Source organism: Dermacentor andersoni, chromosome 4, assembly GCF_023375885.2.
Source record: "Dermacentor andersoni chromosome 4, qqDerAnde1_hic_scaffold, whole genome shotgun sequence".
NCBI classification, from domain to species: domain Eukaryota; kingdom Metazoa; phylum Arthropoda; class Arachnida; order Ixodida; family Ixodidae; genus Dermacentor; species Dermacentor andersoni.
In genome coordinates, this window is record NC_092817.1 from 71,524,137 (window position 1) to 71,668,315 (window position 144,179).

Sequence of the window (144,179 nt, forward strand, 5' to 3'; positions counted from 1 at the left end):
TCCAACATGACAGCGCCTGCGGTATCGTCGTGAAATGGGTTCATAGTAGCCTAGATAATACACCGGTTGCACTTCCTTTGAGTACGCTAAAACTTAAGAGAGCCGATTGTTTCTCTGGCAAATTTTGGCTACGCGCTAGACATTTGGGGTTAAAATGTTTCACCATTTAGAACATAAAACTTTTGATGAAGCATTCTACTCAAATTCCTTGCGAGTTGCTTTTATAAGACACGACTGATCTGACTGCAGAGACAAATTCATATTGTATATGCTACGGTACGTTCACTCCAATACCCCCTCCTCCTCGCGTTGGCCCAATTGAGCTCGTCAATCGCGGTTTCTGGATGCAGTCATTTCCTTTATTAGTGGGCACTGCACGCAAAGGAGCTGCAGACAGACAGCGTTACTGAACTTCCTTTACTTTCTTTTCTATGCAATTGCTTCGGGTTGCTACAAGTTTCACGTTTCAACAAAATGAACCATGTTCTTCAGAGCGGAAGTGGGCGGCAAAACCACGTGGCTGCGAAGTTACTAGTAAAATAAAATACATAACGAACTTATTGTGTTCAAGATATTTTTCCAAAGCCGTGTCTCTTCTACAAAAAACAAACAAACATGGGAGGAAATGAAAGCTGTAACTTTGTGCTGTTTTCATATCGACTGCCGCATTATTCTCTGTGCGTCACGCTTCACGCCTGTTTGATCAGATTTATGGAAAAAAGGTAAACAATATAGTGTGCAGAATTACAGGTTACAACTTTTAGAATAGCCGACGGCTAAGGTTTCATTAATGTATGATTGCTCTCAGTAGGTATTAAAAATTAACTCATTTGTTAACTGAGAAGATGGGAACATGCCTTTGCGCTGTCGACTTCGCTTGCCATGGAGTTACTTCCTTAAAGGTATTTCGTGTCGCTGCTCAGCTGTTATTTGTCATCCTAGAAAACAGTTATTGGTAAGTCTCGGCAACTGTCACCACTATGAAAAAAAAAAGGAAGGCTACGCGGTATTTTGCTATGTGCTCACAAGCGAAAGTGCAGAAGCATGCACCAGCGTGCTCACGGAGACTATACACTCAGTTCTGTGCTGGTCGAGAAAATAACTTGGGACCCTTACTGAAGCTTCTCATTCCCAAGCGTTCGCCGGGTTTCCAGCCAGACAACATCCGCGGGTCATTGTTGGTCGCGCCAGCATAGAAGTCGTCGTACTGCTGCAGTAGGCAAAGAGGTATTGCAAGATGCTCATCCACTGCGACGTTATTGGCAGCCCTGGTTTCCTTGTAGGTCCTTCTATGTACAGTGCGAGAGTAGCTAGCATCACGGTGCGCTGTCTCTGTTGCACTGGGACGCATGGGAGAATGGCTGCTATCGTCGAATTGATAAGTAGAGCCCATTTCTTCGTCGATCTCTGCAGAATTCGAATGCATTCTTATTTGTTGATTACTGGGCATGTCTTGGACCTTTGTGCTGCATTTGTCTTTCTTTCTGTCCAGTTCTGATATCGGCAGCCCAATGGCGTCTTTGTTTATGCTTGAGCACCTGGTACGCTTATTTCTTTCGGTCTGCGGGTTCTGGTGAGTCTTGCGCTTTGAACTTTTGGTGGCCGGTGCAGTGCTAGCGGGTTCTGGGTCTAACAGTCGCCGTCGGTAGCTGGAAGTTGCGACGCCTTTATTCAATTCTATGCACCCGCCAATATTCCATGTGTTTTGTGAGGCTTCGTGCATCTCTTCGCCCGTGTTCAGTCGACGAAATGTATTCCCCCTGAAGTCCTCCTCACTACTGCATTCTTTTTCCTTTCCGCTTGCCAGTAGACCATACTTTCGTTCATATTGGGCCTCAACAATTGCAGGCGGCAGTTCTTCAGCATCTGCAGCGGAAACGGACGTACTGCAACCTGGCCGTGCACAGAGGTCTTCGACGTCTGGGGCTGGCCGTGAGTGCTTTTTTTGGCGAAAGCTACTCATGTTTACATTCTTGCGCAGATCGTAGCGTTCAAAGTTGTTTGCACGAGCTATGATTAATGCATGTTTTTCCCATAGGGAGGCAATGTCAGCTCTAAGGGGATTCACAGCGCTTGACCACATAGGTAGCTGCAGGGGCGCATGTATTGTTGATGCTGAGCCGTTCGGTACATTCGATTGTGACTTTCGATTTTCTTTTGTAGATGTTGCTGACGCCACGGGGGACTTCACTGTGCCAGAATGTATTTGATCGTCGATTCCAATGATTATGTGGTGGTTGTGAGCATACATGGTAGAAAGGAGTGGCGGTTGGACAAAAGCGCTCTCGTGAGTTCTCGTTGACCAGCCTGATTTAATGTTTCCATTGGTTGCCGCGTCTCCAGTAGTACCACGTGGAGCAGCAGTGTCGAATACATGGTCCATTTTCGCATAGTTGCCTGAAGCAGTAGAGAAATGTGGCCCGTCAATGGTTGCTCGTGAAGCTGTTTGACAAATGTTGGGGTCCGATGACAGCGAGCTATTGATATTACTGCGCCTGAGTTCACCATCCGGAGTTTCAAGATCTGCTATTGTTCCCCTATATTCAGCTCCAATACTGATTGTGCTTGTGAGTCGCTCAAGTTCCAAGTAACACCATGAATATGAGCTATCACCAATGCCGGAGAAGGTTTTCGGAGGATCGGCGTTAGTACCTTGTGGCGCTGACACTTTTCTTGGCATGTTGTGAGACATTGGCTTTTCGACATAGCTGCTAGGTAACGGCAGCGCCATGTCCGTAGAAGAAGCACCACCGTCCAAGCCGACGTGGTCATCCGATCGAAGCGCTAAGTAGTCGCTGCTTGAGTCTTTGCTTGAGGTCGTAAAACTGTGCATAAGGCTGCAAAGCCCGTTCGGGGCCTCGTCATCTGTGGAACTGACTGGAGAGAGTTCGCAGTCGTCGATTGATTCTTCTGACGATGGAAAGTTATCCCCAGTTCTTGAAGGGGCTGAAGTTGCCATGGCGGCAGACAGTCTCGTGTTCTCAGCTGTAAGAAGAGCAGTAATGATTGCACATTATGACTAGCAAACCATGCGCATTTTCATGAGGCTAGCACGCTCAACTAGGGCTACACTCGCCTAGAAATTGGTACATACTCTCGTTTTCCAACCAATCGAGAAAACCGACCCCATGTACGTTGCCAGCACCGCCACGTAACCGTCAAACCTATCGGCGAAGGCTAATTGCCAACCCCAATCACTTTTCTTTTCCCTTAAACTTTCGTCGCAAGTAAAACATCGCACTGATGGCAGTATAATTTAGTGGTTAGGCATTCGTATTAGCAATGTAAGAGTGTTAACGTGGCTGTTATCGGAAGATTCATGCTACAGTGATTATGCCATAAGGGGACACCAAAAACAGCTGCAAGAACAGGTGAGAACGACAGGTGACGCTTTATGAACTCTGTCCCACCGTTCGTGTGACGATAAAGAATATATTAGTGCAGAAAACGGAAATGGGCTTTCAATATTGAATTTTGCGCCCGAACGGCGGTGCCATCGAGGTCATTACGACGTCTCAGATTTATTTGTTTTTTCGCTAATTTGGGCACTTTATGTCATTTAAGTCTGTAAATGCAGCCAAGTTCAAATTTCGATAATTGTTGACTGTAACCTATCTTTTTATCATGATCAATTCATGAGCTTCAGCCACGAGTTGTTTCTGCCTAGGAAGCTGCTAAGAAAATTACCGAGGGGGGGGGGGGGGGGGGGGGGCGTTATCTACTTTAACATTTACGCCGCTTTCTGGCGTAGCGAGCGTGCGCTCAGTCTATTTGTTTCGTGATTCCAAGGTGAGGCTAACGTAACGATAATCTTCCACTTGCACTTGCTTCAGCTCGTGCATGACTATGCCGTCGTTATGGCCAAGAGGGGCCACTTCGAATGACGGGTAATAGTGAACAAATAAAATCGAAGGAAGAGATTCATCGCCTGAAGACACGTTATTGCTGCAATATAATTATCTAGAAGTTGTTTCGCAATACTGAACTGCCGATAGGCATCAGCGGATCACGTGCGCATGAGGGGGGCTGCAGCTTAAATAACCTTTGCGGTCCTTTCTTTATATGCGCACATAAACGAAATGCTAGCAAGAATTGCTAGAGTTAGCTTATTGTTTGTTTAGCTTGCAATGAGCGCGAGCGAAACTACTACTATATACCTAGAGCTACCACTCGCGACCACAACAGCCAAAAAACGGGATGGAGGAGTTAACAGCTCGAGGTCCGTTGCATTATTTGCAGTACTGGGACGCTCCGTCAGAAAAAATGTACAATGAAGCCCAAAAGCATGACATAAAAGACACCGAAGAACAATACTAAATTAGTTTGGACTGGTACTCCTTCAAAACTTCGTGCTCATCGATTTGGCCTAAAGGAGTTCAGTATTATTGGAGACATTGAAGGCCAAACTTCTCTTGCTTTGAATATCGCACTGGCACGTCTGAGTGACGTTACGAATTTCGAAGTATATTCTCGTATTCGCGCCATATCAGCACAGATAAATTTCTCAGAATTTGCTGAGTTGGGTCCTTGGTCAGCTTAGAAAGGAACGCATACTTTCCTTTCCTGTAAGCAATTAACGATAGCTGTGCAGAGGCTGGGAAAGTGCATGACGCCACTGCGAGCTGCAGAAACTTCCCTGTGGCTTTTTTTCTTTCGGTCTTGCGGTGTTTCGCCCTTTCCAAGGATCCTCTCATGGTAAGAATATGTGATTGGCTGTTTCGCAAGCGTGATTTACGAGTGCGGCTTAGCTTAATATTCCGCTTTAGTGTTTCCTCAGTGCGATGTCTTGATAATCTTGCTAAGCAAATGGCTTTTTGTCGACCGTTAGTGACTTTTAAGCGTAGCTAAGAAACTCGGAGAACTGGCGTAATTTAGAAGAAAAAAATTACACCACATATTTTCGTCTTCGGCCCCTGCATCGCACGTAGGAATGAGGCTGGTAGCATATATACAAAGACCGACTGTCACTGAGAGACGGCACCTTCTTTCGGACATTCTGTTTCTCGCAGACGCCAGCTGGTTCCCGTATTGATCTGTGACTAGCTGAATGGTCCCGCGAGGCCGAAGCATCGACCGGTTCCGCCAACACGATTTGAGACGAGGGTGAAAGAAAATGGGACACAGATGCCGCTGCCTTCCTCAAATGGACTACATTTTATTCGTGAAAAGCTTTTATATTCGCAAAAGCAACGAAAGAAAAAGAAATAACCGCGATATTTCACTACCCGAGGCTGGCACAAGTTTACAAAGTTAAGCAGGAATTCGTCTATGAAGTTCAGTTTGTGGAGATTTCTTGCCCATATACGCACTTGTGCACGTTAAAGTTTCCCCAGTCGAGCAAGACCTTTTTGTATATACTTGTACGTCGGCGTCTCGCATAAGTCCCTCCTGCAAGTAGTGACATGGGAGAGCAATGACCACGCATACTTCTTGGTCGCGATTGCTCCCTCCTTGTCGTCGTCCCTTACGCGTAGTAAGTGAGCCCGTGTTCACAAAAACGCTCTTACGCTTGAACAGTTTGAGAGCAACGTTGTGTAGTGATATCTAGCGCCGGTTGCATCAAGCTATACCTCCTCAATTAGAACCACTATGCTAAATCTGACCTAGTAGCAGAATAGAGTTCACCAACATTCACTGCCAACGCGGCATGTTCGCTATTTTCCTCCGTATCATGACTTAATCCATGTCGCCTGTAGACGTAGGGTGTGTTCCGATTCTGGCCAGAATCGGAGACAGACTACGTAGACAGCTAAGGAGAAAGCGAGACAGCTTCGAGGCCATGTAATGGAACGCGTTCCGAACCGTCTGGAAGATGTATGGAAGACGCTCCTCCAACATGATGCCACCTTGCGGCGGCAAGAGAAAGTTGTGAAAAGGACGCATTATTTCTATACTTTATGTCTTTGGGCCTGCGAACCTATTAAAAACACAATTTGACGTACATTAAGGGCGCAGGAAAGCGTTTCTGCGTTTTCTTTGTGTGTGTGTGTGTGCAGACGACCTTCCTGTCGGCTTTCCAATCGTCCTACTCAGCCGCCTTCTTGTTTGGACAGGAAACTAGCCTGCATTGTTATGGACTTCGATGCTGTCTTCGCGAAGCTGTCTACTTCGACGTCTTCGTGAGAATTGGAACGAGACCTAAGATGGCTGCTGTCCGCTTAGCGGTCTTCTTTGCCGTCTACGGCGTGTATTGGAACACAGCCGAAAAGTGGACACAGCCGGCCCGATTATTGGTGAAGTGCATGTATTTGTATGATCTTCGTGCTCGTGAATTGACACGTCCTTGTGGCCTTCTTTTATTACGCTTTATATGCCTTCGGTTTCGTAAATTTCAGAGCAATCTATACTCTTCTTAGTGCAGAAGACGATGCGGACACGAGTAAACGCTGCTAATTGTAACGGTTCAGCTTGGCGAGGTGGGCAGATTGAAACGCGCCAAGCGCCTGAAGGCACTGGCTTGCCCGCGATAAATTCACAAGGGCATGTTGTGTCGCTTCCGTGGCGTAGTGGATTCAATATCGAGCTTCTGTGCTAGAGTTTCTGTGTTCGTATCCTGACATAGGAAAAATTTAATAGTGTTTATGCAATTATTTATTACGCATTACCTTGTTGAAAATGGCGAGTTTACAAAGTCACGAAGCCGTGTGAAGCCTGCTTCAAGCGGCTTAGGCAAATCCATGTTCTCTCCACAATTCCCATGCTGGCTGAACCGCCCCCACTGCAGCTCCCGTAGACACTAACGCAGGAGTTCCCTCTAGTAATTATTGTGTGAAACTCTATGCCTGTAATACAGGGTCCTGCGTATTTCGCTTATCGTCTTCGAAAAAGATTTTACGCTTGGCGCTGCGCTGTTCTTACTGATATTTTGGAGAAGGATCGCATTTCAGAGGCTACGTTGTTTAGTAAAACACTTGCCACAATTATTTGCCTCTTCTGTTTTCTTTTTAAGAAAAAAAGGGGCAAATTTGCCATCGCTTATGGTGATGCTAGCTGCTGCCGTGACGGAGCAGGCATAAACTTGTGTCGCCTCCTGCCGGCATCTACAGAAAGCAGCGTTTCAGGGAGGGCTGCCGCGTATTCCAGGAGCGAGCAACACGCGGCAACCCTCTCTCTGTAGCTGCCTGATGCAGCTCTCCATGGAGGCTCTCTGAGCGTACAGCGCATGCTGTCTGCATCCTTGCATCCCCATAAGCGAATATAAATTTGAACTTTTTTCTTAAAGACCAGGCAATTAACTGCGGTAAGCGTTACACTGTACGACGCAAACTCCAGAATACTATCCTTCTGCAATAATTGAATAGCAGCGCAGCGGCAAGCGCGAAATCTTTTTTCGGGCACTTTAAGCGAAATACATGGCCCTGTAGAAACGACCTGTCAACGTTCCATACGAGCGGGTAGTGTGCTCCTGTGTTGCTGCTTCGTCGGGCTACGCTACCGTTATAGACGCTAGGCCTTCTCGCTGGCCGGTTCTGTGACATTGTAACTAGCATATCGCAGCCAATCGTAATTTCAGACATAGTATTTGTGAAAGGCGGACGACCAACGGCAAACAGAACGAATGAACAACGAGCATTTCGAGTTCGACCCCTGATCGGCAAGCACGGTTTGACGAGGTTGATGCCGTCCGTATTAAAAGCATTTACAGGTTATCTTAAGTGAAACACGCGCGAATGAAAACGTGTGTGGATACGGTGCAGTGGAATTTTCTGATGCATTGCAGGAATCTGGGCTAGCATTCACTAAGCTGTTAGCACGTATGTGCTCTTTGCCATTGGCCAGCCGCCTTCCCGAATACGATGTTCAGAGTCAGGATTGCCTTGCATTTGTCCTCGCAATGAATTTTATTGCAAGAGCGTTTTGTAAATACGGTACCTTGCCTTTTACAAACGCCGCGCTCGTATTTGACGTCAGAAACCTAGCCCCGGATTACTCAAGCCGCATAATCAGCCTGGCCAGTAATTGTTTCTCGAATAGCGTGAGCTGGCACAGTCGTGTGCTAGGCTTCGCGAGCGATGAACGTGGTTTAAGCAAACTGCGCAAAATCAATGCCTGTCAACGCCTATCAATGAGTAAGCAAACGTAAGGATGGAGGTGGAGACGGGACGGCGACCTACCTCGTACGTTGGTGTGCGGGATTCGACCTCGGTGTTGCTGCAACCGCTCAGACTGGAACACTCTTCAGCTTACAGAAGTGATGACGACGACGACAACGACGACGACAACAATGATGATGATGATGAATAAGGTTTTTAACTATGACACTTGCCCATTAATCGAGTAAGCCAAAGCTAATCGATGGGACAACACAAAACGAAAAGACCTCTGATAAACAAGTTATAAAATTATTGTCAATAACGATCCTAGCTCTTTCACTCTCTTACCTCACAAAGGACATACGAAACTTCTCTATGAGTAATCAATGCAGGGCTTAGAGAATGAAGTTTTTAGTTAAGAAAAAAAAAATAAACTGAAAATGTAACTTTTACTGCTTAAAGCAAATAAAAAAAGGGAAACGTTCGATTTGTTCTAGTTCCGGTTCTTCCAAATCAATGGAACTCACCCATTTCAGCGCATTGTCCTAGTGCGAATAGGGAAGATATAGAGCGCTAAAAATAAACAAAATAGGAATAATAATCACATGTTAAACTAGAGTGAAAACTGTTATACCAAACCAGGGGTTGCCCAAAGAAAAAAAAAAATGTAAGGTACCCTGAATGCTGTCCCATTTGAGTTGTTCCTCTTCTTCTTTTCTCATTCTCGCTCATTGCCCCGGTAATGAAAAGTAATAGCTGAAGACTTCTTCCTCGTCTTCTTTATTTTTTTGTTCTCTTGTGTTGCCACGCGGCATAACGACAGAACAGTTGAAGAATTACTCGTTGAAAAATTGTGTGTAAGAATTTCAAAAGGATTACCTGACATTCATTCATTTGCTGCCCTCTTTAGCGCTGCTACTTGATTTTACTCTTCAGCCTGTTCAAAATCGTGGCGCCAGAGGCTTTGCCACGAACTATAATTTAAAAAGAAGTAATTAAATTGTGAGCTTTTACATGCCAAAATTACGTTCTCATAAGCAAACAACCATATTTTTCATAAGGAGGGTCCACGGATGCTGTACTACCGTGTCGCGAGCCGTAGATTCTCGTAAGGGCAGTCTACCGCTGCTGCTAGTCAGCTAAAATTGGATATGACCAGAGTGAAATTGGCCCTCATAAATAGTGCAGCTCCAAGCGCACTTGTCTAGAGCACGGAAGCTGTACGCTCGGAAGTGCGTTGGCGCCGTCTATACCGTAGGCCATTGTTTCGAGACAATTTTCTTTCAGGCGCGGATATAGTCCGGCGTTTCCAGTGTGCCAGGTAGCCGCTGTGGAAGTCGCACGTGTCAGGCCGGCGACGCCAGGATCACTGAAATTTTGCCCCCAGTATAGTTCGGCGCGTTGGGCTTGGCCCACCGCAGCGAGGCGATTAGCTGTTGCCGCAGCGCATGCGCAACAGTGCGCAGCGAGTGAGCGCTTCCATCATGGCTTCCATATACAGGGTCCTCAATATTTCGCTGCTCGTGTTCAAAAAAAAAAAAAAAAAAAAATTTTCCGCTCACCGCTGCACTGTTGCTCAAATTTTGCAGAACGATCGCATTTTGGAGTCTACTTCGTTGAGTATAACACTTGGCACAGTTAATTCCCTGGCTTTAAAAAAAAAATGAGAACTTGCCTGCGCTTATGGGATGCGAGCTGCTGCCGCGACGGTGCAAGCATAAACATGTGTCGCCGCCTGCCGTTAGCTGCAGAAAGTAGCGTTTCAGAAAGCGCTGCCGCGTGTTGCCCGCCCCTGGAACAGGCGACAAGGTTCCCAGGTGGTCAAACTCAGGTCCAGTGTACCAGAAAACTATGCCGTTCATTAATTGACAATAAGTTAAAACTGACACCGCTGCAGTACTTTCATAAAACGGGGTTGCCTGGAATTAATCGTCGTTTCTTTTTCTAGTTTACCGCATGCCTCGCGGATATATCACCTTTCGCACGTCATCAGCGTTTCGCACGTTCCTTCGTCGTGAACGGTGTGGCCCAGTCTTCGTGCATGGTGATGTACGGTTGTAGCCGTCTCCACCGGAGCTCCTAATATCCGGGGCAATCCGAGAGCATGTGTCCACTTGCACGGAGGGTTCCCGTTACGTAGTCTCTGCACGTGAGAGACACGGCGGCTTCGGCTGCCAGTGCGCTTCTGTCGCCTGTGCCGTCTACTTCACTGGGTTGCCGTTGCTATCGCGGCCTACATTCAGCGAAGACGTCCGCTGCCAAGTCAGCCTCCTTCTGCACCATGCGTATGGACACTCGAGGGTGTCGTGGCACTCCTCGATTGCATGGGATCCTCGCTTGAGCAAATTCGAGCCCAGTGCCGGCGCTTCGTCGTTCTTGCCATATTGGCGCGACATCACTGAGGTCGTCCGCTTCGGGCAGCAACCGGGATCAATTCACATAAATGCTATTTTCGCGCACTGCTTTGTAATTTTGGCACAGGAATGGAAAGTGCACCAGGTACGCTCTGAGGCTGCACTCCCGGACAGAGTAGACGAAGCTGTGAAATCGGAAATGATATCCGAAATGTCTGCGCTATTGCACTCCTCAGTGGCCGATGACAGGAGCAGCAATTGTTCTCCAGCACCTAATCATTGCAAAACAGGCTATAGGTTTCGTACCGACCATTGGCTTCATACCAAGGCGGCACTTGCTCTACGTGGAACAAAACAACACATTGTTCTTTAGAGTTTAGTAACCGCAACGATCCATCTGCTCGAAGTAGGGGCTTCGTTGTTCTATGAATGTCTCTTGGCTGTGGTAGTCAAAGTCTTCAAGCGTACCTCCATGTCTCTTCGGTATTATGTCGGCTGGTACTACGGCCAGAAGCTTGCTGAAGTCGTAACCAAGCAGCTCGATCTGGAAGCAAATTATACGCCTCGTTCAAATGCATCCCATTGTCAGTGTTTCAAAGCTTATGAAGATGCCCGCAATCGCAAGATTGTTAGAAGTGCACCTAACACGTAATGAGGTGTGTGGGACTCCGCAAGTTTACTCACTTTGCTCAGGAGCTTCCTATGCAAGAACGGCTTCGCCACAGCAAATAAGACAGCGAATATTGATGGGTTGTTCACGACATATATTTTTTCTGTCCTTAGCGGAAGGCAGTCCTGAAAGTAAATTTCGAGTGTTGCTCAGTAAAACGAATGCAACTGACAATCTTCCTAAGTAAGTGTGCACAAGGAGGTCTTACCCGAAGCTAAAGAACTTACCGATCGGTTCCCTGGGTAAAGGTGTGGGTGGAAAGGTGTGGTATTCACCACGTCTTTCCTTTCGCTCGACAAACAAACAAACAAACACAAGCAGAGAGACGGACAAACACAAGCAGAGAGACGCACAGACAGACAGACAGATAGACAGGCACACAAACAAATAAAAATCTTCAGTTCATCATGAAGTTCCTAGCCTTGCGCATTTCTGAATACAGTCAGAATGAAATTTCTGGTATGGCATTTGTATGGAATTGTGCTTTTGCCTTATGGCTGATCTTTCAAGCAATACAGCCAATGGCCCTTACACCGTCAATTCGCCGGTTCCTGTCAAGTCACCAAACCTGAGTAGTACTTGTATCGGTCAGTGCTTAGAAGAAGGACCGCCCGACAACACCTACTATACTGACGCCCTAAGCTTGGGTGTGCATTGTCAGCGAAGCATTGGAGACATTAAGACATTTGAAATATCGAGAGCAGAGGAGAAACCATTTTCGGAATTCAGCATTCACCTGGAGAACGTGAAGTATTTTCATGAAGTACCGGGGAGTCAGGTATGCCAGGTGATACGGACTCAGCCCTTCCACATCGAAGACACTCACGAAACCTTTAATCTGCGTTTCTTCTTCGGTCAAATGGCTTTCAGTGAGGACAAGCAGACATCTCGTGAGGTCTGTAAGCGAACAGATGCTGGATTTCCATGCTCCTGGAAGTGTAGTTGAAAGAAATAGTTCTCGAAATGAAGTTGATGCTACAAAAATCAATTCTTACATGTGCTTCTATGCGTCTATGCTATGCTTCTACCTGTGCTTCTATGAAAGCGCCATAGCTGATACTGTCCCCATATTATAAACCAAACTTCTTATTTGGACCATTTTCAATCATGAAAGACATAATTTTCATGTTTTCTTATTCCACTTTTAATGTGAGCCGTTAACGCCGTTCTTCAACAAGGCGAGAAATGTTATAACGTATGACGCAACTTTTACGACCGATGCAATGTGATTGTGCAGTTCTTGGCAGCACGCATTACAGCTACTGGATTCTCAGATCGAACCAAACTAATAACGTTTATAATTTACTTCACTAAGCAGTTACGAGCTAGACTTCGGAATATCCCTGAAACATCACGGCCTGCTTGTAGCACCACGCTCGAATGCGCAGATAAAGAATTAGGATGAAATTGTCTACTTGCATTAGCTCAAAGTGACAACATTGTACAGCGGCATGCTACCGAAGAGCACTCTTGAACCTTGCCCTTTGACTTCGTGCGCTACCGATGGCGGCGCTGCGAAGGGCGCTCACGTGACGTCAGAGGGAGGACTCGCCTTTGTAGACTGCTACAATGTGGCTAGAATTGCTTCATGTTCGTGCGTTTGCTAGCGTTCTGAATGCGTAGCATGGCACTGTGCTCGCGTAGCATGGCACTGTCCAATTACGAACTGTATTTTTTTAGTATTAGCTTTATTAATGCCAGCGATATGAGGACAAAAGACCCTATATAATAAATGTATCTTCCGTATAACCACCCAATATGACCACCCAGTGGCTATGTGCGATTCTCAATGCGAATTTCTCAGCACGCTCGTAATTCCAGTTACTTGGGGTTGTAAATATAAAGCTTTTTCTGGCAGCAAACGTATTGCGATTTCATTGAGAAGTTCCCAATTGTTAAGCATGCTTTGCACTATTTTCTTGCATGTAAATTTCACTACCACTTTCTAAAGCAGAAATAAATATATGTTTGTTTAGGTTAGCATAATACTATTTCTGTTCAACGCACTTTCCGAATGCCGGAAACCATTCGGAACACATCACTTTATCAGACTAGTAACAAAAATATTATGTAAAAAAGCACAGAAAAGCCTGTCAACATGTCGCCTTTATACGTCACCCCCCCCCCCCCCCCCCCCTTCTTCTTTGTCTGTTTAGCACTCCGGCAACTTATTCAGTCAAGTTGCAGCAAACCCAAACTTGTCAATTTTCTTCTTTTAGTTCAAAATTGGTTTGACCTGCGTACAGGGCAGAATATATATTAGAAACGGTGATTTAAGAAAAGGCTGTCAGCTGTTATTGTTACGCGATAGCATTAATTATCATCGCTGGACGAAACAAGCCCAGTGAATGTGTACGCTAGGCACGGTAGGAGCAAAGGAAAGAAAGGGTTACCCTGAGCCGACCAACATGTACGGGCGAGCAGTATCACGGTGGAAGTAGTCCATTTTAATTAAAAATTATGCGATGGTCAGTAGTGCAGCACAAGACTATGTAATTTTGTTTTGCTCACTAATTTTGTCCACCCTTTTATCAGACGTACCAGACCACATTTTGCTGCAATACCTCTAAAGCAGCGCACACATGCGCTGCTTTAGTTTCTTTCTGCTTTAATTTCTTGAGTATCGTATCAAACTTCTTTTGGGATATGCTTAGCGCGTTGGACAGGAACAAAATGGGAATGTCTACGGTGAACGGAGTAGGAGGAGGAGGAAATAAAGACAGAAGGCAGAGATGTTAACCAGAAATGCGTCTGTTTGGCTACCCTACTCCGGAGGACGGGAAGGAGGGAACAGAAAGATAAGATTGTGGTAAAAGGAGTGGGCGACCAAGCAGGTACCGTAGCTGGAGGCCATATCCTGCCATTAATTGTCAAAAAGCTGCCGACAAACCATTATAAGTGCTCCATGAAAACGGTACAGCAATGGCGAGAAGCCAACGTTGTACACGCACATGTGTATATACGCTGATGACTAGCGGACGGTGCCAGGAGCAATCCACAGTGAGCCCGATGACGAGGACTACGCCGCTCGATTTCACAGGCAATAGTGTCCCGGAGCATTCCATACATACTTGTCGAAAAAACCTGCAGGCTCGAATTTCAAGAACTCGAGCAGAGCAGGTCGGCCGACAGCTTCAAGTTGCCGTCTAATAGCGAGCGCGTGCACGGCGCAGCAGCGGAGTCCTCCCACTGACGTCACGCGCGAGAGGGCGGCACTCAAAGATCTCGGTGCTAATAGTATGTAAACATTCGTTAGGATGTATGACACAGGATGCTAGGCCATGTGAAGGGGTACATTACAATGGAGTTGCTTATAGGGCAGTCAATGGCTTGGAGCTGCTTATTCCGTGTTTTTCTTTTTTTCTTTTTTGATGGTGCCATCGAGGAGTTAAAACGTCTTGTTTTAAAGGGTTCAGAACCAACCCGCGTGCTTGGCAAAAAACTGAGTCCACTAATAGTATACGCTGGTGTGAACGTTTCAGCCAAATTTTGCACTCGCACGCTGTTTTTGGCTCTCACAAGGCCAGCGCGAAGTCATCTTTTCCTCACACACTCTGTTTTCAAATAAGGCCTTCTCCTCACCCGTGTCGAAGCTGCCAGCGGCTTGCATATGTCGCCATATGCAAGATTCCCATATCCAATCAACAAGAGCGTTTGGATCAGTGCGCTTTTTCCGACTGTTACTCTATATTTACTAACGTCATTCAATAAACAGGAAGCCAAAACCTGCCTTGCGAATTTGAATGGGAGTTAGGTACTTTCAGTAGAAGCCGAGTATAGTTTGCTCACGCTCGGTCGCCTCCGTAGGAATTGAACATTTATCACACTGCTTATCGATGTCGTAGCCATCGGGTCTGGCCGATTAGCTTTGAACACTCAACTCTGCCCCAACTTACTCAACCGTAAGTTGGGGGAGAGCCTCCGAGTTTGGCGCGTCGTAGACGCCAAAATCAGAAGTAGAGACGTCTACGCGAACATCCAAAATGATATTTGAACTGCACGCCACGGTGAAGTTAAGTAAGCGGAGCGTTGTGTGCGCGCCATGCTCCACCGTAGCCTTCGCAGTGTAAAGACATTAAAGAAGGAGCGGGAGCACCGCGAAGGTGATCTAAGGTGATCTTCGACTGCCAATAACTCCGCTTCTGCTGGACGTATACTTGTGCTGCAAAACGTTTATGAAATAGGCTATTTTATGTGAAATGTATTTCTTGACTTTAATAAAAAGTATTTAAGTGCCCCTCTAAGATCACTCCTTGCTCATCTAGTTTGTTTATATGATATTGAAAGGGCTGGTGAACGTGAAAGAAACCGAATTCGAAAACGGACCTTTTTGAATGTGATGTTGCAAACATCCGCGGCTTATAACTGCTTATCGCAGTAAAAAAGCAGGAGAACGGTTAGTGAATAAAAATATAATTGCAACGTTGAACTCTTCGTACCTTGAAGGTTACGTAATGACGTTTCTTACCTATTCGCAGCAGCCCCACTGATCTTCCCAGATGATCCTTTTCTTTAGAAACCAACATAAGCCTATTGTCTGTGCAGACAGTCTTGTATGGAATATTTGCCGGTGTAAGATTTCTGAAGAACTCCGGCATATTTTTGCGAGCCCGAAAGTAGTTCTCGATGGCTCTAAACGTAGACGCAACGTCGTACTTTCGCGAGCGAAGAAACATCACGAGCACCTTTTCATCTTGAGGCTCCTTGAGCAGTGTATCTCCTAAAAAGACACATAAAGGAGGTCATTACTGAAGAAGAACGGAAGTGAGAATTCAAGTACCAGATCAGTAATCCCGTAACCAAATTGCTTAACATAAGAGTTAGGTCAGGAGTTGTAGCACAGAGTTTGATCATTGTGAGATTGCGGAGCTTTCACATGTTGCGGGAACTCGCGATCGTGGAATTGCGTTTCAGTGCGCTCCTAATCATCAAATCAAATCAAAATCACTTTATTTCAGGGCATTTCCTGCGGAGACAGAGACTAAAGGCTGAAATAGCCTGGCTGGGCTCCTGCCCCCGTTGAGTTCATACAGCATTTACGCGTACAATAACATATACAGTAAGGTGCACATTATATTAAAATTACAGTTGCACTCAATGTACAGCAGATGAAGGAAAAAAAAGTGACTTCTAATACATCAGATAAGAAGTATGAGATGCATACATGTGCACACAGATCACGCAGATAGATATACATATAGAAAAGGTCACACAGGATTCATGTGTTAGATAGCTAGTAGACCCTATATCATGTTACAGATATGTAGAGATCGATTATATACCAGTACATTGGGCTTACAAAACAGAAAAAAAAGAAAATCAGGTAGAAAGTAATGTAAAACAGTCTACAATACACATGCTGTTCTGACAAGGAACGTTTTGTACATCTCTTTAAGTTTACCACGGCTGTCTGCCCAATTTATTATGTCTTTCTGTTTATTTAGAATCTGTATAGCTTGATACGTTACCGATTGTTTCCCGTAATTTGTCCTAATCTTCGGAAGCGTCCTCCTATGCTGCCTAAACGCGTACTTATGTTCAACTATCATATCAATGTCTTTGTATATGTTTGTGGTGTGTATATGTTGCACTAATTTATAGAGATAAATTTGATTGGCCATAAGCATGTCGTGTTTCAGATATAACTCCCTGGTACGTAAGTCACGGATATCTCTTGCATAATTTTCAAAAATACGTAGCACGCGCTTTTGTAGTACCGTTAATCTATTATAGTTGCGCTGAGTGGTGGTGCCCCATACTAGCGAACAGTAGGCAATCTTAGAATATACTAGAGTGTAATAAAGAGTTTTTTTTAGCCGAAGAGGTATTAATGTAGAAATCTTTCTAATACATCCTATTGATCGAGCTATATCGACTACCAAATGGTCGACGTGACATGACCATACCAAAGACTCTTGGAACCGAACGCCTAGGAATTTTTGCTCAGGTGTTTGCCGAATAATCTCGGTTCTAAACGTAATATGCATGTCATGTTGGTCGCGTTTATTTGGAGGAGAAAAAATGATGTATTTATTTTAGAGGCATTTAATTGTAGACAATTATCATATAGCCATTTGGATAGGTTTTGTAGATAATGATTAGTCTTTTCTTGAAGTTCACGTTTCGTCCGTGAAGTAAAAAATACGTTAGTATCGTCCGCAAACATTACTATATCAAGGGTGTTCTCAATTTGAGTTATGTAATTAATGTATAACGAAAACAGGGTAGGACCTAATACTGATCCTTGGGGTACTCCATTTGTTGCATTTAACGACGTCGAGGAATAATTATTAGCATCTGTAAATTGAAAGTGTTTCTCAAGATAGCTGGTTATTAATTCAATGACATGGCACGTATTCCATAACACTGCAGTTTTAGAAGTAGAATATCATGATTCACCGAATCAAATGCTTTCCGCAAATCTAGAAAGAGATCTAAAGTAAAATCCTTATTTTCAATACCTTGAATAATTTTCTCCTTTGCACGAAGTAGTGCCTGTTCAGTTGACTTGTGTTTTTGAAATCGAAATTGCGAACTAGATATGATATTATATTTCTCTAAGAACTTTGTTATGCGATCATTAATTGTCCACTCAAAGACTTTTGATAAAACAGGTAATACCGATATATCCGACATATCTGGCAGTGAGCGAGCGAACTGGCTGGTGAAAATGTGCACATGAACATGCAGAAGAATGCACCATTCCGCTGTTCACTCACGACGTTAAAACGTCAGCTCTCGGCGACAAGATCACCTGCGGCATGGTTTATAGAAGAAACCAAAAAATACATTCTATCCACTGTAGGCCCTGCACTGAAATTATGTGCATACCTGAAGTGACCTCGAAGCGTGGAAACATTGATGCACCACTATTGCGTTGACGTTGCCTGCACTAAGCACTTATAATACGATTAGCATTCTTTGGGAACTTCACAAAGCTTTCGGCATGTCCTCGGCTAACCTCTTAACGTCTACTTCGGTCACTGGGTAGTATGGTAGAAAGGGTAGACATCTGACTACTGTGCTGGTGGAACCAAGTCTGAAACCAACCGTCGGGCCAATTCGGGTCACTCGGTATCCGCTACTTCGTATGCGTCACTCTTCAATGAACCTCTTTCGCGCTAACGTGGGTCATTGGGCATGGGACACGGGGTGTGTGTGGGTCTTTATTGAACCTCTTTGACGCCAGCTTGGGTCACTGGGTGTGTACAGCCGGGTATATGTGCCGCTGTTCAACGAACCTCCTGGACGCCAATTTGGGTCACTGGGTAAAGTTCCCCTGGGTATGCGCCACGTGCTCTTTAATGAACCTCTTTCGCGCTAACGTGGGTCGTTGAGCATGGAACACGGGGTGTGTGTGGCTCTTTATTGAACCTCTTTGACGCCAGCTTGGGTCACTGAGTATGTGCTGCCGGGTATATGTGCCCCTCTTCAACGAACCTCCTGGACGCCAATTTGGGTCACTGGGTAACGTGCCCCTGGGTATGCGCCACGTGCTCTTTAATGAACCTCTTTCGCGCTAACGTGGGTCGTTGGGCATGGAACACGGAGTGTGTGTGGCTCTTTATTGAACCTCTTTGACGCCAGCTTGGGTCACTGAGTATGTGCTGCCGGCTATATGTGCCCCTCTTCAACGAACCTCCTGGACGCCAATTTGGGTCACTGGGTAACGTGCCCCTGGGTATGCGCCACGTGCTCTTTAATGAACCTCTTTCGCGCTAACGTGGGTCGTTGGGTATGGAACACGGAGTGTGTGTGGCTCTTTATTGAACCTCTTTGACGCCAGCTTGGGTCACTGAGTATGTACCGCCGGGTATATGGGCCGCTCTTCAACGAACCTCCTGGACGCCAATTTGGGTCACTGGGTAAAGTGCCCCTGGGTATGCGCCACGTGCTCTTTAATGAACCTCTTTCGCGCTAACGTGGGTCGTTGGGCATGGAACACGGGGTGTGTGTGGCTCTTTATTGAACCTCTTTGACGCCAGCTTGGGTCACTGAGTATGTGCTGCCGGGTATATGTGCCCCTCTTCAACGAACCTCCTGGACGCCAATTTGGGTCACTGGGTAACGTGCCCCTGGGTATGCGCCACGTGCTCTTTAATGAACCTCTTTCGCGCTAACGTGGGTCGTTGGGCACGGAACACGGGGTGTGTGTGGCTCTTTATTGAACCTCTTTGACGCCAGCTTGGGTCACTGAGTATGTGCTGCCGGGTATATGGGCCGCTCTTCAACGAACCTCCTGGACGCCAATTTGGGTCACTAAATGCTACCCGGTATGCGCCACTCTTCAATGAACCTCTTTCGCGCTAACGTGGGTCATTGTGCACGGGACACGGGGTCACTGGGTATGTGGGCTTAGGTCATTGGGTATGTGCCGCCGGGTATAAGTGCCGTGCGACTAGCCGCTCGAGGCACTTTGCGTGTATTCGTGGGCTTCTTTCAAGCTCGAAAAAACAATTTTATGTAGCACGCATTGAGCAACAGAAATCTGTATAGGTAGTTTTTCATGTTGCTCTACAATTTTCTTATTGACACTTTTCCTCTAACTATAATATTTGAGAAGTTGATTACTTAATATTAAAGCTAATTATCTAATTACGCGGTATGAAAAAATTGTTTGAGTATCTTCAAGCGCAAGATTACCTTTGTTCTGTCGAGCTACGTGGCATTTGCATATTTTTAAACTGTGGCTACATTTACCTGGGACACCCTGTATATACATATAGCAATGCTAAGCCTAGAAGACTGTGCCTCGACCGTATAGTGCGCACAGTGCGAGTTCAGGTGGTTGTTCCGCATTTTTACTCTGGACAACATAGAAACGGATGCAATGAGGAGTAATACCAGCTTGTACATAATGAAACTGCTCCATGACAACATCAGAGTGCCCTTACCGCGAATCACAAGAGAACGCGCCCTACATTTGCTTACAATACGAGTGTTCTCTATACGAGAGAGGGATCAATCTGCGTGGCGCGTGCAGTGTACTGTATTGATTAAAAACATCAGTGGGGACATATATGCACTTCATATGTGCGAGTTTTGTATGCCGTGTGCCCTTAATAGGCGCCATTGGTCATGCCTACGTCACATTCGGCTTTATGTCCCAAATACGAAATACTTCCTATTTGATATCAAACGGATAAGGTCCCCACTGTGCTCTGCGTGCAACGTACGGGCATACATAGCCCACTGAATCTGTGTTTGTGTGCATGCGTGCGTGTGTGCGTGCATGCGTGCTAAGATGCATGCATGGTGCCCTTGGTCCAGAGCTCCGCTGGCGCGGGCTTCTCGCTGGCCTGACCTAGAAGAGCTGTTGTCCCTTCAGATCGCAGTCCGTGTGTCGGGCCCTCCAATGGCAACCAGAAGCATGAGGTTAGTGTGAGTGGTGAGTCCATTGCGCGAGGGCGTTTCCCGCACCAGGGGCAAGTGTACTCTAACGCCACCGATGCGACTTTGCTCTCTCCGAAGAGGTTTGAATAAGTGTTCTTTTGAAGTCTGCGCCAGTCCCTTCCGTGACTACGTGTGAGTTTAGGTTGGTGGAATGGGGAAAGCGAGTGTTCGTCGCTCGCTCCTCCGGAGGGCAAGGATCTCCCGCGTGGTAATCGGTGATGCTTTCGTTGTAGGGGGTCCGGCGGTCGAGTCCGCCGCTCAGTTGTTTGATTCTCCAGCGGCGGAGTTTGTCACCTCGTCTCTCTCCAGACCCTCATGCGCTGGACACCAGGTGATTCAGTGGTGCACTTGGAGGGGTTGTCATAGCAGTCTTAATTTGCTGCCGGTCAGTGCCATCTCTTGAGCTATGACACGTTTCTGGCCCATGGACTAACACTATGTGTGCATCTCGCACAACGAAGGCACTTTTCAACTTCCTGAGATATATTTGTCTCAATGAGATATTTTTGTTTGTCGAGTGTTTTGGTGTGTTTTGTTTATGTTGTGTATCCGTGTAGTGCGCCATGCATATTGTTTCGCCTTTCATCATACGCATCTGGAGCAGCATGCTAGGCGTGCCGTCAGGCAAACTTCTCCAGGATTAATAAAACAGCCTAATTCTCTGTCTGTCACTCCCACAATAGGCTAATGGCCAATCATGATATGTCGACAACAAATCGATTCGCCGTTAGATTCAAAAGTGGCTTTCAGCTTGCAGTGAACGAGAATAAAGGGAACCGAGGGGCCCGATTTATATGAATCATATCATCAGAAGCAGACAACGACACCAAGGACAACATGGGGAAAGTTATTTGTGCTTACAAATTGAATTAAAGAAATGGTAAATTAATGGAGAAGAAAATGGATGAAAAACAACTGGCTGCAGGTTGGGAACAATCCAACGTCTTCGCATTACGCGTGCGATACTCTTACCAATCGAGCTACCGCGGCGGCGTTTTCCCATCCACATTTTGGGGTATTAATGTCTATTCTTATTCTGATAACACCACGAGTATGAGTGAAACGCGTCCATTGCATCCATTGGGGGCAGGCTAATGGCACAGCGACGAGTATTGAACGCCTCTACCGCAGTGGGCCCTTCTCGAAAACTACCGAACAGTGGATTTATATCGTAGTGGTTTTGTTGAATCCTATAGCTCTCATGTAAGAATCCACCAAGCGCGGGATGGGATTGGATTCGCTTTGGCCCCTCGCAGGACCTTAATATGCCATTCGGAGTTTTAGCGTACAGGACTCAACAGTGCGTGCATGTGTATGTGTGTGTGTGTGCGTGTGTGTCAGTCGGAGTTCATACTCTCAAACACAGCAGCTATATATAGCGTGAATCCAGTCCGTGTCTCCTAGTTCTTTCTTGGTCACATTACAGCTTGCCCAACATACGTCGTGAACACAAAATTTTGACTTACCTTTGAGAAGTTTCTGCAAGCGCTGTAGGGATTCTTTTCTGATTTCTAGTGTTGCGCCGACCACGTTACCTTCCCAGTCCTCAAGGTTTGGAACCGCAAGTTCATGAGGCACTTGAACAGTACTTTCACTCAGCACCATGATAAGCTTCCTAAAAAAATGCAGAAATAAACTTCACTTTTGCGATAACACTGCGCAATATTTATGGGCAGGCGTTTATCGCTACTATCTGTCCTTCGCACGTACGTTTTGGCTTAGCAGTTTTATGTAAGAGATGCTCACATGAATGGCTGAACATCTAAATCCCCATCCATCAAAACTTGTGATGTATACTGGACACCATGCACAAAAGTTACCATAATTATATTGGATATCATGCGTGTGAAGTTGCCGGCAGTACGAAATGGAGAGCGAGTGCTTGTGCTTCTCTTACTACTCCTCTTCAAATCTCTCGCATGAGGTTTAGATATTGCAAACGTAGATTCGCGGTGCGGTGAACTCTCTTCGACGATGGCTCCCTCAAAGTGTTACACTGATCTACGTCGCGAAAAGGGGCGAAAAATGAAAGCGAAACCCTACAGTACTTTCTCGAACAAGCCAGTCCAGCCATCTTCACAGATGACGTCATTGGCATGGTGCTTCTGCGTCACATGTTTTAGCTTGTCTGAGAAGTGCTTACCGTTTGCGGATTGTTGGGTTACCGTAGGCGCAGACGGCAGTATAACCAAGCGAGTACCGCCATTTTGAGACGCTTTGTCTAATAAAATGTCGCAGTTTCGCCCGAAAGGCGAAGCATCGATTGCGGTAGCAAATTAATCGACAGCTATACGACGTAAGGATAGTCGTCTTCCCGGCCGTGTAAACTTGTAAACACACGCATACTAACTGAATTACCAAGCATGGTGTCACGCGCACATAATCAAACATCAACACATCTTACTCGATGACCGTGGAAACTCGCTGTCAAGACGCTGCAGTCAGGAAATGCAGCAGCAGCATAGAGCGCATGACCTTCGTGCTGCCGCTCGCATCAACGCGAGCTAAGCCGCGAAAACACAGCGCAGCACAGACTCAGTACCCGTCACAGACGGCTTTCAAGATACAGTGGCCCGGCTGGGCGCGCGTGTCCGTCCCGGCCGCCTACAGTAGAACGTGCCCCGCTTCCTTATCCTCCCCGCGAAGCCTCGCTTGCAACAGAAGGCGGCGCGCTTCCTCCCCGCTTTCCTCCGTTGCGCGCGCGAGATTGACCAGCGATCACCGGCGCACATTCGAGGGCTTTCGCTCACACATACAGTGTACGGCGCGCCGCGACGATTTTATCGCCGTTGGACTTTATACGGAACCTCGCGGCGACGCCGATGGCAGAAATGCAGCCGGAGTGTACATATAATTGCTGTTACAATAATATTTGTGTCACGTGAGTGTTCTTGTCGAAGGGAAATCGTAAGAGGAGTGTAGGTTAACGATCATGTCGCTACCAACACTTTGCAGCAGGATATGAGTAGAATATGGTAAGTCACTGGATTGTATTAGCTTTGTATGCTCTCTGATTGAAAGTCGATCTTTATTAAAACTTGCCCCTATACTAGCGTTATGTGAATAGTAGCAAGCTGAGATCCATAAACTGAATTCTGACGGTAGCATCTACATTGAGATTTTAGTTTTCTGTTGTTTTAGCCTTTTTTATATCAGACTTCTTTTATAGCTTTCATATTTACTATCACGGCTAGGACGCAGCACTTGCATCCGCCCATTCATAAGGGGGAAGCCACATGAATATCAACATTGGTGTGCAGTTTACGGGTACGGGATTGGTTCTGTGCAGGGAAATCCGTACGATCAGATGAGTGTGGGCAGGTATTGTTGGAGATATTGCTTCTAAATGTGCTTTTGTCTAGGTACTACAGTACTATGGACAAGGGCGCGCGTTCCTCCGTTTGTCCCTACCTGAGCTGCACTACGCAACCGCGGATAAATCTTCTGGAATAATCTCTCTCCACTCTTGTGGAACGAAGGACAAAGGAAATAGACGATACGAACGTAAACGATACGAGCGCAGACGATCTCCGCTCGCGTCCTCCACTTCATTTGTCCTTCGTCCAGGTTGTGCTGCCCATCCTATAGGAACGTGTTCAGTTACCAAATCGTCCAGCTTTCTGTGTTAAGCCATTCTTAGGCCTGTTCTACTGAAGATAGTTTTAATGAGTTTTGGATTGGAGGCTTTATCATCGTCTTTATAAAAAAAATCCACACAGTAATAATACGTAAAAGTGCTGGCAGGGAAGAATTACCTTGAAAGTTCCAGACCGATTACATTGTCAAACGTTGACTACAAAATGTTTGCAAAAATGTGGTCAAATCGATTGCAGTTTGCGATGTCAGTTCTTATTGGTCCACGTCAAACATGTGGTATAAAAGGCCGCTCCGCACAAACTAACATATACGTCGCACGTGCGGTACTTGAGTACTGTTACACTTCTTATTAGCAACTTTCAATGCTTGCGATTGACCTCGCGAAAGCATTTGATCGGGTCCGGCATTTCCTTTTATTTTCTCTTCTAGAACATGCCAATGTTGGTTACACAGGGCCTAATGGTGTTCGACTTTGTTATAGTCATTGTACAACTTGCTTCGTTACCCGCCGTGGTTGCTCAGTGGCTATGGTGTAGGTCGCGGGATCGAATCCCGGCCACGGCGGCCGCATTTTGATGGGGGCGAAATGCGAAAACACCCGTGTACTTAGATTTAGGTGCACGTTAAAGAACCCCAGGTGGTCAAAATTTCCGGAGTCCTCCACTACGGCGTGCTTCATAATCAGAAAGTGCTTTTGCCACGTAAAACCACACAATTTAATAAACTTGCTACGTTGGAAATGGTAACCTCTCACAACCCATCCACTTCGCGGCGTAGGTGGTACATGGTGCCCTGTGTTCATAGGGGAGGGCGGAAGAGGAATCCCGCTGCAGTAGACGCCTCATAACTCGTTTCCATGGTGGCAATACGTTGTGTCGTTATATTCAATAATTTCAATACCCATTACCGTCAACGGTCATCGCGAAATGGCTTCCGCCGTTTTTTTAATCAAAATTTGTATGGTCTTCCAGCTTTGAACTTATGAGACACTATAACATGTTTCGACCAATGACTGCGGAAGGCTTATGCTTGGTGCATTTGTGTGCGCTACAGTTAGCCTCGCGGTTTTATCTTTTTCGAGATAAATATGCCATTTCAGCGGCCTCAGACCAATGAATAACGACACATTGTCACCGCAAATTCGTTTAATTGTAAAATATTCATTCTTATACTGCAGTTGTTCATGGCTGGGTGACACATACGCAGAGCGTGCCTGTGTAGCACGTGCTCCTACTCCTTCCGTCGCCGACAGCCCTGTAGCAATGCGGATCGTAAAACCTTGCGTTAGTGCCCGCTCCAGTGACACGGGCCAATCACTTACGACAGAAAACGCATGCTTTGCCATAACGAACTCTGTAACATCCGCTGTGATCACATTTGTGTGCAACTTTAAGCAGCGGAACGTCAAAGCACGTCAAACTCCGCAGTGTCTAGGCAAAGGCACCTTTAGAAGTAAGATTCCCCAGCAAGATGTCCACAGAATTAGGTCAAAGGATACTTAGAAACAAGATTCCCATGCAAGATGTCCCCAGGTTTATCTGACCGTACGGACTTGCTGCAAACTGCTTCACTCCGGTATAGACCATTTTCATGGAAATTCCGTGGGCGCCTCGATGTTTGATGACGTAGTGGCGCGTTCATGGCATGCCTCAGATTCCTCCGTTGCCTCCGTGTTTACAGTAGATGAGCATGACCCCGGTGCGGTTCAGCAGACCTCTTTTTCAGCAGATATCGATGGCAGTGGCTGGGTGGACGACACGAAGCTTTGGCCACAACTTCAGAGGAGATGTAAGCACTTTTGGAGCCATTATGCCTTGTCCGAACAGTGTGCGAAGCGTACGCGGTGATTGTACAAAAAGTGGCCTAGAAATATATTACAAACTGTCCAAGCTTTCAGATTTTGTTAATGGGTCGTGTTTCTGACTCAGTAATGTTCGTCGGTGCGGTCACTTGTTAAATTTCTGCTTATAATCACTAGCGGGTGTGCTGACTTGCGGTAGATTTGTTCTCGTCGTGCACCAGGATTTGAGCGTAGATGTTCTGTACTTTGCAATAGCTTAATTGTATCAAATATGTAATATCGCTAATCACGCGCTTACTCTGCGGACCGTCACGAAACATTGAGCTTCGAATATTTGTGTGGTGTCGGTGTAGTCGAGTCGGTGTCGGTGTAGCCGGTGTTAAATATATGCTGAACTTACCCGGGTGGTGCGTGTAACCTATATCAGGCCACACGCGAGTATGCTGGTGTAGAAATCATTATAAGGGCACTCGCTCTTGAAAGAACGTGTACTTGTAAGTCAATTGTGCCAACGGTAAATGACTCGTATTGTGAATTTGAGACGTCAAAACGTAAGAGATCAAAAAAAAAAAAAAATATCGTGCCTGTATCCGAAACGGTAAATGACATAAAATGGGCTCTCACCATTTCTTCCAGTGGTTTATGGCGCAACGAGAGGACACAACGCCATTTCCTGCTCATGAAGCAGTGTTTCGGAAGGCAACCCCCCCCCCTCCTTTTTTCTTTTATACGCCTTTCAATAAATACGCAATCTCGCCTGCCTCGTAAGGAAATCATGCGTCTAGCAAAGCTAATAAATTGCTGCCTATATTTATTGTCAAATTGCGTCTTCAATATTTTAAAAAGAAAAAAACGCACGTGCATCACCGGTAACTTGTTCTGAAATGAGTCGGTTTTGTTGAGCAATAATGCTGAATTAGAGATGAATAATGCTGAAATTCTTACCTGTCCCCGAAATAAAGAAATGCATCTAATTTCCTGGAAGCCATTTGTGAACAGGTAGCTTTTTTCTCTATAGTTGGTTTTTATAATGCGAAAGTAATGCACTGAGAGAGTGAGTCGCTCCTTCTGAGATACTGTTCCAAGCAGTGACGGATCACCATCAATTTCTTTTGCGTTATTTAGACCCGTCGATTCCATCAGCAATGAGTGCCTAGATAGCGAACAAGTATTGTTAGCGCTGGCAACAGCGAATCACCTACTATTACCGTATACAGTAACATATGTTGAGTGCTTTCGTGAGACGGTATGAGCCGTTACAGATAACGAAAAATGACAAATGGCACGTGTATAGAATAAACAACGTAACGACAACAATATATACGAACTGTCTTGAAACCTTAATTAAAGCAAATGCTACGGACAACAGCTGCACTTACCCAGCCTTGCGCCACTGCTTTGTCCAGTTCTTGTGAGCGCTAAACTACGTCTCAGCTTGTTACGAAACGCGAGCGCATGCCGACTGAACTTTCTCCCTGCTTATCGTTTGATAAGCCCAGGCAGATTTCGAACTTCCATCTGACATAGCGCTTGGGGCGTTTGGTGGTGCTAGACGTTAATCTCGGTGCGATAACTGTCTGTGAAAAAAAAACTGATAAAGCAGTAACGCTGTGACCTAAAAGAGACCTACGAGCCGTGCCTCTTCACACTCAAGTTACGTACAGTGTCGGTGTACGCAGTCCTTCGGATAATTTTCTCGAGACCAAGTGCAGATAGCGTCCAGACGTGCGGTATTTTCCCTAAATGAACGTGGCGTGTGCTCAACAGCGGTCGAACGCCCGCTTTCTTTGTTACCAGTGCAGGAATTCAGCAGTGAATTCTTGAGTCGATGTCCCGAAGCGTGGGTGAGTGAGTGAGTGAGTGAGTGAGTGAGTGAGTGAGTGAGTGAGTGAGTGAGTGAGTGAGTGAGTGAGTGAGTGAGTGAGTGAGTGAGTCAGTGTAATAACTTTTTTCGGTCCAGAGAAGACGCAGAGGAGACCCCGCGCCACCAATCCGAGCTTGACGGCCCGATCGCGGGCACTCTGGACGGCCAGGGTTTGGTCGTTGAGTTCGGGGCTGCCCAAAAGCGCAGCCTACCTATCCTCGCCGAAGGAGGAGCCGATGGCTTCACACTTCCACAACATATGATGTAATGTTTCCGTCAGTCCACAGGCAGGGCAGTCCGTACTGGGATGCTTTTCAGGGTATATTGCACGAAGAACCGCAAGGTTAGGATACGCACGGGCTTCTAAAGGTCGAAGGGTCACTGCCCGCGCCTTGCATAAGGCAGGGCGCGGGAGGGGGAATGCCCGTCTTGACAGATAGTAGTGTGTGGTGATATCAATGAACGTGAGCAAGGGTTCCTCGCGGGGCAGGGGGACTGCGGAGGCGGCGCGGTCAGTGAGTCCTCGCGCGGCGTCGTGCGCGCCCTCGTTAGGGTTAGAAGGAGAGCCCTCAGTCGACCCCAGGTGAGCGGGAAACCAAGTGAGAGAATGGGGAGAGATACTTGTGGCGCTTTGGAGAATGCGGAGGGCCTGAGGGGAGAACATCTCGATTCGGTAGGCCTTAATGGTTGCCTTGGAATCGCTATATATTTATTCTCTGCGACCATCGAGCACAGCCAGTGGGATTGCAACCTGTTCGGCTACCACGGACTTCGGAGTACGTACTGTAGCGCAGCAAGTGAGCCTCGAATTGGAGTCGACGATGGAGATGGCGAATGCCACTTGTTGGACATATGCACGGCATCCACGAAGCTTGCCTCAATGTGGGTGTTACGGACATGCTCGAGTACAGCTCTACCCCTGGCCCGACGTCTGCCGAAATTGTGTGCGGGATGCATATTGCGGGGAATGGGCGCGATGTGCAGTAAAGACCTGATGTCGCTGGGAATCCGCACGGCGTCGGGGCACTGGTCGACAGGGTTGAGGCCCATCTCGTTGAGTATCTCGCGGCCCGCCGGGGTGCCGGATAGCCTGAGCAGCTGTGAGCGCTCTGGCGCCTCGATTATTTCTTCGAGCGTGCTGTGGACTTCGAGCTTGAACGGGTTTTCGGTGTGAATGCTTACAGGTAAGCCGAGGGTGAGCTTAAAGACCTTTCTGATGAGGGAATTGATCTTGTTCCTCTCTGCAACATGTCAATTATGCATGGCCGCCGAGTATGAAAGGTGGCAGAGCACAAAAGCATGTATAATGCGGATGAGATTGTATTCCTTGATTCCCCAGTGCCTGTTGGCGATCCTACGGATGAGGCCGAGAGCATTCTCCGCCTTGGCGGTGATATTTCTAAGTGCGGTTTCATTGGAACCGTTAGACTTGATATCCATCCACGATATTCGGAGCGAGTCCACTCTGGGCACCGGGGACCCGTCACCAGTGAATAGCCGTATTTCGCTTTCGGACGTTGGTTTCCAATCACGATGGCTACCGCCTCTGGGTCTTTTCTTGTAGAGAAATAGTTCAGACTTGGGTGGAGAACGTCTGAGCGCAGTGTAAGCGTGTGTCTAGCAATAATACGTGTTGTGTGCGTCTCCCACTCAAGTTACGGTCAGTTTCAGTGCACACAGTCTTTGCGCATAAATTTGCTCGACATCAAGTGCCAATATTGTCCAGACATGCCGGACTTCGCAATATATATGTGGCCTGTGTTGAGAAGCGGTCGAGAACCCGCCTTCTGTTACCAGTGCAGTAGTTTAGCAGTAACACTGCTTTAGGCGAGACTGAACCTTCCTCAATTTTGTGTCCGCAGGAAATAAATAATTCATTCAAGAGCTAGTCCTAGTCAACAAGCTTCTATACATAAATGAGACAAGTACACAAATATTGCGTAATAATATGTACTATTAACAGTAGTACGTACTAAACATAATAGAAACGTTAAGGAAGAACGTCGTTACAAAGATTGTCATAAACGCTTCATATATTTTCTTCTCAACTGCTCGTGATTGGAATGGTCCGCGCTCGAGCCCACATTGTAACTGCAAGAGCTCAAACACTCAAAAATTAAAAATTTTTTCTGAATAACCACAACAGAGAATATATGGCTAGATTGCATTTTATTTTACTGTGCGTGTTGAATGGTCAACTTTTTCCCATGCCTGTATTTGTACTGGTTCGGACAGGTACTATCATATGCTTTTTGTCGTTTTTGTCACTTCAAAGGGCACCTGTTATTTTCTTTTACTCTTCAACGGTTCTCAAGGTCGCTTCGCAATCGCGCCCAAGATGTCACAAATATCGAAAATGACAGTGTACCATGCCAAAGTAATCATTATGATACCAGGAAATCTTCCTAGAAGTCATGTATAACTATATACGTCACGTAAATAGTCCTTACTTTGACTCTTTATGATACAGAAGCAACATAAGAAAATCGCTTATCCTCATATCTCATTGTCTGTGTCTAGTACCAAAAGACAAGCGCTTGGCGGCTGCATAAAGATCGCCCGCCACACTCTGACGCAACCCAACTTGTAAAATGCGTTCATCACTTGTCCTTGAATGTGTGTTTCATTTTACACTGACGAAGTAGGAACAGCTGCTTCCAAGCAATGCACACTGCGTTGGTACTCATTGCATGTGCAGACAGAATCTGTAGTTTTCTTGTGCGTGGTTAGCTTCAGTTTTAGTTTGAGTTCTGCAAACACCAGTGACATCTGTGAAGATTCAATCAAAACCAAAGTGTTAAAAGACTCAGCAGATGGCCGGTCTCCAAAGAAATACATTTTTTGTCGTACTTTCCGGGTGGCGTTCATCACCATAGGTGCTGCTTTACAGTGCATCACAGATTGGTACATCGCTGCCAGTGCAACAGGGGTCGATGTGCCATAACCGCGCTTGCCGATGGTTGGGGCTCCTGTGCTTGTGCTCTTTATGGAGACGGACACCTTCTGTCGCTGTCGAAAGGGTTGGGCGGGGATGGGCATTCCTCTGTTGGTTGCCGGAGTTTTTTCAAGCCATTTCTGGACCGTACACGCTTCGAATGCAGAATCGCCATGGCCGAGCAAGATTCAAATTTCTGCAATTTCTAAGCTCACCGAAATAAAAATAGTACCACGTGAAAAAAAGAAGGAAAAAAAAAGAAAAAGGGTTTGGCTTGCACATATTGTTGAATTATGAGTAATCTCCGCGGGCCTCATGATGTCAACGTTTATGACACAAGGACGACGCACACCTGACGTAGAAAAATATGCCACATTGTAAGTGGAATTATACAGATGTATGTACCGATGGGCTAGCAGCGAGTGCTTTCCTTGCCGTAACCGTAGCGGTCCAATTCTTCGAAGTAATCACTCTGACTAAGCATATCCCTCTCCAGCTTGTCGTAGTCGTAGCTCTCCAGTGTTCCTCCGGCTTCTTTTGGGATCACATCGTCGGGAACAAGGTCGCGAAGTTTCTCCATATCATCACCGAAGAGCTGAACCTGAAGAAAAGGAATCGTAACGAATTTTGTATTAGTGCATCATGATAGAAGCGCATAACCACGTCGCAATCGTGACTACCCACCTGGTTCTTTTTTTTTTTTTGTTCCTGCTTTAGATCACTATTAGCTTATTCAGCCATGTCATATAAGAATAATTTCGTTGTTTTTTTCTCTTATTTACGATTTTGATAGTGCTGCTTAATGTCATGGATGAGCTGTACGGCTTGGCCCAATAGGGAAGCAAGTACGTATCCCTAATCTTCATTTGCTCTCAAGCCCACCATTGCGAGCAGCCGGGAAGCAAAATACATTCGTGAAGTTTGCCTCCGGTTCATGCAGGAACACAAGAAAGTGACATTAACGGTAATTTTCTAGTTTACACTTTGTGCTACTGTTAGCAGGAGTTTTGATTGCTATAGTGGACAGAACACCAGATTAGAAGCCCGTTGGTATTTCATTTTATAGACTGCGAGTGACAGCGCTATTCCTAATTCTACACTGCTTGTGCATATGCATGACATGTCGCTGTGCTGAGACTAACTGCAACACGCAGACGGTCTATTGATTCATCAGACAGCGCAATAACAATGCGTGGCTGGTGATTCATTTTGCGTAAGCTTGTAAAGCCCTAAGAGATGTCGTAATGCCAAGCCACCAATGTTAGTAGTACCAATGTTGTAGTTTTGTGCCTTCGTGAGCCTGTGCGTTCTCTATAGTGTGTAAGTGCAGCCACATCTATGTGCACGTTACTATACTACATGAGGTGTGACAAGTGACACGTATACGTACCCTTTCTATTAGCTTGGATTTCATGAAATTCTTTGTAATCGAGAAGAATATGTCAAATACGGGCGGGCTGTTGACAACGTAAACACCTTTCACTCTTACAGGGTAGCAGTCCTGAAATTGAGAAACATTACATAAGCTGTAACATTTTTGTATACTAAGTGACGTGCGCACACGCTGGCACACCAGATTCGCTATCCCAAGAATTTGTCTATTTTATGGTGAGTTCACTAAGTGCTTCAAAATATTGGAATTTTGAAAGTACGTCTAGTTCTAAGTACACACACTCTTCTCGCAAGTTTTCAAATCAAGATGTCTCTTACTCTTTCTTAAATGCTTTTTCACAAGTGCTGTATACACCCAGTAAGCACGTAGACACACCTCAATTATTACAAAGTTTGACATTTCTTGTGGCTTTTTCGGTGACTCTACTACTTAATATATATATATATATATATATATATATATATATATATATATGTTTTTGTTTTATAATATGTTTCTTTAATTATATTTTCATGCTTAAAGCTGTTCTTTAGACGCAATAACATCTTCATTCTGAAAGAATGTGCACCTGGGATGCAGGCTACGTAGCTCATCAGCCCAGAAGGCCATAAGAGCTCTTCTACCAATACCTAAATGCGACAGACTTGTGTGCCCGCTTGCAGAAATAATGGACATTGTCACTTGCAGACACATAATCTGAACTCTTGTCTCTTCTCTCTCTCTCGTTCACTTCCCCATCTCTGTCCCACGTGTAGGATAACAAACGAACAAAGTCTGCACTCCATATCACAAGTCGTTTGCAGCGCTGCCAAAGGCACCAGGCATAAACAGGCTGTATCCTTGCGCAAGCGCAATACAGTTCGGGGCGCAATGCTCCGATTAATTACAGGATTATAAAGGTATAATTTTGCTTGGTGCATGGTAGGTTACAGCGATACATGACATATTAGGGCTTTTGAGCGTGAACGTCGTTTAAAGCGAATTCAGCAACCCCTGAGCCGACGACGCGGCGCGGATGAACACATCTCGGGCGACATTCGGCCTTCCTATTGGCTAAGGAGTCCTTCAGCTTCAACACTGCTGCAAACAACTTGTGGGATAGAGTATACGTAACCTCCCTGCCATTCCTTCCTTCCCTCTTTCTCTTTCTCTTCACCTGAGCAATGTGGATCATCTTCTGGATTGCGAAAGGCGTGTACTGCGTGAGGTGGTGCAGACCGAGACCCTTGTAGTCGAGTATGTAAACCACTCCTCGTTTTTGGACTTCCTCGTCGAAAAGCATCCACTCAATGAGAATCATGCACGCTTTTGTGAATTCGTCGAGCGTGCAGATGGAGGCGTCCCAGGCTCCTGCGAGAGCAGCGCTGCGAATTACTGGTCGTATTTCGCTCAAATGTTTCTTTTTTTTTTTTTTGTCTCGTTCATTCAGTGTTCGCACGCTCCATACCCCTCTATCTCGTGCACTTTGTTCGTGATAACTCCAGTATTTTTCGAATGCCTATTAGTGCTCTTCAAACCGTTGCAACTTTTTCGCATAGGTGCGAATAATTGAACCGTCGTTCTTGTACTGCAGTGCCCCAGAACAAGAATAAAGAATCTGTTTTTTTTATCACCTGTGCCAGACTAAGGCCACAGTGCCGTCCTTCTGTTTAATGTAGGGAATAAGGTCAATTTCAAATCAGTAAATTCATCCATTTTTAAGTATATCTTATAAACATAGGTGTGCAGCGGAGCGATGGGTTGTAATACAGATGTAGGGCATGTGTTCCATGCCCTGAAATATTATCCTGGGTACTACAATTTTTTTTTCAATATACATTATTGTAAAGTCGGAGGACGTACAATCAGAACGCTACAGATAAGCTTTGGACAGGTTAAGATATCTGTGCACCTGATATGATACTGCAGATGTATAAGATGAAAGGTAAAAATGACACGGAAAAATAAAATGAATTGTAGAGGTAGCAATTCAAGAGCTTAGCCGAGCCGTATGCCTGAAATGCTGCTTTTGGGGTAACGGTGAACGTGAAAAGAAAAAGGCTATGAAAGAGGCACAGGGAAACACTTTAATAAGAAGTTAATAGTTTAGGCTATACCAATGGGGCCTGACATCGACATCTGTTCGGGGTGAAATAGTAAAAAAGGAAGAAAAAGTAAATGAGTTAGTGAATATATTTCAGTAGCGAGAGAGGACTTGCCTGCCGCCTAAAAAAAGTAAATAAAAGAACTGAAACTAACTTCAGACGAGAAAGCTGATGATGATATTTGTACATTTTTCAAGGTACTCTAACCCAGTGTATAGTATAAATGTTTACCATATCTGAAATGAACATCTAATTTTCCTACCAATCCTGCCACTATGAGCCATACAAATTTGACTTGAAATGGTCAGTTGGCTCTAAATGGCACTGAACTTGTAAGTAAGGAAAACAGCGACGAATCTATATACTTGTCAACTGTTCTAACCACTGTTGTTGGATGAGGAGGCCACATTTTCTCTCCACAGAACAAACGAAATATATGATAATATTACCTCATTTGTTACTCTCGGGTACCAGTGGTGAGCTTACTTTCCCTCCTACTGCGGGTAAAGACGAATATGGTTGTGGTAGTTAAAACATTTGAGAAACAATTAATTCCGAAGTTTTGCGTGCCGAAAACACGATATCGAGAACACGCCGTCAAAATCTGTGACGTCACGGCGAACAATATGGCTGGTTAGCGGGGTTACCATCCATCTTTCGCTATTGAGTTTCTTTTTCTGGCGTATCAAGCATGCTCTCACAGTAGGTGGCATTTTGGGTATTTTAGAAGCTTTATTTCCTAATACAGCTCGACTCCAGTTTCTCCAATGTGTGGTTTCCCTCTTCTTTTACGTTACGCAGTTATTGCGCCTTCTGTCGCCAAGTTCACCGTACCAAATAGTCCAATCTTCAATAGTAACGTTCTAAGCGGCTTGAAGGTGGTGCTGTATGACGTACATTTTACACACTTGAGGTCTAACGTGCGATGACAAGCTACGTTTAGTTAGTTTACCCGTGCGCTACCGACGAGGTGTCTCACCTGTTTTGACGAGCATGACAGCTCGCCCCAGCGAATCCCGTTTTGAGGAAACCGCAAGGAGTTTGTTTTCACGGAAGATGGTGTCGTAGAGCACTTCGGACGGCGTAAAACTCTCGAAAATAGCAGGGTAGCTTTGCCTCGCCCTAAAGTATTTCTGAACAGTCTTGAACGCTTTGTCAGCGTCGTACTTGCGAGCATGAAGGAACTTCATCAAGAACCGCTCGTCCTTGGGGCAGTCCAGCAACTTCTCGTCTGCAGTGTGCACGAGCAAAAGATGACAGGGAACGTTATTACACAAATGTGAATTCTTAAATAGGCGTCGAGGATTCCTGTGTATGGTCTGCTTTCTCGAATTCATCAATTTAGCCTTTCATTTCGTTAACGCAACAGTATTCTTATAGCAATGCCACGACATGTCTTTCCGAACTTGAGGTTTCTCTAATTCAGCAATTTAGCCTTGCATTTTGTTAAGGTTACAGTATTCGCATAGCGATCGCCCGCATGCCTTTTTTTCCAATTTGGGCTTAAAGGTATTGAACAATGAATGAATGAATGAATGAATGAATAGCTGTATTTACAGGTGAGTTGTGTGCTTCTCGGACGTAGTGTTAACTAAAGCCACGACCAAGCTCATTCGTATTTATAGATTTGAGTGCTCGTCGGACGCTACGAACGTCTCAGTTTCTTAATTATGCGCTATAAACTTTGTGAGTCGTTTGCTTTTTTATTGCAATCATTCCGCACTTCCGCATTCAGACACACGCATGACGAATGTTGGATGAATTTCAAAAGGCAAACCAGTTTAGCAATAAGCAAACACGGTGATTCAAATAGTAAAGACAGGTCAAGTGAAGTTCTCTTCGCGCAGAATAAGAAGCGAAGCTAAAAGCAAACTAAATACGTGGCTTTTGAATTAAACAGCGTTGAATAGTTAAGCACATAAGAAGGCCGCGAGTATTTTTTCGTTCTCACACCCTAAACGTGCGAGCCCTTCGTCTTAGCAGTAGTTCTTAAGTGTGTCTTGTTTTTATTGCTTTTTCTTCCTTTTTTTTTACTTCATAGTGCTAGATGACATTCCGATACGATCTTCACAGTGACGTGGCTAGCATCAAAACCCCGACTCATTATTTTAACTGCTAAAGCTTCGTTTTACTAAACTGACTTCCAGAATGTTTTTCATTTATTGATGAGAAGAACTAACAATAGGCGGACACTTCTTTAACTACTAGCAACATTCAATACGAGCTATAACTGGCGGACAACTTCGGTAGCGACACTTTCGCAACATAAATCTCAGCGCTACGTAAACATGAATGGAATGCGTGCATATATACGTGTGGCGCAAGAACACATACCACGAATAAGTTTCTCTAAATTCTGTAGAGACACGGCGATCTTTTCAGGTTCGTCCGCATTTATTTCTTCCATGCTGATTGCTTCCTTCTGCGCCCTGAAACGAACTGAAAGATATAACGAAGTAACACCTTGAGCATTGTGGATTGGCAAACATTGCATCAAATAAGCTGGGCTTGTCCACAGAAAATTCTTTCACGCTAGAGCTGTTGGTAAGAGCAAATACCAGCCAATGAAACATCGTTCCAGCGCACAATCGAACACGGACGAGAAGAGAAGGACAACACGAACGCCAAACTTAGCGAAATACCAGCCAACCCTGATGCACACGTTATTAGCTAAGGCGGCGGTCGATGGCAAATCGAACTTACGAACAAAAAAGCTTTGTGAATTCGACCCCTATTCTATAGTATAGGAGAATAGGGCAGCAAGCTTCAACTCATTTGTAGTCGCCATTGGTACTGCGCAGAACACCGTGATAATGACTTGAAAAACCGTTGCTGTTTTTGCGTGCTGTGCTGCAAATGATCTCTAAGAGCGTAAGCGTGGTTCTGGGATACTTCGGTATACACGCTTGGACACCAATTCCGGCCTCTTTACGGCTCGTCTCTGTGACAGAGATTCGTTTCACACGGCGACAAACAACGCTAAGTGTTTCCATTTATCGTTCGGACAGCGACAATGTAATCTGGACGCTAAAGAATGTCGAAAGGTCGGTGCTTCGAGCGGTAGACGTCATCGAGCGCATCCGAGCGCTTAGGTGTGTGTGTGTGTGTGTGTGTGTGTGTGTGTGTGTGTGTTGGTCCGAAGGTCGACGAAGAAAGGTGGCCGACCTGTCTGCGAACGCACATTATGCCGTTATGCCGAACATGATAGCCTCATGCTTCACCCGCCGGATGCGGCCCTTTCCTACGCCAGAGACGAGATCGCGGGAACAAATCCCGACCACGACGGGCGCATATCGATGGGGGGGAAAATGCAAAAGCACTCATGTGCTTAAATTTAGGTGCACATTAAAGAGTTCGTGGCGGTTAAAATTAATAAGTAGTCCCCCACTACGGCGTGCCTCAAAATAAGACTAAGATTGTTGTTTTGGCGCGCAAGGTCCCGAAATATTTTTTTAAAGAAGATGCAAACGGACTTTTTTTTTTGCTGTACGTCGACATGTTTCTTCCCAAGCCCTTCCTGCTCCAGGCTGCTGGACCAACATAATCCCTGAGACTGAAGAGCCCCATGGAACTCGACATAGCAATGCTCTAGTAGCGTAGTTTTGTTTATGCGCTCAAGGCAGCCACATTCGCAGGCACAAGTCTATATATGACGAGTTCGTCTTCCTAAACGCAGCACTGGGATGTTAAGCTAAGTAAATTACGTGTGCCTTACGTAGAGGAGGTATAATCTTGCGCCCCCCCTTTGTTGGAGAAACATTTGTCTTTGTCAGAAATACAACATTCTTGATTGGCCAGGTACAGCACCTGGTGTCGTCTGCAGTAAGCAGCGTCTCGCAGAACGTGGCTGACATGTGTTCTCTCCCTTCTACAGGAGTGCTATAGGACGTCGTACATTCGCTGCCTCCTGACGTTTCTGCGAATCTTATTCCCCCATGTCGGCAAAACTAATAGAGGATAGCCAAGGGAGTTATTACAAAATTATTTTACATTCGCCCAAAAGGGAACCTCCCCGTGAATATTTCACTATATCTGCAGGTGCCTATACAACGCACTTAAACAAATGATATTGTTCAGTCGTTTCCAATTTCTTGACTGTCTTGACTGACGGACGGACGGAAGGATGAATCGGCTAGTCCTATACAGCTTCGCTGTGAAAACGGTGGTGCAAGCGAACAACAGAAATTTTTCAGATAATCTGCCATGGAAATTCAAACACGTGTGTTTAGTTAGTTCGAACACGCGCAGAGCCTTTTTCCGAGTGTGAGGACATTTCGTCACATGAAACCAGTCCGTGTAGCGTCAAAGAAAAGAATCCAAAACGTTCGCGAGCGAGCGTCACTCTCGCCTCAATGCTAGCATACTGAGTTATATAGCGTAAGATTCATCCACGAAGTAGTGCAGGTCAGCGCAACAACAATTTTCGCAATCAAACAATAAATAACGATACAATTTCGGTACTTACGTAGTCAGTCAGCTATTAAGTACCTCTAAAGCAGAGAGCTGGTCGTATAAGGTCACATGATGTTCAAATATTCTATATTAAGAGGAAGCTTTAGCTCGGGTGCTCCCATCTAAATACATGGGAAAGGAGAAATCGTTTTTCTCGGCAACCACTGCACCCGATTTGAGTATATTTGTTGTATTTAAAGGAAAAGCTAAAATATAGTGACTGTTCGTTGCTAACTTTTGTTTATGCCGTCAATTTATTAATAAAATTTGGCAAAAATAGCAAATTCTCAATACAATACAATACAATACAATACAATACAATCTTTAGAAAACGAAACTATCTTGTTTACAACTGTGTAACTCAGTAATAAAAGAAGCCCTGTCAATTGCATTTAATAGTATATCTAAAGCGGACAAAACTGATACGTTACACATGGCTAAAGAGAATGAATTGAATTATGGGGTTTTACGTGCCAAAACCACTTTCTGATTATGAGGCACGCCGTAGTGGGGGACTCAGGAAATTTGGACCACCTGGGGTTCTTTAACGTGCACCTAAATCTAAGTACACGAGTGTTTTCGCATTTCACCCCCATCGAAATGCGGCCGCCGTGGCCGGGATTCGATCCCGCGGCCTCGTGCTCAGCAGCCTAACACCATAGCCACTGAGCAACCACGGCGGGTCATGGCTAAAGAGAAGCGACTAAAATGTGAATAGGTATTTCACAAAACCCTTGTAAACAATCTAACAAATTCACGTAATACATAATCTGGCTTATAAAACTTGTCCTTTTTGGATGATCCAATGGATGCAGTTTACAGAAATGCGATATGTGTTCTTGGTGCAGAGCTACGAACTTGAAAACTTCGTGCTTGTATATATTTTTGCCATACTTACGAATTAAAAACAAATGCTCAATACATTCAAACCCTAAATCAAAATTCGGGTTCAGACATTCACTAGAATTTAAGTTTATCTCTCAAATGCAACAGGTTTTATTAGCATCGGTCTAGAGGCTATCTCAGAAAAGCATTTCTGCGTTTTACATGTATTTGAAGAGGCCGCGTCGGAGTTGGGCCCTAGCTAAAACTTCCTCTTAAGAGTGCAGCATCTCAGTTGTCTTAGAACAACTGGCGTTAAATAACGAACTCGCCAGACTCGTAGAGGGTGCCCAAATAAACTCTCACGTGATTGAAAGTCAAAAGCGGACAACATATATTCATTGTATCCACACATAACGAGGTAGTCGAACAAGCCTACAGAAGAGTATTGCGGAGTCGGCTTCCCATACAAAAGGTTTTTTTTGTCACTTTTATGTAGAGTGTCCACAGACATTTATCTACAAAGTCTATGAATATATTTAGAAACATTTATATCAGTCTATTTTGGTAGACTGCTTACAGCTCATGAGCTATTTGCAAACCGTGCATTCACTAAAGATATTCATTAAAATATTTCCTCCCTATAGGACGTGCGCATGATGTCTGCAAATTGTGGAACGACAAATATAGAAATTAATAGTAAGCTAATGTAGTTAGTAAGATACCTGGAGGTAGTACTCGTAAAGTCCCCGTCGTTTTTTTTTATAACTTTATTGGCAAATACTAGTGTTATTGATCTTACCGTCAGCGGCGATATACTTTGGGCTTCCCGATCTAAATGCACGACGTCACTTCGGATTCCACGAAAGTACGCGTTTCAATTATAAAACCAAAAATTAAAATGTGCGTTTGCTGGCGCTTGCAGGTTGCTGCAGTTATTTAACCGTTACGCGACGACTGTTTGTAACAAGGGACCCTAGCAGCTTTCTACATTGGCCCATCAAGGCAAGTTATGCCATATTGAATAACCACACCCGGTACTACTCATATGACGACAAATACAGCCACATTAGTTTTATAAAAATGTGCGTTCATTAAATGATTTTATGCGTAGCTCGTACACACACTATAACAAACTTTTGTAAGCAGCCAGTCGGGTCGGCAAAGCACAGACAATTAGAGGCACAGTATACTCGGACTATTCCTAAATGGTGCCATTGAAGTACATAAGAATGCCGATACTTTCTAAGTGTCCTTACATAGTCTGCACAATGCAGTCACAGTTTCGCAGAGGCCAACCTTTTTCATTCTCTCCAGTAACGCGAATAATCAAGTAATTTTTATGAACTAGGCGTCTAACTTCTGGGTTTTAGCAGTAGCAGTCTGAATTGGCTTAAAGTGCGAAGCAGTGACTTAAGGGATGGTTCTCATAACACTGGGAGCTCACCCGCCGATATGCAACATCATCTTTCTTTCAAAGCGAATAGTTTTCTTTGGCTCTTTCGACCGTTTTCATGCTATTGTCAGTGGTCGGTTGATAGTCGGTGGTCGGACTCGGCAAGGAAAACCCTTCCTTGCTTCCTTCCTTCCTTCCTTCCTTCCTTCCTTCCTTCGTTCGTTCGTTCGTTCGTTCGTTCGTTCGTTCGTTCGTTCCTTCCTTCCTTCCTTCCTTCCTTCCGTCCTTCATTCGTTCGTTCGTTCTAAAGCCCCTGCATCCACGCGCCACGCGCCACCGTGTATGGAGGGGCTTTAGTTCGTTTGCTCGTTTGTTCGTTCGTTCGTTCGTTCGTTCGTTTGTTTGTTTGCTTGTTTGTTTGTTTGCTTGTTTGTTTGTTTGTTTGCTTGTTTGTTTGTTTTATCCGCTTACACTGATAATCATCATCGATGGTTTCTGCACAATTTTCCTCTTTCATGTCGAGCCTAAAAATTTTTCATAAAATTGGGCTCTTAAAAACTACACTGTGTAGCTCGCATCATTTAAGAATATACAAGCGGCGTAAGGACTAAGCGGTGAATATATGCACGCTGTGCGTCTCTATGGTTTGTATGGCCTATGATGTTTATGGCGTCTCTATGGTTTCTACGCTGTGCGTCTCTGTGACACTTATTCGACACTTGGCAGCACTGCGTTTAAGTACGGTTTCTTCCCGACCAAAAAACACGCGTTAAAGTAGCAGTGAAGTTAGTTGTAAAAGTTCCGTATAAATGTGTATGATATTAAAAGGAAGTACCCTCTCGACGTTGCTGTGTGAAACTTTATGTAACTTGGCCAATATTTTGAAGTATAATTTTTTTTCTCAAAAATATTGCCCTTTCTGTTACGCTGATGCATAGCAGTGAATTTCCGCAGATTTCCGCATGCCTAAAATTCCTGGAAATAGGTGAAGTACTCTAGTAGGCACTGTGTGCACGTGCCTATGGCGAATTCATGTGTAATGAACATGTTACAACACGTGCCAACGATCACGAACGATTATGGACACACCGAAGCACATCAAGAGCCTGTGGCAGCAGCCATTTGCCATAAAGACGACGCATGTCAGTCGCGGTAGCGACAACGAGCTTTCTCTGCTTCTGCTGGGCGCACGACGCAAGTTGCCTCGTGGCTCGAGCTCATTCACAGGTTCGACCAACGATCGCTCTCTTCCTGGCTCTCAACTTATTCGGTCAACCATATTTTTCTCCTCGGCTGACTACTTCGTCGCGCGCTACTCCGTAAGCCCATAATCCAGCTATATATATCGCCCAAAGGTGGAAAAGCAGCCGAGGCTTTTAAAATTGTTACACGTTTACAAATTCAAAAAAAAAAAGGCTCGCGAAATTCCTGAGAATGAAAAAAACACAGTTTTTGGCCACTGCGAGAAACCGCAATCTGCCCGAGGCACATAACACGCAAAATGCGTCCCTCATACTGCTGTTGAAGCAGGAAAGACGGCCGTTAAGAAGCGACTTAAACATCAGCTACCGCCATTTTCGAAGGTTTAATAAAAACAAACGTTGTTCCGTCTCTCTCACTTTTTCTTTTGTGTCCATAAAAAAAAGAAAGAAAGAAAGAAACGTGCAGTTCACGGCCGTGAGTGATAACGTCGTCGTCATACTGCTGCTGTCAGCAAGGCACTGGTTCTCGGGGAAAATTTCCTCCCGACATTTTGTAGCGTGCAAAAACAACACAGCCCAAGAAAATACAAATTCCCTCCTACATTAGGCGCAGCCGGACATCTATGGCACGCACTAGACGCAATCCCAACTTTACACGCACCTCTGCACTGCTCCATGAAAACAACAATACGTATACTATCCTTGCCCGAGGCTCGCATGGCGGGTACAAAGCACGTTGAGTACAAAACTCGCTGCCACTAGCTCTTGCTAGCTGAAATTGCCGGCTGTGCTACAAAAACGGCAGTAAATACTCTGCAGACAGACGTTGTAAGTCGTGGTGACATCAAAGCTTTCGCAGAAATCTACTTTTTTTTCTGGTTGCTCACCTTCGAAGAGAATTTGTCCGCTTGACGATTGACAAAAGCTCCTCCAGCTTCGTTTCCTAGCGTTGGGGTCGAACGCGTTGAGCCCCCTTATCAGGGCGCGCTGTCAACCGGCGCACCGGCACAATCGCACGCACGCCTCAAGCAGCAACTTGTTTTGGCTGGCACGACTTCCTAGCGTCGGCGCGGAGTCCGTGGGGCGACCTTCAGTTTCTCTATCTCACTCTCCTCCACACTAATAGAACAGGAAGTCACGTGTACCTTCAACAGCTGCCAAATCGCTGCCTCGCGGCTTCTTGTTTTATTATTTTTTTTTCGCTTTATCTTTTCGCATTGTCCAACTTTCCGGGGTTTGTTATTTATGTCTCCATCGACTCGGTGCTCGTTCTTTCCGTGCAATATTTTGATCGTTGGGAAATTCAAGGCCTCCGCGCTGCGGAAGCCCTTCTCTTGTATATCCAAATGGCCCTTCGCGTCAGGGCACGCCATTCGTCTGGTCTTTTTCCAATGTCTTGAATATGCAATGCGAAAGGAGAACAGAACGGAGGCCGGGTTGGTGGAGAGTATTTGCGACACAGGCAGTTTATGTGCATATTATTTTAATTGCGCCGGATGCATACGCCGCCGCTTCATCAAATGATAACGTGACGAAACAATCACGGGCATTTAATATATGTCTACGAGGAGTGTTGATATTTCTGGCGCGCGTCGTTAGAGCCCGTTACTGCTATTGCTATACATTGGAGTGCATTGTTGCACGGGGACAATTAAATGCAGTGTCTTCTTAAAGCAATAATAAATTGAAAGACAGCTAAAACATTCTTTCAAGACCACGTGCTCATCAACTTGGTCTAAACTTTTGTTAGGTTTAATATGTTATTATTGTTATTTTTAGGTTAGATTAGGTTAGGTTAGGTAACGGAGGACGCGAAGGCCAAGCTTTACGTTTTCCAATTTTTTTGTTCCATGCTTCAGCGCCGTGTAACGCCACGGATTTCAATACATATTCTCGTACCTGCGCTGTTCGATATACGTGATCAAAATTTGCTTGTTAATGTTCTGATGCCTTTAGTGTTCAGTGTAATCCTTCCTGATTGAAGAACCTTTAACCAGAAGCCTCGTCGCTCCGGAACCGTTGGATACTCAAATATTCCTTTAACTTGGGGAACAAGTGGCAATGGCTAGGCGCGAGGTCTGGATTGTACGGTGGGTGGGGCACGACAGTGCATCCAAAGTTTGTCAAAAGTTCCTGGGTTTGACGGGAGACGTGAGGTTGGGCGTTGTAGTGAAGCAGAGTTACACCGGCTGCCAGTCATCCTCGCCGGCGGTTGTGGATAGCTCGCCTGAGTTTTCTTAGTGTTGCGCAATAACTGTCTCAGTTGATTGTCGTCCCGCGTTCCATGAAATCGATCAGCAGTATCCCCTTACGACGCCAAAAAAAAACATTGGCCATGGATTTGCCAGCACAAGGAGTTTGTTTGAACTTCTTCGCGACTGGTGACTCTGGGTGACGGCACCGTTTGGATTTTTGTTTCGTTTCGGGAGTGAAATGAAACACCCACGTTTCGTCTCCCGTAAAAATGGAGCCCAACAATCCTTCCTTATCTTCTTGACACTTTTGAAGGAACTGGAGAGCACAGTCAAGGCATTTCTCCTTGTGGTCTGATATCAATAGCCGCGGTACCCATCGAGCAGAACACCTGTGATACCCCAATCTTTCAGTCAAAGCTCTTTCTACTGTACCTTAAGAACTCCCAGGAATCTGAGCAACAAGTTCACGGACGTTGATCTTCCTGTTTTGAAGCACTTCACGTTGGTCCATCTCGATAACCGCCTCCGAAACTGACGGTCTTCCACTCCGTACTTCATCGTGGACTTCCTTCCGACCGGCTCTAAACTCCCTGCACCACTTTCGGACGTGTTGAACGGACATACACTTGTCGCCATACACCTCTGTCAACTGACGATGGATATCCATGGGCGCAGTCCCTTTGGCGTGCAAAAAGCGAATTACGGAACGAATCTCGCCCTTGGCGGGATCAACAATGGGAACCTTCATATCGGACGGCTGCTGAGCGAAGAATGAGCGGCGCAGCGAAGCGCGGCCGGGGGGAATCAAGAGTGAGGGAACAGCCGCGCGCAATAGTGTGGCCAGATTGCACCTCGCACTTTCCCGTGTGGCTGGACCCCCTTGGGAACCTTATTTCTGGATCAACCCTGGTAGTATGTATTACCTTAATTAAACAAGACTTCGTAAACAAGACGCTGGCATCGATTTCCATCTCCATTGCCAACACGGGAGCCGTATGGGCCACGGAACGAATGGACATTACATTTTATTTTTAATTGGTGAGGGTTTGTTTTAGTTCAATTATTGTTTTTTCTTGGCAGGCGGGTTTCTCTCGAACACTGGACTAAGTATACGACCATGCGGTACGCCACACATGATGTCTCTATGCCGACCGCTCTCTTTGAATGGGCACACACAGATACAGATACGTCAAGTAACTCTTAATAAAATCTAGAACAACACGTCGAATACAATAACATTTTAACTATTCCAGTAATGTTTCGTTGTTAATTCATTCTATAGAAACACTTAAAAAATTTACAGATTTGCCTGATGTAAGACTTTTGGCTCTTATATTGCTTAACATAACTTCTGTCAGATGTAATAGCAGAAGTCAGGTTTGTGTGGAAGTTACCAGCAAGAAGCCATATTGCCGCGACATTATGATGAGTTGTTTTTTGAGAAATTTGACACAGAAAGTCTGATACAGATAATTTTTTCTAGACCCTTCGATAGAATTGGCAGTATTGAAATTGGTCTGTAATTACTCAAGACATTTTTATGTAACCTTTATATAGCACTGTAACTTTAGAGAACAGCATGCGTTGTGGTACCGTGCCAGTACATCGGGCGAGGCTATGTACATCTACTAAACACGCATGAAGAAGAGAGAGAGGGGAATATAAGGAAGGCAGGGATGTTAACCACCCTATCCTACGCTGGGGGATGAGAGAAGGGGAAGAGAAGTGAGAGAGAGAGGGTATAGAGACGTGCAGGGGCTGTACTTGAGTCAAAGCCACTCGTACAAACCAGGCTTTCTCAGAAAGCACAAGAGTGCCTTCCGGGTTCAGTCTCTGGCTATGGGACCTCCTTCTGTGTACACAAGTTGGGTAATTCATTTGATGCCTAAATAAAACCACTTCTGACTCTAACTCTGACTGCCTTCTGAGCCGATGATCGGTAGGGGCGGTGTTCTAGTACTGTCTGTTTACTCACAATACGATCATCTAGTTTCCTCAATGTGATGGACAAAGATTATCTTTGTAGCTGAAATTAAGGACAGTGGCACAATAAGTGATGAATGTTCTCTTCGCATCCGCGAAGATGACATGCAGGACTATCAGCTGTTCCAATTAGCGCTGAATAAGCTTTCGTGAAGGCAACTCCCAGCCACAACCGACACAGAAGAGACGCTTCGCGTTGGTGCAGTCCGGCCGGAGGTCTGAGTTGCAGTGAAGGGTTCCCTTTGTCTGTGCAGTCTGGTGCGCCTTTTATTTGTGGTACTCCACTCTGCTAATAAGAGCTTGAGTGCTAGAATGCGAAGTTGTCTCGCACCGCCAGTCCTGGAGAGAGGGATGGGAACCCAGGGGTCTTCATTGTTTGACGTTCGAGCTGGATTATCTGCGTCATCATTTCCAATGATACCGCAATGGCCCGGTATCCATTGAAAAGATATATCATAGTCTTTTTCTTTCAAGTGACGAACAAGTTCCACGATCTCGCACGTGAGCTGATCGGGAGTTCCATGTCGCCGAAACGACCGCACACATCCCAAGGCCGGCCTTGAATCGCAGAAGGGTGCCCATTTTCGAGGACTTTCTGCATTTATCACATGAAGCGTGTCGCGGAGAGCCGTGAGCTCTGCAGCTGTAGATGTAGGGATATAGGAAGTCTTGAACTGCAGGGTTATTCCTATTGTTGGTATAACTACAGCACCACCAGTACTGGTTGATGATGTTGAGCCGTCAGTATAGACGGGTGTGCAGTCGCTATATTTCTTCTACAGGAGGGGTAAACTAAGTTCCTTGAGTCCAGATGGCGGCAAGTTCGACTTTTTTCTGAAGTCCTTGGATTATTAGGTTTACTTGAGTCTTTCCTGAGCTGCGTAACCTGACCTGAGATAGGCATGGTGCGCGAAGACAGTTGCACTGAATGTGGTGTGGGGCCTTTCTACTGGGAGACTCGCGAAGTGGTGGGTAGGGGTCCGGGCGAAGTGTCTTATGTGCACACGCATTGTTTCGATTGTAATGTGCGTTCTAATAGTGTAATCTAGGTGAGGACACCCTCCTTTTAAAAAGAAAGGAGCACCTCCGGCGCCTCACACGTGCTCTCCTACCTCCGTGTGCGGTAACCCTCCCCCGTGGTCTTACCTGCGTAGAGGAAGTTGCCCTTCGGAGGATCCGGGTCGGGGTTGCCCTCACTCCTGCCGTGACTCGGAAGTGGCCGCACTTTCGTCAGTTATATCCCCGCCATGGGTGCCTACTCTGCAAGACACGCAATGCTGAAGCCGAAATCCACCACCTGCTGTGGGTTTGCCCTGCGTTGAAACCGACGAGGCTCCGGCATCTCGCTGAAGCTGGACTTTCGCCCCATAATCCTAGCCACTGCACTGCTTGTACGCAGGAACCCCGTTACCGTTCCCTCCTGCACTTTATTAGATCCGCAAATCTTCTTTCATTAATTTAATCATTCTTATTCACCCGCATCCCATACCCCTGTGTTCCCTGAGGCATTAACCCTTGCATTAAAAAAAGAAATGTAATCTTAAGCCACTGGAATAACTTCAGTCATTGACGCACTCCGCGGTAGACGAAGGCTTGTGGGCTTGGGCTTGGATGTCTTGAATTGCATTCAGGTTAGTTCTGCAGATGTTGTAGATGACCAGCAGGCTGTACCGCAGCAATCCAATTAAGAGGACTATGTACAGTTGCAGCAGAGATTGTATTGACACTCCTCAGGTCTTTCCTGCTAGGAACTGAAACATATGGCAAATTTCCGTCAGACGTTTTCTCACATAATTCACATGAGGGGTCCAGGAAAGGTTTCTGTGACTGACCACCCCCCAAAATTTGTGACTTGTGCTGTACGAGCTCAGCTGTCCATCGACGGATATCACGTTCGCGGACATTGCTTTACTGGTAAATGCCGCCACTGCACACTTTTTACATGATATTTGAAGTCCTTGTTCTCGAAGGTAGGATGAAACTGCGCGCGAAGCTGCAGTCGCGTCACACCCGAAGTCCAAGTACAGATGTCGTCGGCTTAGATGGAGAGCCTAACGGTGCATGGAACGATGTCCGCGAGTCCAGTGAGGGTCAGATGGAAGAGCGTTGGACTCAATACTCCATCCTGAGGCACCCCACGGTTACTGCAATGCTGGGATGTTGGGCCATCCTCAGTAAGTATGAAAAAGAATCTCTTAGCTAGACAGCTACTAATCCAGAAATAGATCTTGCCGCCAAGTCCTACTGCCTCTAACGTGTTGAAAATCGCTTCTTGCGTTACGGTATCGTATGCTCCTTTAGCGTCCAGAAGAATTGCAGCAGAATATCTTTGGCAGGACTTCTGGTGCTCGACGTACGTCATGAAGTCGATAACGTTGTCTACGGTCAAGATAGCTATAGGGGCTTGTTGGTACGGCATATCTTGTTTTGTTGTAGCGCAAGCTGAACAAGGACAACAGGAAGGCACATCTGACACACATAGCGCTAACTTTCAACAACAGATTTATTTCCCGTTCTTGTCGCTATATATACACTCTCTAACCGTCATAGAGCACGTGTATAATTTCGGTAAAAATGAACAAAGATATATAAACTGGGAACCACAGGTAAGCAGTTCCTTGACTCACATATTCACAGACATGTGCACGTTCAGCGCGAACAAAGATAACTGAGCTCTTTTGATGATAATGAAATGGAAGGTTTACTGACGGATGCATCACCGAATGGTGATATGTGTCTAGCTTCTATTATCAAGCGCGTCATCTCACACCTGCTTCTACTCATGATGACTGTTTCTTTAAATCTAGGCTTGCATTTGCATCTCTGGCAATGGATGGCAAGAAAGCCGTCAGCGGCCAAGTTGCTTGCTTTGTTGTTGTGTTCTCGTAGTCTGTCATTTATGCATCTGCCTGTTTGACTAATGTAGGATCGTCCACACCCGAGAGGAATGCGGTATAACACACCCGCGATGCAATCAATGAACTTGTTTTATGTTCTTTCTTGCATGCAGTACGTGCGATTCTTTATGGCCTTGTGTTTTTACACCGGCTGACCAATTTATTAGGCGCCGAAAATACAATGTTGATGCCGCTCCTTCCAGCAATCTTCTTTAATTTATGGGAGAACCTGTGTATGTAGGGGATGACAGCAACCTTTCTTTTGTTCGTGTCAGTGCTTGAACCATGCACTTGCTCCAAACTGCTTTGCTCTGTCTTCTTAAGCAGTCCTTCTGCGACTGACACAAGCACGTGGCTCGGGTAACCAGCGCAGCTTAAACGCGAGGCTTGACACAGGCGTACAAAGTTTGTACGTGACTGTACGTGGCATGGTTTCAAGAAAACAACACAAAAGGTGACTTGGTCGTTAATGAAAATATCGTGATAACTTAATTGCTAAACAAACAAGTGACGAAACGAACTTTTGAACTTTTGCATCACGGGCTTCCGACAGTTTGTGTTCATGAATAAGTTCCCCATCGTCGTCACCAATACATATACAAGGAAAGAAAAAGCGGAAAGATTCGCCCGTCCTGAAGAATGGCCTAAGCTACCGAGGACACAGCTCCCTGCTAAGTTACCTCAAAACGCACTGACTTCGACGGCTTCGGCAACTGTTGAAGCGACACTGGCTGAGATTTCCACGTCATCAACATTCTGCGGTCACTCATGAATGCCATTCGTGTCATACCTAACATGAAATATTCGTCTGCGCAAAGCGCGCTACAGTTGCTGGACCCTTTGAGTCCGGTACTTGCAGCTCGTGGTTGAAATCATGGCTCTCCAGAAGCCGTAGTTTCGAGATGAAGTCCGGAACTCATCGATATTTCAGTAGAACGCCAGAGGACTTAGATCATGCATGACGGGCTTCCGACAGTTTGTGTTCATGAATAAGTTCCCCATCGTCGTCATCTGCGAGCCCCTATCAGATAACATGAGACTGTCCGGGTATGAGTGTTTCACGTCCGCCACCCACGGAGAATGCAGCAAGACTATCGTTTTCATACAACGAGATATGTACATCATCCAGTGCCACCTGATCAAGAAAACCATTATGTATGTCTGGCAGTGAAGAAAGGCAAGCTCACTTTCTCAGTAGTGGGAGCCTACATATTGCCCTCAAGTCGGATGAACTGCTAGCGGTTACGGCGAGTCACGACAGCGACTCCGCCGCCTTTAATGAGATTTTAATGAGCGAGATTTTATTGAACACCACTATCTCTGGAGAAGTTCTGAGATAAACTCGATTGGCAGAAGATTAGTGTCATTTGCCTCCGAACAAGAACTGTGCTTGGTAAATGATGGAAGCCTCACCTTTCTGCGGGCTGCCTGGACCTCACCTTTGCTTCCCGGTCCTTCACTACAAAGGTCAGGTGGTTTCCAGATATGGAAACGCAGGGAAGTGACCACCTACCCACTTATCTTAGGAATGAAGGGTTGATGGGCTCCAATTTAGCTGGCGTCACTAAATGTATCGACTGGCTAATGCTCCAATCAATTGTGGAAGACAGCTGTCCTGATGACTTGTCCTCTAGCCTAGAGGACATCATAAATGGTGCCCTAGAGGCTGCCACGCATTCGCTCCCGAGAACGTCTACACGCACCGAATGGGATATTGAGCTGGAGAAGCTTCATGCAATTCGTCGCCGTGCAGAGCGAAGACACAGGCGTACAAAGTCTGTACGTGACTTGAGGTTGGCCGGAAGAAGTAAAAAGAATATTTAGCGTCGCATGAACAAACTTGCATCGCAATGATGGATGTCATTCTGCGAGTCTTTGGATACACGAAAACCTTTGTCTCACACATGGAGAACTGTTCGTGGTCTTCGTGGAACCACTCAGCAGCTCCACCCTTTCAAGTCTTTGCCCTTCACGAACAATTCAGACATATTGACGTCGCTGACGATTTCTGTAGCAGGAATGCTGGCGAAACTACATCCGCTGGAATATCGACGCTCCAACACACCGATTTCACGCGAACATCGCGTGGACAGTCGTTTCACCATGGACAAACTCGAAGCTGCACTTGCCTTGTGCAAGTGTTCATCATCACCAGTACCCGACGGTATAACCTACCGTGCCCTATGTAATCTTGGCTAAGAGGCTCGGAAAGTGTTCCTGATCTTTTTCAACAGCTCCTGATAGATAGGTATGATTCTCCAGGAATGGAAAACCAGTCACCTGATTCCACTGCTCAAGCCTGGCAAGTCGCCTGTAGACATTGCATCTTACCGACCAATTGCGCATGTCAGTTGCATCGGAAAATTAATGGAGAAGGTGGTTCTAGCACGGGTAGAATACTACCTCGAACATTACCAGGTATATCCAGATGCAGTGGCAGTTTTAGGCGTGGCCGTTCTTCTATAGACAACGTACTTACTTACAACATACTTACCGAGGATGGCCCAACCTCCCAGCATTACAGCAACTGTGGGGTGCCTCAGAGCGGAGTACTGAGCCCCTTGCTCATCAATCTAGCACTCATTGGACTCGCCGATCTCCCATGCACCATAAGGCTCTCCATCTAGCCGACGACATCTGTACTTGGACGTCGGGTGTGACGCGACTGCAGCTTCGCGCATGGCTCCACAAGGCAGCCACTTTAACATCGTCCTACCTTCGCGAACAAGGACTTCATATATCATGTAAAAGGTGTACAGTGGTGGCGTTTACCAGGAAACCAATGTCTCCATACATGATATCCGTCGACGGAAAGCTGATTTCGCACAGCACAAGTCACAAATTCTTGGGGGTGGTCATTGACAGAAATCTCTCCTGTACCCCTCATGTGAATCATGTGAGAAAACGCCTGACAGGAATTTTCTGTATGTCCTTATCAGGAGAGAGCTGGAGAACGCCAATACAATCTATGCTGTAACTGTAGAGGGTGCTCTTTATCGAATTCCCGCGGTACAGCCTACTGGTTATCTCCAACACCTGGAGAACTAACCTGAACTAACTTACAATGCCAAGACTTTAGAAAAAGTCTAACTTGCAGTCATCAGCACTCGAGCAATAACTTTACCTTTCTTGTACGAGAAATACAGCCACTGCCCACACGTCTATACTGATGGATCAACTACATTAACCAGATCCGTTGGCGCTGTAGTTATACCAACAGTGTGAATAACCCAGCGGTTCAAGACTCCCCATATCGCTACGTCTACAGCTGCCGAGCTCGCGGTTCTCCACGACACGCTTCATGTGATAAATGCTGAAAGTCTTCAAAAATGGACAGTCTTCTGTGATTCAAGGCCGGTCTTGCAAAGTGTGGAGTCATTTCTCCGAAATGGAACTGGAACTCACGATCAGCTCACGTGCGAAATCGTGGAACTTGTCCATCACTTGAGAGAAAAAGCCTATGATATCTATTTTCAATGGATACCAGGTCATTGTGGTATTATTAGAAATGATGACGCAGATAAGGCAGCTCGGACATAAAAACGCTGCGTCCCCATTCCTCTCTCAAGGACCGACGCTGCAAGACTTCGCCTTCTAGCACGCACGCTCTCCTTAGCAGAGTGGAATACCACACATACAAGGCGCACAAGACTGCACAGACTAAGCCCTTCATTGCAACTCAGACCTCCGGCCGGACTGCACCGACGTGAAGTGCCTCTTCTGTGTCGGTTGTGCCTTGGAGTTGCCTTCACGAATGCCAACTCAGCAGCAATTGGAATGGCTGATTGTCCTGTATGTGATGTTTGCAGGTGCGAGGAGAACATTGACCACGTATTGTGCCCCTGTACTCAATTTCAAGCAGAAAGACAATCTTTGTCTCACACATTGAGGAAATTAAATCATCGTCGTCGGAGTGAATAGACAGTACTAGAGCACCGTCTCCACCTACCATCGGCTCAGAAGGCAGTGAAGGCACCCCTATGCTTTCTCAGAACGTCTAGTTTGCGCGAGTGGCTTTGGCTCAAATAGTGTTCGTGCACGTCTGTATACCTTCTCACTCCCTTCTCTCTCTTCCCCTTCTCAATTTCACCAGTGTAGGGTAGGCAACCAGACCCTTAACTGGTTATCATCCCTGCTTTCATGATATTCCTCTCGCGCTCTCTCATCTCGCCTGATTTCGGACCTTTGCAATAGAAGCGGATGGCTGTACTGGGAATCGAGCCTCTGTCTTCGGGCAGAGGCTCGATTGGTCTAACAATTAGGCCACAGTTGTTCTATCTTGATTATTTATTTGTTCCGTACTTAGCTACTAGTCTAAATATGTGTTTACGATCACAGATCACGCTCGTTTTATATGTGCTAAAGCATCAACCACCTCATTTTCATCGCAGTCAATAAAGTTATACACATCACGCACTTTTACAATCATTTCCAACGTATCCGTGCACAGATCAGTCTTTAACATCACAGTGTCCATACGCTAACAGGGTACGCCAAACTGCAATAAGTCCGAGTAAAAAATATATTAACGTCTTTCTGGTGAAATTCACATACAAGCGGCAAAAAAATTAATGCCACGTAGATTGAGCTGTAGGTCCGTCTTTAAAGTTCTTTGTGATATATCCCAAAAGGAAGCAACGCTATTACATACAATGAAAATGTGTTCAATAGTTTCAGCTTTCTTGTACAGAAAGCACCTAATTTCACAGGGCACATAAGTCCCTCTTTCCTCTAACCACGTTTTAACAGGCAAAGTTCCGGTGTGAAGCTTGTTGAAAAAATGTCTCAACGCTCGACGGCATCCACATCTTTTGAACATGTCTTGTCCACACCCATCTTCAAACATTAACGGATAAAATGATACGAGGAACGCGCACTCAATAAGATCATGCATAAGACTCTTTTTGCATGGGAAACTTACTCAAGTGAAAATCTCTCCCAGAGGAACCGATGCGACGACACAACTTCGCGCAAGAACCTTGACACTGTATAGCATGTGTCAATGGCTGGAGAGACAAATATATGAAATAAAACCAATCAGTAATGACATCTGCTAGCATGGTTTCAAGAAAACAACACAAAAGGTGACTTGGTCGTTAATGAAAGTATCGTGATAACTTAATTGCTAAACAAACAAGTGACGAAACGACAGGCCACCTTTCTATACTTGACAAAACACATTTTTCCTTGATGTTCGCTCCCACGTGAACCACCAGAAAAGTGTGGCAGAGATTCGGTTCAACTTTTGAATGCTCCAACGTGTGCAATACACGATTGCGAGCATATTCCATTTGTGCCAAAGCCGACTAGCTATTTGAGACGCTTGGCGTATGTGTCACTCACATGCCAGTTGCTCGCGGTTTTTCCTCGTGACAGCTCGCACGTTGAGAATTTGTGTTAGACAGCACTCCAGACTTCGGGATCGGTACACTTTCCCTAGCACTTCAATTCCCTCGTAACAGCTAATGCTACGCAGAAACTGCGCGACTTAGACCGCCTTCATGGCTGACCTAGGGCGATCGCGTTTTAACACTTCTTCGCCGGCATACAAATGTCATGGTCGTTTTAACATACACCTCACGACATAGACGTAGGTACGTGCGATTGTATAACAATTAGAGGCATATCATGGTCACATTCCCTGTATCGCTCGCTTACTCTCATTAAATAACTATGCGGAACCCAAAATCGGCATGTTGTATAAACTCGCATCTAACGGACACAGTGGAAATAATGCCATTTCCGTCATGCGATCGCCGTTACGGTCGCTGTCTTGATGCTGTCATCACACCCGCATACGCTCGCGTCACACACACAACTAATCGACTTACACAAACGCGTTGGTTCACATGGTAACGCTTTGCGGAAACCCAAACAATGCTGCATAGCCAGCGATCTACAAAATGCTTCGCATAACATAGATTTCCGCGGCGCGTGGGATGTGTGCAATTTTTTGTGACAAATGTGTCTTAGCATAAATGCCTTCCAGCTTCTTAACTGTCCTAGGCGCAACATTCGCATAATGTGACACGAAATTGACTATGTTCCAGCTTCTCGGCGCATGAGCAAGTTTCTAGTGTCACAATGTCACCCACGCACTTATCATTTTTTTTTTGAAGAAACGCGCTTTTCACACGAAGATGAACCATCGATTGTTTGAGATGAGTTTGTTCTTTTCTGTGACATATGCTAGCTTCGGCCAAACGTTTATTCATTCACACAAGACGTCGCATGCAAGTAAGTCACGACCCCAGAAAGCAAGTTTACCCTCCAAACTTGTGCACAAACAGAGCCTGCTGAACATCAGAGCAGGAAGAAACGAAGGCGCGATTTGGTCCCTGTACAAAGCCACTGCCATACTGTTCACAACGCAGTATGTTCCTCTTCTTGGGATCCTTCAGAATCTGCACATACATTCGGCTTGTGTAGGTATCCGTAGTTACTCATTTCCCTAAAGTATTCAGTGTTGCTCTTCAAGTCCCGCTCCATAGCGTCGTAGTCGTAGGTTCCGAGCGTGCCGCCGCCTTCCTCAGGAATGACGTCGTCCGGTACCAGACAGCGCAACTTATTCCAGTCAGTGCCGAAAAGTACAGTCTGGAAGCAGGGATACGATAGGCGTGAATTGGCGTGGCCCTTCTGATGTCGGAGAATGATAAGAAACCCTCGCATATAAGTAATCCCGTATTTTCTCGCGTCGTGCGCAACCGTTGTGTACATTCCAGAGATTATTGCCTGTGGCTGCGGCGCTCTGGCAAACTTTTCATTGGCATGACAGTCAACCTTGCTGAGCATACCCTAACACCGCATACATATACAATGCGGAACGCCCACCACTTCCCACAATGCCCACTTAATGCTTCACTCACCTCCTGCACACTCACGGTTGACAGACTCAGGCCACCGTCTATCGGGGCAAAATTTAGGCGTACCTGGTGGAATTTATCGCAGAATCGACAGCGAGATGCCGGACCAAGGGCTTGTACTTTATTTTTAATTCACATTTAAAGTAAATTGTCTCTCTCTCTTTCTCTCTCTCTCTCTCTCTCCAGGTCAAGATGCTTTGGCTCGTCGCCAGGCCTCCCCAGCAGCGGTTGTCAATGCTCAGTTCCGGCATCGAAATAGTGCTGCCGTTTGCTCCACTGACTAGTGTCGTTTCCTCGGAGCTTCCGCTGGCTGGTTTGTTCTGACTTAAGACATGATCCTTATACCAGCTGTTACACACCGTGGTTAAGTCACGGATAAAAATTTTGATGCTAGTAGAGTATTTTACGAACGAGATAACATACCTCGCCGGTTTTGTAGGTTAATAGTTTCACGGCTCTATTCAGCCTATCACCTTCAAAATACGACACACCGAAGTTCACTGCGCGTTCAGGCATTTTTGATCACTTAGTGTCGTGCAGTTAAAAGAATTCTGCTGTCTCACCGTTTACCGCTTTATAATATTTACACGTATTCGAACATAATTGTAATCACGCGAGAAGGTAAATAAAGAATACCTCACCCTGCTGACCAACTTGGCTTTCATGAAATGCTTGGCGATTGCGAACAGGATATCAAATAAAGTGGGATTGTTTGTTACATATATTCCTTTTATCCGCAATGGAAAGCAATCCTGAAACAGAATCAATCCATTAATAATTTCTACAAGGCTTCAACTTAGGCAATAGACAGTACTGATAATGTAAGCTAAGATTCCTAGAAATGTATCCAAACATTAAACACCATTTCTACTTATCCTAAACATTTGCGATCCTTGCGTAAAATTTTAAGTGCTATCGTCAAACCGTGCACCCGAAGCACAGTACACGAAAGTTCTTGCAGTATGCTCTGACAGAAATGCGTTCGCCGTGGCTGGAAAACGAATCCGCGACCTCGTTCACAGCAGGACAACGCCACAGCCAGTGGTCGAGTGCCGCAGGTCAAAATGATTGTATAGGGTTGCCGCTTGAGTCGTGCTTGCCCACCTGACGTGCCACTGTAGCGTAACACTGCAGTAGATTACCTTTGGTGTGCATTGTGTTACGTTCAAGTAAAGAGCTCCGCGGTCGAATACGCCGCTTACAAAAGAACTGCTCACCTGCAGAAGCCTGAAGAGCCTTTTGATGACTGGTGGCGTGAACTGGGTCAAATGGTAGATGCTAAGGTCCTTAAAGTCCATCACAAACACGACGCCGTTGGCTTGAACTTTTTCATCATGAAGAACGTGTTCGACGTGAACTATACCGGCTCGGAAAAAGTCATTCAGTGAACAGATGCTGGTGCTCCAAGCTCCTAAAAGGAGAAAGAAGAGATCGTGCAAATGTAGATTATGTCATCGCCTTCTTTGAATCTGGGTGCGCTAAGCATTTCCTCAGATTTCTTTCTTGAAACCAATAGATTTTGAATTTCATAATTGTCCCAAGGAAGATCGTCGGCAGTAGTTCCTTACCACAAGACAAATGCATGGCTTATTGTCAAAGCTTCCACATTTGCAAGCAAATCTTTTCATTCGCGTGTCCTTCACAACTATAGGAAATGCTGCATCTGTGTCCTAAGGACGACGCTTGATAATTTAATGGTCAGCAGAATGTAAGCAGAATGTCCTCACCATGCTTCATAACACCCTTTCTGACTCGCTCACATGATAACTGTCTCTTCTCTAATCGACGCTCCACGTGTAATCAGTGCTCGCTATTTAAAAATCAAGCCTAGTGAAACGTTGACGTTAGGCATGTTGTCAGGTCTGTCAATATTCCTAAAAAACAGCGCTCCAGAGAGCCCGCAAGCGTTAACTGGTTAGTGTCTTCAGGGATTTTCCAGACCGAAAAGAAGGCACATACACGTTAGGGAGCCCATGTCTAAGACTTTAACGCGGTACTTTTTCAGTCATGCGTATTTCTACACCTGTGATGACAGCCTCGTCTTTCACCGAATTGTGACGCAGTGCAGGGTTCACAGTTTCAATATCTCAGTGGGCTGAAATTTCTTACTTTAATGCCCTGCTCGCGTTTTCTCTCCTTGTACTTGGTTTTATTATTCCTCGCGTAGGCAGCGGTGGCGATGTGATTACTTCTCTTAGAAAGTAAATGTTAAAGGTACACTTAAGAAGCATAATATATTTGGCTGCGTCAGCGAACTACACATCTGCGTTGCCACACGGACTCTCTGACAGTGTAAGGAAACCTATGGTATATTTTACTGGTGCCTACCATGCTTCAACTTCACTTGTAGATACGCAGGGTCTTCTCTAGATAGGAGCCAGGTAAAGCCAGCCCGAGCCGAACGTGCTAGCTGCTCCTAAAACAGCCGTAGTAGCCACGTGATCCAGTTTCTGTCTGATCTCTGTAGCGCTCTCAGGTTGGATGTGGGAACGTCTCCTAGCGTTCTGAGCCGGAGCACGGTGCTCTGAATGAACCAGGAGATTGTGTTCCACGCACTCGATTTCGACAAGCCGAATTTAAATCGCATGATGAGAGCGCTCTAAAGGGCTCGAAAGCAGCCAGTCGAACGTACCAATAGTAAGCCAGAAGAGAAAAAGAGAGAGAGAGAGAGAGAGATGAAATGAACGAAAAATGCGGGGATGTTAACCGCAACGGAAAGGCTGGTTACAACAAAACGCAAAATGTGATAGGCAGGCGGCAACGCGGCCCCGAAGTTCCCTAACCAAAACGCCTGCACGCCATAGAGTGTGTCGATGTTTGCTGCCACCTATAGGTAGTTGGTCTTGGTTAAAGTTGTACTTTTAAATTGTTGCGCCATAAACGAAACAAACATTCAACCTAGCAAGCTACAATTATATTCCGAAGATTTTTCACCTCCCTGAACAACGATATGAGAATTTTTGATCTGCTGGAATCCTTTAACACACACCCATATAGCTGCACACAAGTGTTATTGCATTCCACCTCTGTCGGAATGCGGCTGCAGTGGCCGTGATCGAACCACATACATCATGCTGAGCAGCGCAACGTCATAGCCACTGAGCTACCTAAGCTGGTCAAGATAGCAAGTGAGCAAAAGGTATCCTCCATCACATCGGCCCAATTATGAGCAAATACTTTTAAATCCGTTGCATCACGCGGAGGTTGAAAAAAAAATTTACTGAGAGCTTAAGAAGAAGAAGAAAAAGAAAAGAAAAAGGTGGACCGTCACTTATTTCAGTTTTTCGTCAAGACATTTCACCCAGATTAATGATAATAGTCATTAAGAAATGCTTTGTCGCTTAAAGCTGGTTTGATGTTACTATTTAGGGCCTTTTTAGGCTGCTCGCTTGTCAATGCAGAAAACCGTTGCGTGTAGACTGCACCATTCTGTGTAACACATGGTCCTCAATAGTGCAGAATAAGCACTATTTTCCTTCCCTTTTAGGAGGGAGAGGAACAAGGCTTTAAATATATTTAGTCTTTTCAAGCAGTGTTTTCAAACATAATAAATTTTGCTTTATCACGAACGCAAGCTATTTTTTTATGAAACGGAAGCTTCGTGAATCTGTCGGGCGGCGATAAACAAAAGGAGGCGAATGACAGTTTATTGTGTTACAGTTGTGAAAACTGCGTTACTTCTTCAGCAATAGCAATCTAAAATTATCGAGGTGTCAACGTGTATGAATACAGCATAACACGCAGACTTCACCAAAATGACGCCGAAAAGCCCTCCAATGTTGTGCATTGCGTAATAGACTTCCTTCAAGCCGCAGTTCACCCCATGATTTGTGAAAGTGTGTGCTATACGACAATCATTTGTTTACAGACGGGATGCAGCTATGAGTACTGACCGCTAGTAAAAAGGAAATAGAAAATAAAAAGTTTTTCAAATTTGTTCTTTTTGTGTTGGTTTTTTTTTTCGTTTAATAATTCTAGCTTCAGCGGCACATACACTCTAAAACACCTCACGAGTACGGTCACACTAAAGTAGTATTGAAGCGTTATGGATCATTTGTTAATATTTTGCAAATGGGCTCGTGATCAGATTGAGTGAAAAAGTTGTAGTCGTTGTGCCTACGACGAAATATTATTTAGAGTGGTTAAAAGAAGCACGCGTCTGGCTTTGCATACTCACGCTTAAGTGCCGACGCGCTGCTCCTGCAATCACGTTTATGTAGGTAATACTAATGGCGGCAGCGCGAATCGCGAACGCTTTCTTTGTGGTTTCAGCCAGGCAGTCCGGCTGCGCACTTTTTTTTATTATTATTTTTTGGAACTCGCCATGGAAAGTTATAAACAGCCTTCGCGCTGGTTCGTGAAGCCCTTTTCGGTATCATATTTACGTCCGAGGTACGCAATCAAGCAACTCCTTGCTTGCGACAGCTAATCATACGTAGGTATACATAGGAGGAAAAAATTGTCATGCATCTTACTGTGGCCCGAAGCTACACAGAAAGTCCAACGGGTTTCTCAGATCGAAAGCTTCGAAGTTGAAGGAATATTTGTCCTGGTCTGGGAGGTTTCTTATTTAAGAATTTTTCTTAAATGGTGAAGTTTTCTTTCGGAGAAAGAGTTCGGAGTTTTCTTTGTAGCTTCGTGCTATAGATGAGTGGATGAAAATTTTCCCTGTCATGAAATTTCCTCCATGCACCTTGCGGGCTTCCACCGGACTGATTTGCCATACATGAAGCTATTCTTTCTTTCCTTCATCATGAAAGTGAAAGTGAAAGTCTTTCTTTTCAACAAAAAGAGGGCGCCAAGACAAAAGGCAAGAGCCTGACAAGGTCCTGGTCACCCGTAGAACAGCTGGCATCATTGTGCACGAGCAGTTCACAACACATTGACAATGAATTTCTCAACCTTTCTAAAAAGCATAACGCGGTAAGTTAACATGCATGAAGTTCGTACTAGAAAAAAATAATGAAATCGCATACACAACTTGTCGTGTGAGCGGTATAAAGATACATAATATTTTTACAAACATAAACATGTCAGTCCCAAAACGCAGAAACAATTTCACAAAGCTTGCAACATGTGCGTTATAGAAAGAACATCTCAAGGGTAGTAAAATAAATACAAATGAGTACAAAGTTTGCCTACTAAATAAATAAATCATTCCGCATTCCGTTAGTTCCAATAGGCATTTTTTAATTGTAGATTTAAAACTTTTTGTGGAAGGTAATATTCAGTTTGAAAGGAAAATTGATTTATTACCGTCGGAATTCGGTAGCTTAGTGTTTGCTTGCCGTAATTGGTGCGTGTGATAGGAACAAGCTTACGTTTCGACCGGAAAGCATATCGGCTGCTGGAATTAGCTGGACAAGAAAATAACAATTTATGAAGAGGGGTGTACTTAAGTAGTCAGAAATTATATACTTCTTGTACTTTAAGGATGCCATATTTCTGAAATAGCGGTGACGTAGGTGAATCTGAAGGTCTGCCATGAAACCCCTCAATAGCATGCAAAGCGCGTTTCTGAATTAAAATTAGTTCAAGGTAATTGCTGGATGTCGTAGCTCCCCAGCCATGAATACAGTATGATAACCTCGAGTATAGGAGTGCGTAATACATGGATATCTTTGAAATCTTATACAAACAACCGACTGTTTTACTTAAAGCACACAATAATTTTGTGGTGTGAAAATTCTAAGAAAGATTCTCATTGAACCAAACACCAAGAAATTTCTGGTTTGAACCTCGCTTTAATTCAGTATGCTTGTAGACAGCTTTCGGAGTCATACTTTCTACTGTATTAGTAGGTTGAAAAATAATGTAGTTTGTCTTTCATAAATTAGGGCTTCGCTTATTGGTCAACAACCAGTTATGTAGCGTTCTTAAATATGCATTTGCGGTAGCCTCCATTTGGGACAAGGAGTGGGATGAGAAAAATATGTTCGTATCGTCAGCGTACATGACCAGATTAGGGGATTCGGATATGTTATCCATATCATTTATGTATACTAAAAACAATAAGGGTCCTAATATTGATCCTTGAGGAACACCATGCTGAATTGCCAATTTCTGTGAGGGTACGCCATTAACCTGAACATACTGCAATCTGTTACTTAAATAGCTCTTTAGCAAGTCACATGCAATACTACGTATGCCATAGCTGTTAAGCTTGTGTTGCAGGGTGTTGTGATGAACGCCATCAAATGGGCCTTTCGAAAATCTAAGAAAAGGCCAAGAGTACTGTTTCATTTCGATATTCTTAATACTTTTTTTTTCTTTTACTGTTAACAGCGCCTGCTCTATTGATTTGTTTTTCATAAATACATACTGCGAGGGAGTAATAACATTGAACTTATGGAAAACTTTTTCGAGACGAGTATTAATGACACCTTCAAAGACTTTTGATAAAACGGGTAGAACCGAAATGGGTCTATAATTAGATATGTCATTCTTGACCCCACTTTTGTAAACTGGACATGCACGTGCTATATTCAGCTGATCTGGGTACTCTCCACTTTCTAACATAAGATTTGCGATGTAACACAAGACGTCACATATTAAAGAAGATACATAAAGATAAAGAAGATACATGCATAGATAAAGGTGCTGCTAGTATACCATCATCTCCAGGTGAAACATGATTTTTTACCTTATGAATTAATGAAGCTACTTCATGAGTAGTAGTTGGCATAAGCGCAATAGAATTTGGTGAGGGCGTGATTAGATTAGAAAGTGCGTCTGGCACTGATGTGGTCACCGACGTACATATAGAATCTGCCACACTAATGAAAAAATAATTGAAAGTGGTTGTGAGATCAGAGCCTGTGAGTTCACTATTGACTGTCATATTAGTAAAGGGCGGATCTGGATTACGTTTATTAGCTGAAAAGGTAATTTCACGCCCAACTTTTCTACTGTCAGACTGTGTTTTTGTAAACCGGTCAACATAGTAAGTAAATTAGGCTACTTTAATATCCTGGTTAATTTTATTTCTGTATTTTTTAAATTCAACGAGGGTGTTGGCATAACGGCTCTTGATAAACTTGTGATACAAATGGTTTTTCGTTTTAGTTCTTTTGTATAGTTCTCGAGTGATGCAAAGCTTTTTAAACTTCTTGCAAGTTTTAGTTGCTTTTAGTGGAAAGTCATTGTTGTAGCACCAAAGAAATTCTTTAATAAATGCAGTATATGCTTTGTTTACGTCAGTTGTGTTGTCCACATTATTCCAATATGAACTTTCGCCTAATGCTTTGAATATACTCATCGTATCAGCATTAATTACACTGTATAACCGCGGGACCTTCACATCTATGTCGTGCATGACAGGCAGGAAGCAAAAGATCGGCAAATGATCGTTGATATCATAGGATAGGACACCAGAGAGAACGTTATTAGACACCAGATTTGTCATACATACGTGTAGTACACTAGTTCTTTCACCAGTTACCCTTGTGGGTAAAGATATACAATTCCAGCAAGTGAAAAATGCAACGGTATTATTGAATTACGTTGCAGATGAATCGTTCGACAATAAGTTAATATTTATGTCACCCATAATAATACATACGCATCCGGTAGAAGTCCGATACACCAGTAAATTTTCTATGAAGTCGAAGAAGTGCCGTTTGTTACCGGTAGGAGGTCTGTATATTGCAACGACCACTAAATTTTTAGTAGATACAGTAATGCATTCCACATTAGAATCGACTACGCAAGATTAATCTATTACAGAATGTTTGTACAATTTATTTACATACACAGCGAGACCACCACCCTTGCAGATAAGCCTTAATAATCCATTATAAGTTTAATTGTCAAAGTGGGGATGATCGTCATGGGATGTTAGCCATGTTTTTTTAATCCCCAAAAACTTAAATTTACGCTTTATGTAAGTAAAAAACAAGTTCAGGTGGTCACCCCTGTGTTTAATACTTCGAGCATTAAAATGAATAGCACTGAGCCCTTTCTCTAGAGAGCCAAGCTTCGTTCTGAAGCCTTCAAGATTATAGCCAGCACAAGTTGACTCGCAGTTCATGGCGGTGCGACAGTCCGTCTTAGAAAACAGACCTTCCGTAGTAATTTTTTCCAGATCACCATGATCGGTGATCCTCAGAGCATCAGTCAGTTCACTTTGACGTGCGAACACGTTACCCCCTATGGTCCAGACATATTTCCACGACACTAATTTCTTGCTTGCCATGGCAGCACCTAACAACTCCTTATTAAACTGAGATAAATGCTCGTTAACATAGACAGCCCCTCCATCCGAGGAACCAAGCATACTGTTATTAAGTCTCTGTTTCCTTGCCTTAGAAAGGAACGTGTTCCTTTTTTCTTGTCGAACAAAACGAACTATAATGTTCGTCTTGTCCGAGTTCCGAGTAGGAATGCGGTGACATGTATCGATGTCTAATTCACTGAATGGTTCGCCAACAACTTCACCGATTTGTTTTATGACATCAACAGACTCTGCATTCGCCTTGACACCCTTTACTTCCAAATTGTTGAGCCTCATGTACCGCTGCAGCTCTTCAACTTATCGTGTCAACCGCTTGCTCTCGCTCTTCAAACCTTCATTACACTTAACAAGTTCGCTGACTTCCTTTCTCCGTGCCTTGACCTCAGAGGCGATCTTCTTCTTCTCATTGCAAGCGTCGCTGCAGAATTTCGCGCTCTCTTTCACTGAACGAAGTTCTAATCTCATTTCACGCTTAAAATCATCGGAAGCTTTTGCGAAATCCTTAAACATATTGAAAAAAAAAAAGAACGACAAATTGAACAATAAGAAGTGGGAACCGTAAGAAGTGTGGCAGCAGTGCGCAGCGCAAAAAGAACAAGAAATTGCTCCCGGCGGGTGCTTACCTGCAAAAGCAGATACTTTTAGTAGATGATCACGCAGCCTGCGCACTGCCGCCAACTAAGAGGGCAGATGAGGGTGCGTCCGCTTTTAAAGACCCACACATGAGCGATCAGTATTCCTTTTCTTAGTATCTTTTCAATAAAATTCATTTTCATTGCGCATCACAATGATCTGTCTTATTGTGAAAAAGAAATAGAAATTTGCGTAAACATTTCCCCCGTTAAATGCACCTCACGCGTATGTGGGATATTGTAATACATACATACATACATACATACATACATACATACATAGTTATACATTGTGTTTGTGTCGCCTTGTCTGAAGCGTCTAGAGGCTTATGTATTGTGAAGACGAAGTGAGCTTAGCGCGCTTTCAAGGAGGGCACTGTAAGAGGAGACGATGAGGCAGGGAATAGAACAGCCGGCCCAGTGAACGGGCGTTGTCTGTTCTCTCCTGTACAAATATATATATATATATAAAGAAGAAGCCAACAAACAATGACACCAAGGACAACATAGGGGAAATTACTTGTACTTGCTAACTGAATCAAAGAAATGATAAATTAATGTCAATGAAAGTGGATGAAAGAACAACTTGCCGCAGGTGGGGAAAGATCCCATGTCTTCGCATTATGCGCGCGATGCTCTACCAATTGAGCTACCGCGGCGCCATTTTCCCATCTATTTTCTTGCGTATTTATGTTTTACTACTAGAACTAACCCTGGGAGTGTTGGCCTGCGCCACCACTCACAAACTTCGGCGGCGGATGTGGAGCATCCTTCCTGCCGCAGGAGTCACGATTACGGGATCTTTTTGGCTGAAGGCAACTAGTCAATAAATCCACACATGTCACCTGAAGGCATCAATGATGCCGGATTCGTGACCCTCGTAATGTACGACGGTCTTGCTTCTAGTCTTCGTCTGTGTCCCTTCGCGCTATAAACTGAAGATATGTCACAGTTCGAATTCGCCCAACTTTCCATCCCTTTGCAAGTTGGTGAACGTGCAGCGATCAAGAGCACACGCGAGAGCAGCGCGACGTGGTAGAGAGACCGGAACTAAATATGGCAACTTGCAGGGTATCGAACCGAAGCTGAACCAGAAACCAAAAAAGAACTCAGTGCTCTTCTACTCTGTGAAGAAGGATGACCAGCGAAGCTGTGTATGTGGCCCCCTTAATGGCAAACTGCACCTCCTCCGGGAGTCGGCCCGTCATTGCACTATCTTTGGGATCGGCTCGCGTATATAAGGGAAACGTTTAGCGCCTGCCTCACTTCCGCCGCGGGTCAGCCCGGCATTGTACTATCTTCGGGATTTTCCTCTACACGCAGGCGCGATATGGGGAAAGTAGCGCTTAGGAGATCCGTTGTAAAAACGTTATCGTAGCGCCAACCTGCATTGAAACGGAATTTTACCACTTCGAAAAAAAAAATATAGAATGACTTTAGGTTCAAATTTGTCATTTTTTCAGAAGTGTTCTTCGCTTCTTTTTTTGTGCGCTTGCTTTCTCTTTTCGCTCAACCATGCTACCACATTTATATATGTACACCAGCTTGCTGTCATTTTAGAAGTGGTAACACCGTTATGGTGGCATGAATGTCGCCCATCTGTAGACAGAGTTCCTTACACTCGTGAACGTTTGAAATTGGGGACATACACACAGTGACTGAAATGCAGACGCACTTCTTAGACTGGTGGTCGTAAAAAAAGATTACATTCGTGAAAAAAGCCGCATGACGGCGAAAATGCATGCTGCTGGCCGAGCGCTGCCGATGAGATAACGAACGCCCTGCCGCTTCCTCATCGCCAGTCGCTATGCAACCGACCTTGCTCACCGAACGCACGCTTGAGAGCAGCACAATACCACTGCGCAAAGGCTTCGTCAAGTGGCTTTTTTGTTTCATATTTCGCGGGCCCTCCCGCTTCCTCGTCGCCAGTCACTATGCAACCGACCTTGTTCACCGAACGCACGCTTGAGAGCAGCACAGCGCAAACGCGCCGTCACGTGGCTTTTTTTTTTTTTTTCATATTTCGCGGGCTTTCTTTGCAATCCGGAAAGAATGACTATATGAGACTTATCGTAAAGGAAACAACTGGATCGGTGGTTTCTGAAGCTGCTCCACAAATCTTCGTATCATACGTGGGGTCGACCGCCAATAATTATAATGTTGGGTAAATAAACAATGATTTAGTGAATTCTGGGGACAACAAAACTTGTCTCCGTTACTATAGGCTATTGCGAATAGTATGCGTTCGGTTCAATTCGCTTCCGACGCGCCTTTCATTTTTAATTTCTTGGCTCAAGTTATGTGGGACACCCTGTATACACTCTAAAAGATGTTACACCCTTTGAGGTGTATATCTGCCACGCAACAATAATCGTCATCTGCCTTCCTTGCGTTTCCTTTCTTAAAAACGCCGCGCCCACTACTTTCCAGTCGGAAATGGTATGTCATGTTGATAACGGCGCATGCCTTTTGTTACTGGGAAGTACCAGCCTCGCAGCGTTAAAGAAAGGAAATGCGGACAAGACCAGATGACGCTTATTGTTGTGTGGCAATATACGAATCAAAGGGTGTAAACTTTTCTTACACTCTTAGAAAAATTTACACCCTTTGGGGTTTATCTTGTCCCACAACAATAATCGCCATCTGTCTTGCCCGCCTTTCCTTTCTTTAACGCTGCGAGCCCGGTACTTCCCAGTCACGAACGGCATGCGTATTATCAGTGTGACGCAGCATTCTCGACAGGAAAGTAGCCAGTGCCGAGTTTTCAAGAAAGGAAACGCGAGCAAGGCAGATGACGATTATTGTTGTGGGACAAATATACACCCCAAAGGGTGCAACCGTTTTAAGAGTGTATAGTGTGTACACTCTAAGAACAGTTTACCCCCTTTGGCGTGCCCCTTCTGCCACACAACGATAATCGTCATCTGCCTTGATGCGTCTCCTTTCTTGAAAACGCCGCGCACGCTACTTTCCTGTCGGGAATGCTATCATGCTGATAACGCGCATGCCGTTCGTTACTGGTAAGTACCGGGCTCCCAGCGTTAAAGAAAGGAAACGCATCAAGGCAGATGACGATTATCGTTGTGTGGCAGAAGGGGCACTCCAAAGGGTGTAAACTCTTCTTAGAGTGTACTCCTTAGTCGGGGACACCTCTCGCTTTGCTTGCGAGGCACGATCGACCAGATAACGTAACAATGTCGCGCGCCCCTCGATCCATTGACGGCAGCGGCTATCTATCGGCGGTACGACGCAACTTTAAGAGAGCAAAGGTCTTATCTCCCGTTGGTATAACAATGGCGCTTTGCGCCAAATCCTAAATGATTGAGTGACGCGGCGAGAGTAGGTCCCCGGCGAAGAGAAAAGGGCGCCTATCACGTGCTCCCGACAATAGCGGCTAAATGCATCTTAGAGGTGGCGCAGCAGAAAGAGCGCCCCGTCTTTCACTGATTTCTCCCGAAGCGTCCGTTCCTATAGCAACGGTAGATAATACATTTTCTGTCTACCATTTGCATCGTCCCGCCGATAGATACCGCTGCCGTTACAAAACAGGCGAGCACGCGTCATTGCTACTTTATGGTCGATCGCGCCTCGCTAGTGTCCTCACCTAAAGATTATATATCTCACACCGTGCCAGAGGCCAGAGGTTCAATTTCGCTGACGCATAATTGCCAGTTGAACACTTGAACACCACCTGTCATACTAAAAGCCCGAAGATGTAGACAGCACGTGCTTACCCAGATTCAACAAAATAACGGCCCTTCCTTTGGGGTCTTTTTTTCGAGACACTGTAACGAGCTTGTGCTCACGACAAATGGTGTCGAAGAAAACAGAATCTGGATCCAGCCTGTCAAATAATTCGGGGCAGTCGCTTCGTACTTTGAAGTAGTTCTTGACGTTCTTGAACGAGCACTCGACGTTGTAATCTCGAGCTCGCAGAAACTTGCCGAGAAAAGCTTCGTTTGTGGGGCAATTGAGTTTGGTTTCACCTGAAATTCAAAGAAGCACGTTAAGAAAAGACAAACCGGAAACGCACTGCCTTTTTTTTTCGCAACTAGAAGCATACTGAACACTTTCAAGTTCGTTCTATTGTTTCCCTAATACTAACATTGTTCAAGAAGGGGTTGGCGTCTGTATTGATTGATTTATTGATGTGCAAAGGTTTGTGCTCCTTTTGATGCGCTTAATGGTGCTCTTTTCAAATGTTCTATTCTCTATTGATAGGTGTGCAAGTGTTTTAGGCAAACATAGCAGAAACATATATAGTTACAACTTCTCGGAAGCTCGAAAGTCAATAGAAAGACTGGTCCTATTCCATTGTCCCACTCAAGAAGAGAAAAGGATGCATAGAAAGGCAGGGAGGTTAACCAGAGGCAAATGTTATGACCGAGAGGTAGGCCTGTTAGATTCCGTTTATTTCGTTCTGCGTCTTACGTATGCTGCGTTTAGTCGCAACCAGACGCCGCAGCATCTGGTCGCGCAGGACATATCTTAGAGGACACCTGATTTTATATATGCGATCGGATGCATCTTGGTATTACACAACCGACAGATGATGTGCAGGAGCTAAAATGAACAATAGAAGCCGAGTTGGCTCCAGTGCGCACACTTTGCAGCCTCAAGGACGTGTCTGTATGAAAAAGCAAGCTCCAAACCACCTCCTTGGCATCAGGTATGGGAATTTAAGATGTGGACTCACCTGCAATGAGTTCGCGCAGTTGTAGCGTGGCTTCTTGCTTCATGTTCATAATTTCTTCCAAACTACTAGTGATGCCGTACTGAAGTGCGTAAGACGCATCAGTGGAAGCACTCTTCTCGTTCTCCTTCATCGTGCTGTAACGCAAGAAAACTGCATTTGTCATAGTTAATTTGGCAAGAGCCGTAATAAGCCACACGTAGTACTCTTGTAGGAAGCACTAACAGCGTCTTGCTGCCTGGCTACCCGCCTGTCGTGAAGCACGAAGAAGGAAGAGGAGTGGGTTACTGACAAGCAAAAATCCAACGCACGTTCACCACCTAAGGCTGGCGTAGAGCAAGTTTGAACTCGTTATGATAGAAATCATCCCCGGCCCGGCGAGCAGAGAGAGCATCTTTGTTCTGAACGTGTACAGCAGTCCCAGGGATCTGAGGCAACGCTTCAAATCCCTCGTCTCCAAAGCAGCACAGCTTGCCAGAGGTGCCCCACTGCTTGTGGCGGGTGACTTCAACGCTCCGTATCATACGTGCGGTTACGCGTATGACAGCCGCAAAGGGGAGAACCTATGGCGAGAGGCGATGAACTTGGACCTGATGTTGGTCATGGACCCTGTCGTCCATACCAGATGCGGTACGTCGTCTAGCAGGGACACGATTCCGGAGCTCACTTTCCTCAGAGGAGTGGTGGAGGTGAAATGGACGAACCTTAACATATACTTCGGCAGCGACCACTGCGTCTTGGCCACCGTCCTTGAGTGCGCCACCAATGAGGTTAGCATGGATCTCCTGGTGGCGAAGATGGACAGCAGGCTGGCCCAGCTGCACGAGGCCAATCAATTCCTTCTGGCCAGGTGGAAGGGTCAGTGGCTCAATCGAAGGCTCCGCAAGAAGATTGTCGAGGTCAACAGAAGCATCGAAGAGCACTGCAAGGTCCTTTCCAGACAGCAGTGGGACGAAGTATGTAACTCGATTGACGGCCAGATACGGAGCGTAGGGTCCTGTAACCTCCTCAAACACCTGCTGGATAAGACCAACACCAAGTCGAACCAGCGCAGCACGATGGGAAGAGTGCTGCATGGGGCCAGGCAAGAATCCTCCGGCGAGGAGGTGCTGGTAAGATTGATCGAGAAGTATTTGCCGGTAGCCTCCGGTCCGGGTCCCCCTGTCCTAGAATAAGGCGGCTTCGCGAATCCGGAGGTGTATGCGGAGTTTGGTGTCGAGGAGATTCGGCGGGCCCTGCACGATTTAAACGGCGGGTCGGCACCGGGTCCGGATAGAGTTATAAACAAGGCATTGAGGAACTAGGACGACAAGTCAGTGGAGTACCTGACGGACGTTATCAACCAGATGTGGAAAGACGGAAGAGCACCGGAGATGTATAACAAGGCTACCACCATCCTCATTCCCAAGCCACGCAAGTCCCCCAGTCTCGACAACCTCCAACCGACGCCACTAACTTCGTGCGTTGACAAGGTGGCGACAGCTCTGACCCTGCTGGATGACACAAAGACCACGATCTACAGCGATTCGAGGACGGCTGTCCGAGCGTTCGCTAAGGGCACCGTTACGGAGCAGGTCCTGCGGATTCTGCGGGACAAGTATTTCAAATCACACACGATTATCTGGTTCCCCGCACACATGGGGCAGATCGACGGCGCCCCGCCAAACCTCAACACGTCGGCCAATAGAGCTGCACGAGGAGTCGTCAACCGCGTAGCTACAGGGTGGCGTGGCGCTGAGGTTATGGACAATCGGGACACTCCCTCCTCACATAACGAACTTACCAAACATTTCTACATGGGACGGAGACGGTATCCTCCACCACATAGGAAACTAGGCAGACCACAGGCCTTAACACTCAGGTTACTCCAAGTCGTGGCATACATACCCTAACCCCGCACTGTTACGCATAATCTATCCAGTGACACAATCGACCAATATCTGTCAGCTATGCTCAGACGTAGCCAATTTAGAACATATGTGCAGGCGGTGCCACGCGTTACGCGACGGCGACGGCGTCGGCCTTTATGTACCGACGTGGGAGCGGCCCGCTACGTGCCGACGCGCGTTCCGAAGGACCAGAATAAAGTTTTACCATACCATACCACTAAGTGTCCTTATCAAGTGTACGATTTCGGCATACACTGTTGGGCTTCTGGAAAGCTTAATGGTTGTTGTTCCTGTTCTTCAGCGCCAGTGGCACATAGTCACCGTGGGGATTGGTCATGAATTGAACGGTTTCCACAATGTGTGTAGAAGTTTAGAAAGAAAAAAGAAAGTTTTAGTAGCGAAAGACGTATTACTGCTCGGTATACAAAGAGGAATGGTCATCATGCTATAGAGTGAACGAAAAAAAAATAATTATCTTAAATTTACTTTTTAGGAAGACAGCCGATGGGTTTCAAGAATAAAGCTTTTCGTAGCATTGGAAACGTTCCGGTGGCTGTACCCCAAGGCGAAAGCGTCAAAGAAAAGCAGGACGGGGACGTCCATGCTGAGGCCAAGCTTGCTTATAAGTTCCTTTGAGCAACGATCTTCTTACTGAAGGAAAACGTCGACAAGCAAGGCGATAATGGTGATTTATTTCCAGTTCATCGCAGTGTATACAAAAAAGAGATGCCGTGAGACCCGCCATATGTGTAGAGAAATTTAAAGTTGGGATGCGGCGGCGTGACCTCGCTATGTAAACACATTTTCTTCGGGATTTGCCATCTTGTTATTTGATCTGTCTGTTGATGCCTTCTAATGTCCTTCCATTTCTCTTGTGCCCCTTTCTGTGGCAGTTGTCAGCTAGATCCTTACAGCCTTCTTCTCCCTGTTGTATTTGTATACGAATTTTCAAAGCAAACAATCATCATAATGATAACTTGAAAATCACCCAAGAGGTTTCCGATCCGCGAGCGTGGATGACCTCGAGCCCTCACGCTCCTAGGTGCGTGTGTGAAGTGGGCACAGTACACAGGGGGCACATGCGCGTATATCATCACAGGGTGGCAGTAGAGGACAGAATAAAACAGGTATTTATGGGAAGTGTGCTGAACAGATGACACTGTCAGATTTCCGCTATCTTAGCATGTGCTATAAAGAAATAATGACGTGTACAATTGCAACGCGAGTCACCGCAGAAGCGTGGGGTAACTGAAAACAAGAAATTTTTGCCGAAGTTGGACATATCCGTTTATGAACGGGTTCACTAGTTTCGGCTGCTCATTCTATGCCTTTAATAAATTAGAGTATATAGATGGCGCGTGTGCTCACGTGCATCTGTGCGTGCGGACGTGTTTGTGTGCGTGTGCGTGTGTTTGCGTGTGTATGCGTGTGCGTCCCGGACCACTCCCCATTGCTCACTCAACAGGAAGCTGGCCCAGCAGACGCACCAAACACCGCGTAAGAAGGCTTGCCAAGTTTCGCTTTAAAAAAAGAATTACGTGCTTGAAGGCGTATGTTTTTTGCGCTGAGGATGTTTAGGTACCGTTTGTTGTTCCACTGTATAAGGTTACCATTCTGCAGTGGCTCATATGCGATGCGGAGGATTAGCCAAGGTACGGCCACACAACTTGTGGCACATGCTGAATAACTAAAGCATAACAAATGATGTAAAGCCAAGAAGTTGCTGAACATAGTGCGCTATATATTCCATTAAGAGGTCGGAGCTCTTTAGAGATGCCTGCCAGCCGACATTACGTGCGCTTACTCGCCCTACTTTGGTAGTCAGCATAAAAGGTATATATAAGCCCATCGGCTCGTACTTCCATTCGGAGCACATATAAGCTTCGTATATACAGGGTGTTTTTCTTTAGCTGCACCACATTTTTAAAATTCGGGAAATATAAATCACGGTAACGCTATGTTTACCGTTCGGGGGTATGGATTGGCCGCCTCTATAGATACAGAGCAATTTCTGCACTTACGCGCAAATAGCGAAGTTGCGCTAATTAACTTTCTAATTATCAACAATAGGTGGCTACAGCAAGTGAATACTTTGGGGCCCGTACTCGACACTACCTACCCCAACGATCAAATTTTGAATAGCGGAGTTCATGTGGGAGCTGGGCGAACTATTATTTCCTCTTACCAGGCTCCTTGAAACCAAAACCGGTTGGAAAAAGAGCGTCTGTGTCGTCGGTGCCGCCGCGCCCCGCCTCTCGTGACGTCTCCAAGGTTACCGCCGGTCCGACCCCGCGAGCAGCTTGCGTTATCTCCTTGCTGTCTGCGGCCAGCTGGCCGCCAGATTTACATCGTTATGCCGTTGGGCGCTACGTTAGTGCTGTAGCGCCAATGTAGCGATACTCGGATAAGCGATACTCAGACAGCCATACTCGGATAGTTTGTGACAAAGCCCGAAACGAACACGCGAGAGGTTGCCGAGTCTTGTGGAGCAAACATCACAACCGTGTGGAGAGTCCTCCTGAAGCATCGATTGTACCCATTTAATGTGAGCCTGCACCAAGAAATAAGATACACGGATTTCTTCAGACGCCTGGACTTTTGTAATTGGGCGCCGATTCAACTTGATGGAGATCCAGATTTCCCCAAGAAAATAATTTGGACAGATTAAGCCCGGTTTTGTCGAAATTCGATTGTGAACATTCACAATGCGCATTGTTGAGAAACTTAAATCACTGGCTCCGTAAGCACAACCACCAGTACGGTGGTCGGTTAACGTGTAGTGCGTTAGTTACGATGAGAAAGTTATCGGGCCGTATTTTTTTGATGGCACACTCACTGGGACGTTATACACCGAGCAGATACTGAAAGAAGTCGCAGGAGAATTCATCGCTGAACTGCCTCTAATCCTCTTGAAAGACACTTGGCACCAACACGACGGCGCTTCTCCGCATTTCTCTTCTATACGGTTGTTTAGTGCCTTCACAGCACTATCCCTCTTCAATGGATAGGATGAAATGGACCCGCTCCGTGGCCGGAAAGCTCTCCAGGCAGTTCCCCTCTAGATTTGTTCCTCTGGAGATATGTGAAGAATGTTGTTTACGCCACTGAACCCGCCACTGTGGAAGACCTCAAAGCAAGGATCACTGCTGCACGTGCTGCAATTCAACCTGCAATGCTCAAGCGAGTCGGATTCCATGAAAGACAGGTTGATGATGTGTGTTGCCACGAATGGCCATCATTTTGGACCGTTCCTTTAAAGGCGTGTAATGGGAACAACACTTTGTGTGTGTGTGTGTGTGTGTGTGTGTGTGTGTGTGTGTGTGTGTGTGCGTGTGCGTGTGCGTGTGCGTGTGCGTGTGTGAAAGAAATACGTATACGTGTGCTAGCAAGCAGCCTGCTGAGCAGTGGCTTCCAGGAATAAAGCTGTGTTGAGTGCACTCCACTCCCGTTACATTTAGCAGGCTGTCTTTGCTGTGCTTGTAGTATTCCTTTCATTTCTTTCCCCTTCACTAGGTGAGTTATCTTTATATTTGTTTTAGTTTACGCGTTTTTATTTACACAACTCGCACGCGCGCGTTTGAGACAGCTTTCCCGGAGAAAGTGGATTTGACTAAACGTCGTTCTCATGCAAAAGCCTTAAACGGCATTTCGTCCGTGGAAGTGGACACGTGGCGCTCACCGGAATGACGAAGTAGATTTGACAGCCCGCCGGCATTGAAGCGCTAGGCCAACGCAGCAAGCAGCAAGGAGATAACGCAAGCTGTTCGCGGGGCCGGACCGGCGGTTGCCTCGGAGACGTCGCGAAAGTCAGGGGGCCGGTGACATCGACGACACCGACGCTCTTTTTCCAGCCAGTTTTGCTTTCGAGGAGCCTGACAAGGGGAACTAATTGTTCGCGTAGCTCCCGCATCAAATCCGCTACTGATAATTTGATCGTTGGGAGAGATAGTGTCGTGGGCGGGCGTCAGAGTACTCATTTGCTATAGCCACCTTTTGTTAGTAATTAGAAAGTTAATTAGCAGAACTTCTCTAATTGCGCACGTAAGTGCGGTAATTGCTCTGTATCTAGAGGCCACCAATCCGTACACTCGAATGGTAAACATAACGCTACCATGATTTATATTTTTTTAATTTTAAAGGTTCGATGCAGCTTAAAAAGAAACACCCTGTATCTCGACAAGTATATCTGGGGAGATACAAAAGATCCACGCCCAAACGCGGCGAGATTGGCAAGAAAAGCTTCGCTTTCATAATTCGGAGTGTGTAGGAAGCGTTGCACAACGCTGATGAACAGAGCTAACGTGACATTGCGCGTGCCACGGTCGCTAATATATATATAATGACGCTCGATGCACGCACTATTCAGCGGATCTATCTTCTAACAATCCATAGTCATTTTATGATAAAAGAAAACCGTGTCTACCGTATTCGTTTAAAAAGCAATAAACAAATCATTTGAGAATTTCTATCAAGGTTACAGGAAAATAAACATACCTTCAATACTCTTTGTCTCCTGGTCGCTTCACGTTGTCCTGATGGCACAGTTGAAGTTTCTCGCCTCGTGGGACAAAGTATCGCCAACGGCAGCCACTAATATTTCCGTGAGCCAACGCGATGCCTCGTAAGAATCGCGTATTCGCTTCTTGGCGCTTCGGGCGTCGAGCCGTTTCGACCAACTGCGAAGCCGGCGATCCCACATAGATGTTAATGCGCAATATACTCTAGCGTTGTGGCCTTGGAAGTCGGGCCCTCCGTCCCCGCTCCCTCTCAACCTCCTCAAACCTGCTTACTTTTTTATATTCGGCATGCTGTCCGCAGTTATAGTAAACGGTATCGGGTTCATTTACACCACGAGAGAAGGTCGTGGTCCTAGACGGGTTGCTCCGACCTTGAGTAATCCATTCCTAACGCGGAAGCAAAACCTGACCAGGGGCGAAGCATAAAGACTTCAACTCAACATTACTCGAGGCACCATTCTCTGCTTTTCTTTGCAACACCATATTCTTTAAAGTCAGCGCGTGCAACTGAACGAAGAGCAGCAAGCACAGTGCAGCAACAAATGTTTCGTGCGTACCTGATCGGCGCGAACCGTGGTGGATGCTGCAGAACTGCTGCCGTTACGTCGGCTGTCAACGCGGAGTTGTATAGGCCCGGCAAGGCGGCTTCTCTCAACTCGTTGTTGTTATTATTTTGCGGCCAACTTTCTCACCCGCCTGCATTGGTGCGCTAGACCCTCTCTAGCTCTCTCTCTCTCTCTCTCTCTCTCTCTCTCTCTCTCTCTCTCTCTCTCTATGTCTTTCTTTCCTTTTTCTCCCTCTCTGGTTCTCCTTGCTTGAGCTATCGCTCAAGGCCCTAGTTTCGCAAATTACCTTCCAATGCATGTTTACGTGCCAATGTATATTAGCGGGCAGGCAGATGGAGGCTAGTGGTTACGTTCAAGCGAAGCTGCACAATTTACACGTGTGTGTCCGGGCGCGCGTGCTGGGTGTGTATGTTGTCGCCATTCCTGTCACTTCCGTGTTTACGCAAAACACGAAAAGCACTTTCGAATACCCTAGGGTGATCGCATCTATCTGGCCGATTTCTAGCTCATTACCTCTAATGACGTTCGAGGTCTATACTAAAATTAACAATGTGACCACAAACGTCAGCGGACATGACGAGACTAATAACAGGATCTAAAACAGCGCAGCGACGAGGTTTCCTCAGACCTTGTAGAGACCTTGTTGGCAATGTTTGCAGTGCATGCGTATACCGGCCTGTTGGTGGTGATGCAATTCTCGGATCGAGCAGTCGTCCTTGGCTATCTTTTTCTGTTGTTGTTGTTGGAACGCGTTAGAATCTTGCGTGCTGCCCGTATCAGAAAATTTAATCGTTGGTATTGCAACCTGCTTTTTTCAGCCATGATGCACTATTCCAAGAAAGGCTGACGTTATAGAAAAAGGATAGTGCTTTTTTCACATAAGGACACAAAAATTTCTAAGCTTTCAGATATAAATTAACACGGTAAAGTTTATCATCAATTGGCTGCCTACACAATCGTATGGGGACTGCTGGCGGATTCCTCATGTGCAAATTGTAGCAGCAGCTGCTCACAGGAGAACATAAATCGCACTAAGCTATGTCTTTTCCCAACCCCTCCAGAATGTGTCATTTGCAGCCGAGCATACCAAGTTATGATCGCATGATTTTCACCTCGTTAAACCTGTGTATTAAAGAGTGCGTGTAATTTGGTATGCATGTTATTTGTGGACGCGATAATTCCTCAGTTATTTCACACATTTCTGCATCCCTCCATCACTTCCCTCTCTCACTACTTTTTGCCTCTGTCGGTGTTATAGCTCAGGCGCCCACAACGATGCAAGATGGTGATGGCTCGCGTGGCAAAACCCCTTGCTTGTCTCCCACTATCGGAGCCTTTCATCAATTATTTCATGAATTGACCAACCTAAATGCGCTATGTGTTACGTGCGTGTCCAGCGAAAGTCTCCTCGAATATGAAGGCTAATCATGATGAAAAGAAGAGTAGCAATTACAATTACAGATGTCAGTGTTTCGTGTTCCACCTCGTTTTCATCCTACAAACAAAACGTACACACACACACACACACACACACACACACACACACACACACACACACACACACACACACACACACACACACACACACACACACACACACACACACACACACACGCACACACGCACACACGCACACACGCACACACGCACACGCACACACGCACACACACACACACACGCAAGAGGCGTTTTATGCCCAAGAAATAAACATGTTTCCATTAAAACGCGTATTCTGCTTATCTTTTTTTTTTTGTAAGTTTAGTTTCAGCAGTTTTGCCTTTAATTACGGGCCTCGTGTAGCGTGATTCGATCTGTTCAGCTGAAGCCACCTTTCGAAATATCCGTCTCCTAAATATGCAAGAGAATGCATTGACGTTGCGGTTAAGACCATCCGCAACTGCTCGAATCACTCTTTTGGTGAACTGTTACTAGAAGGACAATATATTTCCTAGAACATTTAAATGCCACCTATCTCGAAACTGGTGGTAGGTAGACCTAGGCATTCTTCTGAGTGGCCTTGATATCACTACTCGTCGGCTTCAATTTCGCCCCTGAAGCATGGGCACCTAGAGTAAATAATGAAAAAGTTGATTAGTGGATTTTATATAATTTGTCACTTGGACATGGTGATTTGTTGCGAAAGTAACGCCCGCCTCTTCAGGCATGGGTGCAACACATGGGTGAAATGTTTTTGAAACGTTAGAGCTTATATTTATATCGCACGCCTGTGCGCGGCATTGTAGCTCTGGTGTTGTAAACAGGAGGGTAGCCTCCGTTTTTGCAAAGGATGCATATAACGTGGATTCGTGCTACTATACTCGTTCAGCAGTGGCGTTTCTCCCGCAGAGCGGTCACTTTTAGTATTTACCGAATCTACAGCGGGCGCCTCTATAGTTACCTTAAACAATTATCCTTTAAAAACTTCTAACTTTCACAATTTCTAATTCTCCCTTGAGACGGCAGAGAAAGCTTTCACGTGTCCTGATTTCGTTGATGGTATTGTAATTTCATTACTATCTGTGGGCTTAGGCTGCACGAATGTCAGTGGGTTGTGAAAACCCATTTCAAAACTGTTAACAATGAATTGAATAGTATTTAATATGACTAAAGCTTCTTAAACAAATATTTCTGGTTCCTATATATTTTTTTCGTATATTTTTTTACACAGAAATCACGCGGGACTGATAGAAAATCCCTCATTTAGTAGAGAAACACTGAAAATGTGTAGACCATTTAGCTTTTCACAAGCACAAACACCAGCAGACTTGCCATTTCGTCCTCTTTAACATTCCGTAGACAAATAAGAGGCTCCTTGGTCGATTGGCTGATCCGCTAAAGCTGGCGGCAAGAAACACGATTCATCGCACAACAGCCGCGCAAATAGAGCGTGCCTAAATTTACAAGCTTTTTTTTTTTTTTTTTGCTCTGGGTTTGGTCACGCTTCGATCAATACATTTCGGTCAAATGTACGCACTCGCTTGTCGACACCTGGCCTCCAAGACAGAGGCGTCATTCTTACATATTGAAACGCACCAAAAAAAAACGCGTGTTGCGTAATTGGGCAAAGCATATGAAATATCTTTACCCAACTGCATTACTACCGAAATCCGGCAACCGATGACATTCTGGGCTCGCCAATGTAACCGTGCTAGGTCGCAAACGCGAGCTGCACCAGGAAAAAAAAACATTCTATGGGAATGACGTCTAATTACGGAGCACGAAATACTCGGAAGCGCTGTCAGGCAAGCGTCAGAAAAGCCCGTGCCCCGTAACGCACTTCTAGTCCACATCGCACAGCCTCAACGAATACTCGCCTTGATCAAGGACAAACAAAGAAATTAAACGAAATAAATAAATAAATAAATATGGCTTAGAAGAACTATATAATTGTTAATGACTATATGGCTTGTATGCACCTTAAAAATATTTGTAAAATAAGTATGTTCCGCTGTAACGGGGTAATGGATTTAATGGTTAAAGACTTGGAACGTTTTTTTTTTTTCTAGAAGTTTTTATAGGTAAACACATAGGAGGTACTGTGACCGGATTTTCACTGCGGTCACTCGACACCGCAAAACCAACGCACGCGCGCCAGGTGGCACCTCGCCGCGAGTATACACACCGGAAACACGTACCCCATGCCTTACCGCTATTTTCACAAGTTCCTCCAGCAGACGTGGTCGGCACTGAACAGCGCTCCTCTGCAGTTGCCGAGTTTGAAATGGTGTGACGAGCCACTCGCAGCGCCTAGCCGAAAGGCGTGCGAGCAGCTCCTGATCGTATATCATATGCCGCGCAACATTTTTTTTTTTTCATGGTCTCTCTCGCCACGTTCGCCGCCGTTTTCACTGCGCCCTTCCAGACCTCGGAAGCCGTTGTTACGGTTATTGAATGTTATCCGTTATCAGTAAAGCGCTACACTCTGCGAACACTCTACACTCCACACTAGCTCTGCCTCAAGGCCCGTTTCTAAATACGGGGCTTTTTATACGTGTGCGTAACTCGCATGTTCCCGGCCCACCGTTTATACCACGCAGTAGCCCGAGAAGAAATGGGCTGAATGAGACCGGAAATGGCGGAGCTCGATACCGTGCGGAGTCTCCCAGCGGGAAGAGAGAGAGAGAGAGAAAAAGAAAGGGCTGTGTTGAAGTAACGCACGTGGCCTAAGCAAACTTTGTTCTCCTAACAATGCTCTGTATTTGGACTGCAGAACACATTTCGTTGGTGTTTCAATCGGAACGTGCTACATTATGAGCAGCCTGGACGGTCCTGAATTTTCAATCAATCAATCAATCAATCAATCAATCAATCAATCAATCAATCAATCAATCAATCAATCAATCAATCAATCAATCAATCAATCAATCAATCAATCAATCACAAACTTTCTTTTCACAAAGAAAGCTCAGAATTCGGCGGCGTTATTCGAAATGTCACCGAAATTTTAACATTGATTTGGCTAGTCTTAATGGCCAGTACGAATCATACTGGCAGCAGGTGGCTGAAAGTGAAAGGAAAAATACAGCAATGAGATATCGGCAGCAATGAAAATGTACGAGCCAGTTGACTCCAAACGAAAATTCAGTAATATTGTCATGACAATGGGACCAGAAAGAATGTTCAAAATATAGCACAATGAATAAACATTATCAAAATTGGGCTCACCTGAGGAAAGAGAACGTTACATTAGTAATTTGTGTAATGACTCACTTTTGCGTGTAAATGGTACGTAGAGTAGAGGGAATACGGAGCACACTTATAATGGATTACATTGCCTGTACCAGAAAACTGAGGAACTCGTTATCCTCGAACCTCTCGAACTAATTATTTTCGGTCGTTTCGACATATCGAGATGTGGGGTAGAGCCATTTGCATATATTCTTGTTGCGAGAGAGGCGCCTGTTTACTTGCTTGCTCCCTACTTTCAGTGGCAGTAACCACGAGCTTCTTCGACCTCGTCCTGTATCAGTAATTGAGCGTAGCCTTACTTTGTGAGCCAGAGGGAAGGTCAAAGCAGTCAGCTTGGAGCGAGCGGCTGCTACTTTCTTTATTTCTTCTTGCCTGCCTTCTTGCTTACTTCCTTGCTTGCTCCTCATTTCAACGAGAGCAACCACTACCTTCTACGTCCTAGTATTTTATTCTATCTGTTATCGAGCGTCACAATATGCAGGTTCTATTGCGACACCTTAGTCCTCCACTGAAGGAACGCAACGAGTGTAAGGAAAACAACGTGTTCGAATACGTGCGGTACAACCAAGGTTACTGTACGCCAACAGCGAATGACGGGGTCGCATTCAGCTTCAGTACTCAATGGCCCTCGTGCATAAAAGTGCTTGCAGAACAGCGCTCTGAAATTGATTCAACGGGTCAAGTCCTGTGCGGCTTTTCTCTGTAAACGGACTTAACTCTTAAAAAGTGTTTCGAGCTTTTTATTTTATATTTATTTTGTAGAGGACGATTTACACCTCCACATTATTCAAGTACCTGTGTAGCTCGTAAATGCTCCACTTAGGCAACGCTTAACAGAGTTCAGAAATTGTTGCCATATCCCAGAAAAAGTCAAATTCTAGTGAGGTGTTTGGAGCATATTTTTATAGACACTCGTCGTTCATAACTCCGCATACTGTACGAGACCGCAATGCGCAGACAGGCATAAAATGCCGCTGCAGATACGCAGAAAGCGCGCGGCAAGCCTTATCAGCGCATGGTTTCGGCAGCGCATGTACTTGCATCATTGCTGATAACGGGCGCGCGTTGCCTGGCAATGCGTTTCGCCTCCCAAGCGGTAGGATGGTAGGATGCTGAAGCTTGCTTTGCTACTGTGGTTGCCATATCCCTCCCACACTCTTAAGCAAAATTACACCCTTATGCCACACAACGATAATCGTCATCTGTCTTGTCCACGTTTCCTTTCTTTAACGCTGCGAGCCCGGTACTGACAGTCACGAACTGCATGCGCGTTATCAGTGTGACGCCGCATTCTCGACAGGAAAGTAGCGAGCGCTGAGTTTTCAAGAAAGGAAACGCAAGCAAGGCAGATGACGATTATCGTTGTGGGACAAATATACACCCCAAAGGGTGCAACCGTTTTAAGAGTGAAGAGTGTAGCACCTGAAGCTCGACACGCGTGGTAATGCATTCAGTTATGCTATCGAGGGGTCAGTATTCTTAGAAGACATAACGAACCGTAGTGTGCAGTAAACGTATGGCGCTGTAGGTCGACCCCCTCAACGATACATGCGAGCACCTAATGCACTACCTAAAGGTTCTTTTGTTTTATCTTTCGTTCTCTCTTTCTTTCCGTCTTTCTTTATTTGTTTAGTTCATTCTTTCGTTCCTTCTTTCGTTCTTTATTTCTTTCCTCCCTTCTTTCTTTCTTTCGTTTCCTCATTCATATTCGGGTACTACATCTTTGCTTGCTTGCGCCCGTATGAGCCATTCCTGATGATATTTTTTGCATCACTGATTGTTTGCACCACTGGACTAGACGCCGCTTTTTTCGGACATGACCCACTGCAATGAGTCACTTAAGGCTTTCGCCTTAATAAATTTTGTAATAAAAGGGTTGGCTATATGGTCTACGCTGGGGTCAGTGGCGTAGCCAGAAATATCGTTCTGGGGGAGCTCACAATGCACCTCGGCCTCCTCCTAAGAGGAAACATTAGGTCGGATGCTCCTATCTAGATACGTATAATGAGAATTCGTTTTTCTCGGCAACCACTGCACCAATATTGATGAGGTGTGTTGCATTTAAAAGAAAAACATAATTTCTAATGATTGCTTCTTACGAATTTTCGATTTAGGTCGTTAATATTTTATTGAAAAGTGGCAAACATTGAAAATTTTCAGAAAACGAAACAATGAAGTTTACAATTCTGTAAATCATCAATGAAAATTAATATCACAATATTGTGAATTGCACTTAATAGTACATCTACAGCGGACAAAATTAATGTTACACATGAGTCTCAAAAAATCAAGTATTATGGAAATACGGCTTTTGCAGAACCCTTGTACCTAACACAACCAATTCAGGTAAGATACTAATAGACATACCGACTTTGTCCGCTTTGAATAGTGTAATGGATGCCGTTTACAGAACCGCGATATCTGTTCTTGACGCAGAGCTATTAATTAGTAAACTTCGTGCTTCTATTTTCTTCGAAGTTTCGAGTTTCTCAATATATTTTAAACAATGTTCAGGCCCTAAATCGAAATTCCGCTTCCAACAGACACTAGAATTTAACCTACTTTCTCAAATGCAACAAATTTCATTAAAAGCGTTTCTGCGTTTTACATGTATCTGAATAGGCCGCGTCGGAGTTGGGCCCGAGCTAAAACTTCCTTTTAAACAATTTGCCTAGGGATGAAATACATGAATAATAACTGCATTGTCATTGCCAAAGATGCTGCAAACGAATTCTTGAACGCTACGCACTGACAATACGTGGGGACGGGCATTGTCGTGGAACAAGATGACCCCATTCGTCAATTTTTCACGTAGTTTGTTCTTGATTGCGACACGCTGCCGATCCGGCGTTTCACCATATCGGAAACAATTCATTGTCTCTCAAGGTTTAGCAAATTCTATCAGTAATGGTCCCTGTCGATCGAAAAATAGAAGTCAACACCACCTTTCCGGCGGAAATAACGGCCAATAGCGGCCTTTGCTTTCTTTGGGGGTGGTGAATTTGAATGTTTCCATTGCAAGCTTTGCCGTCGTGTTTCAGGCTCGTAGTAGTGGTATGATGGTTTGTCTCCGATCACAAATGCCGACAAGAAATCGTCACCCTTATTGTGATACCGGATCAGATGAGTAAAGGCGGCGCCGAACTTCTCCGTATTCTGGCGGTGGTTCAATATCTTGGGCATCCATTGCGCACACAAGAGCCGATAGCCGAGATGTTCATGAATTATGGCGTGAACGGTGACGGTGAACCGAACCGTGACTGATGTTCACTTGCTCTGCCAGTTCATCGATGCTTATCCTCCGTTCTTGTGTCATCAGCTCAACAACCTTTGCAATGTTGTTAGGGGTGGCTTAGGTCCGGTCTGGGATCATCTTTGCAACTTTCACATCCTTCTTTGAACCGTTTGTTCTAACGCTTCACAGTGGCCAATGAAATGCAATGTTCAATGTACACGGCAGCCATACGGTGACTAATTTCTTTTTGGGAAACACCTTCAGCTGTCAAAAACCTCACGGCACCACGCTGCTCAACTTCTGGAGCGTCCAATACGTCACGCAACCATGTTCAACACAGTGTATGAGCCCATTAAAGAACATTTATCCTCACACCTGCGTGTCACTTTTGTAAATGAGAGATGCCTGTGTGCTACGCGCATACCTCGCAGATAATGGACCGAACCATTATTGCGCGGAGTGGGTTGGCTAACTTTCATTTGACTCGCTCTCGTACATTAGAAATGCTAAGACACAATGGAATATACAAATGCGAAGATACAGCTTGATAAAGGGCAAAAAGTGCCACTGGAAACAAAGTTCACTGCACGTATGCACAAAACATCGCAACAAGATATCTAAGCATACGTACAAGTCTCCAATAAATCTACGCATCTAAGAAAAAGTCACGGTATATAATGGTTGAAACAAGGCAAATAAACATGTTGCGCAATCACAGGTTCACAGAATCCTAGATCCTGCCCCCATTCCATCCACTCACCCCGATGTAGCGCGCGCGACGGAAGGCGGTACGCTTGCTCCTCACTTTTCTCCCTTGCGCACGCAAGACTGAGCCACCATCGTCGGCTCACCCATTCCCCCCCACACCCCACACGATTTCACATGCACATACAGCATGCGGCGCGCAGTCACGATGTTATCACCCTTGGACTTTATGCGGAACATGAGGGCAACGGCAGGAATGCGCCTAGAGTGTCCATATAATTGCTATCGCAATAATATAATAAGCGTATCCGGCAGCTGAAGCGTCACATGACCCATTACTTTCCGCAAAAGAAGTAACAAAATATAACTTTCACCATGCGACAATTCGCTTCTTCGCAACAACGTTTTTTTTTTCCTTTTGTGGGGCGGGGGCACCGTAATGAAAAAAAAAAAGGGAAAGGAAAGTATGTTGGTCCCAATCGAATGCCTGCTTTGGGCAACTAATGTGGCTATTAAAGGAATATCAAAGAAAACACGAGACGCTTGGTCCACCAAGAACCATGCGCATACTGCTCGGTATCCTAGATCGGCGAGACGAGACTTTCTGCAGAGGTTGCGCTCAAGCGAACGCGGTGCAATCCGTCGAGTCCCCACAGTGATGGCGGCGAGCGACCATTGTGTCTTTTTCTCGTCTGCTGGCTAGAATGCGTCCAAAACTCTGCCAGGCGAAAATTCACTCGGTCAGAGAAAACCGAACGGGCAACGAAGTGCGCCGCGCGGTGGTCGGGGCAACACGAGAAAAACGCATGCGCTCTGGCTGGCTCTGGCAGCCCGCGGGTAGGAGAGCGAGAAAAAAAATTGAAGAGACTCAATGTGTCCTCGCGAATAAAAGTCAAAGTAGAAAAAGTAAATAACGTAGTTACCTTGGCTGGCTTTAGTGTCTTCACTGGATGCTTTGGCGCAGGTGAAAAAAAAATGTTGATATTTTTTTGTGTGACATGACGGCACGAATGAACCACCACAACGCTTCGTCTCATCGGGCCTCGCTGCGGGCTTTGTCAACTTGTCGATAGTGTGTTGATTTGGCTTGTTTCGTTGTATGGCCCGATGTAAGACTTTGAAAAAGTTAATGAACCTTTGGCGTCAAATATTTATTGGAACATTAAACTTACAAAGTTCCGCAATTGAAAATCTAAAGCACACGTTTGTAAATGCCAATGCACCTTTCACATCAAAAGTTTATGAGAACTTTATACCCATAAAGTTTAGGAATTGACATTCACGCGCTCCGTAGATTCCATGATAGAGTGTAGATTCCGCGGCCTTCGCGAGATGCCGCGGCGAGCCCGTTCGCCATCAAAACGTCCTTGCAACTTTGTGCACGGATGGCGCTGCTTGCGTTGTGTGACTCCCGGTGCATGGGCGTTGCCGTGAAATCCAGCCCGAGTTCGCAATTTTTGCGGTGAAGTGGCTTTTCGAGCGTGAAAAAGATATTCTAGACAAAATCCAGAATGATTTCCGGCGCCGTGGGTTGCTTTGGTCGGCGGTGCATGGACAGCACGAAAAAATTTCGGGGGAAGGGGGGGGGGGGGTGAACCCACTGCTACATGCATATCAATCATCTGTACTTTCTGGCGTGATGTTTGGCTTGCCAGTGTTAAACGTGCCGCTTAGTGTAATGTCTCAATTGGAACGGGACCATCGTGTTGCCCTCCGAGTCCTTCTTGGCTTACCTCGTGAGGCGCAGTCTGTCCCATTACTCACTAAAGCACACCAGCTGCACCTGAGGCTACAAGCAGATCAGAGAGCGTTATATCACGTAGAGCGTCTGCACCAAGCATCAGATGGACAAGCACTTATTAACCGGCTGATTCAGCGACCGTTCTCCCACATGGGGAAAATGGCGGCATTGCTCGTTGCCAATACTCGCAGTTCAGAAGATACTACCTCACTGACAACCCCGAAGTAACACAACAAATGCCCCTTCCCTATTCATCTTTCGATTCCCGAGATACACAAGAAGTCTGACCAGCCTGTTTACGTACTATTCCAGTTAGCCCAACTACACTTACTTTAAAAATATGGAGGCAATCATAAAGTATTTACGGACGCATCGGTAAGCAGCGACGCTCAAGGCGCTGCAGCAGCTTTGTTATGCCCTTCGACTGACATAGGAAGGGTGTTTCGAATACCTCAGCCATCCTCGTCAACAACTGCGGAGCTGGCAGCGATTGATGTTGCTCTGAAGTACGCACAAGAAGCAATAAAGACATGGTAGGTAGTCATCCTTACAGACTCCCGTGGTGCCTTTCGCAGGCTGTCGAGAAAGGATGCCAATAGCTCAATTCTACGCAATATAATAGAGCCCGCCGACAAAATTACTTCTCGTGGGATCTCACTCATTGCCCAGTGAATAACTTCGCACTTGGGGTTTGCTGGAAATGAGGAGGCTGATTGCCTCGCTTCAACTTGCGTTCACAACGGGAGTGACTACCCAGAAATTCCTTGTATGGTTGACAACGGCCGTGTGTTAATCCACCGATACTTCCTAAAGCAGCACCCACACCACCGTGTTGCAAACGGCTCGTTATCTCCCCGTGTTCGTGACTTGCCTCGTAGTGCTAGAGCACTGTTAGTGAAATTAAGAGTTGGCTCTGTGTTGGTGCGTGAACGCTTGTATCGTCAAGGACGTGTGGACAGTCCGTCGTGTACGTCCTGTGGCTCACGTGAGACACTTGAACATCTTATATTGGAGTGTCCCGCATTCGCCACACAACGTGCACTGCTAATTAAATGATACCGATTGACTGGACTCAAGTTTACGACCCTTTACGATTGCCTGTTTCCGACAGGGAGTGCTGCTCAACGCTACCAGGCCCATAGAGCCTTGCTAACTTTCATGCAGGAAACTGATTTGGCCTCCCTTTTATAAACATTTTTTCTGTATTCCTACTTTCTTTTGTCCATGTCTCTGTCATTTCTTTATTTCCTATTTTCTTTCCTATTTCTTTGTTTCCTATCTGCTTCTTTCTCCTATTTTCATTCCCTCCTCCCGAAAGAGTAGGCAGGAATTGTGCTCCTCTCGGTAGCAGTTGTCAGGTTGCTCCCTCCCTCTTTCTTTTGTGTGCTTGTATGTTTCAATAATAATAATAATAATAATAATAATAATAATAATAATAATAATAATAATAATAATAATAATAATAATAATAATAATAATAACAATAATAATAATAATAACTCCCGTGCCACCGGAACTGGTTGATGTAGTTGAGCCATCAGTATAGACGTGTGAGCAGTGGCTGTATTTCTCGTACAGTAGCAGTAAACTAAGTTGCTTGAGTGGAGATGGCGGTAAGTCTAACTTTTCTGAAGCCCTTGGATTGTCAGGTTTACTTGAGTACGGCTCACACACCATGGAGGAATTGAAGGCCTTGCCGCAGCAGCGTAACCTGACCTGAGAGAGGCTCGGTGCACGAAGGCAGTTGCACCGAATGTCGTGTGGGGCCTTTCTACTGGGAGATATGTAAGGGGGTGGGTAAAGGTCCGGGCGAAGTGTCTTATGAGCACACGCTTTGTTTCAATGGTGATGTGCATTCTAATAGTGTAATCTGGAGCCACTGCAATAACTTCAGTCGTTGATGCACTCCGCGGTAGACCAAGGCGTATATTGAGGGCTTGGGCTAGGATGCCTGGGATTGTATTCAGGTTAGTTATGCAGGTGTTGGAAACGACCGGTAAGCTGTACCGCAGAAATCCAATAAAGAGGACCCTGTACAGTTGCAGCATGTGTTGTATTGACACTCCCCAGGTCTTTCCTGCTAGGAACTTAAACATATGGCAGATTCCCGTTAGACGTTTTCTCGTATAATTCTCATGAGGGGTCCAGGATACATTTCTGCTACTCACCACTCCCAAAAATTTGGGACTTGTGCTGTACGAAATCAGCAATCCTTTGACGAATATCACGTATGGGGACATTGGTTTACCGGTAAATGCAACCACTGCACACTTTTCAGATGATATTTGAAGTCCTTGTTCTCGAAGGTAGGATGATGTTAAAGTGGCTGCCTTCTTAAGCTGCGCGCGAAGCTGCAGTCACGTCAGACCCGACGTTCGAATACACCTGTCGGCATAAACCGAGAGCCTAATTGCGCACGTAAGGATGTTGGCGAGTCCATTGAGTATTAGATTGAAGAGCATTGAGCTCAGTACTCCACCCTGAGGCACCCTACCGTTACTGTAATACTGGAAGGTTGGGCCATCCTTGGTAAGTATGAAAAATATATCTTATGTACATAGCTACTAATCCAGAAATAGATCTTGCCGCCAAGTCCTGCTGCCTCTAACGTGCTGAAAATCGCGTCGTCCGTTACGTTATCATATGCTCCTTTAACGTCCAGAAACAGGGCAGCAGGTAATCTTTCGCAGATACTTTTTTGCAGGACTTTCCCGCAGAGGCGTCTGCGGCAGCAGGCGTTTAGTGCGTTGCGACACCACGTACCCGAGCACACGAGGGTTGGTCCCTCCCGCGTGTAGCCATGCGCGGCTTAGCCATGACGGGGGAAAAGCGGATGCTGGGGGTTGAGCCGATGCCAGGTGTTCGGCCCTTAACGCCCCCGGCGGAGGCAACGCACTTCTTTGGCCTCCGCTTCACATAGATGGCAACCTCGGACTGATCCACCCGGGGGAAATCTGCAGTCACTTTTTCCTGTCCCCCTCTTCAATCTTCTTCTTTCTCTTTAACTTTCAGTCTTTCTTGTCTTCTACTCCCTTATTCTTACTTCCGAATTTCCGGTCCGCAAGGGTTAACCGAGTGTAATATATTCAGCCTTGGGTATATGCGTTAGGTTATAGTGGCCGTTTATAGCTGGCGTCTGCAAGTTTCTTGGAACCTGTAGCATCCCTTTGTGGGGCTCGGTGATGGGTGGCTACCACCAACACCGAATTTTGAAAGCATCCAATGGCAGAAGCGTTCCCCAGACTTTCAGATTGCCCTTTGAAAAGAGGTTGCACCGAAGCAGCTTTCCAGTTCTTTTTGGAACCAAATGAAGACACATTTCCAAAATAGCATGTTCTTCACAGTGAAGGCAACACAACAGTATGAAAACCATCACCATTCCTAGTTTCTAAATTCCTACTAAACACAATTGTACCTGGCTACAAAGTCTCAAAGATGGCTAGCGGAGTCCTCCTCTAACTGACCAGTATCACGGGGAGCGGGGAGAGTGATGTAGGTCGTCGAAGTGGCAGCAGGTGTCGGAGCCGGCGGAGTCGAGTTGTCGTCGCCGGGAGTCATGAAGGAAGGCTCGACGTACCGTCCGCTGCGAAGCTTCGTGACGAGGTACAGGGAACGTTCACCTCCACCAGATATGTTGTGTAGTAAGACGCAGATGAAAAGCTATATACAAGTATATTTACCAGAAAATACGCCGCGCTTGGCCAAGAGGCAACAGCCCGCGCTAGCCTCTAATCGTCGTCCTCGTCTTCACACTGCTCGCCTCTTCGTTATCGCGAATACTGTTCCCTATCAACATGACATACGAAACACTTAAAGACATCACAAAGGCAAGCCAAGCGAAGCATGAAATAGCATTCCAGTGGATGCCAGGGCATTGTATCATTCCTAGTAACACAGCAGCCGATGTAACAGCACGACAAGTGCACCTGAAAGATGATGTGGTTTCGCTCCGAATATCAAAGAATGAATTACGCTACATTGTAAGGACAATATCTTTCAAAATGTGTATAAATACGTGGTTTGACCAGAATTCTAAGAGCTCGGATTTGTATCACATTGATCTGTTTATTGAATTCAAATTTTCATTGTCATTAGACAGAAATATGGAAACTCTTATTCGTCAATTAAGGTTAGGCATTGCCTGCACAAAACATTTCTTACACAGAATTGGTCATGCGGAAACACCCGAATGTTATTGTGGATTTGTAGGCGAAGATATACATAACTTCTTTCTTCATTGCCCACATCACGACACACCAAGACGCCGACTTAAATCAACCCTAATTACATTAAGCCGCATACCTTCCAGTTTAACAAAACTTTTGGGTCCTCGGCCAACAACGCCCTTGCAGAAGAGCGATTTAAAAGCACGAAAGACTTTTCTCGAAGACAGCGACATTATTGGCCGTTATTAATCCTTCTATTGTTCCTTTCATTGCAATGTCGCTGTACATATGTATGTGTTTGTGGATTACGGTTTGTTGACTGTTCTGTTGTAACTGTATGTGATAATGCATTTACACGATATATATGTACTACCGCTGAGTAGAAACTGTGTTATTAGGCGACAATATCATTGTATTTTTGAGACGTTTTTCTACAGAAATGTGGAGTCTTTTAACTTATATATAGTATGTACCATGTGTTTCTTACGTCCTAGTGTTACTGTGAAAACGTTGCTTGAAAAGTCCTGGTGCTTGTATGAAAAGCTTATTTGATATGTAATCTTGAACCCTGTATGTCGTAAGCTAGACCCACTCAAGAGCTAAGGAGTAGCCGGCACCTCAAATTGTGCGTTAGCATGTCCTTATATTATATCAATAAAAAATGCTATCTCCAATAGCATTCTGCTTTCAAGAAACGAACTTAGGCCCCAAAAATGCACATTTTCTTAAAGGTTTTACTATCGTACGAAAGAACCACGAGCACTCGAGCTGTCTATTGGCATGTGTTTGCTATTGTTGTTCAAGACGGCATCCCCACACGGAAGGTTCTTTTAAATACTCCGTATGAGGCTGTAGCTGTCACCGTTTTATCATTTAAGGCTGTCACCATCTCCTTATTGTACATTCGTCCCCATACCCAATTCAGTACTCGAGACCCGGAAAATCTAATTCACCAGTTGCCCGAGCCTTTTGTTTTAGTTGTAGATTTTAATGCTCATTGCACTCTTTGGGGCAGCGATAGAAACGACTAAAGAGAACATTTTGTCGAAGATTTTATTTTAACCAACAACATATGTGTTTGAACTCAGGTGCGCCAGCATATATATATTCAGGTAATTTTAGCTGCCCTGATTTAGCATTTTTCTCACCGGATGTTTTTACCGATTTTAAATGGGAAGTACTGGAGACTTCATATGGCAGTGCTCATTTACCTGCTATAATCAACCTCACATCAACGCTACCCATTATATCCCACAAACCGCGCCATTGAGAATTACAAATGGCAGACGTTCTGTTTTCACAGAAAGTGCCAGGCTGGAGGAGCTCATTTTTACAGACCTAAGCATTGACGAAATTAATGAAAAAGTTACTAATTGTATAATTGCCGCAGCTAAAAATGCAATTCCTGGCATTGTTCCGAAAAAGCTGAATCGTTGGTGGACACATCAATGCACCGAAGCAAAAAAGCAGCAAAATAAGGCCTGAGGAATCTTACGTACATACCCAACACACAACAACCTTGCGAATTTCAAACAAGTCAAAGCGAAAGCTCGATATATTCGGAGACAGGCCGAAAAGTTGTCAAGGCATAAATATATGTCAACAATTAATAGCACCATCACATCCAGAAGGATGTGGGAACAGGTCAGGAAGTTTAGGGGGGACTACTCATTATACACAATACCTTTACTCACACTTTCATGCACTCAGGCAACGCGAATATACTTGGGGAGCATTTCTATAACGTCTCTAGCTCGGCGAACTATCCAAACTCGTTCTTAAAATACACGCTGTAAGCCGAAAAGGAGAAATTACCAACTGCTTGTACGTCAAAGGAAGAATACAATGCTCCATTCACTTTACAGGAACTTAGCAGGGTACTCTGGGTTGGCAAAAAAACTGCAATAGGTCCTGACTGGATCCATTATTCCGTACTTGCATAGTCGTCCCAAGCATCCGTTGGTGCCCTCCTTAAATTTTTCAATAAAGTATTTGAATCTAGGATCATGCCAAAAGACTGAAAAAACGCAATAGTTGTGCCTTTTTTAAAAACAGGTAAATCCCCCACATCTCCAAGCAGCTTTCGACCCATTGCCCTACAAGATGTCTGGCTAAATCATACGAAAGTGTCGTAAATGCGAGATTAACATTAACTCTTGACATACAGAACTTAATTGATTTTCATCACTGCGGGTATAAAAAAGGCTCTTCAACGACTTTCCACCTCGTCCGACTTCAACATGAAATACGTGAAGCATTCTTACACAATCAGCACTGCCTGACAGTATTCTTCGATCTAGAAAACACGTATGACACCACTTGGAGATTTGGAATCTTACGTGACCTCGCTGATTTACGAATCCATGGCAAAATGCTATACTGTCTCACTAGCACAACATTCTTTGTAGTAAGAATGAACTCTATTAACAAAGTCATTCCCCCCTCTGGTATGCACTCCTTATACGTCGATGATCTGCAAATAGCGTGCCATGCTTCAAATTTACCAACATGTGAAAGGCAGCTCCAGATCACAATAAATAAGCTAATACAATTGGCTGAGAAAGATGGCTTCAGTTTCTCTACTCAAAAAAACTGTTACAGTACTATTCTCGCAAAAACAAGGGTAGTACTTAGACCCGGTTTTAAAATTTAACGATGTTGCGCTGCCGGTAAAACAAGAATATAAATTCTTGGGAGTTAATCTTTGACAAAAAACGAAACTTCTTGGTCCATATAAAGACAACAAAAATTAAGGCAAATAAAGCGTTAAATATTCTGAAACTGTTATCGCATAAGCACTGGGATTCTGACCGGACATGCCTCTTATGTATTTACCGGTATCTTGTGCGTAGCCTTCTGTACTACGGTGGCGGGGTCTATGGCTCAGCCATACTGTCTTACATCCGACGACTTGACCCAGTACAACACCTTAGACTGCGGCTGGCAAGTGGGGCCTATAGAACATCACATGTACCAAGTTTATAAGTTCAGTGCAATGAACCTCCCTTACAGCAGCACAGAGTGTTACTCACCTTATTTTTTTGTGTACTCAGAATTCAGTCATCACCGCAACACATATGCTACATCATCACGCAATGCAACTCACGCTTACGCTATACAAATAAACCGAACAGCTTAGAACGACAGAAAGTTGAACTAGTTGGTAAGGATTCATTAGGCAAAATAGGTGAAGCGTGCAGACAGGACACAAGAGAAGTGGATAACACGAACGCCTACTATCAACAAAGGGTGCACTTCTCTTCTCTTGTGTCCTGTCTGCACCCCTCACCTACTTTGCATAATGAAACGGAACAGGAGTAGACCGCTTGTCCTGCGATATGAGGCATATTGTCGGGATTCCTCTTGAAGTCCTCCAGGTTGCCAAAAAGCCACAACGATTCCCCCCGTGGTATGATTTCACACAGTTGTGAGACTGGACATTAACACATCTAAAGAAAAAAGAGACCTCACACGAACACATTCTACAAGAAATCCGCGCTCTTCAGGACAAATATCAGAATTACATGGAATTTTACACTGATGGCTCTGAAACAATATAACACGTGGGTGGGGGGGCCTTAACGGAAAATTGAGAAACAAGTATTCGATTACCAAAACATGTCTCTGTTTTCACTGCAGAGGTTTATGGTATATGGGTTGTTGTCAAAAAGATTGCCACTGACGAACAGAAATATACTGTAGTATACAGTGATTCCTTAAATGCTCTAAAAGCTTTACATCTGAAACGTGAGTGTGAATCCCTGTTAGGGAACATCCTAAAAATGGTCGCACTTAATAAATACGAGAATAACATATTTAACAGGGATAAGCGGGCTAGTTGGTGGTCGTTATTGGAATGCATCATGTAACCGCACAAAAACAAGGGACAAAGAAGGAACACACAAGACAGGCGCGGAACTTGTGTGTTTCTTCATTGTCCCTGGTTTTTGTGCGGTTACATGATGCATTCCAATAAATACGAGAGATCAGTTCGTTTCTGCTGGGTCCCAAGCCATGTTGGGATACCGGATAATGAAGCAGCTGATAGATGTGCATCGATGACATCGTACAAGGGCATAACAAGCACTACGCTTCCATATAAAGATAGTATCCGCGCAATTAGGAAGGCCTTAACGTCAAAATTGCAACCCCAATGGGACCATTGTACTGACAAGCTACATTTTACCAAACCCATACTTAGTGAGTGGAAGTCGTGTAACTACCAGGAGAGGTTCTTTGAAGTAGTTTTATGCCGGCTACGCATTGGGCACACACACCTCACACACAATTATTTACTTACGACAGAAGACGCACCAACATGCGAGAAAGCCAAGAATCACTACCAGTTATGCATATATTAGTGACATGCACACATACTGAAGTACACAGACGAAACCTTTTGCACAATTTATATAAACAACGCATACCTTTACACCCTGCTTTAAATTTATGAGATGAAGCGATAGTCCCATTACCTGACGTGCGTAAATTTCTAGATGAAACTGCCTCTTTACATAAAATGTCGTTCAACATAGCCTTTTGCATTTTAAATTGCATTTCAAAACACCTTGTGCTAAAATTGGATTTGTAACACCTTGCGCGGCGTAGCCTTAGCCGCTTTTGCGCCACTAAACCACATTTAACTAACTTTTGCAGGACTTCTGGTACTCGACGTACGTCGCGAAGTCGATAACGTTGTCTACGAAAGAATAGCCACGCCTGAAACCGGCCATTGCATCTGGATATACCTGGTATTGTTCGAGGTACCATTTTAGAATCATCCTCTCCATAAGTTTTCCGATACAACTGGCAAGCGCAGTTGGTCGGTATGATGCAATCTTTAAGCGACTTGCTAGGCTTGAGCAGAGGAATTAGGCGTCTGGTCTTCCATTCCTGGGGAACCGTATCTGCCAGCCAAGAGCTGTTGAACAGGAGCAGGAGCACTTTCCGAGCCTCTTCGCTAAGATTACGTAAGGCACGGTAGGTTATAACATCGGGTCCTGGGGATGATGAACGCTTGCACAAGGCAAGCGCAACCTTGAGTTCATCCTTGCTGAAAGAACTGTCCGTGCGGGCTGATCAGAAAAGTATTAGGCTGCATTTTTATACCGAGAGTGACCGCTTCACCGGAGCAACGGCCATGTTTCAGAGGGAGCTTGTGGGCAAACAATATGTGTGGCTTGTGTTGTGTGGGACCACTTGTGGTTTTCGAGTGACATCACAGCCATTACTGCACTGTGGGACGTCGACCAACGCACGATCACCTTGGCTATGGTGTCTTCCATGCCTAGTTCACCGTGCGGCTAATTGAACGTTCCACACAGAGACGCGAAGTACAGGGCCACGTAATCATGGTTTAGCCCCCAAACTCTCCCTATTTGACCAATAAGAGTTTTCACCACCACCACCTGGGCTACGGTAAAGCAGTGTGTGCCCTCGGAGTGCGGTGAGGTGCGTGCCTGGTCTACGTGCCGGGATTCATTAGTAGAAAGCGTCGCGCCGCGTTTTGCAACAGTACATGAGTACGTATAGCCTCCGGTGCCGCATCATCTTCCCAGGCTGAACATCGTGCAGGAGCGACTAGTCGCGTCTCACCTCCCATTTATTTGCATACGGAGTTCGGCGGAGTACAATGGACAGTCCGCCATTAAGGGGCCCACATACACAGCTTCGCTGGTCATCCGCCTTTATAGAGTGGAATGGAACTGGTTCTTTTTTTTTTATTTCCAACCTCAGTTCACCCCTCGCGTTATATTCGTGTTCATGATACGTATAATCGTAATGTTCTTTTTTTTGTTTTTTCGGAGAGACCGAAAATTCCTCCTCCCGCTATATTTGTGGTCGCGTTCCTTACGTGCACGTACGGTATATCTCTGTTTAATAACATGTTTAATCTGCGCAATCTATACAGGCAACAAAATTATAAGTTTCTCGGCAGTTCAGAAGTGTTCACTTATCTGACACAAACGAGGTTCTTAAAAAGATCCCCAAATAAATTCATAGATGACCTCGATTTATATTTATACGACCTCGTCCCCAAATAAAATGACACCCGCCGTGACAAATTGTCGGTAAAGCTAAGTGTCTTAGATTGAATGCAACCATCATTTAAAAACTATTGCGGCTTGTGGTAACAAGAACAAATGTAACTTAGTATTCTTAATACGAAGTATTATTTGCCTCGTTCCGGGCGCTTTTGCAGTAGGTACTAAGGTAGTTACATTCCCATCTCGCCTCATTTCTGACCTTTGCAACAGAAACGCATGGCTGACATGGGAATCAAACCTCTCTTTTCGCGCACAGCAGCCCATTGTTCTAACCATAAGACCACAGTTGTTTTATTTCGCCTTTTTTTGTTTCGTACTTAGCTACATGTCTAAGTATATGTTTACGATCACAGATCACACTCGTTTTATATGCGCTAAAGTATCGAACATTGACATCGCATTTTCATCGCAGTCAATAGTCTTATACACAACACGTACTTTCACAATCATTTTCAAAGTATTCGTGCACACATCAGCCTTTAACATCACAGTGTCCATACGCCAACAGGTTACGCCAAGCTGCATGCTTCCGAGTAAAAGAAATAACGTCTTTCTGTTGAAGGTCACGTACAAGCGGAAAAAAAAATGAATGCCACGTGGATTGACGGGTAGGTCAGTCTTTAAAGCTCTTTGCAATACACCCCAAAAGGAAACGGCGCTATTACATACAATGAAAATGAGTTCAATAGTTTCAGCTTTCTTTAACAGTTCATTAACAGAAAGCACCTGCTTACCCACGGCACATAAGTTCCTCTTCGCTCTAAGCAAGTTTTATTAGGCAAGGTTCCGGTATGAAGCTTGAAGAAAATGTCTCAACGCTCGATGGCATCCACATCTTTTGAACACGTCTTGCCCACACCCTTCTTTAAACATTAACGGATAAAATGTTACGAGGAACGCGCTCTCAATAAGATCCTCCATAACAGTCTTTGTTTTACATGGCAAACGTAGTCCAGTGAAAATCTCTCCCAGAGGAACCGATACGACGACACAACTTCCCGCAAGAACCATGACACTGTGTAGCGTGTGTCAATGGTTGCAGAGACATATATATATATATATATATATATATATATATATATATATATAGCTACAATTAAAATGAATGTTATCAGTTAGCATGGTTTCAAGAAAACAACACAGAGAAGGGTGACTTGGTCGTAATGAAAGTATGGTGATACCTTGCTAAAGAAACAAGTGATGCAACGACAGACCCCCTTTCTTTACTCGACGAAATGAATTTGTCCTTGATTTTCGCTCCCACGTGAACCACCAGATAAGTGTGGCAAAGATTCGGTTAAACTTTCGAACGTTCCTACGTGTACAATACATGGTTGCGAGAATATTCCATTTCTGCCAAAGCCGACAAGCTCTTTGAGATGCTTGGCGCATGCGTCACTCACATGCCAGTTTCTCGCGTCATTTCCTCGTGACACCTCGCACGTTGAGAATTTGTGTTATACAGCACTCCCGACTTCAGAATCGGCACACGTTCGCTAGCAGTTCGATAGAGAGTTTTAGAATAAGGGCCCCAGATGTTTGGGGCCCCAAAGAAGTAGCGTCGAAGCCACTGCGCATATGCGAGACGCAAACTGCGCTTGGGTTTCGCGTCGGGCACGCTATTTCACTGGCTTAGCGGGACCTCCAAAAGCTTCCCCAAAAGATTTGCGTAAACAAACATGGCGGCACCCATCAAGCGACGGCTCTAACCTAGCACTAAACTGGGCTCAATTCGTGGTAACGCGTGGAAGTGACTATGGTTATCGCTCTCTCTCAACTAGCGTGTGTTATGAAGATTAGTTCATTAGACACCGCTGATTCCGAATTCCATTGCGTATTTAATGGCTCGTAGGCCTAACACGGCTTTGCTTGGCTGGTGAATGCACGTAACGTTGGTTACTCAAAACTAAGCGCAACTAATTGTTTGCTGCTAATAGAATAACCTCTAAATTGTGATTAAACGCTAAAACACACAAGTCAAAATAACTATTCTGATCATAAAATGGTATATGTTAATAAATTATTTCTAATAGCTTTTCTTGGACGGCGTAGTGGCGCTGTCAGCGCAAGGCGCTATCCTCAAACGCAAAGCACTATTCTAAAACTCTTCACTTCTGAGTACCACAACGCTAACACACGCAAAGCTCTTTAGGGCTCCAAACTATTGGGGCGCCTATTCTAATACTCTCTAATATCCTCGTAACAGCTAATGCTACGCAAAAGCTGTGCGACTTAGACCGCCTTCATGACCGACCCAGGGCGATCGCATTTTAACATTTCTTCGTCTGCGCACAAATGACACCGTCGTTTTAACATACATCACACGTCATATACATAGGTACGTGCGATTGTACAATAATTAGAGGCACATGGTCACAATCCCTGTATCGCTCGCTTACACTCATTAAATGTATATGTGCAACCCAATAATCGGCATGTTGTATAGACTCGCATCCAACATACACAGTGGGAATCGTTTCATGGCCGTCATGCGATCGTCGTCACCGTCGTCGTCTTGTTGCTGTCATATCACACCCACATACACACACACAACTAATCGACTTACACACACTGGTTGGTTCACCTGGCAACGCTTTGCGGAAACACACAATGCTGCATGGCCAGCGATCTGCAAAATTTTTCGCATAACATAGATTCCCGCGGTGGGTAGGATCTGTGCAATTTGATCTGTTTTGAAAGCTGTCTTAGCATAAATGCCTTCCAGCTTCCATGCGCAAGATTCGCATAATGTGACACGAATTTCAATAAGTTCCAGTTTTTCGGCGTATCAGGAAGTAGATGTTTGTAGTGTCACGATGTCAAGAATGCAATTTTTCTTTTTTGTGAAGAAACGCGCTTTTCACACACAAATGAAGCAGCGATTGTTTGAGATGGGTTTCTTCTTTTCTGTGACATATGCTAGCTTCGGCGGAAAGCTTATTCATTCACACAATGCGTCACACGTGAGTAAGTCACGACCCCAAAAAGCAGGTTTATTCTGCAAACTTGTGCACATGCAAACAGAGCCTGTTGAACGTCAGAGCAGAAAAAAAAAAAGGTGCGCGTTGGTCCCCATAAAAAGGCACCACCATACTGTTCACAACGCAGTATGTTCCTGTTGTTGGCATCCTTCAGAATCGGCTCATACATTCGCCTTGTGTAGGTATCCGTAGCTACTCATTTCCCTGAAGTATTCGGTACTGCTCCTCAAGTCCCGCTCCATAGCGTCGTAGTCGTAGGTTCCGAGTGTACCACCGCCTTCCTCGGGAATGACGTCGTCCGGTACCAGGCAGCGAAGCTTATTCCACTTAGTGCCGAAAAGTACAGTCTGTAAGCAGGGATACGATAGGCTGGAGTTGGTGTGGTCTTTCTAATAACGGTGAATGATAAGAAACCCTCGCATAGAAGTAATCTCGTATTCTCTTGCGTCGCGCGCAACCATTGTGTACATTCCAGAGAATACTGCCTATGAAAGCGTTCTGGCAAACTTTTCATTGGCATGGCAGTCAACCTTGCTGAGGAAACCCTAATACCACATACTTATACAATGCGGAATGCCCCCCCCCCCCCCTTCCCATAATGCCCACTTCGTGCTTCATTCTCCTCCTGCACAATCACGATTGACGGACTGACTCAGGCCACTGTCTATCGGGGCAAAATTTAGGCGTAGCTGGCGGAATTTATCACAGAAACACCGAGAAATAACGACGGCGACATGCCAGACCGAGGTCTTGTACGTTATTTTTAATTTATTTATTTATTTATTTATTCAATATACTCACGGGCTCCCAATTGGAGTATTGTGTGAGGGGGGCATGTACAGAAAATGAAGGATACAAGAAAGCAGCTCATGCATCATTATACAATGGGTAACAGAAGCTCAGAAGTAAACTGTTTATATATATCTCTCTCCAGGCCAAGAGGCTCTGGCTTGTGGCCAGGCCTCCCTAGCAGCGGTTGTCAGTGCTCGGTCCCGGCTTCAAAATTATGCTGCCGTTTGCTCCACTGACCAGTGTCGTTTCCTGAGAGCCTCCGCTGGCTGGTTTGTTCTGGCTTAAGACGTTGACCCTTATACCAGATGTTCCAGACCATGGTTAAGTCATGGATACAAATTGTGATGCTAGTAGGGTATATTACGAGCGAGATAACGTACCTCGCCGTCTTTGTAGGTTAATACTATCACGGCTTTATTCAGCCTATAACCTTCAAAATACGACACACCTAAGTTCACTGCGCGTTCAGGTATTGTTGGTCACTTAGTTTTGTGCAGTTAAAAAATTCTGCTCAGTCTCACAATTTACTATTTTATAATATTTACACGTATTCTAACATAATTGTAATCAAGGGAGGACGCAAATCGAAAGTATCTCACCCTGCTCACCAACTTGGCTTTCATGAAATGCTTGGCGATTGCGAACAGGATATCAAATGAAGTGGAATTGTTTATCACATATATTCCTTTTATCCGCACTGGATAGCAATCCTGAAACAGAATCAGTCCATTAATAACTTCTACAAGGCTTCAACTTAAGCTATAGACAATACTGATAATCTAAGCTAAGATTCCTAGAAATGTATCCAAACAGTAATCGCCATTTCTACTTATCCTAAATATTTGCGATCCCTGCGTAACCCACGTTTGCGCTCAAGAAGCCTGGTCTAGCAATAAAGTTTATTTCTCTCTCTCGGCGTAAAATGTAAGTGCTATCGTCAATGCGTGCACCCGAACCCCGGAACACGAAAATTTTTGCATTATGTTCCCGCAGAAATGTGTTCGTCATGGCTGCAAAACGAATCCGTGGTCTCGTCGTTAGCAGGACAACGTCACAGCCAGTGGTCCAGCGCCACAGGTCAAAATTCTTTGTATATGGTTGCCGCTTGAGCCCGTGCTTCCCCATCAGACGTGTCACTGTAGCGCACCACTGCAGTAGATTACCTTTGCATTGTGCTGACCTGCATAAGCCTGAAGAACCTTTTGATGACTGGTGGAGTGTATTGGGTCAAATGGTAGAGGCCAAAGTCCTTAAAGTCCATCACAAACACGACGCCGTTGGCTTGAACTTCTTCATCAAGAAGAAAGTGTTCGAGGTAAACTATACCGACTCGGAAAAAGTCGTTCAGTGAACAGATGCTGGTGTTCCAGGCTCCTGAAAGGAGAAAGAAGAGATCGTGCAAATGTAGATTATGACGTCGCCTTCTTTGAATCTGGATGCGGAAAGCATTCCCTCACCTTTCTCTCTTGAAACCGATAGATTTTGAATTTCGGAATTGGTCCGAGGAAAATCATCAGCAGTAGTTCTTCAACCCAAGACAAATGCATGGCTTATTGTCTAAGCTTCCACATTTGAAATAAAATTTTCTCATTCGCGTGTTCTACACAGCTATAGGAAATACTGCATCTGTGTCCTAAGGAAAACGCTTGATAATTTAATGGTGAGCTCATGTTTCTCCGATCGAAAGCTTCGAAGTTGAAGGAATATTTGTCCTGGTCCGGGAGATTTTTTCCTCTAAGAATATTTCTTAGTAAGCGAAGTTTTCTGTCAGATTAACCCGTTGGGTTTTCTTTGTAGCTTCGCGCTATAGACGGCTGCATGAAAATTTTTCCCTTTCATGAAATTTCCTCCATGCACCTTGCGGGCTTTCGAAGAACTGATTTGTCATACATGAAGTTATTCTTTCTTTCTTCATCATGAGCGATCCGTTTTCCATTTCTTAGTATATTTTCCATAAAATTCGTTTTCGTTGAGTATCACAATGCACTGTGTTATAGTGAAAAAGAACTAGAAATGTGTGTAAACATTTCCCCCGTTAAATGCTCCTCACGCGTATGTGGGATTTTGTAATACATACATACATACATACATACATACATACATACATACATACATACATACATACATACATACATACGTACATACATACATACATACATACATAGTTATACATTGTGTTTGTGCCACCTTATATGAAGCCTCTAGAGGTGTATATGCTCTGAAGAAGTGAGCTTGGCCTCGGGCGCTCTCAAGGCGGGCACTGTAAGAGGAGACGACGAGGCAGGGAATAGAACAGCCGGCCCAGTGTACGGGCGTTGTCTGTTCTCTCCTTTGCAATATATATATATATATATATATATATATATATATATATATATATACATGTATATATATCATAAGAAGCCAACACACAATGACACCAAGGACAATATAGGGAAAATCACTTGTACTTACTAACTGAATCAAAGAAGTGATAAATTAATGTCAATGAAAGTGGATGACAGAACAACTTGCCGCAGGTGGGTAACGATCCCACGTCTTCGCCTTATGCGCGCGATGCTCTACCAATTAAGCTACCGCGGCGTCATCTTCCCATCCATTTTCTTGGGTATTTATGTTTTACTACTAGAACTAACCCTGGGAGTGTTAGCCAGCCCCACCACTCACAAACTTTGGCAGCTGATGTGGAACATCCTTTCTGCCGCAGGAATCACGAGTACGTGATATTTTTGGGTGTAGGACATGGTAAATAAATCCACACATGTTACCTGAGGGCATCAATGTTGCCGGATTCGAGACCCTCGTTATGTATGACGGTCTTGCTTCTAGTCTTCGTCTGTGTCCCTTCGCACTATAAACTAAAGATATGTCACAGTTCCAATTCGCCCAACTTTCCATCCCTTTGCAAGTTGGTGAACGTGCAGCGATCAAGGGCACACGCGAGAGCAGCGCCACGTGGGAGAGAGACCGGAACTATATATGGCAACTTGCCGGGTATCGAACCGAAACTGAAACAGAAACCAAAAAGAACTCACTGCTCTTCCACTCTGTGAAGAAGGATGAGCAGCAAAGGTGTGTACGTGGGCCCCTTGATCGACCAGATAACGTAGCAACGTCGCGCACCCCTCGGTCCACTGACGGCAGCGGCTATCTATCGGCGGTAAGATAGCCGCTAACGACGCAGCCGGTATAACAACCGGCGCTTCGCGGAAAATCCTAAATGCATGAGTGACGCGGCGTGAGTAGGCAACCGGAGGACAAAAAAGGGCGCATGTCACGTACTCCTGACAATAGCGGCTGTATACATCTGAGAGTTGGCGCAGTAGAAAAAGCGCCCTGTATGTCATTGATATCTCACGAAGCGCTCGTTCCTATAGCAAAAGTAGATAAAACATTTCCTTTCTTGCAGTTGCATCGTCCCGCCAATAGATACCGCTGCCGTCACAAGACGGGCGAGCACGCGTCATTGCTACTTTATCTGGTCGATCGCGCCTCGCTAGTGTCCTCACCTAAAGATTATATATCTCACACCGTGGCAGAGGCCAGAGGCTTAATTTTACTGATGCATAATTGGAAGTTGAACAATTGAACACCACCTGTCATACTAAAGGAACGAAAATGTAGACAGTGCTTACCCAGATTCAACAATATAACGGCCCTTCCTTTGGGATCTTTGTTGCGAGACACTGTGACTAGCTGGTGCTCACGGCAAATGGTGTTGAACATAACGGAATCTGGATCCAGCCTGCTAAATAATTCGGGCCAATCACTTCGTACTTTGAAGTAGTTCTTGACGTTCTTGAACGAGCCCTCGACGTTGTAATCTCGAGCTCGCAGAAACTTGACGAGAAAAGCATCATTTGTGGGGCAACGAAGTTGGGTTTCACCTGAAATTCAAAGAAGCGGGTAAAAAAAATGCAAACCGAAAACGCATTGCCTTCTTATTTCACAACTAGAAATATTCTAAACAGTTTTATGTTTGTTCTATTGTTTCCCTAATACGAACATTCTCTTTGTTCAAGAAATGGTTGGCATCTGTATTGATTGATAGATGTGCAAATGTTTGTGCTCCCCTTATTATGCCTAATGTGCTCTTTTCAATTGTTCTATTCTTTATTGATAGGTGTGCAAATCTTTGAGGCAATCATAACAGAAACATATATAGTTACAACTTCTCTAAAGCACAAATGTCAATAGGAAGATTGGTCCTATTCCGTTGTTCCACACCAGTGTTATGACCGTGAGGTAGGCCTGTTAGAGTCTGTTTATTTCGTTCTGCGTTTTACGTATGCCGCGTTGTTCAGTCGCAACCAGACGCCGTAGCGTCTGGTCGTCGATTTGATATATGCGATGGATGCATCTTGGTGTTAAACAACCGACAGATGCTGTGCGGAAGCTGAAATGAACAACAGAAGGTGAGTTAGCTCCAGTTCGCACACTTTGCAGCACCCAGGACATGCCTGTCTAAATAAACAAGCTTCAGACCACCCCCTGGGCATCCGGTATGTGATTTTCAGATATGGACTCACCTGCAATCAGTTCACGCAGTTGTAGCGTGGCATCTTGCTTCGTGTTTGTCATTTCTTCCAAACTACTAGTGTTGCCGTGCTGAAGTGCCTAAGGCGCATCAGTGGTAGCACTCTTCTCGTCCTCTTTGATCTTACTGTAATGCAAGAAAACTGCATTTGTCATAGTTAATTTGGCAAGAGCCGTAATAAGACACACGTAGTACTCTTGAAGGAAACACTATTAGCGTCACGCTGCCCGGCTACCGGTCTGTCGCGGAGCACGAAGAAGGAAGAGAAGTTGGTTACTGATAAGCAAAAAGCAAACGCAAGTCGTTCACGAGCTAGGGTTGGCGTCGAGCACGGTTGAACCTGCTGTGATAGAAATCATCCCCGGCCCGGCGAGCAGAGAGAGCATCTTTGTTCTGAACGTGTACAGCAGCCCGAAGGATCTGAGGCAACGCTTCAAATCGCTCGTCTCCAAGGTAGCACAGCTTGCCAGAGGCGCCCGTCAGGTTGTCGCGGGTGATTTTAACGCTCCGTATCATACGTTGGGCTACTCGTATGACAACCGCAAGGCGGAGGACCTATGGCGAGACGCGACCTGATGTTAGTCATGGACCCTGCCTTCCATACCCGGTGCAGTAAATCGTCTAGCAGGGACACGACTCCGGACATCACTTTCGTCAGGAAATTGGCGGAGGTGAAATGGACGAACCTTAACATAGACTCCGGCAGAGACCACTACGTCTTGCCCACCGTCCTTGAGTGTGCCACCAAGGAGGTTAGCACGGGCCTCCCGGCGGCGAAGATAGACAGCATGCTCGCCCACCTACTCGAGGCCTAGCAATTCCTTCTGGCCAGGTGGAAGGGTCGGTGGCTCTACCGAAGGCTCCGCAAGAAGATTGCCGAGGCCAACAGAAGCATCGAAGAGCACTGCAAGGTCCTTTCGAGACATCAGTGGGACGAAGTGTGTAACTCGATTGACGGCCAGATGCGGAGCGGGGGCTCCTGGAACCTCCTCAAACACCTGCTGCATGAGACCAACACCAAGTCGAACCAGCGGAACACGCTGGGAAGGGTGCTGCGCGGGCTCAGTCAAGAATCCTTCGACGAGGAGGTTATGGCAAGGTTGACCGAGAAGTATTTGCCGGTAGCCTCCGGTCCGGGGCCCGCCGTCCTAAAATATGGAGGCATTGCAAATCCGCAGCTGTATGCGGAGTTTGGTGTCGAGGAAATTCGGCGGACCCTGCACGATTTAAACGGCAGGTAGGCCCCGCGTCCGGATAAAGTTACAAACAAGGCATTGAGGAACTTGGACGAAATGTCAGTGGAGTACCTGATGGATGTCATCGACCAGATGTGGAAAGACGGAAGAGTACCGGAGATGTGGAAGGGGGCTACCACCATCCTCATCCGCAAGCCGGGCAAGTCCGCCAGTCTCGACAACCTCCGACCGACGTCACTAACTTCGTGCGTTGAGAAGGTGGCCGAACACGCAATCTTAAACAGGGTCACGCAATACCTGGATGACTGGAATATTTACCCGCCCCATATGATAGGCTTTCGGCCTGGACTGTCAACGCAGGATGCCATAAAGCTGATCAAAGAGGAAGTAATTGTCCGCAACACGAGGAACACGAGAGCCATACTCGGATTAGACCTTGTTCGGACGCCTGGTTCTCGAACCTCGACCGGCGTTACTATGGGGTAGCGTGGCGTTGTCGGCAGGCTGAAAGCGTCCGGTAGAGCATGGTGATCAGGCAGGGACGAGACGATTTCTAGTGCGAAACTTGCTTTGCTTATTCAATGGCTGGTGAAGGATAAGAAGAAGAGAATGAATGAAAGAAGTACATTGCGGGGCCTTTTATATAGGCCCACTAAAATCATAGGCGAGATCCTGTCACCGTCACGTGGCAGGCACTACGTTTCGTGGTGGATGGGCCACTGATCCCCTTTTCACGAGCTTTTCTCGACTTTTCACGAGCTTGCCTCTGCTGGTGGCAATCCGGGGGTGCTGGAGATCATAGGTGGCTGATCCCTTCTCTTCTAAGCGTTGGTTGGTTCGCGGAAAGGGCATCTGGTTGTGGATGGGTGGCTGGTCCCCTCTGCCAGGTGACTTTTCACGAGCTTGCCTCCGCTTGTGGCAATCTGCGAGTCCTGGAGATCGTAGGCGGCTGATTCCTTCTCTTCTGGGCGTTGGTTGGTTCGCGGAAAGGGCCCACCCATAGAGTTGGACAGCTCGTGGAAAGGGTTTTTCACGCACACACACAAAGGAGCCTGTAACCACTGCTGGGCGTCCGCCAGACCGCGACCACTCGAGACAACCATAACAAATTAGGAATCCACCCTCCAGTTCGATGAGGCATGGTGGTTGAGCATGCTTTCTTCGCATAGTGGTTGAACACGCCAACCGTAACAACCTGGAGAAGGCTTTTGATAACGTTCTCCACTCCTTTGTCTTGAAGTAAATATCTTGCGTCGGGTTGGGTAAGCACTTCCACGACTGCACGACATCGTTCTTTGTGGACAGTGAAGCCACTATAAGGGCTGGAGACCTCGTTTCGGACGGGTTGCAGAGGGACGCCACATAGGTCTTTCATATCCCCAACCCTCTTTAACCTTGCCTGATCGGTCTGTCGAGGAGACGCTCCGAAGTCGACGGCATTAATCACACAGTATATGAAGACGAAGACACCATGTAGTGTACCGGAGACAGTGATGGACGGGTGGAGGCTGCGTTTCAGGAATCCATCGAGATCACGGAAGAATATCTCAAGCCGACTGGTCTTTGGTGTTTACCGCGGAAATCAGAACTTCTCTTTTACAGACCAAGATGAAGGGGGCACAAATGGAAGGGTTGGAAGCCGGTAGAGGACGTCGACATCACTCTACGAACAAGTGAGTGTGGTGTCATCCCTAGGGTGCGCTCCCTCCGGGTCCTGGGTATGACGAGCGAATAGAACGGCTCCAATAACCTGACGGTGTTTAAACTAGCCGAGAAAACGAATAATGCCATCAGACTCATACGAAGAGTTGCCTACCGGCAGCAGGGTCTTGGAGAGGACAATCTCGTGAGACTGATGCACGCCGTTGTGATGAGTCATTGTGGATCGTGGCGGCCATGCACAATTGCCAAAGGTCGGAGAGGAACAAGCTCAACAGATTGATCAGGAAGACTATCAAGAGGGCCCTTGGGCTGCCCATGTACACAAGCTCGAAGAGACTGATGCGTCTCGGCATGTACAACACGCTGGAAGAGATTGTGGAAGCGCAGGAAAGGGCCCAATACGCTAGGCTGTCTGTCCACCACCCAAGCGGGTAGGAGCATCCTGCGAAAGCAGGGGGTTCCTCCGGCGGAAATCGAGTCTCGCTTTTGCGGTCTCCCCCGGGAACAGCTGATACGCGTCGTCGTCGCTCCGATTCCACGCAGCGTTCATCCTGAACATAACGTGGGTCAGAGACGAGCTAGAGCCGAGACTTTCCTGGTCGAGGCTCACAAACGGGCTCGGAATTGCTCTTTTGTTGATACTGCCCGGTACCCCGACGGGATGTCGTTCGTAGCGTCGTTGCATTGATCGCGATGGGAAAATCACGAATTCTACGACGGTTCGAACGAGGTCAGCCGAGGTTGCGGAGCAGGTGGCGATAGCCCTGACCCTGCTGTACGACAGAAGGACCACGTTCTACAGTGATTCGAGGACGGCTGTCCGAGCGTTCGCCAAGGGCACCGCTATGGAGCCATACCATACATTAAGGCACCATATATCCTATCAATAAGTGTAATTATCGAGTGCACGGTCTTGGCATACACTACTCGGCTTCTGGAAAGCTTAATGGCCGTTGTTCCTGTTCCTCGGCCCCAGTGGCATATGGTCACGGTAGGAATTGGTCATGGATTGAGCGGTTTCCACAACATGTGTAGAAGTTTAGGAAGGAAAAAGAGTTTTAGTAGCGAAAGACATATTACTGCTCGGTATACAAAAGGAATGGTCATCATGCTAGAGTGAATAAAAAAAGTAGATAAATAATTATCATGAATTTACTTTTTAGGAAGACAGCCGATGGGTCTCAAGAATTAAGCTTTTCATAACATTGGAAACGTTCCGGTGGCTGTACCCCAACGCGAAAGCGTCAAAGAAAAGCAGGACGGTGACATCCATGCTGAAGCCAGGCTTGCTTAAAAGGACCTTTGAGCAACCATCTTCCTAATGAAGGAAATCGTCTACAAGCAAGTAGAAAATGGTCAGTTGTTTCCAGTTCACCGCAGTGTTTACAGAAAATAGATGGCGTGAGACCAGTCATGTGTGTATAGAAATATAGAGTTGCGATGCGGCGGCGTAATCTTATTATCTAAACACATTTTCTTCGTGATTTGTCATCTTGTTATTTGGTCTGTCTGTTGATGCCTTCTAATGTTCTTCCATTTCTGTTGTGCCCCTTTCTGTGACAGTTGTCAGCTAGATCCTTACCGCCTTCTTCTCCCTGTTGTATTTGTATACGGATTTTTCAAACCAAACAGTCATCATAATGATAACTTGAAAATCACCGAAGAGGTTCCCGATCCGCGAGCGTGGATGACCTCGAGCCCTCACGCTCCTTGGTGCATGTATTAAGCGCGCACAATGCACAGGGGGAACATGCGCGTGTACCATCACAGGGTGACAGTGGAACATGGCATAAAACAGGTTTTTATGGGAAGTGTGCTGAACAGGTGACGCAGTAAGATTTCCGCTATCTTAGCATGTGCTATAAAAAATAATGACGTGTACAATTGCAACCCGAGTCACCGCAGATGCATGGGGGTAACCGAAAACAAGAAATGTTCGGCGAAGTTGGACATATCCGTTCATGAACGGGTTCACTAGTTTCGGCCCCTCATTGTATACATTTAATAAATGAGAGAGTAGAGTGCGCGTGTTCGCGCGTGCATATGTGCGCGGATGCGTATGGTTATGTGTGTGTGGGGGGGGGGGGGGGGCGTGTTTGTATGCGTGTGTGTGTCCCGGACCGCTCCCCATTACTCTGCAGGAATCCGACCTAGGAGACGCACCACACAGCGCGAAAGAACGCGTCCAAAGTTTCGCTTTAAAAAAGGAATTATGTGCTTGAAGGCGTGTTTTTGTTGCGCTGATTATGTTAAGGTTCCGTTTGTTGTTTCACTGTGGAAAGTTGCCATTCTGCAGTGGCTCATATCCAATGTGGAGGATTAGCCAAGATGCGGCCACACACCCTGTGGCACATACTGAATAACTAAACCATAATAAATGGTGCAAAGCAAAGAAGTTGCTAAACATAATGCGCTATTCTATTAAGAGGACGGTGCTCTTTAGAGATGCCTGTCAGCCGACTTGACGTGCGCTTACTCGCACTATACTTTGGTGGTCAGCATAAAAGGTTTATGTAAGCCTGTTGGCTCGTACTTGCATTCGGAGCACATGTAAGCTACGTATGTACGGGGCGTCTTTGTTTGTTTTTTAGCTATACCAAATTTTTTAAATTCGAGAAATATAGATCACGTCAACGTTAGCTCTACCATTCGAGTGCGCGCGTTGGTGGCCTCTAGATACAGAGAAATTTCCGCACTTACGATTAGAAATTTAACGCTAATTAACTTTCTAATTACCAACAATAGGTGGCTACAGCAAGTGAATACTTTGGGGCCCGTCCTCGACACTACCTACCCCAACGATAAAATTTTCAATTGCGGAGTTCATGTGGGAGCTGCGCGAACTATTATTTCCCCTTGGCAGGCTCTTTGAAACCGAAACCGGTTGGAAAAGGAGCGTCTGTGTCGTCGGTGTCGCTGCTCCCTGCCTCTCGTGACGTCTCCGAGGTCACCGCCAGTTCGACCCCGCGAGCAGCTTGCGTTATCTTCTTGTTGTCTGCGGCGTTGGCCTAGCGCTTCAATGTCAGCTGGCCGCCAAATTTACTTCGTTATGCCATTGGGCGCCACGCTGGCGCTGTAGCGCCAACCCCGCTTCATAGAGAAAGGAATATAACAAGAGCGGACACTCGGCGAAAAGTGGTAACAGGAAATACGTCACGCTATAGTATTAACGCCGGCTGTTTGGTGCCGCGAGCATCGAAAAAAGAAAGAATATGAAATGAGATTAACAGAAATTGTTTTTTCTTTTTGCTCTTTCCCGGGAAAAGTAAAAATATCTGCGTATAAATTAAACTTTGCGGCTTACTTCCGTTGCCTAGCGACAGGCGAATCGGCGAATGCCGAGCCAGATACTTGCGTCATTCGTCAGACACACCGCCTAAGCCAGAGAGACCGGCCGCGCATCTGAGCGTTGGCCTGTTGTTTCACCCGTCTGCCTGTTTCTATATTTTTGGATTTAGCCTGGTTTGGTGGGCTCCAGGCGAATTCTTGCGTTCCTTCTGAACTTCGACATGGCACCGCTGCACTTTTGGACGATGGCAAGGTGAGAAATTTTGTTCGACAGTCTGCGACGCATTTCAAGCAATTAGGCTTACGGCACGACACCTAAGCTAGACTTGTGACGCAGTTAACGAAAAGCAGCGCGGCCGTCGTGGCGCAGGTAATTTGAATGAATGAATCGTATCGGGAGATGTTTGCGAATCTTTCTATGAGCCCCAATACTACTTTACCTTATTTCGGTAGTTTTGGGGCACGCTAGTCGCACGGGGTGCTGTGACGCAGTTTCGCGTATACTGAATCTTACCCTGACAAGTTCTGGCGTTTTCTCTGGCCCCCAACATTATTGGAACTAATTTCGTTAGTTTTAGTGGTACTTTTCAAGCTCAGTGAGCGCGCCTGGCGCTGTGACGCGGTTAGCGAAAAGCAGCTAGGCCGTGGTGCGCAGTTTCGTAATGCACTGACTAGACAAGTTCCTGGCGCTTTCTCTGTCGCCCAACATTGTTGAAAATTATTTTGGGTACTTTTCTTTCGTTACTTATGAGGCACGCTCGCTGCGTCTGTCGTGACGCAGCGAAAAGTAGCTAGGCCGTGGAGATATAGTTTGGCGCGGACTGAATCTTAGTGCGACAAGTTTGTGACAATTATCGCCCCGCAACAATTTAAGCCTTCTTTCGGACTTACGCTTGTCGAAAACGCGACGAGCAACTGACAAGAGTGATAACACGGGAATCTATTGCTTGCGCCGGCAGAACGCGCAAACGATAACGCCAAGGAGCTCTGTGTATTCGTAGCGTACTATACCGCGTCGGTTCTAGCCAAGTTCTGGAAATGCGCAGTATAGCCCGTGTATTCGTGTCATTAAAGTGCAGGAAATAAGGCCCGGGAAGAGGGGAATGCTTGGAAATAAAATGTTTTCGTGGTATGTACGGTATTGTTTGGGATGAGTCGGGTGTATTCTACGCCATGTGTGTAAATACAAACGGCTTTTGTTTGTAATGCCGCCCCTTCAGCACCATCACACGCTTCGCCTCTACACGCATTATTCTTACATGTTCATGCCAAAATAATACTTGCTTGTAATTTAATTTTTTCAGCTGACGTCGTGTGGTGGAGCTTCCTACGGAAACTACTGCTGCTTGCCTGGTGCCACAACGTTGGATGAATGCACAAAAAGCACGCAACGATCATTTCTAAAGAATAAAATAAACATTTCCTCATTACACAAGGCGTCTTGCGTCTTTATGAAATTGCACGTGGCACATATTCCATGGCGGCTTGTGAAGATCATTCGCAATCAATTTTACTTAATAATTAACCGATTTCGCGTGAGGACCGCGCGCGGTTGACCTGTAGAAGCAAAATAAGAACAAAAAGGAAAAACCAACGGAGCCGGCGCGACACGTACCAGTTAGTATTCGAAAAGCGCGCGCACAAAACCGAAATCGGAAATCGGAAACGCCGACGGCTTGGTGCGCTGCAGTCGATTGGGCCGCTGGGCTCTATGGGAGTGTCCGCTCTTGTATTTTTTTCTCTATGCCCGCTGTTTGAGCTTTTAGGTAGTGCATGCGCCGCCTCATATCAGTATTTGGCGTCGACTGCGAACGCCACAGCTCAGAATGGCTTCATTGGTCGACACTATAGGCTGTCATTCGAAGAAAAAATTGACATCGTGATCCCTTATTTGACTATGAACAGAAACGCTTGTCTAGCGGCGCAATACTATTACGCCTGCCATCCAGGCCAGCGCGTTCCTGCGCACACATCGTTTATATGTGTGTTCAACGTTTTTGCTGCAACTGGATCGCTAATGACACAGCGGACACCGAAAGAATATGTGATAACCAGAGAGTTCAAAGAAGCCATAGTCGGATATCTTGCGGCAAAGCCCGAAGCAAGCACGCGAGAAGTTGCCGAGTCTTGTGGAGCGAACATCAAGCCAGTGTGGATAGGCCTCATGAAACATCGACTGCACCCATTTCATCTGAGCCTGCACAAATAACTAAGAGACACGTACTTCTTGAGACACCTCGATTTTCGGAATTGGGCTCCGATTCAACTAGGCGGAGATCCAGATTTCCTCAAGAAAATAATTTGAACAGATGAAGCCCAGTTTTGTCGAAATTCAGTTGTGAACTTGTAAACATTCACGATGCACATTGTTGGGCAAATTTAAATATCCGCTGGCTCCGTAAGCACAGCCACCATTATGGTGGTCGGTTAACGTGTGGTACGGGATTTACAATGACAAAGTTATCGGGCCGTATTTTTTTTATGGCACACTCACTGGGACGCTATACACCTAGCGGATACTGAAAGAAGTAGAATTCATCGCTTAGCTACCTCTAATCTTCTTGAAAGACCTTGGTACCAACACGATGGCGCTTCTCCGCATTCCTCTTCTAGGGCTGTGTAGTGCCTTCACAGTACTTTTCCTCTTCAATGGATAGGACGGTATGGGGCCGTTCCATGGCCGGCATGCTCTCCAGACCTTTCCCCTCGAGATTTCTTCCTCTGGGGATATGTGAAGAGTGTTGTTTACACCACTGAACCCGCCACTGTGGAAGACCTCAAAGCAAGGATCATTGCTGAATATGCTGCAATTCAACCTGCAATGCTCAAGCGAGTCTTGGATTCCATGAAAGACAGGTTGATGATGGGTGTTGCCACGAATGGCCATCATTTTTAACAGTTCCTTCAAAGGCCTGTAATGGGAGTAACACTTTGTGCGTACGTGTGTGTGTGTGTGTATGTGTTTGTGGGGTATGTGGTATGTGCGTGAAATACGTATACGTGTGCTAACAAGTAGCTTGCTGAGCAGGGGCTTCCAGGAATAAAGCTGTGTTGAGTTCACTCAACTCAGGTTACATTGCGCAGGTTGTCTTCGTTGTGCTTGCAGTCTTCCTGTCTTTTTATTTTTCCCTTCACTCGTTGAGTTATGTTCATACGTGCTTTAGTTTACGCGTTTTTATTTACACAACTCGCATGCGCGCGTTCGAGACAGCCTTCCCGGAGAAAGTGAATTTTGACTAAACTTCATGCTCATCCAAAAGCCTGAAACGCCATTTCGTCGGTAGAGGTGGACACGCGACGCCAACGGAATGACGAAGTAAATTTGGCGGCCTGCCGGCATTGAAGCGCTAGGCCAACGACGCAGACAGCAAGGAGATAACGCAAGCTGCTCGCGGGTCCTGACGGGCGGTGACCTCGGAGACGTGACGAAAGGCGGGGGCCGGTGACATCGACGACAAAGGGGCTCTTTTTCCAGACAGTTTCGCTTTCAAGGAGCCTGCCAAGGGGAACTAATCGTTTGCGTAGCTCCCACATGGAATTCGCTATTCAAAATTGGATCGTTGGGATAGGCAGTGTCGTGGATGGGCGCCAAAGTACTCATTTGCTATAGCTCTCTATTGCTCATAATTAGAAAATTAATTAGCGTAACTTCGCTAATTGCGCATGAAAGTGCGGAAATTTCTCTGTATCTAGAGGCCACCAATCCAATCCGTACGCTCGAATGGTAAACATAACGTTACCGTTATTTATATTTTTCTAGTTTTAAATGTTTGGTGCAGCTAAAAAAATAACACCCTGTATCTCGACAAATATATATCTGGGGAGATACCGAAGATCCACGCCAAAACGCGGCGAGGTTGTCAAAAAAAGATTCGCTTTGATAATTCGGAGTGTGTTGGAAGCGTTGTACAACACGGATGAACAGAGGTAACATGACATGGGGCGTGCTACGGTCACTAATATATATAATGACACTCGATATACGCACTACTTAGCGGATCACTGTTCTAACTATTCATAGCCATTTCATGATGAAAGAAAACCGTGTGTACCATATTTCTGTAAAAAGCAATAAATAAATCATTTGGCAATTTCTATCATGGTTACAGGGAAGTAGACATACCGTCAATGCTCTTTGTCTGCCGCTCGTTTCACGTTGTCCTGTGAGCACAGTTGAAGTTTCTCGCCTCGTGGGCTTAACATCTGGGACAAAGTTTCGCCAACGTCAGCCACTAATATTTCCGTGAGCCACCGCGATGCCTAGTAAGAATGGCGTATTCGTTTCTTGGTGCTGCGGGCGTCGAGTCGTGTCGACCAACTGCGAAGCCGGTGATACCATATAGATGTTAACGCGCGATAGACTCTAGCATTGTGGCCTTGAAATCGGGCCATCCCTCTCCACTCCCCCTCAACTTCCCAGAGCCTGCTGACCTCTTTCACTTCGTCATGCTGTCGGCAGTTATAGTAAATGGTATCTGGTTCATTTACACCACGAGAGAAGGTCGTGGTCCTAGACGGGTTGCTCCGACCTCGAGTAATCCATTCCTAAGGCGGAGGCAAGCCTAACCACGGGCGAAGCGTAAAGACCAATACGACATTACTCGAGGCAAGATCCTCTGTTTTTCTTTGGAAAACCATATTCTTTAAGGTCAGCGCGTGCAACTGAGCGAAGAGCAGCACGCCCACTACAGCAACAAATATTCCGTGCGTACCTGACCCGCGCGAACCGTGGTGGATGATGCAGAACTGCTGCCATTACGTCGGCTGTCAATGCGGAGCTGTATAGGCCGGGAAAAACGGCTTTCTCTCAACTCGTTGTTATTGTGCGGCCATTTTCCTCACCCGCCTGCGTTGCCGCGATAGGGGGGGGGAAGGGGGCCCTCCTTCTCTCCCCCACTCTCTCTCTCTTTTTTCGCTCTCCGGTTCTCCTCGCTTGAGCTAACGCTCAAGGCCCTAGGTGCGCAAATTACCTTCCAGTGCATGCTTACGTGCGAATGTATATTAGCGGGCAGGCAGATGAGGCTAATGGTTACGTTCAAGCGAAGCTGCGCGATTTACATGTGTTTGTCGGGGCACGCGCGCGCCCGTGCGTGTGTGTGTGGTGTTGTCATTCCTGTCACTTCCGTGTTTATGCAAAACACTAAAAGCCCTTTCGATTGCCCTCGGGCGATCACGTTTATCTGGCCGATTTCTAGCTCATAGATATGGCCTAGGCTAAGCTCTAATGACATCCGAGGTATATACTAACGTTAACAAACGTGACCACAAACGTCAGCGGACACGATGAGACTAATAACGGGGTCTAAAACAGCGCAGCGACGAGATTTCCTCAGACCTTGTAGAGAGTTGGCAACGTTTCCAGTGCATGCGTATTCCGCCTATTGGTGGCGATGCAACTCTTCGATCGAGCAGTCGTACTTTGCTAGCTTTTTCTTGTGTTGTTGTTGTGGTACTTAAAACGCGTAAGGATCTTACGTGCTGCCTTTATCAGAAAACATAATCGTTGTATTGCAACATGCTTTCTTCAACCATGATGCTTTATTCCAAGAAAGGGTGACGTTATAGAAATATGGTATGGCTTTTTTGACATAAAGAGACAAATATGTCTAAGCTTTCAGATATAAATTAACACGGTAAAGTTTATCATCAATTGGCTGCCTACACAATAGCATGGGGACTGCTTCTGGCGGATTCCTTGTGTGAAAATTGTAGCAACAGCTGCTCACAAGAGAACATCAATCGCACTAAGCTATGTCTTTTCCTAACCCCTCCAGAACGTGTCATTTGCAGCCGAGTATACGAAGTGATGATCGCATCATTTGCGCCTCGTTAAACTTGTGTTTTAAAGTGCGTGTAATTTGGTATGCACGTTGGTTCTACAGGCGACAATTTCTCAGTCATTTCATATATTTCTGCATCCCTCCATCCCTTCCTTCTCTCACTACTTTTGGCCTGTGTCGGTGGTATAGCTCAAGGGCCCGCGACGATGCAAGATGGGGATGGTTCCGACGGCAACACCCTCTTCCTTCTCTCCCACTATCAGAGCCGCCTTTTTGTGTGCGAATAATCAATCATGCAATCAATCAATCAACCTAAATGAGTCATGTGTTAAGTGCGTGTCCAGTGAAAGTCGCCTCGAATATGAAGGCTGATCGTGATGAGAATAACAGTAGCAATCACAATTACACATGTCACTGTCTCGTATTCATCCTCGTATTCCACAAACAAAACAGGCACACACACACGCAAGAGCCGCTTTACGCACATGAAATAAACATGTTGCCATTAAAATGTATATTGTGCTTATCTTTTTCATTTTGTAAGTTTCAGCAGTTTTGCCTTTAATTGCGGGGCTCTGTAGCGTGGTTCGACCTGTTCATCTGAAGCAATCTTTCGAGATATCAGTCCTCTAAATATGCAAGAGAATGCATTGGTGTTACGGCTATGATCATCCTCAACTGCTTGAATCACGCTTTTGGTGAACTGTTATTGGAATGACACTATATTTCCTAGCACATTTTAATGCCACATATCTCGAAACTGGTGGTAGGTAGACCTAGGCATCCTTCTAAGCAGGCATGACATCACTACAGGTCGGCGTCAATTTCGCCCCTGAAGCATGGGCACCTAAAGTAAATCATTGAAAAGTTGATTAGAGGATTTCATTTAACTTGTCACTTGGACATGGTGATTTGTTGCGAAAGTAACGTCCGCCTCTTCAGGCATGGGTGCAAAACATGGGTGCAATGTTTTTGAAACGTTTTGAAACCACGCCAGCTTCGCGCAGGCCGACCAGACCGGCGCACGAGATATCATGGTCAAAAATATGCACCTTCAGGGGGGTTTTCGCGATTCACCATGGGACAGCAGGATACGTCACTCGACAGCGCCTGCGCAGCTGCACGGCCAACAAGCAGCGCCTCACCACTGCAGCTGTATAAAAGGCCTCCCTCGGCACAACGGCTTCATTGGGCACGGCAGCGCAGTTGCGATGGCCGCATCTAATCCTTTCGTCTTCGTTGTGCAGGTGAGACGATGTTTATGCTTTCTATCAAACGACCCATTTCTGCTATTGCTGCCGTGCCCACGGACTCGTCTTTCCGCTGATTCGGTCGATTGAATTTTGATTTGCATCGACATCACATTGTATTTGAGAGAACTGCTATTGTTGTGCGGTGATATAGAATCTAACCCGGGACCTGACATAAACCAGATTGCCAAACAACTTAAGGACATTGCCGCTGACATTAAAGATATTAAAGAGGGACGCCTCGTTCAGATGGATCAAAAGTTGGACGTGTTAACAGCAATCGAGGCAAAGGTGTCATTCTTTGAATGTGAGATAACAGATATGAAGGTGCGTTTGCAAAGACTTGAAGAGAGAGCCGAAGACTTAGAAAATCGGAGCAGACGAGCAAACCTATTCGTATATGGCCTCCCTGAAACAGAGAGAGAAAGCAGTGAAAGCCTAGAAACGGCTGTGAACGATAACATAATTAAGAACACCCTTGGTCTGGAACCCGTTGATATTGGGCGCATCCACCGTTTAGGTAGATATTCAAGAAATAAAACCAGACCAATCATATTCAGGCTTCTCGACACTAGACATAAGACTCAAATATTGCGAAAAGGCTACAAGCTCAAAGGCTCCAACTTGTCTATCGGAGAGGATTTCAGCCGCAAAATGCGGGAGACTAGAAAAAGACTCTGGGATAGCGCAAAACCCAATCGGGAAAAACACGAAAAAGTCTCTTTATCCTATGGCAAGCTCTACATTAATGATCGCGTATTCGTTTGGGATCACGAAAAGAATGAAAGGGTGTCACTACAAAAAAAAACATAGAAAGAAATCGTCCATCAACCCGAAGTCAAACAAATGTAAGACCCTAACAAAGAAACTTGAGACCCTAACAGTGCTTAATATAAATGCGAGAAGCATAGTAAACAAGGTAGAACTCCTGGAAGGACTGTTACTTGAACACAATCTGGATATAGTGGCCATCACTGAAACCTGGCTATCCCCAGATATCTTCAATCACGAGATATCTCCACCAGGTTACTCTATTATTCGTAAAGATAGGCTGTCTCGTGGTGGTGGCGTGGCCCTGCTTCTTAAGAATGATATTCCATTCGTTCCACTTCCCGAAGTCTCCAACGCGGCGGCTGTATTTTGTAAAATTTTGTACAATGATACCGGTATATTTACTGGTTTCGTCTATCGAAGCCCTACTAGTGGATCCGAAGGCCTGCTTGCTTTGCAGGAGTATATGCAATTCCATGTTCGTACTAGTAGAGTGATCCTCATGGGGGACTTCAATTTACCTGATCTGAACTGGAGTACCATGCACTACACTTCAGCCACATCCGCAGCACTTACCGATTTAATGCTAAACTTCAACCTCAACCAGGTAGTCGACCAGCCAACCCGCTCACAAGGCTCTACGAATAGCATACTTGATCCCATACTCATAAGTAACCATTTCCCACTTCACGCAATTGAGATGGCAATAGTCGGTGGTATATCGGACCACGACATACCTAAATGTAAGCTCTCGCTTGAAGGCAACATAAAGAAGCTAAACCTGGAGCGTGCTGTACTTGATTTTCGCAGAGCAGCTCACGACTGTATTCTCACTCACCTGGCACACGAGTTTGATGCTTTCCTCCAAGCAGCTTCAGAAACGTGTTGTGACGTCTACACTTTGTGGCATCAATTTAAGTCAATCGTGCTACACTGCACAACAAACTTTATCCTGGTGAAACGTTGCAAACCACAAAAGAAAAACCCATGGATATCGCGTGAAGTCCTTCAAGCGAAGCGTAAAGACTTAGACATACTATTAAAAGAAAAGGGCCAAATCAATCTTTGAAAGACAATCTGACCTCCGCTCTCGCTGACTTCAAAGGAAAGTTAAAAAATGCAAAACATCACTATTTCAGCACAACATTCCCCGACTTCATTACCAACAATCCACACAGGTTTTGGAAATACTTTCGCCCGTGTTTAGGTGTGTCACCCGAACGGTCTCTAGAAGAGAAAACAGCTCGAGCAAACACATTCAATAACTTTTTCTTCTCGGTTTTCACTTCAGACAATGGCTTACTTCCCTCCCTACCCTGCCCACCTAAAGCCATCGATTCATTAAGCATTACCAATGCCGGTATTCTTAATCTGTTGCTTAATATCGACATCAAGAAAGCTAACGGGCCAGATGATATACCGAACAAATTTTTAAAAACGTATGCAGAGTGGTGTAGCCAATACCTTGCCATTATATACCGCAAATCACTCGAGTCCGCACAACTGCCAGATGACTGGAAAAAAGCGAAGGTGATTCCTATACATAAATCCGGCGACAGCAACGAACCTTCCAACTACAGGCCAATCTCACTTATCAGCACATCTTGTAAAATATTGGGACATATTATCTTCAAACACATCACTATATTTCTCGAGCAAGAACATATATTAATACCTCAACAACACGGCTTTAGAAGTGGCCTCTCAATGGTCACACAACTAACCGAAGTGGTGCATGACCTTGCGCTCAACCTAAACAACCGTAGCCAGACAGACATGATCCTCCTCGACTTCAGTAAAGCGTTTGATTGTGTAAGCCATGTAAAATTAGTTGCAAAACTGGAGGCTGCAATTGGAGGTGGTCAGATTACTGCATGGATAAAAAACTTCTTATCACATCGAACACAATATGTTATTGTAGATAACACCCCTTCCAGGTCTGTAGCTGTCACCTCCGGTGTTCCCCAAGGGTCAGTACTGGGCCCATTGCTATTTTTGATCTTTATTAACGACATTGCTGCTAACATTGAATGTGACATTAAGCTCTTCGCGGATGATTGTATTATTTATAAAGAAATTGACAGTTACGCAGACCACTTATTATTAAACAGAGCACTCGATTTGGTGTCCAATTGGCGTAAAGAGTGGCAAATGTCAATTAACACCACTAAATCTGTATGCATGTCCTTTACAACAAAAAAGAAGCCTTCAGAATTTTCTTACGCCCTCGGTGGCACTTGCCTGAATAAAGTAAATAACCACAAATACCTAGGTTTGACATTCTCTTCTACCATTTCATGGAACTTACATAATGTTAATATTACCTCAGTCGCATTACGCAAACTTTCTTTCCTTAGACGATGTTTACGCCTTGCACCGAAACACACCAGACTACTAGCCTATACAACTTTTGTTCGCCCCGTCTTAGAATACGCTAACATCATCTGGTTTCCACACACATCCACTAACATATCAAAACTAGAAAAGGTGCAAAGAAAAGCTGTGAGGTTCATTTTTAACAAATACAGTCCCTATGACTCCCCTATAAACCTCTTAGCTGATGCAGGTCTTAATACACTATCTGTTAGGGCCAGACACGCCCGCTTAAAATTCATCTACCAACTAATGCACGACAGTTATAAGATAGACCGAACTAAGTACGTTACTTTGTCTACATCACGCCTGTCGCGAAAAAATCACCCATTTACACTAAACCAGTACAGTATTCGTAATGACATGTTCAAGTTTTCACTTTTCCCACGTGCGATCAGAGAATGGAATCTCCTCAACTCAAACATAGTTTCCTCTCCGTCACTTTCATCGTTCATCAACCTACTAGAGACATCAAACAGAGAAGATACCACTTCACACACCCACATATCTTAATCTTAACCCACATATCTGTAATACTTATTTCTGTGCGTGGAATTTCTGCATTTCAACCCCCAAACTCGCCGCTTTTGCGCGGTTATCTCTTAGCTGTATAAGCTCTCTAATCTTACAGGTGTCATTCATTCGCTATTTTTTATATAAATTCTAGTAATACAATATTGTTATATTGTTATACCAACTACATTGTTATATTGTTATAGCCATATTGTTATACCAACCAAAAGTATTGTATTATTGGTGATTACTGCAGTATAGTTAAGGAAGCGTTTTCCTTCTTTTCTTCTTTTAATGTACCATGTAACGTGACCTGTTCGTTTCTTTCTGTAAAATTGTGCCTACCTGCTTTGGTCTCAACTGAGACTGGCAGTATTGCAAATAAATAAATAAATATACTTACATCGCATTGCGTGTGGCATTACAGCTCCGGTATTGTAAACAAGAGTGTGGCCTCCGTTATTGCAAAGGTGGCATATGACGTGGATTCGTGCTTCTATACTCGTTCAGCAGTGGAGTTCTTCGCGCGGAGCGGTCACTTTCAGTATTTATTGAATCTACAGCGGGTGCCTCTATAGTTACCTTAAACAATCATCCTTTAAAAACTTTCAATTTTCACAGTTTCTAATTATCCCTTGGGACGGCAGAGAAAGCTTTCACGTGTCCTGATTTCTTTGATGATGTGCTGAACTTATTACGCAATTCCAAACGACTTGCACTCACCGCTTAAAAGAAAGAAACGAAGTATTGTAATTTCATAATTTCATTGTTATCTGCTGGCTTAGGCTGCACGCATGCCAGTGGGTTGGGAAAACCCATTTCGAAACTGTTAACAATGAATCGAATAGTATTTATTATGACTGAAGCTTCTGAAACAAATGTTTCTGGTTCCTATATATAACAAGAAAAAGCTGTTAATTTGAAACATGTTAATTATACTTCCCATGTTACACTTTTTTCCCTTTTTTTCTTTTACAGAACTCACGCTGGATTGATATCAAATCCTTCATTAAGTAGAGAAACATTGAAAGTGTGTATGCTATTCAGCTTTCTAGAAGGACAAACACCAGCAGACTTCCGATTTCGTCATCTTTGATATTTCGTATAGAATTAAGAGGCTCCTTGGTTGATTAGTTCATTGGTTGATTGATTCAGTTATCAATTATTTCAAGTTTAGCGGCAATGATCAAGACGGTCCGCTAAAGCTAGAGGCAAGGAACACGATTTATCGCACAAGAGCCGCGCAAACAGAGTGTGCCTAAATTACAATTTTTTTTTCATTGCTCTGGATTTGGTCGCGTTCCGATCGATCCATATTGGTCAAACGTACGCGCTCGCTTGTGGACACCTGCCCTCCAAGAATCAGGCATCATTCTTGGTCACTCGACATCGCAAAAGCAACGCACGCACGCCAGGTTACACCGCGCCTAGAGTATACACACCGAAAACACGTCCCGCATTGCCTTACCGCAATTTTCACAAGCTCCTCCAGCAGACGTGGTCGAGATTGAACAACGCTCCTCTGTAGTCACCGCGCTTGAAATGGTCTGACGAGCCACTCGCAGCGCCTAGCCGAAAGGCGTGCAAGCAGCTCCTTATCGTGTATCATATGCCGGGCCACATTTCCTTCTTCTTTTTTTTTTTTTCGTGGTCTCTCTCGCCACGAGCGCCGCGGATTTCACTGCGTGATTCCAGACCTCGGAAGCCGTTGTTACCGTTATTGAATGTTATCCGTTATCGATAGCCGTAAGGATCTACACTCTGTGAAGTGGAAGAAGAGCTCCGCCTCGAGGCCCGTTTTTAAATACGGGGCTCATACGTGTACGTAACTCGCAGGTTCCCGGCTCAGCGTGTATACCACGCAGTAGCCCGAGAAGAAATGGGCTGAATGAAACCAGGAATGGCGGTGCTCGGGACAGTGCCGAGTCTCCTAGCGCAGAAAGAGAAGGAGAGAGAAAGGTGCTGCGTTGAAGTAACGCACGTAGCCTAAGAATCTTGTTCTCCTAACAATGCTATATATTTGGACTGAAGAACACTGTTCGAGGGTGCTCAATCGAAACCTGCTACATTTCGAGCTGCCTGGGAGGACCTGCATTTGAAATAAATAAATAAATAAATAAATAAATAAATAAATAAATAAATAAATAAATCTACCAACCAACCACGTTATTAACAATTAATTAATTAATTATTACTCAATTAATCACTTAATCAATTACATAATTGATTAGTTGCAGAATAATCCATGAGTCAATAAATCAATCACAAACTTTCTTTTCACAAAGAAAGCCCATATTTCCGTGGCATTAGTCTAACTGTCACCAAAGGCTAAACGTCGATTTGTCTAATCTTAATGGCCAATACGAATCCAAATGGCAGCAGGTCACTGAAAGTGAAGAAAAAAAAGATACAGAAATGAGAAATCGGCAGCAACGAAAATATACGAGCCAGTCACTTCTATAGGTGATTCCAAACAAAAATTCACTAATATTGTCATAACAACGTGACCAGAGAGATGGTTCAAAATGTAGTTTAAGCACAATAAATAAACATTACCGAAATTGGGCTCACCTGAGTAAAGAGAGCGTTACATTAATAACATGTGTATTCCCTCACTTGAGCATGTTAATGGTACGTAGAGCAGAGGGAATACGGAGCACACTTATAATGCATTACATTGCCTGTACCAGGAAACCGAAGAACTCGTGATCCTCGAAGTTCGCGAACTAATTATTTTTGGTCTTTTAGACATATCGAGATGTAGGGCAGAGTCATTTGCGTATAATATTGTTGCAAGAGAAGCGGCTGTTTACTTGCATGCTCCCTACTTTCGGTAACAGTAACCACGAGCTTCTTCGTCCTCGTCCTGTATCAGTAATTGAGCGTAGCATTACTTTGTCGCCAGAGGAAAGGTCAAAGCAGTCGGCTCGGAGCGAGCGGCTGCTACTTTATTTCTTGCTTGCCTGCCTTCTTGCTTGCTTCCTTGCTTGCTCCTCATTTCAACGAGGGTAACGACGACATTCTACGCACGGGTATTGTATTCTGTCTGTCATCGAGAGTAACAATATGCACGTTCTATAGTCCTCCACTGAAGGAAAGCAACGAGTGTAAGGAAAACAACGTGTTCGAATACGTGTGGTACAACCAAGGTTTCTGAACGTCAACAGCGAATGACGGGGTCATATTCAGCTTCAGTACCCAATCGCGCGCGTGCTTAAAAGTACTTGCAGAACAGCGCTCTGAGATTGACTCAACAGGTCCAGTGCTGTGCGGCTTTTCTCCGTAAACGGACTGAACTTTTAAAAAGTGTTTCGAGCTTTTTGTATTTATTTTGTAGAGGACGATTTATACCTCCACATTATTCAAGTACCTGTGTAGCTCGTAAATGCTCCACTTAGGCAGCGCTTAACAGAGTTCAGAAATTGTTGCCATTTCAAAGAAAAAGTCAAATTCTAGTGAGATGTTTGGAGCATATATTTATAGACACTCGTCGTTCATAACTCCGCATACTGTACGAGACCGCAATGCACAGACAGGCATGAAATGGCGCTGCAGATACGCAGGAAGCGCGCGACAAGCCTTATCAGCGCATGCTTTCGGTAGCGCATGGACTTGCATCATTACTGATAACGTGCGCGCGTTGTCTGGCAGTGCGTTTCGCCCCCCATGCGGTATGATGCTGAAGCTTGCGCTGCTACTGCGCTTGCCATACCCCTCCGAAGAGCGCCTGCCTGCTGTCTTTCTCTTCATTTTCCTTGGGCTGTAATTGCGCAGAAAACCGGCTGAAGTGGCCCTTACGCAATCCGTTACCAAAGCTTGCGGTAGAACTCCCGAAGGCCTCGTTAATTTCCCAAGCTGTGCTGATTCAGCCTTTACAGCGAGTGGATATTCAACATTCGTGTTGTGGCTATGTCCAGGAACGAAGGCCACTCGACAGCTTACAGTCTATACTCACGGTTCAGGCAAACAGTTGTAGGCGTCACCTCACGGACGATCAGTTCGCTAAGCCGCTACATTAATTGCTACGTGGGGAAGGCCCCCACGCTTTTATGTAAATAGGCATGTATGCCACAGGGCATAGATGCATATTTCCCCTTGAGCGCGCGAAAGCTTTAAGTCAGATGCAGGCGATCTAATAAAGTCCTGCGACTACTAACTGCATTGCTGGGGACTATCCGCATGCCGGGTGTAGACAATCTAATGAATGAATGAAAAAAGTTCGGCAGCACGTTGCACTCCTGTAGCGCGTGAAGGCGAAAGCCTGCTACACGCGTGGTAATGCATTCAGTTATATCATCGGAGCGGTCAGTATTCTTGGAAGACATAATGAACCGCAGTGTGAAGTAAACCTATGGCGCTGTAGGTCGACCCTCTTAACGACACATGCGAGCACCTAATGCACTACCTAAAGGTTATTTCAATTCTTTCTTTCGTTCTCTCTTTCTTTCCGTCGTTGTTTGTTTGTTTGTTTCGTTCTTTCTTTCATTCTCTTTCTTTGTTCTTTTTTTTTTGTTCTTTCGTCCGTTCATTCTTGTCGTTCCTTCTTTCGTTCTTTATTTCTTTCGTTTCCTCATTCATAATTAGATATTACATATTTTCTTGCTTACGCGTGTATGAGCCATTCCTGATTATATTTTTTGCATCACTGATTTTTTGCACCACTGGAATAGACGCCACTTTTTTCTGGCGTGAGCCAGTGCAACGAGCGACTTAAGGCTTTTGCCTTAATAAATTTTGTTGTAAAAGGGCCGGCTCTATGGTCTACGCTGGGGTGTAGAAAGCTGGGTAGGGTATGGGGAATAATAAAGAAAGAAATATTTCTCAGACAAAATTGACTCAAGCCGACTCTAATATACATAGAGTGTGGAGTATGGTACTAAAATTATGCTATATTTTTGCAGGCTGAGACGCCATAACAAAAGCAAATAAATTAAAAGAAATTGGATGGTTTAGCCCGGAACGTCAAAGTGTATGATGAGGGACATCGTTGCAGGTGGCTTTGGATTAATTTGAACCCCCTTGTGATCTTTAACACGCACCTAAGCCAAAATACGCGACTGTTTGTTTTTTTCTTGCATTACACCCAATCTAAATGCGGACGCCATGACTGGGAGTCACACCCGCGACCGCGTGTATAAAGACAGCAATACGTCGAAGTACACATATCTCTACGACTTATGTGGATCATTGCTATCGCGGACATGTGGTGCGTAGGGCCGGTGTGACTTTTCTACGAGCGATACCTCTTCCTCGATGAGCCATCGACAGGTCACTGTACTAGGACATTGTTTGGTACGATATAGGAATGAATCCAGGTTACGTATGACATCTGGCCTAAACCACTGTCACGCTAAGTTGAAGCGTATGCGACGGCAACAGCCAGAAGATTTCAGTCCTTCTTTCTGCTTGTTTGTAAATCCACTTTCCGCGCGTGTGCTCACGTGAATGAGTGCGGTGGCGAGGGAAGGGGGGTGGGGATTGCAGAATGTTTAGAGAGTCAAGCTAAATTGTTCTGTTCTTTCTTTATTATTATTAAATGTAATTAAGGAGAGGTTGGTACCTATGCGTGACGCCGGCTACTCCTCTTCTCTTACGTGATAGTTATCTTCGGAAAGTTGCCGAAAATCACCAAACTGGACAAATAAACACATGAACAAACATTCATGTACTAAGTTTCAGTACTGCAATATAAATAAATGTTCGTGCAACAGAAGAGTGCACATAGCATAAATACTCACGAAACCAAAACGTTCGCACAGAAGATGTTGGGCACTTGAATGCCGCACTCTAAATGCAACAAATACAAACGCTACATGAACGCGAAGATACAATTAACATGTAATTTAGGGTGCCTGTTAATAATAACAATGCGAGCTATAACTATTGTATGACTTAGTATTGTTGTGATATTTTTGATTCCTCCAAAAATTGTACGAAGGCGTGCGCAGTAATGGTTTGAAGATTTTCTGTAGGCCATGGACCTAAAATGATTCCTAAGGATAGTGGTCGTCTATCCAAGCCATGTAGTCTTTTGGAGAAGTTCTTTCGGGGAGAATCGTGATATTTACAGTGTAGAAGAAAGTGTTCTGTGTCATATTCAGCCTCTTCACATGAGCATGTAGCACTGTTAGTTTTTCTTTTCATATACAGGAAGCTTTTAGTATAGGGAATGTCTAGTCGAAGCATATGAACTGTTGTTTCAACAGATCGACTAATTTTAAATGGAGTATTGAATTCTATTCCAGGATCTATATTATATAGTTGAGAGTTCTGCGCATCATTGCTGAACCAAGTTTCCTTGGATAATCTACCGCACAGTTTGTTCACTAGACATCGCGCATCACTCGTCGCTAGAGGAAGTAGTGATAATTCATTCTCTTGATGTGCTGCACGTGCCATGTGATCAGCTGTTACATTTCCCATAATTTCACGGTGACTTGGAATCCACTGCAAAGTTATGCCGTGGCGTAGATCTCTCGCTATGGCCATTGTCAATGTGCTATTTGCTTTTCTTAAGCTGATTTCTTTTAAGCACACAGCAATGAGGCTTGTGAGTCAGTCAGATTTACCAAACGAAGTGGTTCTGACTGCTGACATATGTAACGTAAAACACCAAGTATTGCGTAAAGTTCTGTAGGTGTGGACGTTGTAAAGTGGCAAAGCTGATAAGCTGTTTTCTCTTGGTATGCAGGTATATAAAACGCAGATGTAGAGCTTTGTTTCCAGCATGATCCATCGGTATACACGTGAATGCGATCTACGTACTTAGTTTAAAGATGTGATAAATTTAATTGTTTTAACGTAACTACGGGCATATTACATTTGCGACCTACTCCAGGAATTGAAGTGACTATTTCTGGAATATCTAGTCGCCATGGGGGCAGAGTTGCGCAAGTAGGCCAGTATTCGTAAGCAAGCAGTAAGTACTTGCACCGCCGTATTTCTTCATGTATGCGTGCAGCGGTTCTATCCTGAAGGTCTTGGCATACTGGATGATTGGCGTGTTGTGTAGCCTAACGAAGAATGTGACGACAAGTTCCCGTAAATCTTAGTACATGAAAAGTTGGTTGGCGTGACTCAGTAATTACCAAAGCACTGGCAGATGCACGCGGAACACCAAGACATATGCGAAGGCTTCTGGCCAGCAATCTTTTCATTGTTTCCTCTAGATTACAGGATATTCCAGGTAGCAAAGAAGCAGAGTATGCTATTCTTCGTCTAATGATTACCGAGTGAATGTGTAATAAGGAAGAGGTTGAACTGCCCCATCTCACTCCAGCAAATCGACGGAAAATGTTGATTAGGGAGTTGACTATCTCCTCTAATGTTTTTATTTGGGGAGCCCATGATAGCCATTCGTCTATAATAATACCCATGACCTTGTGTTTTCGCACAAGTTGCAGGCGCTGAGAGTCCAGCACGAGCTGGAATCTCTTCAGGCATTTCTTTGTAAGAAGTACACCTGTTTTATCGTGTGAAATAATCATACCTCTGCTTTTCAAAAAATCATTAATTAGTGCTGGGCCAGCTTGTAGCTTTTGCTGAACGGCTTGAACACTCGAGTCAGATGCCCATATGCGCAATTCGTCTGCATATAGTGAGTAATTCAAGGTAGCAGGAATGATATGCGGTAATTCAGCCATAACACAGGTAAAGAGAAAAGGACTGAGTGCACTACCCTGCGGAACGCCTTGATTCACATTATGCTAGGTGCTTTTTCCATCAGCAGTTTCAATAAAGATTTTCCTGTCTCTTATGAAATCCACAATCCATCTCAGTGTTCGGCCAACAAGGCCCAACTGAATTAACCCATGTAGTACGTGAGTATGGCTGGCTGTGTCAAGTGCACGCCTTATGTCTAGAAACACTACAACGGTGATTATTACACAGCTCCTCTCATGATCTACGTATGTAACAAGATATTAAATATCATCCATTGTAAACCGCACCTGCGGAAGCCCGCCATATTTTCGGGTAGTGCGTTGGTGCATTCTGTCCACCACTGCAGCCTTGCGTCTAATATTATTTCCATAAATTTACATAGGCAACTTGTCAGACTGACATGGCGGAAAGAATCTAGCGATAAAGGAGTTTTAACCGGTTTTAGTATCGGAACCACTCGTGCAATTTTCTAGGAAGGAGAAAGACATTCCGATATTCATGCATCGTTCAGTAATTTTAACAAAGCTTTTGTGGCCACAGAACCTAGGTTTCTCAGTGCAGCTTATGTGAACCCGTCCGGTCCAGCCACTGTCCTCTGGCGGCAGGATACAAGTGCGTTCTTTAATTATTCAACTGAAAACGGCTGATCCAGGTCATGATGATGGCTATTGATAGAAAAATCGATCGATACTTTGACTTGTTGGACAGAGTTATTGTATACAGGTGTTTTTACTGCTGCACTCGGGCGTGTAGTAAGCTGACAGAATTCGTTTGCGACGGCCTTTTCTGGTTCTTTCTGGACTAAAGCAAGAGCTCTAAGTGGTCGTTGGTCTGTTACTGGCCCATTAAAAAAGCGCACAACATTCCATATTATTTATTCAGGTGTAAGGGGAGTAGGTGTAGAATACCTGCCAGCGCTGTGTACCTATAGGCACTCAAGCTGCCGACCCATACGATTATACATCTTTTGACATTATCTGTATTCTTCAATAGGGCTTGTTCGTCGGTATTTTCTTTCAGCTCTGCGGCGTATAGCTCTGAGCAGGCACGTACCCAAGGGGGGGCTCGGGGGGGCCCGGGCCCCCCCCGAAATCAAGTGACATACCCCCCCCCCCCCTCCCCTCTCACGCCACCACTCCTCATACATTCCTAAAGCGCCGCCAGATCAATGTTGAGACTTGGCAGCTGTTCATCGGTCAGCATTATGCTGCCTTTTTCACTCCTTTTAGATGGCGGTAGTTATCGGCATCTCTTGTAATGTGAAGGACGGTTTTCTCATAGATTCCGCACCCGCGCGATTAACTCGAGATGCGTTCAGTTGTCACCATCTATTCAACCGTCACGCGCATAGCTCTTGCTTTTGTTAGTTCAACCTTCTTTGTTTAGGCTGATCCTGGGACCAGGTGAGGGATGCGGCTGTTACTCAGCTGGTCTGTACTTTCATGGAACGAGTTGCGGCCGGAGAAAACGCCAGTTGCGTTTAACTTATCCCTTTGCTTCATTATTTCCTTGAGTTACGGCTCGCCGCGACGCTGGCAGATGCGCCGGAAGCGCTGCCCGGAACCATATACACGTGATATGGGTTAGATAAAGTGGGAAATAAAATAATGTGAAAGAGCGTGCATCATGAAACCCTGCAATAACCCTTAAATCCATAAGCAAGATGACTGTCGCCCGTTACCTCGTCTGTTTTTCCCTAATTGTATAGCACTTCTCGTGCAAAATCGGCAACCGGAAACAAAAATCGCAAGGAGTTGAGAAATTAAGCGATCTACTAAGGGAGAGAGCCAAGGCAACAACCAAACTGCGAACAAAAGCGAATAATAAAAAGGTTAACCGTTGTTTATGAGAATATTTATGGATCAACATCTTTTTATTTAAAAAGGAAATAGAGAAAACGCCGCCGGAAGTGGAGAACAATTGCTTGTTTTGAATGACGCTTCTACAGTTATCGGTTGAACCGCTTCACGTAGCCGCTTCTCTGCTGTCGTGCTTATGTGGGTGTTTTTCTAACCTTTCGCGGTGAGCGCAGTACGTCTAGAATCGCATAGTCCTGTGCTCTACGCGGTTGTATGGGACTGGCGGCCGCACAGCGTTACGCAATTCGCGGAACTGTCAAAACTGATCAACAAGGCGAAAATAACTGATATTCGAAACTATAACATGAGAAAGACTGAAGAAGCCGTAAAAATGAACGCAGCCTGAAATCAGTAAAAAAGAAACCTGGCATAGGACAAACCATGATGTATGCACTAAAAGATAAGAAGGATAATATCATCAGCAATCTCGAAGATATAGTAAAAGCAGCGGAAACATTCTAATAATAATAATAATATATGGGGTTTTACGTGCCAAAACCACTTTCTGATTATGAGGCACGCCGTAGTGGAGGACTCCGGAAATTTAGACCACCCGGGGATCTTTAACGTGCACCTAAATCTAAGTACACGGGTGTTTTCGCATTTCGCCCCCATCGAAATGCGGCCGCCGTGGCCGGGATTCGATCCCGCGACCTCGTGCTCAGCAGCCCAACACCATAGCCACTGAGCAACCACGGCGGGTGCGGAAACATTCTAAGCTGACCTGTATACAGTACCCAGAGGAGTCACGATATCTCACTTAGACACAGTAATGAACAGGATACAGAAACTCTCCTATAACTAGCGATGAGGTCAGAAGGGCCCTGCAAGACATGAAACGATGAAGAGCGGGAGGAGAAGGTGGAATAACAGTCGATTTAATCAAAGATGGAGGAGACATAATGCTTGGAAAACTGGCGGCTCTTTATACGAAGTGTCTATCGACTGCAAGGGTCCCAGAAAACTGGAAGAATGCAGACATTCTATTAATCTACAAAAAAGGAGACGTAAAAGAATTGAAAAATTATGGGACCATTAGCTTGCTCCCAGTATTATATAAGATATTTACCAAAATAATCTCCAATAGAATAAGGGCAACACTGGATTTTGTCAACCAAGGGAACGGGCTGGCTTCAGGAAGAGATACTTAACAATGGATCACATCCATGTCATCAATCAGGTTATCGCGAAATCTGCAGAGTACAATAAGCCTCTCTATGTGGCTTATATAGATTACGAAAAGGCATTTGATTCAGTAGAGATACCAGCAATCGTAAAGGCACTACGTAATCAAGGAGTACAGAACGCTTACGTAAAAAGCTTGGAAAATATTGCTACATGCGTGTGGTATTTGTTTGTTTGAACGAGGCGCGTAGGCGCCATCACTCCAGAAAAGAGGAGGAAGAACGAATTGGGCTCGCGCTGTGAATCTAACCGGTCAGCGCTGCAACCGTTGTTGTAAATATAATCTGTAAATAGTTTCTCGTCTTACTGACTCGTCCTTCGCGTAAGAATATCTACAGAGGTTCTACAGCTACCTTAATTCTACACAAGAAAAGCAGGGAGATACCTATAGAGAAAGGGGTCAGACAGGGAGACAATTTCTCCAAAGCTATTTTGTACGTGCTTAGAAGAATTCAAGCTATTAAACTGGGAAGGCTTAGGAGTGAAGATCGACGGCAAATATCTCAGCAACCTTCGGTTTGCCGATGACATTGTTCTATTCAACAACAATGCAGACGAGTTACAACAAATGATTGGCGACCTTAACAAAGAGAGTGTAAGAGTGGGGTTGAATATTAATATGCAGAAGATTAAAATCATGATAAATAGCCGGGCAAAGGAACAAGAGATCAGGATCGCCAGTCGGCCACTAGAGACTGTGAAGGAGTACGTTTACCTAGGTCAATTAATCACAGGGAACCCTGTTCATGAGAAGGAAATTTACAGAAGAATAGAAATAGGTTGGATCGCATACGGCAGACATTGCCAGCTCCTGACTGGAAGCTTACCATTATTATTGAAAAGTAAAGTGTGCAATCAGTGTGCAATCAGTGCATTTTGCCAGTGCTGACATATGGGGCAGAGACTTCAGAGCAAGTTAAGGACCGCGCAAAGAGCGATCGAACGAAAATTGCTAGGCATAACGTTGAGAGAGAAAGAGAGCGGTTTGGATCAGAGAGCGAACGGGTATAGACGATATTATAATTGACATCAAGAGGAAAAAATGTAGCTGGGCAGGTCATGTAATGCGCCGGTTAGATAACCGTTGGACCATTAGGGTTACAGAATGGGTACCAAGAGAAGGGGAACGCAATCGAGGACGACAAAACACGACGTGGAGCGATGAAATTAGGAAATTTGCGGGCGCTAGTTGGAATCGGTTGGCGCAGGACAGGGGTAATTGGAGATCGCAGGGAGAGGCCTTCGTCCTGTAGTGGACAAAGAACAGGCTGATGATGATGATGATGATGATGGAGGTGGTGGGCCCCCCCCGAAAAAAAATCCTGGGTACGTGCCTGGCTCTGAGCCTTTCGTATTCGGAGCCTACACCAGCGTAAACTTCAGGAATCTGAACAAACTATGAAAAAAGGTTTATTTCTCTTCTATAAGCGATAATAGACTGTAGGCCGCATCAGCTTGACTTGTAATGTGGTATCGAAATGCCCGCCAATTGGTTATCTTTGCACAGCGCCGATAAGTCGAAAATCGTAGTCTGGAATGCTGTATTAAAATAGGATAATGACCGCTACCCCTTGTTTCAATATATGTTCTCCATGTTGCTGCACATGTAATATCGTTTGAGCAGAACGTGAGGTCCAGGCAGCTGGAATAACTAAAGCCCCGTAGTAACGTCACTGAGCCGTCATCCAACAAACACATACCACTCTTCTGAATAGCCTTTTCTAGGTCATTTCCACGATGGTCACAGTAGGCACTTCCCCACATGCCATGGTGCACTTTGAAATCCCCACAAAATATTATATCTTTCGTGTAGTTCTGAAAGAGGCCCATCAATGTGGAAAGTGAAATATTTGTAGATGGTTGTAGTTAAATACTGACTATAGTGATAATTCCTCGTCCAAACCGAACTTCACATGCTACTTTTCTGGGATGTCTGTTGCTGCGGCGCTTAATAAGGCTGACTGCAAGTTTCTTCAAACACGGATCATCACTCTTCTTAGTCCTGAGGATCGAGAGGACGTATAAACAACGTAGTTACTAGTCTAAAAGCGTTGTCTGCACCGGCCTCTGTAATTTATAACACTAGAAAGGACAACTGAGCGACCTGTTTTCTAAAATCCGCACACTTAGAGCGAAAGCTATTCGCGTTCCACTGGGATATGGTGACATTCTGATAGCAATTATTCATGCCGCGCTTGCGCAATGGCTGATGTAGTGTTTTGCAATATCACTTGTTCCATCGGCAATACAGCGTTGACCTCTGGGAGGTTATTGGCCTGTAGAATCGTGGAAATTGCAGTACGGCTTTCAAAGCAGAAAGCAACATTGTTACGACAAGTTCAGCAATAGACGCAGAGGAGTTCGTCTGTTTCGTTACACTTACTGGTTGCGGTGTACTTGTATTCTTTCGCATGTTAGCCATGTGGCTGCTCTTCTGACGAGATCCCTCCTGAAATTCTTGTCGAGCTTGATGTTGGCTTGGTGATGTCCCAAAACTTTGCCCTCAGTGTTGTGGTCCTTTTGCGAATGTTGCATACTGCCTAGATGTGTCCTGATGCTTAGGCGCTTGCCGTCGAGGTGGTTGCGCTAGGTTCGTCGTATTCTTGTTTAGTTCAGGTGCACCACGCTGTTGTGTGCGACCATAGACAATGTCCTGTTGGTATTGAAGAGAGGCCGCTTTGTTCTGCGGGCATCCAGAAAATGATGGAGTGTGGGGCCCATTGCAATTCGCGCACTTAGGTTGTCTTACAGACTTGCAGTATTTGTGATGGTGGTCTTCTGCACATATTTTGCAGCGCCTTGTTCCTCGGCAGTTTTTGGCTAAGTGGCCAAATCGCCGGCAGTTGTAGCAGCGTCTGGCTGGCGCCAAATATTCGTCGACTGGATGGATAGTGAAGCCAAGCTACACTCGCCCTGTGATTGGTCCGTCAAAGCGAATTTGCAAAATTACATTTCTCACAGGGCGCGATTCGACGGTGTCATCTTCTTGACGTATGTGACGGCTCTGGCGTCTAGCTGATGTCACTCCTGCCTCTCCTAAATATTCTGTTAACAGTTCTTATGTGTATTTTAGAGGTACGTTTCTGATTTTCCCAACATTTCGCACGTCATCATCATTATCAGCCTGGCTACGCCCACTGCAGGGTAAAGGCCTCTCCCATACTTCTCCAACTACCCCGGTCATGTGCTAATTGTGGCCATGTTGTCCCTGCAAACTTCTTAATCTCATCCGTCCACCTAACTTTCTGCCGCCTCCTGCTACGCTTCCCTTCCCTTGCCATGGAATCCAGTCCGTAAACCTTAAGGACCACCGGTTATCTTCCCTCCTCATTACATGCCCTGCCCATGCCCTTTTCTTTCCCGATTTCAACTAAGATTTCATTTACTCACGCTTGTTCTCTCGCCCAATCTGCTCTCTTATTATCCCCTTAACGTTACACCCATTATTCTTCTTTCCATAGCTCGTTGCGTTGCCCTCAATTCAAGTAGAATCCTTTTTGTAAGCCTCCAGGTTTCTGCACCGTAGGTGAGAACTGGTAAGACAGAGCTGTTATACACTATTCTCTTGAGGGATAATGGCAACCTGCTGTTCATGATCTGAGAATGCCTGACCAACGCACTCCTGCCCATTCTTATCCTTCTGATTATTTCAGTCTCATGATCCGGATCCGCGGTCACTACCTTCCCTATGTAGATGTATTTCCTTACCACTTCCAGTGCCTCGCTACCTACCGTAAACTGCTATTCTATACTGTTAAACATTACTTTAGTTTTCTGCAGAATAATTTTTAGACCCACCTTTCTGCTTTGTCTGTCCAGGTATGACAGTCGATGTATGTCCGTGTATGTCCATGTATGATTCCGGAATAAATGGTTGCACTAGTAAGCCAGCCAATATTACACATGGCAACAAACTCTGTCTGAGTCGAGTGAACTCACAGTGGCTGAGAACCTTCCGTCTTTGTTCACTCGGAAAGAACCTACTTTCTCTTTTCCTAGCGTAACGATTTCTGAGGCTACAACATTTGGTTTCATTTTCCAAAACGTTTTCATTTCTTCAATTGGTCAGAATACGACAAGAATTCTTTTGAACCTCCTTTTTTCTATATGTCACAAGAGTGAAAAGATCTGCCTCCTCATCCATTTAATCTCTTCTTCTTCGCTAAGGGAGTAGGTCGATGTTTTCTCATTCATTTGGTCCCAATCCGATCTTCCACTCTCACCTTTTTCGGACCGCTTGCTCCGTCTCACATGCTCTCAGCTTTCCTCGTCGTTTCGAGGACGAGTGTTGGTGGTCGAATGAAGGAGACCCTGGCGGCTCCAGGCTTGCTACAGGCTTGTCGGTTCCGAGGCCATGCTGCGGTAATGGCGGCCCTTGCCACGCTTGCACATCCACGTTGCTGCCTTGCCCCTCCACCACGGTGCCAGTCGAAAGACAGCGCTTGGTGCCGTCACGCCGCTGAACGGTATGAGTGATCGCTGCTGATCTTGTCCTCGAAGCCGCAACAAGTTTCCACGATAGCCGCTCTTGTTGTTTTTGCCTCTTATGCCTGATTAGCCCCGGCAGCTACACTTATTCCTCTTAGTCTTCTTGCAGGGATACAGCATATTCAGAATAAAATTTCTCTGTTCTCGCGCTTTCAACCACCAGTTTCGTAATCAGTCGATCAGCAATGCGTGACACAAGTTGCACCTTATTTCCATTCCCAGTTGACGCTTGCATTTGACCGAGGAGTCAACGCCGTGCGCATCTCCGGTACAACTAGACACCGAATAGACATTCAATAATAGGATGCAAGACGTTTTCAGCGGGCGATGACACTAAAAGAAAGACAGACCCCTCCTGTTCTATGTCGGATAGTAACGCGAGCAGCATATAGATGTTAGAAAAAGGGTACGCGCAGTACCAGAGAACTTGTTAGGCAATGGTGATTTTTTCTATGCATGTTAGTTTGCTGTGATTAACCGCTTCAATCATTCAGCCTTCCTTGGGTCGGTTTGCGGTAGGTATATCTTGCCTCTGTTGCGAGCTTTAGTGTAAGGTATAAAAGGAGGGCACAAGAAGGAAATTCAGACAGCTGGTATTTCTTCATGTATCCTCGTTTCTCGCGCTTTAAGCCAAGTGTGTATACTTACCAAGTGAATGAAGTGGCCCAAACCATTTATAAACAACTAGTTTATTGTTTGCCATCACGATCTTTAGTTTCTTCTTTTTCTTTTTTTTGCTGGCACCTCTTTGAAGTCTTCCTGGTGTTAACCACTGTACTCATCGAATCCTATACCTCCCATTTCAAAAATGCACCCAATTCTCATATGGCTTGTTCTAAGGGGACGCTGATGAGTATCTAGACTGAACCAATACACGTCAACTAGGAAGCTGTAACTGTCACACCAGTCTGTATATTTCCCCAGGAAGTCAATGCACTTGCGACATCTATCCTGTGGCCTACTTAGGTCTCTGCAGATAAAATACTTCCGTCTGCTGTTATAAGCACCAATTCGTATCACTAGTTGCCTCCAGAGCACTATCAAATCGTTGCCAGTGAAGTTGATTCTTTTTGTTAGTTTTGAGAAATGATGATAGAATGCGGCAGGTGAGCGAACAGGGCGGATGAGGGATCACTTGAAAGGAGGTCAGTTTTGCATATGGTTCACCTACAGTAGGTGAAGAGTCATTGTCATGCAACCAGATGACATCTTCGGAGAGTCTCCCTAGGACGTGTTTTTTTTTTCTTTTTTCTTTTATGTTTTGCCTCAACTTCGCCGATTGAGCGCAGTATTCTGCATTCACGGTTGCACCCTGTTGGAGGTAGTTCACCAGCAGGTTACCTCCCTTATCATCCCCCCAAAATGTTGCCATCTGCTTCAGCGCCAGTCTTTGCACACGGAAGTTCTTTGGCCTGGGGGAACCACTGTACCTCCATTCCTTAGACTGTTCCTTGATCTCGGTATCATAAGGTAGATCCATGTCTCATCACCAATTGCCAGTTTGTCCAGAGAATTTTCCGAGTTTTTGCAAAATGTCCCAATAGAGCCACGTACGTTCTCAAATAAAACTCTTACTTGGGCTAGTTGGTTCATGCTTGAATCAGTAAAGGCAAGGCACAAAAGACCAGGACTGAGGAAGGACGCAAACGACAGGACAGGCGTCGGTTCTGTCGTTTGTGTCCTTCTTCAGTCCTGGTCTTTTGCGCCTTGCTTTTACTCATCCAAGTACGTTCTCCACACGTTTCTTCTTTTGCTCAGTTGTCAATGCTCCTGCTATCCACTTTGGTGAACGTTTCTCTTATCCCAGTCGTAGTGGATAATGGGACCAACTCCCTCACGTGATATTTCCAGATATGGAGCAATATTTTTGGCTTAAATTCGGCGGTCCTCCACGAAGATTTCATTAATGGCTTTCACATTTCCAGACCCAGAGACGGAAACAAGCCTTCCACTACATTTCTAACTTTCAACTCCGAATGGTCAGCTTTAACATTGACAACCTAAGGCTTAAGGGTAGAACATGAAGGGCTACTGTCACCCAAAACTTCTGGCATTTCACCATGGATCTACTTCGTACCCTTCCCTTGGAGAAACAGAAACTTGACTATTTTCCGGCCCCTTCTTCCTTTCCTCAGCGTAGGGTAGCCAACCGGGTTCAGATCTGGTTAACCTCCCTATCTTTCATTTATCATTTGCTCTCTCTCTCTCTCTGACTATGGTCCTATGCTCTTCCACGCTAACCTTTTCTGGAGATGTTGCTACTTTCGCTTTAGACCCCGAAATGAACAATAAGCTTACAGCCTAGGTAGCTTATTTTTACACCACCGAATATACAGGAATTGGCCAATATACCATCGAATTTACAGCTACGCAGCTCATTTTATGGGTAAGAATAACTGCCTTTCCGGACCCCTAACTCCTGGCTTCCCTACTTGAACTTTCGTATGGTGCAATATAGGCGACCGGAAGCAAACCCCCTGTGATAGGAGGATGTGGGCCCAGGCCTCAAGCACACAGGGATGGCACAATGAACACAGAGAGGCTTTAATGACACGGGGACGGGACTAGGATAACGTACACGATAACACACACACAGTTCCTTTCATAAATGTCTGTCGCGTAAGTATCGTCACGCTCAGCGTCAATGTAGGAAGGCGTCCGATAGCGCGTCGGTATCACACACTCACGGCACGAAGAGGCGCAGAGATGAATCTCGAGCGGCGAGTGGCGCAGGTGCTGGAGGCCGGGGCGGGTGCCCGGCACACGACGAGCCACTCGCGCGACAGCAGGGTCGGGACGTCAGCCCGCCACAGGGTAGACCGTTCGGAAGGCTTAGCTGCACCGGAACATGCCGGTGTCGAATGCTCGCCCAGCAGTGGAGCAGGCCGGTTGACGACCAAGGACAGCCCGGCCTGTTCTGCCAGCACACCCAGGAACACCGGCCTTGGGTAGATGACTGCTCGGCTCGTTCGGAAGGCCAGCCCAGGCAGCTCAGGCAGATCGCACGGCTGCCGTCTCCGCCCAGACACCGGCTCTTCTCTTCTTCTTCGTCCGTCGCCGCCGCACAGCAGTCACGCGCATTCGGCCGCGACATTCAAACAGTCCAAACTCCTATCACATTTCCCCCCAAGTTCAAGAAGTCGAGGAGGGTAGCAGTACGGAGTATCCCAAGTCACACAATTCAAATTATTACTCTCATGACACATTAGTCCGGGTCCGTAGCTATTCTACTTAGATAGTCTGCACCAACGTTACCACATTCACGAATACACTCCACATGAAAGTCATAGTCCATTAGGAGTAAACTACAACGTAGTACGCGATTGTTGACGTGCTTCGCCGACTTTAGCTATCGCAGCGGTTGGTGGTCGGACTGCAGGGTGAATGGTTTACCGTAAAGGTACACATGAAATTTCTGTACAGCCCACACTATGGCGAGGCAGTCCCTCTCAACTGTGGAGCAGACAGCTTCACGCGGCAAAAGCTTCCGGCTATCGTAGGACACGGGATGCAAACGCCCGTCGTGTTCTTGCATAAGAACTGCTCAGAGACTTCTCGACTTCAACTTTGTGTTGCTGATCCATAGTCAGTTGGTTCGAAATGGCGATGTCTTTTGATGTCTGCGTTCCGACGAGTGATGGGTAAAGCGGCGTTGTCTCTCCAAGCTCTAGACCTGTCGCGTCATCTGTACCCAGTGGGGCGCGTCCGACTAAATGGCGCGGCACCGTTCGTTGACAGACGTCGCACGATTTAACAAACCGTTTCGTCTCCGACTGGACCCCTGGCCAGTAAAATTCAGCAACAATTCGATCCACCGTTCTCGTCACACCCTGGTGACCGGCGAGGATCCCTTCATGAGCGAACTTCATCACCATCTCCCTGAGGTCTTTTGGCACCACTAGCTGATCTAGTATTTTCCCACCTGACACTGTGTGCTTCCTGTATAAAATGTCATCCTTTAAGTAATATTCGCTTGCGCGGCCATCCGCGACCATCATCTTGCCGACCTTTTCGAAGCATGCCCTCAGAGACCCATCATCCCTCTGTAAAGCTTTTAATTTGCCTTGCTCTATTCCCGTGACTGCGGGTTGCGGGACAGACAGTGTAGGCAGGGACCGTATCTTCGTTTCCTTTGTCACAGCAACGAGCTCGGTACCAGATTCGTAGTCTTCTATATGTCTCGAGGAGGCGGCTGCGTTTTTAGCTGCTGTGGACGTTTGGCCCTCTACGTCTGGTAGCTCTGCTTGAGCGGTGGATGACATCCTGTTGGCAGGGTAACTTGTCTTGTCGCTGTTGTGTTTCTGCGGAGACCATAAATTGGCCGGGTCATCAGGTGCACGGGCACCTTCAATGTTTCCCAATACCACATCATACAGGGGATCTCGCATACATTTAACTCGCGCGACGCCGGTAAAGAATGGACTGTCTAAGAAAACTATCGCTTCCGGTAAGTAGTGAATTGTGCGGTCCAGCAACATTACTGGACTTTTTCTTCCTGTCATTTTGTCCTCAGGTACCAAAGAGAGTCGCACGACCACGGTATTGCAGCCAGTGTCTCGTAAGACACGCACCGGTTGTGATTCAAGAAAGCCTCTTCCCACTGGCAGATTTTCACTGTCACATCTGGGACCTTGTCGCATTAACGTCAAGTTGACTATTGGGACCGTTTCGCCACCTTGAAGCACTACGTATCCGCCACTCTCTTCTGTCGGCTTTTCGGCTTGCGACGGAGCCAGAATACACGAAGCTTGTCCTTGATTTTCCCTTCTTGAGGCTTCACCTCCTTGTCTCTTTCTGCCGGACCATCCGCGACCTGTAGAGTTCTCTCTAGTCCGGGACCAGCACTCCGAAGCTTGATGTCCTGCTTTATCACAAAGGAAGCACCGATTAGTTGCACGCGGCATCGCTGTTGAAAGTTCAGTCTTGCGAGCAGAGTCTAACACGACCTCCTTGCATAACTTTTCTCTACCTAGATTGGTCAGGTTTTGTGCCTCCATAAAACAATCGGCATTCTTTGACAACATAGCGAGGGTATTACAGTTCCTTTCTTTCAGGAACACTCGCAGCGACGCAGAACATCTTCTCAAAAACTGTTCAGCAATCATGGTGTCCCTGAGGGAGTCGAAGGTCCTCTCAATATGGGACATTTCAAGCCAGTGGTCAAAGTAGCCCGATATTCTACCTGCATATTGTAGGCCAGTCTCATTTTCTTCAGGCCTTGCGTTTCGAAACTTTTCTCGGTATCCCTCAGCGGTGTACCGAAAGCGCTGAAGGAGAGTAGCCTTCAGCTGGTCGTAGTCTAGGGCTGCATTAGAATCAAGCCGTCCTATGACCGTCAACGCTTCTCCTGTCAGGCAGAGGCTGAGGGAGAGCGCCCATTTTGCGCGGGGCCATTCTTGACTTGTTGCCACTCGCTCAAAACGTTGCAAGTAAGCGTCTAAATCATCCCGGGCTTCGTTAAAGGGCGGGATCAACTTATGAGGACTGAATAGCTCAGGAGCCGCCCTGGTAACCGACTGTTCCGTAGTGCTGTCACTCTGTGCGCTTTGTACGCCAGCAGTCTTTTCCTGGAGCTCGATCTTGAGCTTTAGCACTCGTTCTTCCGCTTCTAGTCGTAGACGCTCTTGTTCTGCCTGCGCTTCGGCCTCCAGCGCCTGCGCTTTCGCGTCTTCCCGATGTTGGGCGCGCTGGTCGCGTTCCCTCACGATTTCTGTATCAATCCAACGCTTTAACTCCGCTCCTGTCATTCCTAGCTCTTTCCCTATGGCGTACAACCTCTCGATCTCCATCGCTCCTCCTGTGCGTTTGAATATCCTGGCAGGCTCGCCAAAATTTGTGATAGGAGGATGTGGGCCCAGGCCTCAAGCACACAGGGATGGCACAATGAACACAGAGAGGCTTTAATGACACGGGGACGGGACTAGGATAACGTACACGATAACACACACACAGTTCCTTTCATAAATGTCTGTCGCGTAAGTATCGTCACGCTCAGCGTCAATGTAGGAAGGCGTCCGATAGCGCGTCGGTATCACACACTCACGGCACGAAGAGGCGCAGAGATGAATCTCGAGCGGCGAGTGGCGCAGGTGCTGGAGGCCGGGGCGGGTGCCCGGCACACGACGAGCCACTCGCGCGACAGCAGGGTCGGGACGTCGGCCCGCCACAGGGCAGACCGTTCGGAAGGCTTAGCTGCACCGGAACATGCCGGTGTCGAATGCTCGCCCAGCAGTGGAGCAGGCCGGTTGACGACCAAGGACAGCCCGGCCTGTTCTGCCAGCACACCCAGGAACACCGGCCTTGGGTAGATGACTGCTCGGCTCGTTCGGAAGGCCAGCCCAGGCAGCTCAGGCAGATCGCACGGCTGCCGTCTCCGCCCAGACACCGGCTCTTCTCTTCTTCTTCGTCCGTCGCCGCCGCACAGCAGTCACGCGCATTCGGCCGCGACATTCAAACAGTCCAAACTCCTATCACACCCCCAGATCCTTTCTCTGCAACTTAAATGCACCGGACCCAAGCGCTGTTTCAACACTCGTGGCTGCCCCTATTGAACATATATCGATACTTTCCAAAGTTTAATTCTGTTTCATAAGTACGTGTACTTTTTGCCCTCATTTTCATCATTGTAATGAATAATGCGATATATTTCTATCGCGGAAGAAAAAAAGAGCCTTCGTTGTTTAATTTTTTAAGCTAGAATGGCCTACAAGTATATACATGTTGTCGTATATACAAGTATATACGAGTTGAGCGTACATTCTGGATTAAGAGGTGAGAGGTTAAACTCAGGCTTAA

General features: G+C 45.5%; 4 protein-coding genes and 1 long non-coding RNA gene across 8 annotated transcripts; 1 reads left to right on the forward strand and 4 right to left on the reverse strand.

The window, feature by feature from the left end:
• Nucleotides 1-396: 396 nt before the first annotated feature.
• Nucleotides 397-29,516, reverse strand: LOC126536307 (alpha-tocopherol transfer protein-like). The gene is made up of 7 exons (XM_050183224.3): nucleotides 27,228-29,516; nucleotides 21,917-22,065; nucleotides 15,526-15,777; nucleotides 11,794-11,987; nucleotides 11,072-11,182; nucleotides 8,115-10,931; nucleotides 397-2,985 (listed from the first exon to the last, which is right to left on the reverse strand). The coding sequence occupies exons 2-6, from the start codon at nucleotides 22,053-22,055 to the stop codon at nucleotides 10,764-10,766; spliced, it is 864 nt and encodes a 287-aa protein (XP_050039181.2). The 5' UTR covers nucleotides 22,056-22,065; nucleotides 27,228-29,516; the 3' UTR covers nucleotides 397-2,985; nucleotides 8,115-10,763.
• A 348-nt stretch (nucleotides 29,517-29,864) lies between these two features.
• Nucleotides 29,865-43,086, reverse strand: LOC126536306 (alpha-tocopherol transfer protein-like). Of its 2 annotated transcripts, XM_055073904.2 has the most exons (6): nucleotides 42,884-43,076; nucleotides 36,459-36,563; nucleotides 35,104-35,355; nucleotides 33,197-33,390; nucleotides 32,038-32,148; nucleotides 29,865-31,248 (listed from the first exon to the last, which is right to left on the reverse strand). In XM_055073904.2, exons 2-6 carry the CDS (start codon nucleotides 36,529-36,531, stop codon nucleotides 31,060-31,062), a joined length of 819 nt encoding a protein of 272 aa, XP_054929879.2. In that variant the 5' UTR covers nucleotides 36,532-36,563; nucleotides 42,884-43,076; the 3' UTR covers nucleotides 29,865-31,059. The 2 variants fall into 2 exon arrangements, with proteins under 2 accessions (XP_054929879.2, XP_054929880.2); XM_055073905.2 differs by lacking the exon at nucleotides 32,038-32,148 and having other exon boundaries at nucleotides 42,884-43,086.
• A 5,573-nt stretch (nucleotides 43,087-48,659) lies between these two features.
• On the reverse strand, nucleotides 48,660-76,648 carry LOC129386227 (alpha-tocopherol transfer protein-like). Its single transcript, XM_055073903.2, has 6 exons — nucleotides 75,876-76,648; nucleotides 69,496-69,629; nucleotides 68,534-68,785; nucleotides 57,152-57,345; nucleotides 56,576-56,686; nucleotides 48,660-55,665 (listed from the first exon to the last, which is right to left on the reverse strand). The coding sequence occupies exons 2-6, from the start codon at nucleotides 69,623-69,625 to the stop codon at nucleotides 55,435-55,437; spliced, it is 918 nt and encodes a 305-aa protein (XP_054929878.2). The 5' UTR covers nucleotides 69,626-69,629; nucleotides 75,876-76,648; the 3' UTR covers nucleotides 48,660-55,434.
• A 23,363-nt stretch (nucleotides 76,649-100,011) lies between these two features.
• LOC129386229 (alpha-tocopherol transfer protein-like) lies at nucleotides 100,012-124,764 on the reverse strand. 3 transcript variants are annotated; one of them, XM_072287858.1, is made up of 6 exons: nucleotides 123,659-124,764; nucleotides 105,350-105,483; nucleotides 104,456-104,707; nucleotides 102,001-102,194; nucleotides 101,420-101,530; nucleotides 100,012-100,375 (listed from the first exon to the last, which is right to left on the reverse strand). In XM_072287858.1, the coding sequence occupies exons 2-6, from the start codon at nucleotides 105,399-105,401 to the stop codon at nucleotides 100,190-100,192; spliced, it is 795 nt and encodes a 264-aa protein (XP_072143959.1). In that variant the 5' UTR covers nucleotides 105,402-105,483; nucleotides 123,659-124,764; the 3' UTR covers nucleotides 100,012-100,189. The 3 variants fall into 3 exon arrangements, 2 of the variants coding, with proteins under 2 accessions (XP_072143959.1, XP_072143958.1); XM_072287857.1 differs by lacking the exon at nucleotides 123,659-124,764 and adding an exon at nucleotides 115,627-116,265; XR_011893862.1 differs by lacking the exons at nucleotides 104,456-104,707; nucleotides 105,350-105,483; nucleotides 123,659-124,764 and having other exon boundaries at nucleotides 101,984-102,720.
• On the forward strand, nucleotides 111,429-112,938 carry LOC140217106 (uncharacterized). Its single transcript, XR_011893608.1, has 2 exons — nucleotides 111,429-111,756; nucleotides 112,808-112,938. It is a non-coding gene; the product is annotated as an uncharacterized lncRNA (long non-coding RNA).
• Nucleotides 124,765-144,179: the final 19,415 nt, after the last annotated feature.

What these genes read in the sequence shown, in the direction of transcription:
- LOC126536307 (XM_050183224.3), bottom strand. Translation starts at nt 22,055, where the DNA reads ATGGTGCTGAGTGAAAGTACTGTTCAAGTGCCTCATGAACTTGCGGTT. An exon ending in CTTGCAGAAACTTCTCAAAG is followed by an intron (nt 15,778 to 21,916) that starts GTAAGTCAAAAT and finishes GTGTCTTTTTAG; the next exon opens with GAGATACACTGCTCAAGGAG. An exon ending in ATAGGAAGCTCCTGAGCAAA is followed by an intron (nt 10,932 to 11,071) that starts GTGAGTAAACTT and finishes ATTTGCTTCCAG; the next exon opens with ATCGAGCTGCTTGGTTACGA.
- LOC126536306 (XM_055073904.2), bottom strand. Translation starts at nt 36,531, where the DNA reads ATGGAAGAAATAAATGCGGACGAACCTGAAAAGATCGCCGTGTCTCTA. An exon ending in TGTCATGCTCGTCAAAACAG is followed by an intron (nt 33,391 to 35,103) that starts GTGAGACACCTC and finishes CTGCTCTCGCAG; the next exon opens with GAGCCTGGGACGCCTCCATC. An exon ending in AGATGATCCACATTGCTCAG is followed by an intron (nt 32,149 to 33,196) that starts GTGAAGAGAAAG and finishes TCTCAATTTCAG; the next exon opens with GACTGCTACCCTGTAAGAGT.
- LOC129386227 (XM_055073903.2), bottom strand. Translation starts at nt 69,625, where the DNA reads ATGAAGGAGAACGAGAAGAGTGCTTCCACTGATGCGTCTTACGCACTT. An exon ending in GGCTCTTCAGGCTTCTGCAG is followed by an intron (nt 56,687 to 57,151) that starts GTGAGCAGTTCT and finishes ATTCTGTTTCAG; the next exon opens with GATTGCTTTCCATTGCGGAT. An exon ending in AAGCCAAGTTGGTCAGCAGG is followed by an intron (nt 55,666 to 56,575) that starts GTGAGGTATTCT and finishes CCCTGCTTCCAG; the next exon opens with ACTGTACTTTTCGGCACTGA.
- LOC129386229 (XM_072287858.1), bottom strand. Translation starts at nt 105,401, where the DNA reads ATGACAAACACGAAGCAAGATGCCACGCTACAACTGCGTGAACTGATT. An exon ending in CGTTATATTGTTGAATCTGG is followed by an intron (nt 102,195 to 104,455) that starts GTAAGCACTGTC and finishes TTCTCCTTTCAG; the next exon opens with GAGCCTGGAACACCAGCATC. An exon ending in AAGCCAAGTTGGTGAGCAGG is followed by an intron (nt 100,376 to 101,419) that starts GTGAGATACTTT and finishes CCCTGCTTACAG; the next exon opens with ACTGTACTTTTCGGCACTAA.